A 102,085-nucleotide genomic window follows, 5' to 3' on the forward strand; every position below is an offset into this window, starting at 1 on the left:
CTTCTCTTCTGTCAGCCTTCGATGCATGTTCATAACCGTACCGTGAGGCTAATGATGCACAGGGCAATTTTGCTTCGGCACTTTCCCATTGAGAATGGGTAACACATTTCTATGGACCCTGTGCCTCACCTGGTTGCCCATTGACAGCAACATTAAAGTTGCCCGGCAAAATTGGTCAAAAAGTCGCCCTCTATATCATCAGCCAAACACATCTTAATTTGTTTTGAAGATGAACGCAAGTCTCACGGGTTTGGAATTAAATGATTTTTTTTTTTTTTTTGACAATTTAAATTGTTAACTATCCTTGTAAAGGATAAAGATTTTTCACCAGATTTGTATCGATGTCCCCATTTATTTGTCAGTTTTTTTTTTTTAACTGCATAGACGGCCAAGTTTCATTAAAAGCCTATCTTGTTTGCAGCGACTTACTCCTTAAATTGTGATGCCACATTACCTTGCAGCACGATTCTTAATGACAATGCAACTCTGAAAATCATGACTTTCCCACTGGTAATTATGACATTGTGAATGCGTATCATAGATGTGATCATTCTGAAAAGGCAGTGTAAATGTCGGTTTTATGAAGTGCTTCTGAGTAGCAGAAGCTTTGTCAGAAAGAGACAATAGAGTATGCTGTCGCTACTTTGATGGATTATTCCCAACAATAATACATTCTGCATCAAGAGCCATCCACTGCTAAAGATACCTGTCAAACTTCATCTATCTTCTAACACTTTTATTTATATCTCCTGGAGGTCTTGGAGCCGATAATCCTCTGAGAGTAATATTGTATTGTTCTATGCCAAAACAATGTCTCTTCTTGGGTCCTTCTGAGTTGGATAAGCCCTGAAGACACCACAATCTGTGACCCTTAATCTGCAAACACGTTCTCTGACATATCCTTGGCTCGGGCCGAGAAGATGTATTTTTATGTGTGGCCTTTTTTGCTGCGTTGGGGCTGGAAAATCATGCAAGACTTTTATATCACCCACATGAAAATCACAGCCTAAAGGGAAAGTCCACTCAAAAGGTTAATATTTTATCACCTACTCTCATGTCATCAGCAACCTTTTTTTCTTCCATACAACTGCTCTTTTCCATAGAATGAAGAGAATGACTCATTTGTCGAGCTCCAAACAGTGCAAAAATCTTATGGACTGTTTTCAGAGCCCTCTAACACCATACAATGGCTTTGTTTACGGAATTTGCCTTCTGTCATTGACTTCCTGTTGCATTCATCATGCTTCCACAATATTAGCGTTGTTCACGTTCAGACCTGTTGATGTCACAATATAAACAAAGTCTGTGTGCAGTTTCTTGTCCTCAAGAGCCAGTCAAATTAACCAGGGAAAATGCTGAATGTGTTGCGACATCTTTTCAAATGCTGAGCTGTACAGATGCAACAGAATCCCATTTATTTACAAAATGCTTATCTAGCTAAAATGCCTAGCTACATAAAAGCAACAGAACTGAACAGAGTGGCTAGTGAAGCAGCTGACGTTGCATTGTACACTGGCTAAGTAGCCATGACTATCCATCACAGCTGTATTCATACAGTCAGGTCCATAAATATTGGGACATCGACACAATTCTAACATTTTTGGCTCTATACACCACCACAATGGATTTCAAATGAAACGAACAAGATGTGCTTTAACTGCAGACTGTCAGCTTTAATTTGATGGTATTTACATCCAAATCAGGTGAACGATGTAGGAATTACAACAGTTTGCATATGTGTCTCCCACTTGTTAAGGGGCCAAACGTAATGGGACAATTGGCTTCTCAGCTGTTCCATGGCCAGGTGTGTGTTATTCCCGCATTATTCCAATTACAATGAGCAGATAAAAGGTCCAGAGTTCATTTCAAGTGTGCTATTTGCATTTGGAATCTGTTGCTGTCAACTGTCAAGATGAGATCCAAAGAGCTGTCACTATCAGTGAAGCAAGCCATCATTAGGCTGAAAAAACAAAACAAACCCATCAGAGAGATAGCAAAAACATTAGGCGTGGCCAAAACAACTGTTTGGAACATTCTTAAAAAGAAGGAACGCACCGGTGAGCTCAGCAACACCAAAAGACCCGGAAGACCACGGAAAACAACTGTGGTGGATGACCGAAGAATTCTTTCTCTGGTGAAGAAAACACCTTTCACAACAGTTGGCCAGATCAAGAACACTCTCCAGGAGGTAGGTGTATGTGTGTCAAAGTCAACAATCAAGAGAAGACTTCACCAGAGTGAATACAGAGGGTTCACCACAAGATGTAAACCATTGGTGAGCCTATGACATCTAAAAAAGCCTTCACAGTTCTGGAACAACATCCCATGGACAGATGAGACCAAGATCAACTTGTACCAGAGTGATGGGAAGAGAAGAGTATGGAGAAGGAAAGGAACTGCTCATGATCCTAAGCATACCACCTCATCAGTGAAGCATGGTGGTGGTAGTGTCATGGCGTGGGCATGTATGGCTGCCAGTGGAACTGGTTCTCTTGTATTTATTGATGATGTGACTGCTGATAAAAGCAGCAGGATGAATTCTGAAGTGTTTCGGGCAATATTATCTGCTCATATTCAGCCAAATGCTTCAGAACTCACTGGACAGTGCTTCACAGTGCAGATGGACAATGACCCAAAGCATACTGCAAAAGCAACCAAAGAGTTTTTGAAGGGAAAGAAGTGGGCCGTTATGCAATGGCCAAGTCAATCACCTGACCTGAATCCGATTGAGCATGCATTTCACTTGCTGAAGACACAACTGAAGGGAAAATGCCCCAAGAACAAGCAGGAACTGAGACGGTTGCAGTAGAGGCCTGGCAGAGCATCACCAGGGATGAAACCCAGCGTCTGGTGATGTCTATGCGTTCCAGACTTCAGGCTGTAATTGACTGCAAAGGATTTGCAACCAAGTATTAAAAAGTGAAAGTTTGATTTATGATTATTATTCTGTCCCATTACTTTTGGTCCCTTAACAAGTGGGAGGCACATATGCAAACTGTTGTAATTCCTACACCGTTCACCTGATTTGAATGTAAATACCCTCAAATTAAAGCTGACAGTCTGCAGTTAAAGCACGTCTTGTTCGTTTCATTTGAAATCCATTGTGGTGGTGTCCCAATATTTATGGATCTGACTGTAGCTCACTAATGTTCTTGATTATATGCCTTGTTTGACTATAGTTCATATTTAAGTTTTTTTTTTTTTTTTTTAGAGTCATGACACTTTTGCAGAGTGAAACCAAGATTCAGTCAGAAACTAAGATTGAGGTTTTGAGACCCATGAAGGCCCTGTTTATGTGGTCTCGAATGGTCTCCGTCCTGTGTTTTTGGATTGAACTATATTTTAACCTTGTCAGAACATGAGCTCTTTATGAGCAATTTTGCTTGGGCGCTTTCCCACTGAGAATGGGTAACAAATTTCTATCTGGATCCTTTAAATCAGTCACAGGCCCTGTGACTCACCTGGTTTCCCGTTGACGGCAACATTGCTCAAAAAATTGCCCAGTGTATCATCAGCCTTAGACCATGGATCTGTTTTCCTTATAACATGGAAATTCCCAAATTTCCTACTTGTCTTACTATTGAGTATTTTTCACTCTGAAAAACTGCATCTGATTTGATCTCACAATCAATTTGGGCAAAAATTCAGGATGCTCTTCAGCTTGATGATTTCTTTGTAAAGTCAGTGCACCCAGCAGACCTTACAAACCGTGTTCATCAACCTGACCTGGAACATTTGGAAGGAAGAAACTGAAATAAACCAAAACATGCCCCACTTCCAAATATCTGGCCATTTATATTATTCCCATTTCCAACACCTCCTTTACATTTGAGAGAACTCAGCTTCTGAATCCAGCTTGTGCATTTAGTGTCATCATCTTGGGTAATTAAATTGATTAAGTCAGTAGAAAGTCGCTCGACTCACGACCCTCCTGGAGCTTCACCACTGGGCATCTCAGGGATGAGTGCTTGGAGTCCTACTCATCACCATCTAGTAGGGTCTTCCAATCGCATCTACTCTCTTGTCACATCTCTCATTCATTTGGACATCACACTTCATTTGTTCACTGTATACACCTCTGACATTTCAAACTAGATGTTTACTGTATCCTCAAGCTTAATGTTGATTGGACTGAACTCCTTTTTCTCTCAGCCAAGACCTCTCTCACCAGATCTTCGAGTTGAAGGTCAAACCACGTGCCCTCCAGCTTTGTCAAAGCTGTTTACAAAGTTTGTTGAGTGCAAGCTTATTTGTCTTTTTTCCAAAGTCAGTGTGCATTTTCAATCATTAGATACACACACTTTTAATTTCCCTCTTGGCCATAGATCTCAACACATTTACTGATTGGTTATGCTCTTATTATTTATTAATTCTGTGATAAACATGTACACTGCAGAAACTTAAGCTTTCATTATAATCTATAGGCCTGTTGAGTAAAATCAGTCTGAATCAGTCATAATCTATTACTATTATGGCATCGCTTCAAATTAAAAATGTAAGACTGTATTCAGATGTGTCTCTTTGACCTGGATTCTGTTATTGGATTTGTTTCTCATTATTTAATTATTCAACCAAATTGTCAAAATGCATAAATTTACATAGAATATTTGATTTAGTATTTTACATTAATGGCACCTATTTTAAAAATAAATCCTGTATTTGACATATCCTCCAAAAATCTTAGAGTTGGGATAGATTAACACCAGCCTCAGAAAATTCCACCCTCCATTGTAAGTCTCAGACAATGTGGTTAGTCTTTGTACATTTCTGTCAGATGGCCTGTCTAAATTCTGGGTCAGAATAAACAATATGCACTAGATTTTATGATGGCATGCAAGGTTAGGTATCATCCTTAATGCCTCAGTATGACAATAATGCAGTCCCGTTGCTTTATACCCCACAACATAATGAAAATAAAGACCTTCGCCAACCAATACCCTCATCTGTGCTCTAGCATTTGCCCTTGAGTGCATCTTTACTGCTGTACAACTTGTTTTTTTTTAACCTTCTCTTGTTACACCTCTGCTCAGATCTCTACACTGTCACCTTCATATCTGCTTAAATTCAATTCAAGTCACGCCAGTGAAGGGCTTGTGACTGTGAGCGTTCTTGTGGCGCCGTCAGCCAATCGAGTGTCCCTGATAGACAATTGACAAAAAACAACTTACTGGATTACAGAAAGTGTTTTTCTCTCCTAATTTACCGTGTCTAAGCATTCTGAAGTGAAAATGAAATACATTCCTGAAAATTTCTTGCCCTAAAATATTTGTCCTCAAAAAACACATCTAGAAAGAAAACGGAAATGTATATTTGATTATAAGTCATATTTATTGCACACACAGGGCAAGTGTGTCTGAATTAGAGCCATGTTGTTTTTTACTAATGCATGCGAGGAACGAATGTATAGTTAATAATTTTATGCTATGCATGCTTATATGGCGTTATACTAAAACAACGCTGTGCGCTTTGGAGAGCAGAGAATTCCTCCTCTGACGTGAGTGAAAGCCCCATGGAGTTGGATTTGGCTGCTGAAAAAGGCCGTCCCAGCCGGACCTGGCCGTCTGAAAAAGTCACTCTGTCAGCGCCAAAGGTTAAGATTGAAGATTAAGATTACTCATCAATAAACACAAACAATCTGTGATTTATATCTCCGTAGAGTAGAGAAATGTCAATACAGGCCTCACACTGCTGTAACGGGAGACTTTAAATCGACTTTTCGGAGAAGGAGATACTCATAGGGTGGCTTGACATTATCATTTAGAAATACGAAAATGTCAACATTTTCCATTCCCTTTTGTCGGGGAGTAATGTCAAGGTTCCCTTCTCGAATTCTGTTTAGGTTTGGAATGTTTACCACAAAGAATTAGCGCTGCAGGTGAAGGGAAGATATTTCCCACTTGCCAAAAAACCTATGTTCTGCGTCCTTTGTTTCCGTGCCCTTCAAACCCTAAGACCTCTTCATGAGACAGCCTGGTAATCAGGTTAAAAGGCTGTTGTGATTGGCTGACCAGAGCTAAGCCTATGTGCCCCTGCCCACTGGGCAATGAGCTGCTAAACACACTCAAGAAGCCAAAGGGCATCTAAAAAGGCCATATTATATCTGTAATGGTGGATCTAATGCAGCATGCTGTTACGGAGCATAGGCAGATCAATAAGACAAATGGACCGCCGCGTGTTCTAACTGGATGACTTCCCCTGCTCTTTGCATGTCGCTGCAGATGTTAATAGAGAACAGCACGCGAGCGCACTACAACCGATCCCTCTTATTATGTTCTGACGTATGTGCACTTATACTCTGATTTCCATTTTCTTTAAAGCTCTGTAATTCTTTCTGGACAGAGAAGCTCTGTTAGTTGTCTACCTTCAAGCGCTCTAAGGGAAGCATAGCAGCAGAGTGGACGATATGCCACTTCTGCCTTTCATTTTTCCACCCACACAGTCCCCCTGCACTGTTGGTGTTGACTCTGCTGTAGAAACCTGTTATTTCCCAAAATGCTGAACAGAAGAAAGGCGAGGATAATAAAACATGCAGGAGGTGATTGGATAGCATTAACTCTCACTGCGCCAGAATGTTCTAGAACGTCTCGGTTCTCAGGGGGTAATGACAATAAATGACAATAAAGTTGAATTGAACTTTTAATCTAATCTAATCTAAGCGACGTATGAATCATCGTCTAGTAAGGCTTGACATGTCCTCCTCTTCCTCCAGCAGCTGGAATGGAAAATCGTATCTTGCGGGTGGCGTTAATGCTGTCGATATTGTTGGCGTCTGAGATGTTGGGCCGCTAGGTAATGAGCGTGGATGGTAATGGTGCATGGTGAACTACAAGCGCGAGGGCACCTTAGCTGGCCGCATGCTCTAAATGACACTCAACCCTATCTCCGGGCCCATCTTGACACTCCTCAGCCTCCCTCAGCTTTCACAACTTCTGCAACTCACTTAAAGTGCAATTAGGCGGTTGTAGAGTACTTAGTTTATTCATCCAGAAAGCCACATTGTTCTCATGTGTTCGCTTTTTCCAGAAACTCGTTATTAATGTCTTTGAATGATCTGGTGCTGAGTGCTTGGGTTTCTCAATCGTTTCTTTCTGCCAGTGTTATTTTTGCACAGGTCTTTTTTGTTGCTGTCGTTTTCTCATACTCGTAGTTTTTGTCTTTCAACAAAAATTTCCATTAAGTTGCGTTATTCTGATATTGTTTAACATCAAATTTGCTCAGACTAAAAATTGCAAGTGCAAAATTAAACCAAATATGACACATTTAAACAAAAATTTGAACACTGTCCGTTTCTGCATTTGCATCATTTTGTACAGATAATGATGCAATATTATTTTTAAGTTTTTATATCTGTTTAATCATATGTGTATATTTTACATTTGGATGAGAGTTTTTTTTTTTTTTTTTTTTTTAACATTAACATTCAAATGTTTGAGGTCAGAAAGATTTTTGTTATACTTATAGATTATACTTCTATTCAGCATTAAACTGATAAAAGAGACAGTAAATATGTTTAGAATTTTACAAAATATTTCAAATGAATGTGGTTCTTTTGATCTCTCTTTTCATCAAAAATCCTGTAAAAAAAGTTTCTACAAAAATATTAAGAAGCACTGTTTAACTGTTTTTAACATTGATAATAATAATAAATATTTATTGAGCAGCAAATCAGAATGTAGAATGATTTCTGAAGAAAACTGAAGACCGGAGACTATCACAGGAATAAATTGTATTTTAAAATATATTAAACTAGAACTTAATTAAAAATGTGATAATATTTTGCTGTATTTTTTGCTCAAATAAATGTAGCTTTGTTGAGCATGAGAGAAGTCTTACCTACCCCAAATTTTGAATGTGTATTAGAACGTCTTCTTAAACATTTTAGTGTATTGTTCATATCTTTGGTAATTTATTCTCAACACTATGCTTTATTTAAAATCATTTAATGATACACATTTTGTCTCATCTTCTTTATTGTTGTTGAAACAAAGACCTTTTTTTGTTGATGAGATTAACACTGTTCTCTGTCCAAGTATTAGCAGAGGGTGTTTAAGAAAGTGGACAGAACCAGGTACAGCCTGGGAAACAAGATGAACAAAGTGCTCCCTCCTTGCACAGATTTGCAGAAAAGGCTGAAAATAGGCATGCCTCGTTCTGGACTAATATGCTGCTTCTTCAGATGGCAAGCGACAAAACATACCACATATCCTGGTGTAGGAGGCGGTTACACATCATTCAAGCCCAAGTGCATTCCATATTTACTGTTCTGTGATACAGGTGCTGGATGCCCGATCAACTGCACTTACATTGCATTCATTAGGCCATTCCTCAGAGAATCAAATTAATATTTTACAGCCTTTTCCCAAAAGCAACGGTGCCCTCATGCTAAGACTACGTTTGGGACACCAGCCAGACGAAAGGCTTTTCTTGGCATTACATTGAGAAATCGCCTTTCATGTTTCAGCGCTCGTCTATGCATGTGTGCTTCTGAGTGGGCTGAGAAGTAGCAAAATAGGTGAAAATAGGAGAAGACAAACTGCTCGCTGAAGATGCGCCGTACCAGATGCACTCTGAACACTGGCCTTATTATTTTGACTAAGATACATTACCGCCCCGTATAAGAGTGCAAGCTGTGATATTTCAGTCTAACTTATGGGGTGAAAGGGGAACGAATGGTAAGTGAGCTGTGAATTTGCCTATTCTGATCCAGAATAAGCAGAATAAATTGAAAGTGCTTGACATTTCCATTAAGGTGCACACTGGGAATGTAAATGGGAGCCCTTTTGTTTAAGCTGTCCGCAGTAATTCAGTCTTTAGCTGAATTTATTGTCGGCGTGATGAAAACCAATAGGCTATTCAATCCATATAAAAGTCCAACAGACACCCTCACACGCCCACTTGCATATTTCACCGTCTGTCTATTGGATATGTCAGTGTATACATAAAACTAATGCTGTGCTTCGTGTACCCAGCGGTGCAGAGATGCGTGACCTTTAAAGAAGTCCAACTGAAAGAAACCTCCATTATCACAGCAGTGAGTTAATGTAAACAGGATCAATGCGGCAAAAAAAGCAAAAGCCTTTCGTCACAGCGCGATACATGAGTGAGTGCAATCTAATTATGAGTGAAGTATCAATATCGCCACTGTCAAGTTTACAGCAAAAATGAAAGCCAGATGAGACAGATGCATGAGACATCTAGAAGAGCAACATATATGCTTTGACGTTTAAGGGCATTTGGGTATTGCGTTAATACAGTTGAAGGTTGCTCAGTAACTAGAGATTAATTCAACCCAATCCTACAGTACATGTTTTAGATGTTTCTCTAATCAAATCGACCTGATTCAACTCATTAGTTTGTAAGTAGACTACTTGAAATCATTGTTTTGGATAAGGAACACACCATTAGGATTCACTGGATTTACTAAACATTAACTAGAGATTCTGTCTTCAGGCTAAAAAAAAAATGTGACTGATTTGAAAGCCAAAGGGTGGGCATGAAAGTGAAGGTTAATTATCTAATCACCAAAGATTGCCCTGCAACAAGAGGATTAAAGAGGAAGCAACATGTTGTAAAGAGTGCGTTCACTCTGGAGAAGTGTTCAATCCTGTTATTATTTTCGCAATTATGTTTCATTCCTAAATATTGCTATGCCATTAGCTTGATAGATTAACTACACTGTAAAAAAAAATTCCGTAGTTTTTACAAAATAATTCTGCCAGCTGTGGTTGCCAGAATAATTTTGATAAAAAATACAGAAAAAACTGTAAACACATTTACGGAACAAAACTGTAAAATTTACAGTATAAAACAAAAACAGGGAAATTTGAATGTAAACCACTAAATTCAACAACACACATTGCTATTAAAATCTGTTTTGTACCTTTAACATACTGACAACCACCATAATAATGCAGGTGGTAAAAGAGAAAGCCACATGAAGAATCAAAGCTCATCACAGGTAGCTTCACCACAAACAGAAGTATATACTAACACCATCATGGTAACACACATAATACTTAAATAATGCAGTACACTTTCATTAAACAACAGATGTAGTAACATAAAGCCCAAATGTACATAACTGATAACAAAAACTATTAAAAAACATGATTATTTCAACAAAATACATTCTAATGTGTCGCGCAGGGAATTCTGGGAATATCAGTTTACAGTTTTTGACTGTAAATTATACATTGATTTGTTATTTTGACTTCTAAAAACTGTACAATTAACAGCATTTTACTGTAAAATTACATGAAATGTCTGGTTAGGTCTTTTACAGTTTTTCCCTGTATATGGTACAGGAACTCACCGTTAATATATTAACAGTTTTTTTCAGTAGTGTTTTTACAAAATTTTACAGTTAAAATTACACTTATTTTTTACAGTGTAGCTCAGGATATGAATTAAGTAATTTAATTTTGCTAATTTGGGAGCTAACCGTTTGTGGTTTTTAAACGGTCAGGGTGTGGCTGGTTAGCATGGCCTTGTTAGTAGCCATTTAAAAGTAGACATCTTTTTTTTTCAATATTTTCAGAGTATTTTTTAATGAATATTTAATATTTTGTTTTATTATACAAGAGTAGCCAAGATGATTTCTTGATTCTTGGAGGGCTCTTAAAAACCGTTTTCCTTGTCTGTAATTAGATGGTTGGCTCAAAATAACCTGACAGCAGTGTTGTGCGCCCATGAGGAAAAATGGTAGATTTGAAATCGTGTACATGGTGATCTTGCACCAGTCGAGCAACTGTCATTGAGATGAATGGGAATGCTGAAAGTTATATATTTCTACAGGTATTCTCCTTAGAGGTTCAGACAGACATCCTTTGAGAATAATGTGCTACCATAATCAACCCATGTCGCCTATGGTAAAGGAAATATCTCCATAAGATAAAAAATGCTCATATAAATGTTATCAATTTGCATAAGACTTAAATTATTGTACAAATCGTACCCTGTTAATGCGGCAAAAATCATTAGCCCCTCCACATTATATATTTATTTCATTTAAAATGTATAGAGATACTTATGTCGATTTGTCATTTCCCAATGCACCTCACATTACTGGTAAAATCGATATGTTTACTTAATGGAATTACATGCGAAATCAATTCACAGGGGAAAACTAGTGACGACTGGAGCTGTTCGGGTCCATCTCGTCTAAACAAACGAGAAAACTGCATCTAGGCGCTGACTCTTAAATGAAGAGAGAGAGAGAGAGAGAGAGAGAGAGTATAGTGTTTCTCAAATGGCATAATGTAACATCTGTCGACAACCGAGCGATACGAACGAGATAAGACGGCAAAACTAACTAAAGTACAGCACGAAGACCGGTGAACTTTGGTTTACAATCATGATTTCGCGGAATTGAACGAATGCTTCAAAAAAGAAGAAAGCGAGGACGCGAAGAAGCCGCGAGCATGGATCTCTCTCATACATCATCCCACGCGCGCTGTTTTCCAGGCAAAATTCAACATGATTCGCCTAATGAAACTGTTCGCGCGAGGTTTTAATGGAGGTGAAAGGTGAATCTCCTGACAGCGAGCTTGAGTTTTAATCGCCGTTAGTTCCAGATGCACAACATTGCTCCTCATCGCAGAGTTCTCATGGCTCCAGTTGGAGACACCAGAGCTTGGAGACACATGTGCGGTCTTTAGCAGCAATAATCGCGGCAGGAAACCAGTCTGGAGGGACGGTAGATAAAAAGCAATACATCCCTACTGAACATAAGTGACCCGACGCGCTATGAGAAACTTCAGGGGAAGAGCTTCACCGGCGCGGATGCTAGCTATACGACGCGTTGTGTTACTTTAAAGTGGAGCCTTTCTGAGACACGGGAACTTTTTGGATTTATCATCGACATAATTGCGGAGATGACAAGAAGACAGGACGACATTGCGCCATCACCTGTTATCTGAACACTGTGATTAGTTCTCACAAAAGCACTGAATCTTCTTTGGACCTGCTTCACACTGCGCTGTTAGACATGGAGACTAGTCAGCTACGGACAGTAGACGGGTTGATTTCTTAACGAATACATAGCCATATTGTTTTTATTCCTCTTAACACTCTTGCGTTCGGTACATCTATTAATTTTGCACAATGATGGAACCGCCACCTTGCTCTAAAAAGAGCCTGTCTCTTTCGCTGCCGGTTCCCCGGGAGGGTCAGGCGACCCTCAAGCCTCCCCAGCATCTGTGGAGACAGCCACGGACCCCCATCAAAATCAAACACCGCGGTTACTCTGACACCGACCGGCATCACCACCGACAGATAGAGCGCTCAAATGCCATGGACACGAGTGACCGGCCGGGGCTCAAGAAGTCCCGCATGTCTTGGCCATCGTCTTTCCACGGAACCACCAGCGCGTCCATGAGCAACTGCGCTGGGAACAAGCGGTAAGAAAGCCGTGTGAGCAAACGGGCTATTTCTGTGTGATGGACGCCCAAACTGACAATAATGATGCTGGAAGGGTTAATATTGCTTTGTGTGGAGAGGCGGGACGCGTGGGCATCCTTGATGGTACGTTATGCGTAACGGCTCCAGCATCTCTCAGAGAGAGCGTGAGTTTGAAATGCCTCAAACGTGACCCCCAGAAGTAACTCCGAGTTATGAGCAGCTGATGGCATAACCGATTACTAATAATGCTAATCAGCTGAATTAAAAGTGTAGAAGAAGCGCACACAATAGGGTTTTGGAGAGCCCGGGCCCCCGTTGTGGACACCACAAAGTCTAATGTGACTGATAAAGTGTAGCGGTAAAAAAGCACGAATATTACAGTCATTTAGGATCATGGCATATGCGCTTTCGCTCTTGGCACGTGCAGACACCATATGCGCATGCCAAAATAATTAGCACGATCTAATCAAGCACTTAAGCATCAAATTAGTGACAAAATAGGGGGTTTAAGACAATGTATTTTTTTACTGTAACATGCTATGATTTTAGTGTACAGTTTTGTGCTTCTGTCTCTCTCTTCTGGCTTTATGATAATATATATAAGAATGATAAACTTCATAATAACATTATAATATAATACGCTTTTAAAAATAAAGATTCTTTACTGGCATCTGTGGTTCCAAAAAGAACGTTTAGCATTCACAAAATCTTACCATTGCACAAAAGGTTCCTTATAGTGAAAAAGGGATTCTTTAGATTATTAAAATGATCTTCACACTAAGAAAAAAATGGTTCTTTTAAGAAATGCTCACTAAATAGTTCTTTGGAGATTCAAAAGTGTATCAATGCAAGCCGAAGCATGCACAGAAACACCAGAAGCTCTGCATGCCTTGGATTTTGAATTGCACTACCACAGCACTGTGTAGCGCTGTTATAAATAATCAGCTCAAATTAGTTTTTCACAGAGAAACGCATTTGTCAGCCTGACATTCAATGTCGATTTTGTGGGTTTGCACGACATGCTGTAGCATACAATACACTGCTTTTACCTTCAAGGATGAGTGTGGGTGTTGCTTGCTGTGCTTGTACGTAGACTGATGCGTATACAGACTGATGTTAGTGCTGGAAGAGGCAAAATGTGCCTTTCTGTTGAGTGGCTTCTCACCAAATTGGGTGATTATTACTGTAATAATCCGCTTCTGTGAGGCTATGAGCCTCAGGGGAGGCCGAGAGCCGAAGCCCTGGTTTCCTTCCTGTCAACTTTTGCCTAGGCCACAGACGGCCGGCACGGCAGGCTCCTGGGAGACAGGCCAGCTCTGCCTGACTGTATAGTAAAGCCTGATTTGTATTCCCTTCCCCAGGACACGCTCACAGCCAGTCCAAGAATTAGTGCAGCAGCTCTGGCTCGGACTGTCCGGCTTCTACTGTGGGCGGGTGGCACAATGCTAGAAATAGAGAGCGAGAGACAGATAAAGCTGCGTGTGAGTGCATGTGGCTCTGCTGATGTGATGTCTCATGAAGCAGAGTGAGATGTCCATGTCTATCTGCTCACTACCTCATCGCACTCATCACATTTTGTAATATGATCTGCCAGCAAAGGCATAGGTCTCCAAAGGTCATCCTGTAAGTGTTGTGTCAATAAGCGTGTTTACATGCAAAATCCTCAAAGCATTATTCTTAATAACTTGACAATGTGAGGTCACGAAACCTGTTTAAACAGATTTTTTTAATTGATTAAAGGTCATAACCAGTTTAAGCTAAGCCTGATATGCTCATTATATTTATTTGTATAGAATTTTTCACAGTACACATTGTTTCAAGGCAGCTTTACAGAAAATCACAGTATTATTAATTTTGTATATTTAGCAGATTAGAGCTGGGCAATAATATAGTTTACATTTTGCGACAATACAAGCAATCAAGCTGTTGAGATAATATAGTTAAATTTTGCAACTAAATATAAGGCAAGCAATTAAGAATTGCAATATAGTATATATTATTTTATGCGAGTATACTGTATTTATGTGGATAAATTTGGATATAATATATCCAACTTCATACACAGAGCTGGGCGATAATCCACTTTACAATTTGCGACAACATAAACAAGCACACAGCCGATATTTGCTATATAGAATATAGCCTAATGCTTGATATAAGTATACCGTAAAGTATCCAGATTCTTTTGTATGTAAATACCTGTAATGGCTTTCTGTTAGCTTATTCGGTGTCTTGTGTGCGTCTCTGTTTATGTTTTGACATCAAAACCGATAAAAAACAGATATTTATAAACCTCAAACCTGTGTATGTCGTATGCTTTTAAGATATGCATATTTTTGCTGGATATCAGGCTGTTGACTTATGTATGGATGGGATGGTGTATATGTATGTGTGTTTGTGTGCGGGTGTGTTTGCGCATGCGTTGCTGTAGGCTTTGGAGAAAGACGCGGATGATAATGAGCAATTTGCATGTATGGTCACATCACAGAGATGGTGGTGGGGGGTGGAGTATTTATTGATCTTAAGTAATATACTGTTTTGAGTCTAGAGGACCCCCTCCATATCATCTGTTCCTCTGTGCCTGGGGCTAAACTTAAATCAACCTCATACACAGCTGCATGCCCGATGATACACTAATGCCTCATGTTTTGCCATGCGACACGTTTGAAGATGAAGTTCAAAATTGTGGATTTGGGAAAAGTCGATTGAGTTTAATGGAATTCCTTTAAATAAGCAATGTTGGCGGAGATGGTCTGAACCATTTCCAGGTAGATGTTTGTAGGAACAGTCTTATCTTATACAAGTTTCTAGAAGATGTTAAATAAAATGGAAAGTAAACCGATAGGGGTATATCTGCTCTCAGTTCAATCACTGGAGGCGATGTGACCAAGCACACCAACTAGAGAAGTAATCAGCAGTTCCCTCAGGATCTTCAGGCTCTCGGACCCCTTGAGCCAAAAGAAGCCCATTGTTCTCTCTGATAGTATTTTCCCCACCTGTGTACACTTGTCCATTACTTTTTAATATACCAGTTTTAGAGGAAGCATGATAACTGATTTCATTAGAAACACCATGACTCCAAATAGAGCTTTGAACACCTTTGGTGCTGAAGATTGATCGTTCGGCTTTATTTTTGTCGGTGGAAATATTTTTGATTTACTATTCAATGTAATCACATCCCTCTGTTTACTCCCTTCCAGCCATAGCCTGTACTCTTTTTGAGCCTTTTTAACCGTACCTCCCACTGAAATATTGGACTGTCACTCATATTCCCAAACTCACCGGCTCTGCTTTCAGTCATTAAAACTTGATAGGACTCCGTGCAGTACCGTTTCTCAGATGACAAAGGCTGTCTGGCAGCTTTTATTTCTTTCACATGAAATGAATTTGTGAAACCTTACCTTGAAAAGAAGGTAGCATTATTGAACGTGTCCCATACCCCAGTGCACTCAGTGGAAGTTACCACTGAGGAGAAAATGACCGACGCTGAACAGAAGAACAGCTCATCCTGCAGTTCTGTTGCTATGGTTACATTTTTGTGCTTGTGTAAAATAGATACATTTTTCCCAAAAAGTTGTTGCAGTATGCGCAGTATGTTGTTTTAATATGCTGAGGCAAATATGTTTTATTGCTGCTAAATGTGTAGTGGATTTACACTTTCAATAAGCTGCCATCTCAGAGAACCCACACATTTCCTGTAAATCACAATGTCCCATATAGTCCCAGTTGTTGTTTATGAGTTTATGAAGGTTTTCGATTACTCCTCGGCCCGGTCTGCTTTTTTGCGCCTAGAAATGAATCTATAGATGTACTACGCTGTGTTTATTTGACAGTCTACTGGAAAGCCGCCAAGCTTGTTATGTGCTTAATTAGATACACCTGCGATTAATTAGCTCAACAATTGCATTGACGTTTCAAATGTAACATGTTGTGTAAATATACTTCGTACCCTATGCAAACCAGTCCAGAGGTACACACTAATGGCCATTATTATGGTTCATCCCAAGGCATCTTCTTTGCAAATCTGCCGCCGAAAATGCAATCTATCCTCCCATATATTGCTTTCCAAGGCTCCACATTTTTTTGCCTTTGCTGCCCTCTTGATTCTCAGAATTTTTCATACTTCAAAGCACTCAACATGCTCCGTATCCTGCGTTTGAGTGTTTTTTTCTGTTTCTTTCAAATGTTATCTTTGTTTGTCCCGACGATCGCTCGCTGATTTTTTGAAACCCACCGACACTTGAGTCTCTGTTATTGTCTGGTGGCTTTGGCCCCTCCTTCCTCTTTTGACAGACGAGTGTCTCTCACTCATATCTCTGGCTTTGAGCATATGCGTGCCTGTGTTTCCTCTACTCAGCGTCCTCCCTCCACATCAAGCAGTCCGTATGATTCTTTGTGCGTGGTAATTACTGACTTCGATCTCAGCCGTCCGCTCACTACTTTTCTATCTCTCTCTTCTCCTTATCATCTTATTTGTCTGATTTTCTCTCCGTACCCCTTGCTTTCTCTTTTCTCCAGTCGCCTTTTGTGCTCCCCATTGTGCTTGCTTTCTTCTCCGGGCCTTGTGTGCCACTTACATTGTCTCTCACGCACTTTGCTCGTGCTCACTGCTGAGTTAATCACACCACTGGCCTATCTTTAAATCTATCATTTCTCCCCACTCCCGTGCATGTCCGCAGGGATCATTAGAGGACCGGCAAATTCATCTAATTCTCCCCTCTCTTCCATTTCCCCAGTGGCTGAATGAACTGCCCGCCATTAGACTTTCTGCCGTCACTTATTACTTCTCCCATTCCCTGCGGGTACAGCCCTGTAAATGATACTGCTGCCTTTCACGAAGCTCTTGCATTCTCTATGCCATCCATTAGTTCCCCACGACACTTTACAGTAGCACACCAGCCTTTTAGCTCACACCCAGACATGTCCGCCTGCTCTCAAGATACCTGCGGTTTCCCTCTGCTCCATCTCTGCTCTGAGTAATTAGCCTGGCTATCTGAGATCTACACGATTATTAACAAGTTAAAGCCTCTGAAAATGTTTAATGGGATTACTCCATGCTTGTAGCGTGAGACCCTCTTCAAATGTGCTGCACTCCAGATGTGGGGAAATGAGGCAAAACAGAGGAGATAATAGATATATAATACCTGGAGGAAACCATGCATTTACATTCCCATCCATCTCACATTTGACACTGGTAAAAATCTGCTACAATATTAGAAATGTATATGTTGCTTGTACAAGATGTTATTTGGTAAGACTGGAACGCTTTTTTTAATCCCTCAGTCTAAGAAATAAAAAAAGCATGGCGACAGTTTATTTTTATAGTCACTTTAGAAATTATACTAACTGCAAGGAAGGGCACTCTAGTGTTCCTATTTAAAGGGGCAGGGGCTAATTGTATATTTTTCATGGTTCTTCTGGCTCTGTACAATTCCCCCACATACTTCCATTGTAAGTGCATTTCTTTTAATGCATTTTGTCAGAGACAATTCAATATTATTTGTTGTGGAAATCAACTGGACGGAGCGATAGAGCTTAAAGATAGACAGTAAAAAAATTCTAATTCATTTACTCCCCCTCATGTGGTTCCAAGTCAATTTGAATTTCTTCCATGGAAAATAAAAACGTGAACGTTCCAGTTTCCATTCATTTTATTTTCATGGAAAAAAACAATCTGCACAGTTTTCGAAATGTTTGTGTTTCATGGAAGACAAAAACAACAACAACGTGAGGGTGAGTAAATGGTGACAGGATTTAACACTTCATGTTGCATTCAGACTTACAGTATTCCTGTAAGGCTTTTGTTTCCCATATGAGAGAAATAATGTGTTCCTGTGCTCGTCTATAACCTTCATATTACTGTAGCTCAGTCGAGTGCTTTAATGAGAAAGCATTAGGCATCCAGCTTCACGGATAACGTTGGCCCTCAGGTTTGGGCATGTGATGTCACGGTTAGCAACATCTGTTTTTCTTTGTGCACCAACAAGCTAAGCTGCACCATGCTCACCTTCTTTTGACCTGCCCTTACCTCTCTGCCTAATGCCTGGAAGAGCAAAACCAGGAGCTTTTACACAGTACACAACATCCACTGTAACAGATATGATTAGAGGATTGAATTCTAGCTTTATTTAGGTCTGAAGTAAGTGCCAGATGCTGATGGAGTAGATTCACATAGCTGTTGAACACCTGCTTTTGCAGTGAAGCAGACTGACTTTATTTACACACAGTAAGTATACTTATATATGCAACTTATATTGTGAATTATATATAAACACTAGATGTAAATCAAAAGATCATTGACAAGAAGTTAATGATACATATGTAATTAGTGCAAAAAAATCAGATGCCCATTTTCCACAAGTTGGTATGATTCTTTAGGGTCTTCATGAAATTTCTGCAACATACTTTGGTTAAAATTCCTCAGTGGTCGTGTAAAACAACACCCTTTTTACCCTGTCAAAAATGATAATGAGCTATTGCTCACCCCACCCTTCTGTTTTTTGGTGGCACGTTACCATCAAAAACAAAACTAATCCACTGGGTTCTCAGGGGCTCTTGGGAGAAAATGAAGACTTATATTCATATTTACGTCCACAAATGTCTACAAAACACGAGAGATTGTTGTCGCTAGAGTTGCTCGAGCACGGAGAAAATGGCAGACAGCATACAACTGGCTAAGGATGTAAATATGCTAATATGAGACAGTCTGTCAGCCGGCGTGGGTGAGATCTGAGTAGTATGACGTCATACTGTTCACAAAATCAAAACGGCTTGATTATTGAGACTGTTTAGGCTTTGGGGGGATTTTAAAAAAGGAGTGAATGCATTTCTATCATTGTAGTGTGGTTGTGTCCACACACTGCATTTAGCATCTAATGTCCCCTTTAAATTAGTAACACTTGAGTTAAAATCCAAATAGTCAAAATAATAATGCAGTGTAAGCCTGATTGGATGAGGCATGTTTGAACGCATTGTATTATAGCCGATATACAGTATCCACTGAAGTAATACATCTGAATCTCTAATAACTTTCTTTGCAGCTGTAATCTTAGTGGAGTGGCACATTGAGCCCAAACTCTTATTATAATCAATGAAAGAGATGTTTTAAATCTCAATGGAGGTATACTATGGAGTAAATGCTATACCAGTATCCCTACCAATTGAAACCATTGCATAAAAAGTACATTCATACCAACCAGCACTAAAACAGTGGCGAACTGCAAAGCTTGGCAAAAGCTAAACTGTTATCTCTGATAGAGACAGTGATGCTATTTTGGGAATTTTTGCTCTGTGTTAAATACTTTTTCTTTTTATTTATCATTTTCTGTGCTGAAATGTTTTTCTAGATTGCTTAGAAAACAAAATCCGACGGGCTTCAGAAAGTTCACAGCAGGTTAGAGCTGGAGATTAAAACATTATAACCAATTTGAAAATGAAAATAAAATGATTCTAGAATGGATCTCCATTCTTTGAATGTGAAGTACATTGTGCAAATAAGTACACTGTACACTGTGCAAATACATTGTGTTATTTTATATGAATATTTGCCTCTTCAATGCCAGGTAAAATAGCCCCCCCCCCCCCCCCCCCCCCCCTCCCGCCCTTACTTTCAAATGCTAATAAGAACAAAAAGCCATTGGCATAATGTTTCTCTGACAATGTATTTCTTGATGCAAGGAAACATTTTAAATTCCCAAGCTGCCTTTGGTTGTCTGCAAAGGGGTCAGTTCTCACAGTCCTCTGTGCGTCTGCTGTTTAGCATCAGCGCATTCCACTAGGAATCGTGTTGCATCTGCGTGGAGGTGTGAGGAGTCCTGAATTCTGTGCGTTATCAGACAGACAACCTGAATCAACTCACTCCACAGCGGCAGCCTTCATTCCCATTCTCACATTTTGATGATAAGCTGTGTAGTGACATCCGTCAAGGGATCTTGGACCCTCTCTGAGTATGTAAGCGTGTCTAAATGCTTGTGCGTGAGCACTGCGGACTCTCGTCTCAACGGGCGGCAGTTCTGAGAGAAAACGACACACTTGTGTCACCGAGTTGTCAGATCCTCGCATATGCATCTACACACACTCTCATTCGCATGCACACACACAATGACACCAGAGACATCACAAAGACCGTTGTCAGAGCAATAGATGGGTGAGATAATGTAGGCTGGGCAGCAGAAAGCACACCAGGGAGAGTCTAGTTCAAATTGAGGACAGCAAACAAATCCGAGCTGAGCCGAGTGCATTACCACAGCTGGGGTTTGAGAGATATGAAGAGCATCCCTCAGTTAATATGTATGCCATCCACCTGTTATGTTTGAGGTAGGGTTTCCTGTTGTCCTACCTGATGTACGATGTCACCAGGGATTTCAGGGTATCCGCGGGGTTTTAAAAAGTATTAAAAAGTGATAAATCAAAATTGACAAATTTAAGGCCATTAAAAGTATTAAATGTGGCCTCAAAGGTATTATTTTTTCCAAATTAGGTATTATTTTTTCAGACTATCAGGTGTCCTATTCTGATTGAAATTCTATCTGCGTTCGCGTTAGTTCGCTTAAATATGGGCTTTAGCATATCTGGGGACATGATCAAAGATCTTTCGTCTCCGTCTCAACTTATGTTTGATGCTGACGTCATATTCAGTGGTCGTTCGGCAACATCTCAGAACACAGAAGTTGGCTGGGCCATTCGTGTTGATGTTTGATGAGTGCCTCAATCAGGCGTCAAAGAAAAAACAGCTTGACATCCATGTTCGATACTGGGAGGATGACCGTGTCCAATCCAGATAGTTTGGATCTCAGTTTTTGGGACATGGAAGGGCAGAAGATTTGTTGCATCACATAAAGGTAAGTTCTTTTTTATATAGCCCTACTTACGCGGTATCCTGTGATCACTCATTTGAAGAGTTATTTATTCTCAAAGATTTTGTATATTATAGGATGATGTTGGATAATTTACTGTTGTAATTTACTGTTAGATCACACACACAAGGACTATGAATCGGCATCAAACGCACAATAACTGGAATTTAAAACTCTTGAAGAAACAAATGATAAATAAACTGTTGGACAGATATACACTAGGATTTGTGCGCTCGACATTTCTTCGCTTTGTGCCGTGAACTTTTAAATGCGCACTTGCTGTGACTCCGTGTTGCTTTGAGCACATCATTCTGCACCCGCGATGCGCATATGCGCTTTGTGCGCTCTGTTTTGAAGCGTTTCATATTATCATGGTTTTGCGCACTGAAAGATTATTAAAAGCCTATATTTTTTATACTTAACCTGCTCAATACATTTAAAATAAGCATAATTTAATTGTGTATTATTTATGTGTAGTGTAGTGTAGGCTATATAAATATACACACTTCTGAATTCTTGACATTCATATATAAATATAAAATTGTGAAATGTTTGATTGCCTGATTGAATTTTATAAGAGTACTAATAGTAATATTATTTGTTTTTATTAACATGTTTAGATTAATAAAATGACTGCAGATTTTTTCAAGAATTACTTTTTGCTGCTGATTTATACACTCACTAAGTTAAATAAAAATACATAATACATTTATGTAATTTTTAAAGGTGTTAACTGCAAAATTCAATTTTTTTTCTGGCAATTGCAAGAACTTTCAATCCCTTCTTGACAAAGTTCCAAACTGATGAGCCATTGTTGCCCTTCTTGGCAAAAGATTTGACTGAGCTGCTGATGGTAATGATCATTAAATATTTTATAAAATTGATTGCATTTGGTGAATCTGTGTAAATTGTTGGATTACTAACTGCTTGTTTTGTAATTTTAAGAGTTTACTGAGGTGGTTCGTTCAACGAGAGCTCACCCAGGACCTCACACCCCTGCAGCTGATCAAAATAGATCTAACAGATGAAAAGAACTTGGTCTCCCCAAAGAGTGTAGACATAGGCCTGGGAGCAGAATCTGCTATCAAGGTAATTTTCTTATTCCCCCCCCCCCCCCCCCCCCCCCCCCCCTAGAGATGCACATGTGTTTTGGGTTGCCTGCACAAAGAACCAGGATGTATGTTGTAAAATTAACTTCTGTCATTTAGTAGTACTACTACTGCTACTACTATGTTTAGGCTGCTACTACAACTACTACTACTCAAATTAATAGTAATAAGAAGATGAAAAAGAAATAGGGATAAATAAGTAAAACAAATTATTTTCCAAAGCATTTGCAGTGAACATTCACTAATGTTCCTCATTTGTTAGGAACTTCAGAGCAAACCAGGATTCAAGGTTGGTGAGCTTTCTGTGCTCACCTTCAGGCGAGAATGTTTACAGGGCCTGGTTAAGGTTGTTGTGAAGCTACAGGAGAAAAGCCCCCTGAAATTAAAAGTGGTCAGTCAGATTGCATGCTTGGACCCTTCAAGAATGCACAGAGATCCCGATTGGTGCATCAGACAGATGAAGGGAATAGTGCAAACATTCCTCCAGGGCAAACATTTGGCAGGTGGCATCCCAGCTGGTCAGAAGATATTGTATAGGGACAGTCAAAGTGCATAGGTTATTCAGATTGATTAAAGCCTTGTGTGAGAAGTGTGTGTTAGCAAGATGGTTTTCTGCATTCTCCTCTCAACAGTCAGGAAGTGTCAATGCTTTATCAAATTAATAAGTTCAGAAGAAGCCTTACACATTCCTAGCTCTACTTAGATGTTATAACATGATGTTGTGATGTATGTATTGCCAAATGGTCTGATAGGCCAACTGGGACTACTAAATTTAAATGACCTATTAATTAACTTAATTTCTTTGTCTATGTTGTAGGTGATGTAATCATTCAGCAGTTTACATCATTGCTGTCTCTTGAGGGCAGAGGTGAACAATTCCGCTCTTTCCAGCCTTTCAAGCAATGTGTGGATGTGTTTCTACACTTGACCCTCAGCCCATCCTACATGGACCTGTTGAGATTCTGCCAGAGCGTTTTACTTCTTTCACATGGACAAGCCACCGTGGAGAGGGGCTTCTCCATTAACAAGGAGGTGGAAACCTGTAACCTTCTAGGTGAATCCTTGGAGGCACTGAGGTTAATCTGTGACAATGTCAGTAGCTGTGGTGGTGTCCTCAAGGTGCCTTTAACCAAGGACCTGCTGGCTTCTGTGGCCTCAGCAAGGTCCCAGTACAGGCTCTACCTGGAGCAAGAGCGTAAAAAGAGGGAGAGTGATGCTCAAACACAGAAAAGGAAGGCCGCAGAGGACGAACTACAGGAGCTCAAGCAGCAACGCAGAGTCCTGGACGAAGTCTGTGCCATCCTTGAAAATGATGCCAACAAATTGGCCGAGGAGGCAGAGGGGAAAGCTGGGTCAAAAATGGCCCATCTAATCACCAAATCAAACACACTTAGAAGGAGACACAAGGAGAAGAAAGAGGAACTGGTCAAAATGGACAAAACTATTGAGGAATAGGCCATGGAATTAAGGCACTTGCCATAGGATTTTATGCCCACAAGTTCATATTAGGCGTATAGCACAAGTGCAAACAATAGTTCACCAGTTCATGTAGTGGATGCCAGTTTGTGAATCAGCAACAGTTCATAGAAGATGCCAGTTTGTGAATCAGCAACAGTTCATACAAGATGCCAGTTTGTGAATCAGCAACTTGCAGTGAATGCCAGCCAGTGTGCTGGAACTATCCATTCTCTCCATTGCACATTTTATGTAGTTTGTTTTATTTTTATTTACGAAGTGAAATAAATATGTGCAATATGTTGTCAACATCAGTCTCTAAATCTATTCTTTTTTGTATGTTATATATGTCAAAATCTGTGTAAATAATAGAAAGGTTGCTGATTAACACTTGCAATTCAGTGTCGTGATGGTTTTAAAAAAAAATTCTGAAGGTAGTAAAAAAGGTATTAAAAAGTAGTAAATTTAACTTAAGGATTGCTGTATATACCCTGGATTTGTAAGCCCTAGATAGACTTGCTTCAACCCACCAGATAATTATGAGAAAGTGGCAATCCTGCTCACTGGGGAAGGCCAGATGGCTGCGGTATCAGCAGAATATGGCTCTGACTGTCACACTGAACCATGATCCAAGACAATATTGCGTTCGCTTGTATAAACCTATAATGAATTAGCTCGCAAATACACGTCACCATGCTAAACATTAGTCATTTGGACAACATTATCACTTGGTCCAAAGAATCGGCTCGCAGATAAGTAGAATTACTGCATCCTCTGAATTTATGATGTGGTATTTTTATGTTTGCTGGTTTAGTGTGTCGTGATTTTGAGGTTGCACACAGTATAGCTTACAAAATGAATATCCTTTGAGAGAAAGAAAGAGCGAGAGGATGCGTCGGCCTGCTCGGTTGGAGTCGACTGTGGTCTGGTCATGTGTGAACTGGACTGGAAACTGCTGTTTCTGAGTCACCCGCATTACATAACCTGCAGACAACTAACATTTTGTTAAAAAAATATAGATTCGGGGTGGTACCAGGGATCCTGCAATTGGTACTTGCTGTGATGCTTAAAATGTCTCTTTCAGTCAAAACACATTCCTGATGTGTAGCATCAGTGCTGAGCTGTATTTAATATACTGTAATTGTTTTTTTACCGAAACCGCAGCGGATAATTCATGGCAAACTTAGAACGGGCTCTTGCATTATTGATGCCAGGGCACTGCAGGAATCGACAAGGGTCTGACAGATCTGGTCATTACATCACAGTGCTGAGTTACAGTAATGGACACATCTTCAGTCCCTCGGGAGCATCTCTTGACCTCTGTGAAGCTGATTTGGGAGATGCAGCTTGTCTGATCTGGAGGCCCAGTCTGTAAGCAGAACAGTCATGGGATAAAACTCCCGCCTCTCGTGGCATTTAAAGGCCTAAGATTCCCTGTGTACCTCAGGACTGCCTTCCATGCTGGGACTGAATCTACTATCCTCAGATTCGAGATATTTAGGGCTTTTCATACCTGAAATAGTTGCGCCTGCTGCACCCATGGTATGGCAGCAAAGTTCCTTGATTATTACGCCGGAAAGGTTAAATACGCTTAAACTAAAATGCTACTTTTAAAGAAAATACATTTTCATTCAGAAATTTTATTCAGAAATTTTCATCAAACTATGCTACAGACTTTTCATTAAGACCCTAAAGAATTATATAAAATTGTGGAAAATGGGCATCCGATGACCCTTTTAAATGTTTAATTTTTTTATTTCTAAAATGCTTGATAAACGAATTGTAATATATTGTAAACTATGCTGTATTCACACAAATAAATTCAATTTGTCTTGTATTTTGTCCATGCCCATTTTGTTCTTGCTTAATAATAAATGTCCATCCTTTGATTATTGCTGTTGCCTCTAGTAATTCTGTGTGTGATTTTTAATGTCCAGCCTATTTTAAGCCGGCAGTACAATATTTGACTTAAATAAAACAACCCAGCATGTTGGGTGAAAACATTTAACCCAACCATCTGGGTCAAAATAACCCAGCATGTGTTCTGTCCAGTATTTACCCAGTGCTGGGTTGACAAATAACCCAAGTTGGGTTGTTTTTAAACCAGCATTTTTTAGAGTGTACCTAACCATATGCTGTTTTTTTTCAACTGCAGGTTATTGTTCTTATATGCATATATGCGGTGTCAGTGTCATTGGTTGGACAAACACAGCATGCAACCTGTTTACATAACGGCTCTAGCATTGTGCATGCTCAATATATTGCTGACTGTACTGTAAGTGCAGTCGCATTAGTGAAATTTGAGTGAAAATTTGCAAGCAAAAACGTCTGTTGTCAATAGATGTATACAGCACAACTGACACCAAACACCAAGCAGCTTTCTGTTGGTTAAGGTGTTGAATTCATGTGACAACCTTGAACACAAGTGAAATCTGCTTGACAAACTTTCCCATCCAAACACCCGATTGCACAGATTCCTATTGGAATGACTGGATTTCGCTGATGAAACAAATTTTTCCTAAAAGTACTTTTCTCATTACAAATTGCTGTTTCAGACTCCAATTGTCACATTTTCTGTTACCATTTGACATTTTTCTCCTCAAACATTGAAACAACTGCTATACATTGCGCAGTGTTTCTATGACAGTCCAGAGCATGTGAATATGAGGCACTCGATTGGTTGTTTGTTTCTAAGTATCAAGCCTTAACATTCTAACCGTGTCTACGAATGGAGCGGCACGACAAAATACTATAGACTCCATTATAATCAGTGATGCTGTCTACACTGAATGTGGCACGGTGTGACACGACAAATGCCCAACAGTAAACTGCTGCCTTGTTCTATTTATGACATACTGAGACAAAGTTCAAATTAGTTCGCTCTGCACAAGTTTGGCATTGCAATGCAGGGTTAACACAGCAAAAACAGTGCTAACTCTGCTCCAGAGCAGGGTTTCATAACCCCCGGGTAAAAATTGGTGTTAGCCCTGCTTATATAAATTGCAAGTGTGAAATGTTCCTTTACCCCATTACATCATTTAAAATTAGGAACGTAATGGAAATGTGGGATTTAGAATGACGATGAATCAAGCGCAGTGTGAAAGGCTTTTGTGTGCTGGTTTTGGATGGGCCTGTGGGCAGTGCCGTATCTACCATTGAGGACACCGAGGTCATGTCCTCTGTATTTTTTCCCGAAATTTCAAATTAGTCAATCCAGCAGTGATGATCAATGCCAAACACAGAACCCGGTCCGTGTCCGAATGACCTGAGTTAGAAAAAATGACCTCGGTATTTGAAAAATCCTGGCTATGGCCCTGTCTGTGGGTTAGAGATTTCCCCAGCAGTGCTGGCGCTGCTGCACTGTGATTGGCAGCAGGGGTCTGGACATCTGCAAAAGAGCAGGAATTGAAATTTCCTGTGATGCTGGGAACGGGCCGAGAGCCAGTGATAACTCCAACAAGGGTAATTCATTAGCATCAACACTAAGCACAGCGAGACCTTGTTTCTCCCTCTTAAATTCAGATTATCGCAGTCTGCTCTTTCACTTGCCCTACTTTTCCGGCTTCTCCTGTCCCCTCTGCACTTGTTTACGTGTTTGCCCCTGTGTGTGTGTGTGTGTGTGTGTGTGAACTGATCATTTAATCAGGCCTTATAGGGCCGCTGAAGGCTATCGGACACTTTTTCAGCTGTATATTTGTGTGTCCCATGTTATGCTTATACAGAACACCAAACGAAGGATAAACACCGTAATTGAATGGAATGCAGTGGAATGTGATGTTGACACACACATCGCGGCGCTCACCCCACCCCCTCTCCTTCTGCTCCTGAGATGCTTATCGCCCATGACAGATTACGGCATTTGTCGTCGTCTATGTTTAAATCCTGTCGTCGTGATGGGAGTCGTCGCAGGAGTCTAGGCGTTCTGTGGAGAGAGACAGGTGGACCGAGGACAGGAAAGGGACAGGGAGAGTGCACTGAAGGAGAGAAGGATGGGGTGGGAGTAGGAGAGAGAGACAGGGGGCAGAGGGAGTGAAGATGAAAGGAAGCAGTGGTGCTCGTGATGCCTGCTGTCATAACATATTCATGGCGGTCTTCCATTTGGTCAAATCAAATTCGAGGCTGACCCCAGCTGTGATTGGCTCATGTTGTATCACTCATGAGGCCACAGCAGCATGACCTCGTGGATCCAGCCCGTCTCTTTGTGAGTGCTATAAATAGGATAGGAGGCCTCAAGCTTCTACTGTTATGAGATTAATTCCAAACAGCCTCAACGTCCAGTGTGAACTGAGCATCACATCTCTATCTTGCTTTGGAAAGAGCAGTGTGTATGGGTAAGTGCAGTTGAAAGAATGAAAACTTGAAAAATGAAAGTTTTCATGGCTGTTTTTGAATTCAGTTCATCCAGTTAACTATTTCAAGTCTTTTGAGCGACCTTAACTTCCATGACTTAAAACTTGCCACCACTGTCACAATTACCTACTGTATTTAGATCAAGTAAAGTTGATCTAATGAGTTCTATGCATATAATTCCAATTATTCATTATTCACATGATTTTAAATTATTTCATGTTCATACTTAATTAAGTTACTAAATGTGACAACAACAACATGTAAAGAAAAAGGGAGAATGGGACTGAGCCACAAAACACTTTTTTTAATTGTGGGCCTATTTGAGGATAATACAACTCACCAGGTATATCATATATTATTACATTATTGTGAACAATTCATTCATGCATGTTTTATGTATGTATGTATGTATGTATATTTATTTAGTTATGTGCTAGTCATGTTTAATCATGATGTCAAAACTCAGTTATCTAGTGAAATGAGAGACTTTTCTCTGGTCAAGTATGTCAGACTTCTCCAATCATTTAGTCTCACGTAACCAGACCTTAAGACTGAAGGCAGAAGGTCTGGGAACCTTGGCTGCTTTGAATAGACAAGGACTGCTCAAGAGGCCATATGACTGACTGACAAATAAAGCAACCAATCACGTTTCGTTTTGTGCCGTGTCATGTTTAGGGACGTGGAAATGTCTGAAATAACGAACCGGTGTAAAAATCTTGGATGTATTTTCAAGAGTTTATGCACAAATTTTTCATATTTCACATACTTTTGAAAACCCAGTGTTTAGTTGATCCTAATAAGCGCTCTGTCACAGTTGTAAACACAACGGCTTTCTTCTTTCTTGAGGGGGTTTGACATCACGCCATCTTTGTTTTCAGGTGAAACATTAAAGAATGCAACACACGTCTTCTGGAAATTCTGTATAATTCAACCAATCTGTTGACAACTTTGAAACTGTTTCCAATTTTGTGTGCAACATGCATCAGACGTTCAGCTAACGGTCCATGGCGTGATATCTTTTTTTATATTATAGTTTTCGATAATCTGTTTCTCTCAGATGAAGGTCACAAAAAGTTAGTAAGTTGATGAAATTTCAGAATTGTAAGTAAACAAATAAAAAACTACAATGATTTTTGTATCCACCTTATTTTTCACATTAGAACGGCTAATGTAAATTTTATGTGTCTGGCTTCTGGTGTCATTCGCTTCCAGTTATTTTTAACTGTACAAAACAGCTCGTTATGCTGCTTGAAACTGCAAACTGGTATGTTTTACCATATTATTTTAATGTATTATCTTCTCGTTATTTCCCCATTATGGCTAATGAATCAGAAGTCTCACACAATCACAGAAAACAGCTTACTCCCACACTGAAATATAAGGTGGATATTTTTGGTTATTATTTCAGTATGATTTACTTAAGAATAAGTAAATTAAGAATTTGACTTATATTTTTTATGCAGAGTATATATATATATATATTATACAGAGTATATACAGAGAATATGTTTGTACAGCGCAGGCAAGCCACGTGCACATCACACACCTTCATACCCCTATATTGTTTTTGTAGTGTCAGTGTTTATGGATTTGATAAGGCGTTTTAAAGTTCCCACTATCTCACCACACATCCGCTCAGGGTTTGCCTTTTTTTTTCTTGTGATCTGTCCTTTATCAGGGCAATGTGCTTAATACCATAGTACCATAAAAATTCTTCAGCAACCTGTGTTTTACTCTAATGGCTGCAATCAGCTTGTCAGGTTGGATTTGGTGTCAGATGTGTTTTTTTGTAGTTAAAATGGCTCTCTTCAAGTTAAAAGGTTTAACCAAAATTAGCCAGTTCTCATGACGAGCAAGGCGTATTCTGGCGATGCAAACACGTGTTAGCATATGTGTTTGAGTATGTGCCTGTATGTGCGAGTGTCACTGACTATTTGCATGTGTCTTGGGACAGAGTGGGAGACGACCAGTCTGTTTAGCCATACTGCTGGTCGGCAGCCCATACATGCTCTCTGTCATACAGTGTAAGAGCCTCCAAGAGCAGATGCTCTTAAAGCACGGCTGCGGCTCACCAGGGATGCTTGCTGTTGGTGCTTTACTGTTACCTTTAGCTGCTAGGGGTGGACAGTATGACTAAAATCTTCTAACATGATTTGAAATTAATTATATAATCAGTCCATTTAGGGATGCACGATATTATCGGAATCGACAGATGAAGACTTAAAATGTAAACATCGATTTTAATGTTTAAAAGATATACCTTACATGGATAAAAATCACAAACATGGCAGTTGTAAATTAAATTATTTACTATATACAGATTCATTCATTACTGTAGTATGTAACATTTTTTCAAATGGATCATGAAAACTTAAATACAAGGAGCTCTAAAAGATTTTTAGAATTCTTACAGCTCTTTTGCTTTCGACCATCTATTAATGTTAAATCCAGAAATAAAATGTTAAAAATTCAACTGCATCTGTCTGGGAAAAAAACAACAGACATCGTTTTTATTATAGTTGTTTTCAAAGCTTGCAATGTACTCGCTTTAATAATATTTTATAATATTTATTTGTTCTGTAAAATCATTTTTTGCTTAAAACTACCCAAAGTTAAAAAAATATTTGTTTCTGCACAGGAGAGACTTGGTGTTGTTTCAAAACAAAGGGAAACATATTGTATATACAACAAATATGTATATATTTTATCTATATATGTATATATATATAATAAAAAATCGGACTGTAAATTAATTACTAAGCAAAGGAAATATACTTCATCTGATTTCATTATTTTCTCTTTTTATTTGGAACTTGATGGATGCCATCCAAAAGACGATTATTCATAACAAATGAATGATAAATCTGGCATCAGTGGCCAAACAGCTTCACATTATGTAACATGAGTTAAAAAAAATGTAAAGTAATATTACAAAAGCACAATGAGCCACATTCAAAGCTACTGCACATCAACTGAATTTTATATTAATGCGTCAAGTTGTTATGTTGCTCAGTAACCGAAAACAATTATGCACAATGCAATGGGAGTTTGACAACACTCCTTAATAACAAGTCCTTCCTCATTCTGATTTGTTTTGGACACATTCTGCTCTGGGGTTTTTTTCCACATCAATCCATGTTTTTCATTGCTGTCACATGTAAATAGAAAAAAAGTGTTTCTTCCATTGTACGTATAGCTTTTCTACTTAGCACTGTTTTCTGCCCTTGCTGCATCCACTCAATCCACCACCAATAACTACTCCCAGTGTGCAGTCAGTAACCACAGTTCTTCCTATATGTCTCGCCTCTAATTACCATCATAAATATCAGTTGAAACATGATGTCTACGTGCATTAATGTATCGCTTGGCTGAGCAGTGATTGAAGTCCATTCATCAGAGGGTGGTCAGATGTGGAAAGAGAGAGAGAGAGAGAGATTTACTGTCTGTGTACTGAGGAGTGACATAATAGATTGTGAAAGATGGAGTGCTAATAGACACACATAAGAAAAGTTAAAAGGAGCTGAAAAAGAATGATTTTGTTCATGAGTGAGTGGGAGAGAGAGGACCAGATAAGATAAATGCAGCTGCAGAAACAAAGATGCTGTCTATGAATAGCCTATTTTTAGCGCATAACTCTAGATGCACAGCCTAAATGGATCCTTCAGCATTACCAGCCCTGGACCCAAGTGTCTAAAATAATCCAGCTGCTTTTCCAATTGAAGATAAAATGACAAACTCTCACATAAAGCTCGTTCTCAACGTGATGCAGGCCATTGCCTCAAAGTACCCCGACGTCAAACACAATCAAATCACTATAAATGTGCATGAAAACACTATAAATAAAAGCCAGTGGGTTTCAATAAGAAAGCATAACATCCCTGAGCCAGAGTCTGAGCTGTTCTTTCTAGTAAAAGCAAGTCGGTGTCAACCACGGCTGATGCCCATTTTCTGATAGAGGTCAAGGCTGCAAACATTCAGAGAAAATTGATTTTGGAGGGGCTTCACAGCTGGAGTGTCATGGCGTATTCACAGATAGACAGACATCAGATGGCGCCTCGGCATTGCGAAACGAGCCTGGCGCTTCCTCTAGACAGTCTAACTTAAAATATTATTTTTCTGTCTCAAATCTTTTTCAACTTTTTATCTTTGACAGAGTCTCCAAAAACAACACAACGTGAGTAGCATGTAGCCTCAGGCTGAATCCTGGTTCATGCAGAATCAAAATGCTCCATGGAATAGATTTCTTCCCTCTCCCACTAATGACTGTTTTTGCCTTTTCTATCAATGAGCATAATTATTATCCTCTCAGGATAACTGAATTAATCCTAAGAAATATAGGTGTAATACCTATGTTGAAGTGAATGTACCCTCATAGGCTTCTGTTTAAATGTTTTATTGCTCTGCACTGTTGGCAGTTCACTGCCACTCATCTGTCTGTCAGTGCCGTTCTGCAAGTTCAACCACCATAACATGGAGATTGATTTTAAAATTCAACAGTGAATAATAAAATACAATTAGCAAATGAAAACATTGTTCACATTCTTATCCTGTTTCCTACAATTAAACTCGTCAGCATTCATGATATGTTTTTCATACTCTGGTATCATATCATTGTGTCTTATAAATTTTGTGTGACAAATCAATTGTGAAGGTTGCCATATTAGACAAAATCTCATTAATATACTGCCTAGCACAAAGAGGGAAGATAGGAACTTCATATTTACACCGTGGAAATAACACAACTGGAAAATGGAAATCAAAAGATAGATGACTTGTAATGTTGATTTTAAAAGATGCTTCTCTAATTAAACTTAAATTTCAGTTAGTGCTCATGTGTTGCAAGGTCCTTATCCTTTGAGAGTTTGCACAATCATATTGAGAAGCAGTGCTTCCAGGCATGATAATAAAACAAACAACAGTGATTGAAATCCCAGTGTCCAATGAAAAATCTGATTTTTTTTCTTTCCAATGCAAACCGTGCACATAATGCTCTCGTAAATTCCCATAGAAACGCAGTGTCACGGCAGGACTCAAAATTACGTGTTTAGAGCTTCTTGTCCAATGAACAGCAACCTTTGCTCCATTAAATCAATGTAACAGGTATCTGTCATAGACACCCAGTGAAGCCTGGCTTCAATGGGGTTCTCTGCACCATCTGTTCATGGAATCCTGTGCACAGATTCATTTAGATTAGAGTACATCACGAAGAGTGCAATGTGATATTCTAAATATTACAAAAAAATAGAAGTAATACCTAGAATATCACATTGCACTCTTCATGATCCACTTAAATTATATTTAGTACAACAGATATACAGTATATACACTATATTGCCAAAAGTATTGGGTCACCCCCTTCTAATGAACATGTTTGACTACTTTAGTAATATATATATATATATAATATATATATATTATAATATATATATATATATATATATATATATATATAAAAGCATGAATAATATTTATATATGTTTTATAAATCATTCATTTATTAATATTTATAAATCATAAATAAATCATTGATGCCTTTTTAGTTGGAGCCAAGCTTCATGTGCAGTCTTTAACCAAATGTCGCTGATAGAGTTTTATATCTATATCTATACATCTACACTAATTAACCACAACATTAAAACCACAATATGGCTAATATCAACCCCCTCATGCTTCCAAAATATCTCTGATGCATCAAGGCATGGACTTAATCAAATGTAAGCATGTGTCCTGTGGTGTCTGACACTAAACAATTAGCAGAACATTCTTTAAGTCTTATAGGTTACAAGGTGGGGCCTCCATGGATCGGATTTGGTCTAGGAAATCCCATAGATGCTCATTCAAATTGCGATCTGGGGAATCTGGAGGCCAAGGCAGCACTTTCAGCTATTTGTTCCTCAAACCATTCCTGAACAATTGTTGCGGTATGGCAGGGTGCATTATCCTGCTGAAAAAATCCACGGCCATCAGGGAGGGAGGGGGTGTGTGTGGTCTGCAGCAGTCTTTAGGTGGGTAATACATATCAAAGTAACATCCACTTGAATGCCAGGACCCAAGGTTTCCTAGCAGAAAATTTCCCAGAGCATAAGACTGCATCTGCCTGCATCCTTCTGCCATCTCTTCCCCTGGTAAATGACGCACACAGCCATCCACCTGATCTAAAAGAAAATGTGATTCATCAGACCAGGCAACCTTCTATTACTCCATGGTACAGTTCTGGCACTTTTAGTAGTGGACAGGGGACATCATATAGGCACTCTGACCAATCTGTGGTTATGCAGCTCCATACACAGCAAACTGTGATGTTTTCTGACACCTTTCTATCATGGCCAGCATTACGTTGTCCAGCTATTTGAACTAGAGTAGCTCTTCTGTGTGACTAGACCAGACAGGCTAGCCTTCCCCACATGTATCATTGAGCCTTGTGCACCCATGACCCTGATGCCCGCTCACCAGTTGTCCTTCCTTGCACCACTTTTGGTAGGTATTAGTCTCGCGTAGCCAGACCTTCAAACTGACGCCTGAAGGTCTGGAATCTATGGCAGGTTTCATTGGCCAAGGCCTGCCCATGAGGCCGTTTGACCGATATGTCAAACAGCCAGTCATAGTTTGTTTTGTTCATAACGTCACGTTTCGGGGCGCGGAAATGTCGCCACAATAACTGTGTGAATTTTAAAGATTCTATGCTGCGAACTTTAAATATTTCACATACTTTTGAAAATCCAGCGTTTAGTTGAAGCGTTCGTCGTCACATTTGTAACCACGACGGATTTCGTCTTTCGTGAGGGGGTGTGGCGCCACGGCATCTTTGTTTCCCGGCGGACCGAAAATAACCGTGACACTCGCATCTCCCGGAAATCCGGTTTAATTCAACCAGTCAGATGACGACTTCGACATTCCTGAAGTGTTTCCAGAAAAGTGTGCCATATGCATCAGACGTTTAGCCAACGGTCCGTGGGCGTGACGTCTGAGGCTGAGACTAGGTAACGTTAGGTATTAACCACTGCATTGCGGGAACACCCCACAAGAATTGTGGAGATGCTCTGACCCAGTTGTCTAGCAATCACTATTTGGCCCTTGTCAGAGTCACTCAGAACTTTTCACTTCCCATTTTTCCTGCTTCCACTTGCTGTTTAATATATCCCACCCCTTGACAGGTGCCAGTGTAATAATATAATCAATGTTTCCAATCAATATAATCACTCGTCAGTGGTTTTAATGTTGTGGCTGATCAGTGTATATTAATATTCTACAAAAAGATAGATAGATAGATAGATAGATAGATAGATAGATAGATAGATAGATAGATAGATAGATAGATAGATAGATAGATAGATAGATAGATAGATAGATAGATAACAATGTTATGTGACTGTAGTGCATAAGAGATTGGTGCAGAGAGCGATGGAGAGATGATGGTGGTGCAGAAGACAAATCTACAGTGACACAAAGGTAGCTCTTGATGACTCACTCCCTCCCTCTTTTTCTGTATCTCTCTCGTTCTCTCTCTCCAGTCTGGATTAAAATAACAGAGCCCCAGCAGCCCCAGCCTGCAGAGGGGGAGTTATGCTTTCCATCTCAGAGACAGGGTGATACACTAAAAATACCCCTCTGTGTGTGGGCTGCACTAGGAGATCAGGGCAATGGTGCCGCTCTGGAAGCTGGTTTGTACATTACAGATTTGGTGTATGCAGCATGAGACTCTATGTGCCGTCTAAAAGCACAGGATAAATGTTTTTACTGGATCCGAGCCGGTGTCAATATGTCTGATTGGCTCATTACATGGATCAGTGTGTTAATTGTATTTCCAGTTCAGCTGCAATGTCTCTAATGATGTCTCTGAAGGGCTTTTGTTAGATAGCCAACTGACCACTGCTCTCTTGATTATGGAATTCCTTCCCCCAGTAGCTTCTTTGTCTTGGTCATTACACCAGGAAATGATGTTCGATTGATGCTATTATCAAATCAATATGTCGTCATACAGTGAAATGGAGCACCGCAGCCTGCCTAAGGGTCTGTTTTCGCTGGCGTAAGATGTAAACAAAGTTCAAAACTTTGCTTTTTTCAGATCAGCAATGGTGTCTGAGAATAAAACAGTTTCAGTTGTAAATTTTCCTTCGTGTATCTTCCTCCCAGTCCGTTTATATATTCAGCCTGTGATGTGCTATAAATCCCAGTATACTGAAACCAGTGAGGATGGAAGTGCTCAAGTGCTGCTGAGTGTTGAAAGCAGACAGATGCTAATCACAAGCAACTCTCATTAAAACAAACACTTGTTCGGGGCTTCCCCCTGACATTTCAGTTCATTAAAGCTTGTTAAAAGATGTGAATGCTGGAAACCAGATTCTTAATAGTTTCCCATTACTCCTCATGGCCCCTAGATGCACAGGGACGATTTCCATATAAAAGGTTAGTGCACACTAGGGACTGAGAGGAGCAAATTTAGCGGTGGGAGAGAGAGCCTTTGGGGTGCAAATTAGTCACATTTGAGTATATGAGCAGGAAGCTGGCAGGCTGTTGGCTGCTTGGCTTGGGCAGCATCAACACCACTGAGTAATGTTTCTCAGTGATGGCTACTGTGGCACAGCAGTGGGGTTCACCGGGTGAAGTTTGCTGTTATGAGGTCACAGCTGGGTGACACTGCAGGATGGGATTTAGAGGAGAGCGCAGTAGGGGAGCGAATAGAATAATTTATTGCAGTCACGAATGCTAAAGAAGGGGGGGGGGTGTTGGGTCATGCTTGACATGTGACACAGTATAGCACTGTGTAACTGATATAGGTTTATGTTTTATTTATTTTAAGTAAATAAAGTAAGTAAAGGCGTTTTGCACCTTTATAGATTGTTATTTGACCAATAAATGGTGATGGGCAAAGTAGACTAATAGTGTAATCTATTAACTACACATAAAAACCCGACTTTTTATTTAAGTTCCAGATTTCAGGCACTCAAAAACTCCCATTAAAATCACTGAAGCTGTTTACACTGTGAAATGAATATCTAACTTACATTCGTATGCACATCTGCACTTTGTTGTTTTTGATGAGAGAATTCGCCAGAAGATAATTCAGTCAGTAAGCAAGTGAACAAAACAGCGTTTCAGCGATGACTCATCTGAACGTCTCTGATTGGCCATTGCATTTATAGGCTCAACAGAATCATGTGTGATTGGTTATAATGCAGCGCTGTACAAACGCATCTGTCGCTGGCTCAGTGCCAGCCAGTGAATGCAGATTTGAATTTAGCATCTGATGCTGTGCCGCACTGAACAATCTAATCACACCGGTGCGATTGTATCAAATATAAAAAATATGAATTGGCTATTTTTGTCTTTTGGAAGCTGCATTCATGCTGCATTCCCCCTCACTTTGAATGGTCATGACGTCTCTAACAATAATGTTTTTAGGCATCAATTTTGAACGATTTTAAGGAATAGTTCACCCAAAAATTATAATTCAAAGATAATCGTTCCAAACCTGTATGGCTTTCTTTGTTCCCTGAAACACACTTAAATTGTGCTACTGGTTGATCTTTTCCATTCAAATACAATGAATGACAAATTATCTGTAAAGGCTTTATTATAAAATAAAATAAAGACTTTATTCAACCATTTCGCATTCGCGTGATGCTGGTGACGCAGGAGCTGGTAATCTGACCTAGTAGGAATGCACATGTATGTGTCGTGGTACTGTCGTGAGCACGCATCAAAGACTGACATGGAAGAGAAGAAATGGTTGAATAAAGTCGTTATTTTTGTTTTCTTTGCGCACAAAACGTATGGTCCCACTTTATATTAAGTGTCCTTAATGACTATGTACTTACATCAAAAAAACAAGTACAATGTACTTATTGTGTTCATTTTGTATTGCAAAACACTTTTGCTGCTACTGAGGTGGGATATGTTTAAGGTTAGGGACAGGTTTGGTGGTATGGGTAGGTTTAAGAGTGTGTTAAGGTGTCAGGGATAATTATAAATGTAATTACAGAAATTAATCACAGATGTAATTACATGCAGGTATTTTTAAAATATAAGTACAATGTAAAAACATGTATGTACACAATAAGTGCATTGTACTAAACAATTAATTTAAATGTAAGTGCATAGTCGTTAAGGCCACTTAATATAAAGTGGGACCTAAAGTATTCTTGTAACATTATGGTTAAACCACAGATGTCACGTGGACTATTTTAATGAAGTTTTTACTACTTTTCTGGGCCTTTGATTTCATCCATTGAAAATATCTTAATTTGTAGTCAGAAGATGAAAAAATGTCTAACAGGTTCCAACATGAGGGTGAGTAATTAATAACAGAATTTTCATATTTGGGTGAACTGTCCCTTTAAAAAGACTATAGTTAAATTCAATTCAATTCAATTCAAGTTTATTTGTATAGCGCTTTTTGCGATACAAATCGGTGCAAAGCAGCTCTACAGGAATTTAAGTTTCCACAATATATTTATATATTGCAGAACCTTAATATGTTTAACTTATGGCAAAATTTGGTAATTCTGTATGTTGTCTGAGCATTGGCATCCTCCGATGTCCTCTGAGGGGTTGGCATTATCTTTCCTCAGGTGTTTGGTCATCTCAGTGCAGCATGTATGGACAAATAGTATGATAGTTTGTTTTTGTGTCCTTTTAAAGCTTGGAAGTCTCAGTCTTCTCTTTTTGTGTTCTGTGGAATGAAGAAAGTCGCACTGGTTTGGAAAGACATAAATGCTGATGTTAATGCTGACAATATTTTCTGGGGTGTATTTATTGTGAAGAGAGTGTACTGTTCTTGAAGTCAGCAGTGTGCTAATATCATTTGTCTGATAGGAACTGAAAGGTATCCCACAAGGATTTTAATGAAAATGGAGATATCAAGCAAAAGAACAAATAAGTGCACAAATGACTGATGCAGTGCTACTCAGAGATATTGTGATCAGACAGGGAGCAGGACGGTAGTAAAACAAGTTTTGTGGCAGCCCATCATGTCTGTACAGGACTCCGACATCGCACATCACAGAAGAGTCACTCTTATGTGCAAAGCCAAGGCTTATATGGAATTTGGAAACGCATCCAGCCATAATATAGATAGTAATAGCAATCTTCTCAATGGCTCTCAGAGAAATGACTGTAAAGCTGAATCAATGGTATCAAGGCTTTAAAGCCTCTTGCTGAGGGCAGATGCCTGGCTTGTATGTAATGGTGGAGCTCTCACTGTCGGGACACTTTCGATGGGGTGCTTCTGATCCTGTCTGTCAGATAATCTGCTGTAATCCCCAGCTCTCTTATCTGACTGGAGCACGGTGTCCGGCAAGATGACTTCACGCCAGGAAGCGCAACATGGCCAGTCTGCCTCTTTCAGTCCTGCCTGCGTGTTTGTGCAGGACTGTGACACAGGGCACAGATCACAGCCGGCTCTCAGCTTCTATACTTACCTGCCCTCCGGGAGCTGGTCACTCACCTGTTTTGAAAGAAGAAGCTGAGCGGCGGACCATCATGTGGGGGAACATCAGGAGCCTTGCAGGTTTCACCAGGACTCTAGCTGCTGGAAGAGAGTGTGCTACACGCTCTCTTAAATATCTCTGTGAGTCAGAGCGGGGACTGATGAGACGCTGTAATGCACTGCCAAGGGGACAGAGCTCCACAATAAAAGCTCTATCACATGGTATCAGCTGCTGATTAAAGAGCCAGCAATCTGACAGCATCATATACAGTCGCCACTGATTTTATGATTGCCCCCGACTCCTCAACATCTACCCTCTCCTCTGACCCCCTCCTTGCATGCAGCAATCAACCAGGTGCTAAATGCCTGAGTGAGGAGAGGGGGAGGCAGTCATTGGGGGCGTTGGTGTGCACAAGCAACAAGCATCTGTGCTTGGCAGCGGAGAAAGTGGAGGCAGGAAATAACTGTCACTCTCCATTCAGGCTGCTGTGCTGGGAACGGGCGAGCGGGCGGTGGTGGTTGGGGGGTTGGGGAAGGCGTTAATCATTAACTGAAAGGGAGAGAATGAAGGTTTTTTTTTTGTTTTTTTTAATTGCTCTTCCCACTTAAAGAATTTACTCAGCTCAGCTGATGTACTGCAGCCATGTGCTCAGGAAGCTCGAGAGTCTCCTGGGCCCAGGATTTGCGTTTACTGGTAGTAAGGAATCAATAAGAGGGTCATTGGATGGAGTGAGCCTGTACATCCTTCATGCTGTCCCTCACATACTGTACACCAAGTTTTAATTAATTCAATCAGCTTCTTGAGTCAAACTTCAAAGCCTTTTAAAACCCGGAGTATTAATGGAACATAATCAAATTCCTTTATTATTGCTCTGTAAGTGAGAACATTCGCAATGAGCTACCGGAACACTTTGTAGTGGCAAATAGGGAGTAAGTGCTACAGTATGTACTTGAGGCAAGCTCTTCAGGTGAGGGGTCGATGATTCACCTATAAATTTGGGATTACATGGTGGTGGCATTAAGATTGTGATCTCGGAGGAAAAATGGGGGTAGTTTTAGTGCATGCGTTTATTTGGCGAGTCGTCTTTTAGTCCAAATCCTTGTGACTCAAAGCTACTTCTTTTAGAGCATTACACGCTCTATTACTCATAGGCCCGGATTTATATTCAATTAATTTCAAAACTGCCATCTCGAAAAGCTCTGAACGTAAGAATCATGCCTCCACTCGCACTCTCCTGGACTGTGTAGAGGACGGTACAATATTTATCAAATTACTTTAATTGTGCTGCTGTCACATTCAGGCAGCCTCTTGGACGTTAGGAAGACATCCTCATTGTGTGAAGCCTACAGGGGGCACAAGTGTGAGCTATTATGAATTTTAATTCTTCCCTCAGGACTTTTACCGAATAACAGTTTCTTTTATTTTTAGACTTTGGTGTGCATCAGTTTGAGCACCTTTGTATTTGAAAGGAGTAATTGCTTTTCTTGTCTTCTGGAATTATTGTAAGGTTGCAGCTTTTTACAGTCACTCCAAGGTCATTTAGCGAGGCATAGAAGATACATAAACAACCCAATCAATTCACTAGGGTCTGTTTTCAAAAGCACTGGGATATGCTGATGCTAATGTGTTATCTTTTATAGGAAACTCACCCAGCTGGCACAAATCCTTTCCTCTGTACCCCCTATGATCATCATGTCATTGTCCAGAGTGCTACTCTCCAGAGGTTCTGTTATCACCAAATGAAAGCAGGAGCTGCCAATGGCATATCCTGCACTCACAGCGTGTGAAAAAGTGTGTTGTGTGTGTATTTTATGACTACATTATCTATGATGAAAGCTTAATGCATTTTTCCACCCTTATTGATTACTGAAGCAAGATAATTGCTGCTTCGTCTTCCACAATTATTTTATGATTGTTAATACACGCCATTTGCACACATACATGTGCAACTTGATGGTAGTGGTGTTTATATCCATTTCCAAAACAGTGAATATCGTATTCCTTCAATTATTGGAGCTCAGTTTTAGATTTCCAAGAGTTAGCAACGCAGTGTTTGACACATACACACAAACACACAAAAATGCCCTTTGATTGTGCATCTATGAGGGTATAGCAAGTGTATCTTTTGTGCCTTATAAACAAATGAAAACTCCAATATGCCAGCATGCGTTCTGCTTGCTTTTTATACTGGGCTGAGTCACAGTCATAGACACAAATTACAGAGAAGGGGGCAGTGAAAGGCAGAGATCTTTGAGAGACAGACGACAGAGACTGGTAAAAAGGAGAGAAGTAGGTAGAAGGATGAAAGAGAAAGTGAGGGGCTCAAATCACAAAACAAGAAAGGGGAGGAGAGGGGGAAACTGGTTGACAAGGCTTCTCATTTCTTATTGTTCGCTCCTTTGTGGATAGCCTCTGAGCAGCACAAATGTCACATGACTACAGGAGGCATTAAAGTGAAGCAGACAGAAAAGCAGGAGCATTCGTGTGTGCCCACACATTCTCTCTCTCTCTCTCTCTCTCTCTCTCTCTCTCTCTCTCACACACACACACACACACACACACACTACCTCTACAGACATGAATACAGTGCAAGAAAAGCAACACATTCTGAGCGAAAGGCACTGTGTTAATGCTAAAAAAAGAGCTTGTTCTTCATAATAAGAAATGGGTTTACAGAAAGCTGCTATTTGGACTGTGCAGTAAAGCCTGACTGCTGTAGTTATGCAGATAGTGACGAGCAGTGGTACGTTGACTCTTTAAGGTCAACTGTGTGTTGTCATGTGTAATTGGAGTTGCAGTTGTTGCTGGAAAAATAAAATGGTTTTGGAAGAAGCCGTACATGCACCTAGGGCATGTAAATATTTAGATAGGCCATGAGTCACCCCCCTCCCTCTTGCTCTTCCTCTCCTCCTTCATGTTTTTGCTCTCAAGCTTTTTTTAAGTATTTGTGCACTCCATTTTCTGTCGTTCATGTCGCTCGGCTTCCCATTGCTGCGAGAGGAATTCTGTGAGCTGCGAGATAAGGAGTGTGAGAGTGGGAAAAACAGAAGGAGCAACTGTAAAAGGGAAGGGTTTAGATGGAAGCGGTAGAAGTGCGATATGGAGAGGGAAGAAGAGGTGTAGGTCAAGAGCCTGAGGCGGTGTTTGTCTCGAGGGGCATGTAGAGAGGACAGGCAGGGCCTGTTTACTGTGGATTCACATCACTCTGGATCTCCAGAGAAATGTGAATCCACTATTTGAACCTAGGCGTAGTCCAGATCCGGCTCACCAGCTGCCACACAGAAACAGGAGCTTTCCATAGCCACAGGCTAAAAAGTACCTTCAGTTCTGCAGTTAGGGGCAGGAAACGAGCTCAGATGCCTCATGCACTGCGTGTGGGAAGAGGGGCTTTAGTATTTTGTCTGTGAGAAGCGAGGGAGTGAGGGGGAGGAAGAGTGACTGACAGCGCGAGAGAGAGAGGCTGAAGTCTTGGCAGGAGTCTAGTTCTGACGCTTCACTTCTGAAGTGTAGGCTTTGGTTTGAGGTTTCGCTGGTGCTGGTACCCATAATTCCCGGCATGACTCAGAAGAGGCTGGAACCAGAGCTGAGGAATTGGGAATCATGCAGAAGCCCTGTCTTTCTTCTGCTTGGCTTTGACCCCGCTATGAGCTCCATTGGCAAATGCTTTTTCAGATGTTTGAGGTTCTGGTGATCCCAGCCAAATGGTTCGAGGATGAGCTGTACTTTACACTGTTTCCAATATTATCCCTGTCCTTTATTATATCTGCTTTTGCATTCAGTTTTGGTGGCATTATATGCCTTGTTTACTACAGGCCAATGACCTGCAATAGGTTTCTTGCTCACTTTCAGCCCTGCAGTCATTAGGCTCTCCGGATGACTAGTCTTCATTCATTATCACAGAGCCACGATAACTGAATAAATACAGTACGTCTATTATAACCCCAGATGGGGTCAGATACTGTATCCGGTACTTTTCCACTAGTCACATGTTTAATGCTAAAACTGTGTGGATTAGTCCTTCCACAGATGTCTGTGTTTCCTGTAAAGATTAAAGCAGCAGTTCACCCAAAATTATAATAAAATTATGCCATTATTAACTCACCCACATGTAGTTCCAAACCTTTATGGTTATTTTTCTGTGAAATATGAAGGACCAAAAAATACACCAGAAAAGAAGTCCATGTCACCATATTGTACGCTGAAGTATTAAGAATGGAAAATGTTCTACGGCAGCTCCCAGATCTTGCATGTTTGAACTGACATGTCGCATTTGGTCACAGCACATTTAACTTACATTTATGCATTTGGCAAAGTTTATCCAAAATTACTTACATTTCATTCAAAGTATATATATTTTATCAGTTAATGCACACTCTGGGAATCAAACACATGATTTTGGCATTGCTAGTGCCATGCTCTACTATTTGAAAAGAAAAATCCTTTTCTATTTCACACATAAAAAAGGATATGCATATGGGTGACGTGGGTAAGCAGATAATAACAGATTTTTTTATATTTGCGTGAACTATTTCTTTAAGCCACAGAGTGCTCATCATAGAATATAAATTGTGAAGTGGTGACTGAGGATTCTTCTCTGATTAGGCTGGTGATTTCCTTTATTGGTTGTTCAGGGTAACAGTCTTCGTCAGCTCTTTATACATTCAGAGAGCGTTTGCTGTCTCTAGAGTAAGAGGCAATCATGATTGTTTGTGTTTCACATCTCTGTTTGTGCTGTGTTGGCCAGAGACTGGAAATCTAACGCTGCCACTGGCAAAGCTTTGTTTGAGCTAAATGACAAGACATGCATTTTTACTTTCTCTCCCTGTCATTTTGGTTTCTCTCTCTACAGCTATGATGGGGAGAATGGGCCCTCTCCTGGCCGCAGCCCTATAGATTCGCAGGCGAGTCCTGGGCTGGTGCTCCATCCCTCCTTCCCTCAGAGTCAGAGAAGGGAATCTTTCCTGTACCGCTCCGACTCCGACTACGACATGTCCCCCAAGACCATGTCACGAAACTCCTCCATCAACAGCGAGGGGTAAGCAGTCTCCCTCAACACGCTGCACAGTCTCACTGTTTACTGTCTTCACTTTTCATTTCTAAAAGGTCTCAGAGGAAGTTCTTTTATCCCAGAATCACCATGCAGCATTAAGCACATCGACTAAATCCCTCTTTACCCGTCTCAGTATAATACTGTTATACCCTTAGAAGAGCTCACACTCCCAGCATGCAGCGGTGACCACTGTGACTGCTGCTTGGATTATGGCCATAAAAAATGGCATGTTTTGATGTTGGGTTGAATCTATTTCCTCACACCTTTGGATGATTCTGGCTTCATTTGAATATCATTAAAAGACCATTTGTGACCCTGGATTACAAAAACAGTCTTAAGGGTACAGTTTTCAAAATTGAGATTTATAATAAATAAGCTTTCTGTTGAAATATGGTTTGTTTGGACAATATTTGGCCGAGATACAACTATTTGAAAATCTGGAATCTGAGGGTGCAAAAAAATGAAATACTGAGAAAATCGCCTTTAAAGTTGTCCAAATTAAGTTCTTAGCAATACATATTACTAATCAAAAATTAAGATTTGATATATTTATGGTAGGAAATTTACAAAATATCTACATGGAACATGATCTTTATTTAATATCCTAATGATTTTTGGCATAAAAGAAAAATCGATAACTTTGACCCATACAATGTTTTTTTTGGCTATTGCTACAAAGAAACCTGTGCTACTTAAGACTGATTTTGCAGTCCAGGGTCACATTTGTAAACATTTGCCAAAGAGTATAGTATTTATTTTTCTTTCATTTTACTGGAACTGCTCTTTCCTCTTTCCACAGTCATGCTGAAGATCTCATAGTCACCCCTTTTGCTCAGGTAAGACCCACTGTTGTGTCTGGCAAACAGTATATAATGAGTGCTAATTGCTTGTCATGACTTGCTGAGGTGGAGTTGAGTGATATCCTGCTGTTCACCTGCTCTCTCTCTCTCTCTCTCTCTCTCTTCCTTCTCCTTTTCCAAACAGGTGTTGGCTAGTCTACGAACTGTCAGAAGCAACTTCACAATTCTCGCCAACGTCACGACTCCCACCAACAAGTCAGTTCAGCTCTTCCAGTTTTGATGCAACAGTTTCTTTATTTCTGCTCTGCCCCCTTATGGCCATCAGTGTGTCCTTTCCAATAAAGCATTTTTATATTTTATTCATGATGAATTATGAAGAAAATAAAGCATATTCACACAACCAACCTAAATTCTAACATAAAAACAAGATTTTATGCTAGTGACTTCATTTTCTGTGAAAATATTTTTTATATAAAATTTAATTATATATAGTATAATAGTATATATAGTATTTGTTTTTACACTATAGTGTTTATATATTTCATTTTAAAATAAGTAATATTTTTATATTCACATGCTCAGTTCATAACAAGTGCAGGCCTCCTCCCAGTGAGCAGTGCTAACTGGATTTATGCCAGTAGAGGGCAACCTCCACCACTATCACTAATGTAATTATCTTTTTGTCCACAGGAGGTCACCAGTGACCAGCCAACCCACGGTTCCCCCAGCAACGCTCTCAGGTATGTTTACTGTACTGTAACTTAGTCACTGGTGAGCTTTCTATCTCCCACACTAGCACTCTCCCACACAGTGTCTCTCACATTACGCATACACTTCCTCTTGTAGGCACTGTTGCCAGTAAAATGCATTACAGCAACAGAAATAGTGGAGCCATATGGGAAACAGGACTGGAACCCAACCAGATGCTTTAACTAGCCAAATAACAGCCCTGAGCCACTAGTTTATATCAGGAACTCTGAAGCGTATCAACAGTGAAGGTGCTCCACATGTTGAACTTCTAAAATAAATGAGCTATGATAAAAAGCAGTTATATAATTATAAATAAATATTTTTCCTATTTAAGATATCACTTTAACTTGAGCCCTCATTAGATCTTCTAGTATACATTAAAAAATATTATATTACGTCAAAAATATGTAGATACTCCACTGAGCAGGTTGCATATTGCAGTTAGGAGTGCGCGATAATATCGTCATTGTTGTTTAAACGATGTGCAAAAACACACCCAGAGAGTGCACACTAACACTGTGTGATGTAGATTAGACTAATGTGTGAGCACAAAAATGCCAACATGTGACTTATATGTAGTTTATATTTATATCATCTTATATAGTTAATATCACACAAAGAGTAGTTTTTTTTCTCCAAATATCAGCACGATTGCAAATGTAATAAAGATTTGATGTACAGTTCAGTAAACAATAAGTTAATATTAACTGATTTAAATTTCACAAGGAACACAAGTTCCTGTTTTTGCTCTATTTAGTTAACGAAAATAATTTAAAACAAAGCTACAGCAAAACTGTTTTACATCTCTGAGCAAGACACTAGGGTGTTTCATTACTGTTTGAACAAATCAGTTAAATGAATGACTCAGTGACTCACTACTGGTGATTTTAGGTATATTTCCCCTTTTCCCCAAAAAATCATTTCAAATATTAGTATTCAGCATTTTTTTAAACATCAAAACAGTATTTATGCGTTTGCAACTGCAGGTTAAATGCATTCATGTACTGCATTAAATAGTCTGTGTAAATGCATGTAAATGCCAATTCTGTGCCACCTCTTCATTGCAAACACAAATTTTGTTGATAGTGATTTTAATTGATTGGTAACAGCCCTGCAGTGTCTTACTTTTTGAATTTATTGATTAAATGTATAAATTTGACAAAAAAAAAATGATGCATGCATTTAATTAGGTTAGAAAAAAAGTGGCCTTATAAAGGTAAAAAAAACGGAGTGTCTATTTACACTAAGTGCAAATAGCCCATCTTGTTGGCAAAGGCTATTTACACTAACTCCGCCCACTAACGTGTGATTGTGTTAGTCAACAATAAAAAAAGAAGCTAGTTCAACATCAGTTTTAGTGGCGTAGGTGGTAAGGTACATGCTTTTTGACGCGATCGACCCGAGTTCGAGTCCACCTTTTGCCAAACATTTTTTTCTCCCTTTTCAAATCTCATATCGCATCAGAAAGGCATTTATTTTCAATAAAAATGAAGGAAATAATCAAAAAGTTGAAAATAAAGTATCGGGTAGGGTTAGGGTAGGGAGGGCTTTATTGTCCCAATAAGGTGGCATCCATTGAATAAATTTGAATTAAAATTATAATTTACACTCAGTACGTTATTATTGCGTACCGTTTTATAATGTACTACAATACTGAGGTGCAGATAATTGCCACTATTTGCAATAAGTAGTATAAATAGCAGAAAATATTGCTATTTTAACATAGTTTAAATAGAATCCATCACTATTTGCACTTAGTGTAAATAGCATCTGTCACTAAAAAAATATGCTATTTGCACTTGGTGGAAATAGCCGCTGCCTAAAAAAAAAAATGCCCATAAAAGGTAAAAATAAATGTAAACTTAAAAGTCAACTTCTGACACTCCTACAAACTAACCAATTCACAGAATATGAAGAATATCAAAAGGTTTAGGAGTCAGCTGTCCATGGCAGTTCTAAACCTGCCAAGGTACCAGCACAATAATATACTCAACAACACATCGTCTAATTATCATTATTGCCAAAATATTGAGATATTTTCTGAAAAGTCGCACTGAACCCATTTTCCTTTTAAATTAAGCATTAGCCAATCAAAACAAAGTAGATTTTTGCCCATTACCCCAATTTCACTTTGCATACAAACACCATAACTTGTGTTCTTTTGGCTTATTGAAGTGTGCATTTCTCACCCAAGAAATTATCAAATTTGGTCTCATCTCATGCAGCCCAAGCTGAAGTGGTGTAGTCAGAATGCTGCATCTGTAGAAACTGCACAAGAAGAGAATTTGAGTCTGTACAAGTTTCCTGCTTATATTTTGCAATATTCGATTCTGCGTTATCCTATACCTCACATAATAAATGGAATGATTTTTAAAAGTCATATAAACATGGTTTTCTTGTGCTGCCAGGTTATTGTTTTGCATATAAACTGAGGTCAGCGAGACACTGATGAGCCTTGCTTGTTGTTCATCCTAAAAAATATTTACTGAGGTTCTTTGATATTTTAATAAGTTTATAAATCAGCTTATATCACATGATTTTGCCAATTTACTAGTCGTCTTCCTACAATTTTCTTTTTTCCTCTGGTTTGAAAAAGATATGATTATTCATTCTTACAATGGAAAATATCTATTATTTATGAGGCATTTGATCTCTCCATATGAAGTTCTTGAAATATTCATGCTTGGAAGTTTTTCTATGAAGACATCACTCAGACAATTATTTACTTCCTCCTGTCAGGAAACAACATCCCCACTGTTCGCAAACGAAGTTCTTGCTGTGTCCCACAGTGAGTGTTAAATGCATATGACAGAACTGTCGTGATGTGGTGCTGATTGCTGTGCCTTATGTCCTGTGCAGATGAGACATACCAGCAGCTGGCCCGGGAGACTCTGGAGGAGCTTGACTGGTGTATGGACCAGCTGGAGACCATTCAGACCCACCGCTCTGTTAGCGAAATGGCATCCAACAAGGTGTTGCTTCAGTTACTTGCTGCTGCATTTGTGCTGCCTAGTTTGGTTTCTGTAGAACAGGGGTGTCCAAATCTGTTCCTGAGGGCCACTGTCTTGCAGAGTTTAGCTCCAACCCTAATAAAGGTTTTTAGACTTACTAGAAGCGAGTTGGAGCAGGTTTGAACTAAAATCTGCAGGATGTAGAACTTTCTTCATCCGTTTTCTGTCTCACCTTCTCAAAAGCACTTTTGTGTACACAGTCTACCGTAAGGTTGTGGCCTATTACACTAAGTGTTTTATCCATTTTAAGTCTCAATTCATTGTTTATAATTTCCATCCTTTAGATTTTTGCATGCAACTCTGAACGCCTTGACCTTACACTATGCTCTGGTTTGAGAAGTGTAGGAGAGATGGAGAGAGGGGGAGAAAATAGGGAGGACATGAGGGAGGGAGGAGGGGGCTGCAGTTTGGTCCTGATGCCAGTGTTTCTGCTGTAACCTTCGTTGCTATCGAGCTGCAGCAAGGTCTACCCTGCCAGTTTAACCATTGGCTCTTCACTGTGGCCATGAGGCATGTGATTTAGACGCTGGCCAATGAAAAATCGGTTGCTCTCTTCCATAGCTTGCCTGTTTAAAGAGACAGTGCCATGAAGACTTTGGATGTGCAAATTTGAATGGTTCTGTCCATGCACCATAATACCGGTGTTTTGTACCTGATCAGGCAGATGTCAGTATGAGAAGAAAGCATTTGTGTGTGAATGGAAGATCTCTTGGGCGACTGATTCAGAGCTTGTATAATGAAGCAAAGAGCACACATATTCACACCCATATGCACCCAAACAGAATCATTCATGCAGAGATTAGCGTAGACACTAAAGCCTAGATTCCCTCCCCTCCTTTTTGTCAGACTATTAAATACATCTCTCCCACACACACACACACACACACACACATACAGACGTTTCTCCATTTTTCCACACTCTTACATGCCGTCTGCCGCACATGCGCTCTCAGAGTGCATGTACACGCACACACGCCACTAGCACACACACCCAAGCACGCGCCTCCTGCCACAGCAGCTGACTAGCTTGCGAGATCTGTCTACAGCATCCAGGGAAACAGAGCGAGAGGCAGAGCATCGGCTGAGCTGCATCGGCGAGTCTGATGCCGGGTTGGATTAAACAGCAGGGCTGCTGAAGAGAGCTGCGTTGTGCTGACAGGACTGGTATTGTGCTCCAAGGGCTGTGCGCACTGAACACAACTCGCTGGGAACACTGGGCCTAGGTCCTGGAGCTCTGCGGTGGGGGAGGGGTGTCGACGCAGGGAGAGAGAGAAAGGATGTTTTTCCAGACCACCGCTCTTTTGTAGTTTGACTTTGGACTAAAGGCCCCATCTCTTCGGCGTTTCTGCGTCTCTTGGATTCCTTCGTCCTCTCTGTCTCCTTTCATCCGTTTCCTCCTGCTGTTACCTGTGTTGTTGTTGTTGTTTTCCTTCCTCCTCCTGTCATCCCTCCATCTCCATTAGCTATTTGATCATCTTTATCTTTCTCCTGTAATTCCCCTGTCCCCCTTCCCACGGCATCCTCTCTGTGTCCTTCAGACAGTTCCGTCTCTTTGACTGACCATCTTTGTCCATTCCACCCCTTGCCGCTTTCTCCCCTACCGGCTAGATCGGGGTCAGCTCTGCTCAGTTGCTGGGATGAGATGTAGTCCCTTTGGCCTGTAAATTGGGGCGGCTCCTGGCGGGCCGTTCACGGGGGACACTCACCTGCAGATCGCCGTGGAGCCTGCTCTGTGGTTTTCAGGAGGGCCTGGTTCTCGTACCACTTGCTGCATGTAGAGAAACAGTGTTTGCGAGCGCTCGCCGCTGAACTTTCACTGCCGCTTGCTCCCCGCCTCTTGGGGGCAGCCGTCACTCTGGAGCGTCCCGGCCTGCTAGGCTGCGGCCTCTCTGCACACACTCTGACCACGCCCGCATGCTGCTGGGGCACCCGCCGCGCTTCGGCCCCCGTGCACTTCCATGCCTCTTGCCTTTGCCAGCGGTCCACGCCATCCGTCACCCTCAGCATGGGCGTACTGGAGGCCATTGACACGCCGCCCTCTTCCTGCCCCTCACCTATGTCCAGAGGCTACCGGCTGGCCCACTCCTCCAGCTACAGCCCCCTGCAGGGGAGAGGAGGGTCAGAGCTGGAGCTCGGGGCAGCTGCAGATGGGGTGCTTGATGGGGGTGGTCAGGCCACCGAGCGTAGCACCCCCTTCATGGATCTATTCTGTGAGACCTGCTCCAAACCTTGGCTGATTGGCTGGTGGGACCAGGTAGGGCCAGAATGAACAGAAAAAGGTCTCTAAATATCAGTTAGCAAACAGTTGGTCAGGTCCAAGTAAGGAGCAAGACTGTTCAGCAGAGAGATAAATAGAAATGTGGAGATGCAAGTAGGACAGGGTAAAAAGAAAAGTTCTTGAGGTGATTGAGTTGTAATGCTTCTGGCACAGACTACGTGTGATAAGACTGATGTTTGTTGCATGTTCGGTCTATCTAAATTTGTACCAGTTTCCATACCTGAAATGTGATTTTAAACTCGAGCTCTGAACTTATGCACTTTGTCACTTTGAGAGGCTGGGAGAAAATAGCTGCCGCCATAGCTCTTGGCTTATGTTGTTTCTGTGCCTAGAGATGGACAGAACCTGTACTCAGGATGCCTCAACCCCTTTCTTACCACTCCCTCTCTCCTTCCCTTAAGCCTCCTCTCCATTGCTCTCTCTCAAGCTGACCTGGGAACTGGCTTCATCTGGTCAATATTTGGTAGTTGTAGGACCAGCTTTTTCTGCACAGTTCCTTCATCCAAGACTTGTGTACTGTTGGTGAGGGTTGATATGGATATTGATGATATTGAAATGGAGCAGAGACACTGTTTGTGCCCCAATGATTTTAATTCTTTCTGGCAACAAACCTTAAGCCTTAACCTTGATCATGGGCTAAACTTAAGGTTTGTTGTTGCCAGATACAATTACAAATTTGGGACACGATCAGTGACTCCCCCACATTTCAACATCTTGGGTTAGGATACTTTCTCTGGTTAATTGCTGAATGACAAATGTGTTTCATCAGTTTCTTATTGGACCTGTAGACATTAGCCCAATAAAATGCATCAGCACTGCATTTTTAAAGTAATTTTGGTTACACTTTACTATTGGGACCAATTCTCACTATTAACTAGTTGCTTATTAGCATGCCTATTATTAACAAACCGGCTGTTTATTAGTATAAAGCACACATTCTACATGACCATATTCTACATCCCTAATCCTACCTAATATCTAAACTTAACAACTACCTTACTAACTATTAAGAAGCAGCATCATCAGGAGTTTGTTGAGGCAAAAGATAATCACTAGAATTGGACCTTAAAATAAAGAGTGACCATAATTTTATTATTACTATTTAAAGTGGTTTATTCAATAGTTCAGTGTCAGTACATTTACTTTTAAAGTTTTAAATGTAAACAAAGAGGCTGTTGCCATTTTTTGTTTCCACCTTATCAAACTCAACCATCAAACTCAGTCTTGGTAAATAAAAGCAACAGATGCTATCAGACTCCCCTAGTAACACATATTTGTATTCATTTGGTCTGATTTCCTTTCCACATGATCTGGTATCATCTTGGTCCTCCAGGGGATGCATGCTAAAAACAGTTGGCACTCTGTGAATGTTTTAATAATGACTCAGCACAGTACAAACAGAGCCTTGCTACAGTATGTAATATGCACTTGCACAAGAAAGAAGATTTTGTAATGAAGCTTTATATAAACTCACAGCTTGACTGTGTGAGATAGACAGAGATTGTGTATTGATCCCTGAGGGAAAATTCAGGAAGATTAAAGTTCACAGTGAGTGGGTTGATAGCTGTGACAGAAAATTGACTTGGACTTACTTAAAATTACACTTAACATTGATTGTTATTTCTCCTGTTGTGTTGTTGATTAGAAATTGTGCATTATTTGCATTTTTAAACTCGTTATGTTCAGATGATTTAACAACAATGATGATGCATGTAATAGAAATGCATTTGCATATGTATGATACACACACATCCATGTGATTTAGGAAGGTAATTACATGCAGACCACGAAAAGAGAATACATAGAAACACAATCAATGGAAAAATATGACTGCAGAGGGTGATTATATAGCATTAGAAAAATGGAGAGAATGTGGAGGATGGAGATAAAGAGAGACAGGAAACGAAAATGAGGGCTTTAAGAGAGAGATAAAGACAGAATGGAGGAGAGCAGGAGATGGAGAGTGATACAGAGAGTGCTGACCTTGGAGGAGGTCAGAGACAGACACCTGCCTACTCTCAGATTGTCACCCAACCCATCGCCTCGCTCCCATCATGCTGCAGGAGGGACTGTGAGGAGGCAGTTGCTAAGGAAACCTGCTGGTTTCCATGGAGATTGTAATGTGTGAAGGACCAGTCAGTGGGACAGACCAGGGGTCTTATCGGAGTCGTGCTGTGTGACTGTGTACTTGTGTTGCGTTATCTGCTGAAGTTGCACAATTGTAGTCATTTAAGGCACATATTTGTTCTAATTTTGTTACAAAGACCTTTCTTCTCCTATTTGTTAGAGCAATGGTTTGCAGAGACTTAAGGAGACCACTCCACAATGCTCTCCTCCGATGGCCATCACTTAATTAGATTTTAATTAAAGACAAGCCCTTCCTCTAACCACACAATCTTACAGCTACAACATTAAAAATGCCTTAGGTTAATTTGCATTTACAATATCTGCACACTGTATTAGCACAAACTGCATATGACCTTGCAGTACCACATACAATGGTGGCATTCAGACATTTCCAATATATGTCTTATGTCTATCTGCAAAAGCAAAAGTAAACATCTAAATAATACAGAAAAAAATATGTTTTAAAGGGACAGATTTAAAACAATGTATTTGACGTAATTGTGTATTAATATATAATGCAATAATATATTGTAATAAACATTTCTGCTCAGATAGACTGATTATTTATTTTTCTGCCTTATTACCATCTGCTGTGTACTTATCACTCTCCCTTTTTCCCTGTCTGTCTGTCCCCATCTTTCTCTTTTCTGATCTCTAGTTCAAGAGGATGTTAAACAGGGAACTGTCTCATCTGTCTGAGATGAGCCGCTCGGGGAATCAGGTGTCTGAATACATCTCCACTACCTTCCTAGGTGAGTGAGCCTGCACTCGCTCTGCTCTGTACTTCTCAGCCTTGCTTCTATTTTCAGAAGCGCAGAACCTGAGTTTCAACATTGCAGTATGTTATACTGGAGTACATTCACTGCTTTGAAACACTTGATGCTTACTGATTTGAAATTAGCCATCATCTGTTTAAGGTTTATGCACTGGTTGTGTCTCAGACAAACAGAATGAGGTGGAGATCCCCTCTCCTACACTCCGGGAGCAAGAAAAACCAATGTCTCACATCAGCGGTGTCAAGAAGCTTACACATAGCTCGAGCCTCACTTGTGCAGCCCTGCCCCGCTTTGGGGTCAAAACCGAGCAGGAGGACTCACTGGCCAGGGTACAGGCAAAATGCATGCATACTAACTCCGAACTTTCCCAACACCCAATCCTCTACCATTAATACTAGTTATTGTAATGAAAAAGTCAGTTTGTCAAATGGATTTGATGATTTAATTTACTCTGTCTTTACAGGAGCTGAATGACTTAAACAAGTGGGGCCTTAATATCTTCCGTGTGGCTGAGTACTCCAATAACAGACCTCTAAGTTGCATCATATTTGCTATCTTCCAGGTGTGTGGTCAATGTTCCTGTGTCATTCTGTACTTTTGAAATATGTCAGATGCAAATATGTCTGTGTGGTTTTATTCGATTTGTATGATCGTTACTAAGGGTGGGTAAAAATATAGATTTTCCAATTATCACAATATCACACAATCACAATATTGATTCTTAAAATCCCCTAATCAATCTTTTACTCAATGCCTATTTTCAGTGTGCTTGAACTTTCTGTCTTGCACATGCCACTGTGTTCTGCTGAACTAACTCACTCAGTTGCATAGTTCATTTTTAAAATGGATATTTTCTTAATATTTCAAGTCAAAATTTTCCCTGTATTAATGTTCCTGCTGAGTTGTGAATGTTTTGAGCTGAGTTGTGAAAGTTTGCAGATGTGATGCAATAAAAAAAAGCATTAGCAGAGAATTCATTTCCTTAATACTGTATGTAAGCATTACTGACATTACAAAAGAAATATACCAGCTGAACTGAATCAAATCAGACTTAAGGCCTGTTCACACCGAGGACGATAACTATAAAGATAACAATAAAGATATAGTTCTAAAATCCTTCTCAATATTAACGAATAGGAGAGACCACACCACAGCTGTAACAATAAAGGCACAGAGTACCAATATTGTTGGAATCACTTTCAGAATGATTTTTTCAGGCTGATGAACAATAAAAACATTGACACCCAATCAGAATCAATCCTGCTTTAAACGGTAGACGAGCATGCGCTTAGAATAAACAGACAATATCGCTAATATCGTTATCTTTATAGTTATCATTCTTGGTGTGAACTGGCTTTTTACTGGAATCAAAATAAGAATCTAATCTAATCAGGAAATCTGTATTGATACCCAGCAATGCTACAACAGCAAACCTCTTCATTATTTATATTGACTCATGATAGTTTGTTTTATTTCCACTCTTTATGTTCTGTCTACGATCTGCAATGCGTTAAAGGAAAGGGATCTATTAAAGACATTTCGGATCCCAGTGGACACATTTATCACTTATGTGATGACACTGGAAGACCACTACCATGCCAACGTGGCCTATCACAACAGCCTGCATGCCGCTGATGTCACACAGTCAACACATGTGCTGCTCTCCACACCGGCATTGGACGTGAGTATATGCCAACATGGGACAGCCAGTGCCCATTCAAAAACAAAAAGTTTCATTATCTGAAATCAGATTTCAAAGTCAGCACTGACACTTTACATAATGACCATCAAACTACGGCAATTTCCCACCAGGCTGTTTTCACTGATCTTGAAATCCTGGCTGCGTTGTTTGCTGCTGCCATTCATGATGTAGACCACCCTGGAGTTTCCAACCAGTTCCTCATCAACACCAGTAAGTCTACATTGTAAAAATAATGATGATGTCCTCTGAGAACTGGTTTATGGCAGCACAAAATCATAGGCTTCAACAATAAGAATGTATTTTGCTTTTTTACTGGGCCCTACCACAAAATAAACTTTTAACAACAGATTTGTATATATTCTAGAAATAATATTAAGTAAAATTATGATAATAGTAAATGCATTTGCATTACAGATACATTTTTTATGCAAAAAATTACTGATGTTTTGTTTACTGATGCTTCCAAGACTACCACAGATTAAATCAAAACTTCATCTGTGTTAGTCAGCTAGATAATTATAGGGGCGCGGAAAAAATCGATTCACATATGAATCTTGATTTTATCTTCTGCCGATTCGCATTGATTCACAAAATTCAAAAATGGATTTTCTAATATTATATTTTAACTTTGCTATACTATCAAAAGTTATTGACACATTAGTGTTATTAATCACAGTAAGCTGCGAAAAGGAAAAAGCCAAAGTGCGAACACAAATGCTGCCTCTCAGAGGCATGCGATCCTAAATTCTCTTTCACAGCTTATTGTGCTTAAATGGTCAAATACACACATTTATGTCACAATGCACATTGTGTGGAATACACAGTTTATTATGCCATATGTGAACATAAACAGTTTGGAGCAAATCGGATGTAACAGTATATTAGATCCATGCATTTGTTCTTATCCGTCTGTTACATTAATAATACAATAAATAAATCAAATCAATCTCAATTGAATTGTGAGGTACCAAAAGTTTCCCACCCCTTGAGATAATTATATTGGTAACTAGGCTTGCCAGGGTATGTGATAATACCAGTTATGAGGGAAAGTACCGGTATTAAATTTTATATTGTTTGTTAATATACTGCATCTGAGGCTTATTGTAAAGAAAATGGGCAAAATCAGCAACAGCGTCCTCACTTATTTATGTAAGGGACCCAAGAAGACCCTGAAATTCACTGATAGCCTGTCCTGCTCTTTTTTTACAGACTCAGAACTGGCATTAATGTATAACGATGAATCTGTACTGGAGAACCACCACCTCGCTGTAGGTTTCAAGCTTCTGCATGAGGAGAACTGTGACATCTTTCAGAACCTCACCAAACGGCAACGGCAGAGTCTGCGCAAACTGGTCATCGACATGGTTAGACCCTGATTGCACCGCACTGAGCCTCAGTTTTTTTTGTATTCCTGAGGGTCAACATTTTTAATGAACACTTTAATTTCCTTGTCTTCTTAGGTTCTGGCAACAGACATGTCAAAGCATATGAGCTTGCTGGCAGATCTAAAGACAATGGTTGAAACGAAGAAAGTGACAAGTTCAGGTGTGCTGATGCTGGACCATTATAATGACCGAATACAGGTGTGTGTCTTTATCATGCAACAAAACAGTTCAAAACTATGACACGAGTCTGTAAGTGCAGACTAGAAAAAAGACAGACTACTTGTATAACATATCTTTATTAAGTTTTTTGCATATTTTTCAAAAACAAAACCATACAGCATCTTACCCCACAACATACCCAGACAGGTTATATAAAAAAAATAAAATAAAAAATAAAATAAATAAATAAAATAAATTGGAATAACATACACTTCTTACATTCCGTAACTTCACACATCTAAAGCATCTTCAATATCTCCATTTTTGACAAAGTCTAAAAACACCTCCCAAATATACAAAAATTCAACAGGTTTCTTTCTTATTGCATAAAGACAGACTACTTAGTCACAAGTGTGTACTGTATGTATGTGTGTGTAGGTCCTGAGGAACATGGTGCACTGTGCTGACCTTAGTAACCCAACCAAGCCCCTGGCAGTGTACAGGCAGTGGACTGAGCGTATTATGGAGGAGTTCTTCCGGCAGGGCGATAAAGAGCGAGAGCGTGGGATGGAAATCAGCCCCATGTGTGACAAACACACTGCGTCCGTGGAAAAGAGTCAGGTACACATATAAACACCCACACAAACATACATTCTCAACCTTCTCTGACATAAGCTGCTCCTTAACTGTCTCTCTACATGTTGGGTTTCCTTTTTCAGGTGGGATTTATTGATTATATTGTGCATCCCCTGTGGGAGACCTGGGGGGACCTGGTCCACCCTGATGCTCAGGAAATTTTGGACACCCTTGAGGATAACCGGGACTGGTATCAAAGCACCATTCCCCAGAGCCCATCCCCACCGCCAGACGGCCCAGATAATGAGCTTGAATCCTGCACGAACAAATTCCAGTTTGAGCTCACCCTGGAGGGTGAACCAGGACAGGACGGTGCTCCCAGTCATAACCACATAGACAGCCATGGTCAAGAGGCAAAGAAAGAAGACGAAGAAGTGGATGAAGCTGAGGAGGACGAGATAGAGGAAAAAATGGAGGATGGCGAGGAAGTGACAGAGGTAGTGGTCGAGAGGTCAGGACGGAGGCGACTGCAGGTTCAGTCAGTAGTTGAAGAGGAAGACGAGAGACAGTCTGATGAGAGCCCCGTGGAGGAGACGGAGGAGGAGGAGAAGTCATCCTCTCCTACCGATGACACGTAATACTCGAGATTCAAGGAACAGCTGTCTGGCCCAGGGGGCTAAGTAAGGGCCATCCTTCAAAAACTCTGTCCCTACTCTGTCCGTTCGCATAGGACTCTTCTGTTTCTGCTAGCTAGACCATGAACAGAATAAGTCTTGTGTACAAATCCAATAAGACATTTGATTTTATTTTTCAAAAAGGGAACAAAATAATATTGATATCAGAGAAGTATTTAACACAGCAACTGTAGATTTTGAGTGTGAGCTGGAGTCCGTCCAGCAGCAGCGAGAGTGAGGTTTGATGAAAAGACAGAATTGCGGTGGGGTTTGTAAAGGGCCATTACGTCAGTGTAGCACTCTGGAATTTCTACACATACGCATACACACATTCACAGACGTACATGAATTTTAACCTAAAATAACAATACCACAATACATGCAAACAAACGATTGTGTGTCTGTGTATGTGTTCAGGGGGCTTGGATCTGAAAGGAATCTCTTTGGGAAAAAGCCATCATAAAAAGGAGCATCAGTGTCAATAATCAGTTTTGAAAGCATTCTAACAGGGACTTGAATCCTCAGAATTCACATGCTGAGTGAAATCTGAGAGACTATTTTTCAATTTCTGTCATAGAGAGAACACAGTTGCATCTGCTGGGAGAAAATAAGATAACGTCTGCTGTCCAGAAGACTGTGGAGGGATGAGTATGTCGGAAATGATTTGTTAGTGGGTCCCACCCCCTCTTACCCTTTACCCAGGAGTGCTACCAGTGCAAGATGGCCGTGTGCCTTTCTGAACCACCAGCTTCAACTCTGGAGCTGTTGTGAAGCAATGCATCGTGGGACAGGAGTGTCTGCTTTTGTCTTCATTTTTTGATTGTCTCTTTCTCTTTTTAAGCAATCTATCTCCATCCAATATGGTTAGTGCTGGCATGGAGCATTCGCATTGTCTTTGTGATAGTTCCTGCTCTCATCTGTCAGTCTTCCTCGGTCGCTTTCAAACCAACTGAGCATTTAGGGCCTACATTAGATTTATCACTGTCACTGCTTACGGACTGCCCTCACTTTCCATGTGAATAATTAATGATAGTCACTTTCTGAAGATAAGCCATGTGACGCTTTGAAACATATGCTTTGCCTTCTTTTTGTTTTGTTTTGTTATATCCATTCCTGCCAAATTTGTAAAAGCAAAGTCTCCTCAATTGCAGCACACATTCGCACAGACTCTCTCACCTTCACCCACTCATGCTGGTTATGCATTCTCTACACTACAACACACTAAATTATGTTTTGCCAAAGGAATGAGTGCATAACTGATAAGTTGGAGGAGCCTCGATCGGTGGCTAGAACAGAGGATGGGGAGAGAAGTTGAGGCATATCTGAGAGAGAAAGATGTTGGTGGTTAGATGTTAGAAAGACATGCAGATTGAGTTTGATGCATTTTTGCCTTAATGTCAGCGGCAGGATTTCTACCTGTCATTTTGTGGAATAATAAGATGTTGGCATTAGATCCCAGATTATTTGTTTCATGTCTTATATGCCTTGCTAAATGTCTGTGAATACACAATAACTCCATCTGGAGGTGTAGGGTATTTTTTCTGCATGGCAAAGTGACTATAATGGAGTACAGACAGAGAAAGCAGGTCATACCGTTAAAGGAAATTGTTGCTCTAACGTATTTCATGTCCAGCATCTTTTAGTGGTGTCCATTTCACTTTTCACCAATGTTTAAAGGGAGACAGAGAGAGCTAGAATGAGAATGAATGAGAGTGAGTTCTAAGGTTGATGTTAGATTTGCAATACTGCCTCTCCCATCTCTGAGAATATTTTGGGTTTGGTTTTAGTTCAGTTGAATGAACCAATTGTTGCTATATTTTGGGACAGTGTTTGTGAGCATCCCTCTTGAAATAAGATGGCAAGCTAGTTTCTGCTGGTCAGTAGCTTAGCTTTACACAAGCCTGTGCCTGTCAGAGCAGTAACTGAAGGTCATACCAGTACGTATGTGATAACTGTACTTGTCTGTGGCAGGGTTAGAGGATGCACAAGCACGGTATAAGTTTTCATTTGGTGGACCAGAGGAGGAAAGGCCGAGGTTACACGATTGGTTTGTGCAAACTGATGACATTCCCATATACATTTGCGTGTCTTACCTTAAAATTGCTTTGTTGTGTGGCTTTTCGTTAATGTTGTGAGCACTACGCTAACAAATAATATTTGCCATTTTAACACGACACTGTAGCAATTGTTTCTTATTAAGAAATTATTCAAATTAATTCCTTGCTGCCATTCTTTTTGGATATCAAAAGGAAAAACAAGTGTTTTCTTTGAACAGTTTGTGTACAGTTTTTATTTTTGTATCATTCTGGTTTGATGGTTTGAAAATCAAAAAACTACTATCTAATATAAATAGTAGACGAATCACTGCTTGTTTTGTATATACTGTAATGTTGAATTGTAAATTTGAGATCTCTCAGAATAAACCACTGTCACAATGAATCACTTTTAGTTGTACTGAACTGTAGTTGAATTGTGGAATTTCATACGCACCCTCCACCTTCCCCTTTCTTTCTCCTGTCATCTCCCTGCCATTCATTTGGGGGATTTTAGTCAACCCCCCACCACATTTAAATGTGAATATTTGAATTGTATTGGAAAACAGACTAATCATTTGTTGTTTCTAAAACTTGTCCTTACCAGCACTTTATTTTTTCTGTAGTAAGTTGTTGTGAGATGGCTGATATTAGGGGGAATGGTATAGAGTGTTGTATAGCATGGCACAGGGTAAGCACTTTAAATGGCTCGGTCCAAACGTCGTCTCTTTGGTCCTCAATGCCATTTTCTGCTAAAGCACTGAGCAACATCAGCTACTCTGTGTCAATAATCTGCACTGTAATAGCTTTTAATAGGGTTTTAAAATACTTCTTTGAGGTTAATGACCAAGAGACAGTCAGAACGATGACGTGGCTTAATCAGAGAACAGTTTTTCTTTGTGCTTTGAAGTCATGCCTCATGAGACTCTCCAATGAAATTATTCTCTGGGCTTTAAATAATATGTTACTTGTTCACAACTTATGGTAATAATATAAATGAAAAAGAAAACAGGAAAATGATTGTAATATTTGTACATTATATTGCTGTAATGTGTATAATGTGTCCAAGTTATTTTATATTATATTATTTTTATGAAAGGTTTTCCTCTGAGAGAACTAAGTTGTCATTTTGTGAATAAAATGCATTTAATAAGCAAACAGCTATATATAAAAAAACAAATATATAAATATATACCAGTATATTTTTTCTTTCACTGTTCAGTACTGTAAAGTGTGTTGAAAATACAAATAAAGGACCATTTTTCTAATAAATGCAACATCTCTATTTTACTTTTTTCCATGTGCAATCTCACAACTGCAACATGTAATCAGGCTGATTTCTGTGTATGATCACTACACACCTCATGACAGCAAACACCAGAGATGCAAACAGGTGAGAACATTGTGCAGATCAGGGACATGCTCCACACCGAATTTCTTTTAAAGAGATTTGCTTTACATGCTCGCATAGTTACTTTAAGATATTTTTTAATTATTACCTTATATGTCCAAAACTGTAATTTTTCACACACACACACACACACACACACACACACACACACACACACACAAATTATAATAATAATAACAACATCTTGCAACATTTTACAAAAATCAAGATTGAATATATTTGGTCAGAATGCCATCTTATAAAAGTTGAAGTGCTGCAGGCTGTTTAAGAAAATATTGCTCACCTAACATGCAAATTGTTTGCCCTCATATACATAAAATACTACCCTTTTTAGACAGATTTTGAAGTAAAGAAAATACTATACAAAACTTATTGAAACAACGGTTCTTTATTTACCCTTTTAAGATCACAAGTACCCTTGCAAGACCCCCCTACCCCCATAAAAACACTTTCTTATTGGATCTAAATCTCATAGGTGACTTATTTTGATCTAAAAATAAACTTAGTTGTCACTGAAAGGTGAGGAGTTTGCATCTATGAAACACTGAACTTTTTTTTTTTTTTTTTTGCATCATCTGTTTAGAGAACAAAATGGTATTTTGCAAAATGGTATTTACTATGTATAGTTACAGTCAGTGACACTTTACTGACCCCTACAGACTGACTTTATTTAAAGACAAACGTTTCTAGTAAAGCACAGTTGTTGAATTACTGCTGTACTATTGTTAGAAACAGTATTTTTTTTATTTAACATTTTTAGTAGTTTAATAATTTATACACTCTGAACCTGTCCTGTGATTTTTTTTTTTTTTTTTTTAACTTGAACCATTTCTATATATTTAAGTGAATTGACATACTGCCAAGTATGGTGACCCATACTCGGAATTCGTGCTCTGCATTTAACCCATCCAACGTGCACACACACAGCAGTGAACACACACACACCGTGAACACACACCCGGAGCAGTGGGCAGCCATTTATGCTGTGGCGCCCGGGGAGCAGTTGAGGGTTCGGTGTCTTGCTCAAGGGCACCTCAGTCGTGGTATTGAGGGTGGAGAGAGCGCTGGACATTCACTCCCCCCACCTACAATCCCTGCCGGCCCGAGACTCGAACCCGCAACCTTTGGATTACGAGTCCGACTCTCTAACCATTAGGCCACGACTTCCCCAATTTAAGGGGAATCTTTAGCATCTTCCCCGATTTAACTATAAAATATTAATGAATGTGTAAGTATAATAACCTATTTAAGACATCATCTCACTGTTTCTATTTGAGAATATGAAAATGTCTCTAAATTAAAGGTAGGGGGGCAGAATCACCACCACCTTCACTAGAACTTGCATTTCCCTATGTTTAATTTTTGTGAGATGCTATTTACAATAAATGATAATATATTGTTTAAATGTGCGGTAACACTGTTTTAATATGTGCTTATTAGTCTTGTTACAAATATTTAGTATACAAGGAATTGATGTACAGAATTAGAATAACATCCATTATTTTCTCTTATGGTAAATCTCTGACCTGCATGTAAGGTGGTTTTGACCACCTCTTATCTTTTGACCTGGCTGTATTAAAGCAAATATTCGGTCAATTAATCATCATACAGTGCTGCTCAAACCATTCATAACCCTGTCTGTTATACAGCTACTTTTCGATAACTATGTTTTGTGTTACTTTCAACCATGCAAAACGTACGTCACGGAACTTTTACACTATTTTTACACTTTTACAGCTTTGTTTAAAGGTGTTATAATAGTTGGAGTTTGTTATGGTCATTCGGAAATTCAGTTAATAGTTTATTAATACGGCCACAGTATTTGTCAAAGTTTACTGACTACTAACCTGAAGTCCTGAAACTTTGGGTTAAAAAAGTTCTCAGAACTAAATTACCCAAAACATTACACATTTAAACGCTTAAAAACATTTTTAACAACTTATGCAGTTAAAACAAGTTTAGCAGAGCGAGTAGCTACAAACATAAGCTTGCAGAAAAACCACGCGCACACCTTTAGCATCTCACGTGAACACAAATTGTTTTCATTCCAAGCTTTTTAATATATTATAATTATAACATTAATTATCATAAATTATATAAATTATTCCTGTAATAATGATTATGTTTACAATTGTATATGCGAAACGGGATTTAATCCTGTCACAGTGTTTGAAGGAGCTGATTTGTCAGGCTATTTAAATGCTGGTGTGTACAAAGGACCAATACTTCAGAAACTGTAAAATATATAAATTTACAGAAAACATCTTCTGATGCATGACCTTGGACACATCATCAGTGTTGTTTCCAGGAGTCAATGGGTGTTTCGGGTCTTACAACAGACACCCTCGTCCTGGTGACCCGACCGAGGCTGATCAGACCCCGGCCTGTGTCCAAGTGACATTCTACTGCCCCTACTGCTCTCCCCTCTTCAACCAGAGCCATCTGGAAGCTTTTTCTGCTGCCTCCACGTTGTTGCCTATGGCTCTTCTTCAGTTAGCACCTGTTATGCCCAGCGTACTGTAGGCCTTGCTCAGGGAGTGGCTGGCAAATCCCCTGCTGCCCACCTCTACTGGCATACACCCGGTCCTCCATCTGTTCCTCCGACAATCCTCCACCAGTTCCTGGTATTTCTCCCTCTTTCTCTCTTGAGCCTCCTCCATCCTCTCCTCCCAGGGCACTGTCAGCTCCACCAAGATCAGCTGCTTTGTGGACTCAGAGACCAAGATGATGTCAGGTCTAAAATTGGACTGGGTAATGTATGTTGGAATTTTCAGCTGCCTTTCCAGGTCGACTGTCATTGCCCAGTCCTGGGCTGTGGAGAGCAAACCTACAGATCAGTTTTTCGATGCTCTCTCTGGCTTTTGTCCTTCCCTGATGAAGTGGAACCTGGTCGTGCCTCCATCAATACCGCCCCTCTCCCAGCGCCTTGGAGCAGCTGCTCAGGATGTGTTCTAATGTCTCTATTTTGGAACAAAGGGGGTATGCAGGTGTTTCTATTTTGCTCCATATGCACAGGTTGGATGGACTTGGGAGGACATCATAGACCCCCTGAATCAAGAACTTGATCCTCTGGGGGTTCCACTTCCAGATGTCTTTCCAAGTGACACTCCGCTCCATTGCCTGCTCCCAATTCATCCAGGCGCCTTGCTGCCGCATGGCCACTGCTCTGCTGGTTCACTCTTCCTCGACTGAAGTTCGCACCTCCTCCTGTATTAGCCTCTGTAATTTACTATGCGGTAGACCCAGCCATCTACGTAGATAGCTGCTCACCTTTTGCTTAAAACCTTCCACCACAGTCATGGGGACCTCATAGATAAGCAGAAGCCAGAGGATTCTTGGGAGGATTCCATGCTGGTAGACCCAGGCCTTGAATCTTCCAGGGAGCCCAGACTTATCCACTGTTCTCAACCATCCTTCCAAGTCAGCACCGGTTGCCTTGATGGAGTCTCTGTCATTCAGGGTGCTTTCTCACCTGCCTCATTTAGTTCGGTTGAATCGCACTAGAGTTCGTTTTCCCTCTTGGTGCGGTTCGTTTGGGCAGGTGAGAAAGCAGCAATCGCACTCGGGTGCGCACCAAAAGCGGACCAAACAAGCATACCGAGACCTCCTTGAAGAGGTGGTGTCGGTACGCTTTCAAACGAACCCTGGAGCGGTTTGTTTGTGGTGAGAAAGCGATCCGACCTTAAACAGACCCAACTGCAAAAAGAATTGCACATTTTTGGATTAAACCAGCTACCGTAGTCAGCTGCGCTGTGCATTATAGGATGAGGAAGTGTTTGTTGACAGTTTGCAGTTTAGCATAGCAGGTCGCGGACAAACTTGGGGTTGTGAGGAGGTGCGGAGCCTCAAAATAGCAGTGTGCTGTCTGCTGCATTTTATTCCTGTCTTTGTTTACTTCCGGGAGCACCGTTGGAATTTTCCTGCACGCTCTTTCTGACCAATCGAAAAGCAGTTTAGGGAATGCGTTCAAAGACACATCTAGCCAACAAGTGAAGTGGATGTTGTCACGTGACTGCATTTTGGTTCGTTTCAGCTGGTTCGGACCAAAGCAAACAGTGTGGTGTGAAAAGGAAGCTACAATGTATAATTTTTTGCCTTTGGTCCGGACCAAATGAACCGAACTACAGATGTGAAAGCACCCTCAGTCTGCAGTTGAAGACCTTCCCAAGGCTCTTCACTGGTCTCTCAGTGACTGACGGGATCTGGTGTTCTCCCAGCCTGAAGCGGAATCTGTCTGTAACCTTCCCCTTCCAAAGACCTGGACTTTGCAGGTTTGAAGCTCATGCATGCCCATGACATGAGTCTCTCCAACCCCTGAAGAATCCACCTGGCTCCTGGTACCACCATTGTTGTCACTGTGAGGTCATCCATGAAGGCTCTTTTGGGAGGTTGCCTTACTCCAGACTTACTAAGGGGACCTCTGCACTCTGTTTCAGCCGCCTTGACCAGCATGTTCATTGCCAGCACAAAAAAGGTTACTGAGATGGTACAGCCAGTGATTATCCCCACCTCCAGCTGAATAAATAAATAAACAAACAAACGAATGAATAAATGCGCTTAAAAATATATCATACATAAATAAATAAATTCAAAATGAAAGAATACGTAAATGAATAAAGATCAGAAAATAACAAATAAAGGAAAAAGGTCATAAAAAATAAATTCAGGATCAAATTTTATTACAAATGAACTATATTTGTTTCATCAAGTTATTTGTTTATTTTCTTATTTGTTTATATATTTTTTTATTTTTTATTTCTGCTGGTTTTGTCCTCCATAGGTGGGACGCTTCTGCCTAAATATATGGTAGCTAATTTATATTACTAAGCATATCATTGATTTTGTGCAAAAGGGGGGGGGGGGGGGGACGACCCAAATCCATCCTCTTGTGTATGACTGCATTGCCCACAATGCCGCATTGCTCCTCTTGAATCCACCAATCATACAAGAACACCGCTCATCTTGGTGACACAGCAACAGTGACACAGCGCTCCTCGGAAGTAAGTAACGACTTACTCTTTTACTATGGTTTCTTAGACTAAGCATACAAGCGCACATATTCACGTGTTGTTTATCGAAACATAGTGCTTGCTATCGTGATACTGTATAGTTTATCCCTTCAGTTGTGTGAGTATTTCAGTGTTGGGTTGGCCGTGTGTGCGGAAGCCATTTCAGATTGAATTAACGAGGATGATGCGAACAAGACAATTTACAGACGATTTATCTGCAACCATCATTTGCATGAAGAATAATGTAAATTCGTTTAGCGTTTTGCAGACCTTTGGTTTGAGATGTATATTTATGAAGGGGTTGGATATACTGTGTTGTTCAGCTGAACATTGTGCCTTCCTTTTGCTCCAAGGTCGCGCGCCTCTAGTGGGAGTTTGCGTTTGTCCCTGCTTTTCCTGTGGCATCATGACCTGCCTGCACCTGCTGTTGACTTTGGTGTTTGCTGTCAGCTTGGGGACACCTGTAGAGATTCAACGGCCACGGGGAGTGCCGCTGACAAGTAAAGTCATAGATCACTTATTAAATATTCTGTATTAAACCTGCACTGGTTTCTCTGCACATTCTGGTCTAACTGGTTGAACTCTTATTTTGTCTAAATAAATAAAGAGAAACCGTTTTATGAGGAGAACAAACCTTTCACCTGTCTCGATGGATCCCGGATTATTCCTTTTGACCGAGTGAATGATGACTACTGCGACTGCAAGGATGGTTCAGATGAGCCAGGTACTTCATTTTTATTTATTTTTTGTAATTTAAGGGTGGATTATTTTACCAGTCTTTAATTGAAAGCTTTTCACTTCAGATTTATATTCAAAATCATTTAGATGTTTTCCTGAAAAGTCTGCTTAACTAGTTTTTACATTTAAAGGGTTACTTTACCTATAAATAAAATTATAATTTACTCACCCTGATGTTATTTCAAACCATACAATTTCTTCCTCTTCAAAACACAAAAGAGAAACATATAAAAATTTTAAACCTGAGAGATTTCTATTCTTTCTTTGAAAATTAATGCTGCCAAAACTTTGAAGTTTCAAAAAGTTCATAAAAGCTTTGTAAAAGTAAACCATTGGTTTAGCTAATAAAAGTCCTCTAAAGAGACATGGTCACTTTATATGATGAGCAGATTTAATTTCGGCTTTTATTCACATATGAACATTGATCAACACGTATATAAAGCACGTCAAATATGGTAAACGGACGCTTTGACATGCTTGCGTGACACTCATGAACAAAACTGCGTTTAGAACAGAACAAAAAAGGGCTAAACATCTGTATACGTAAATATAAATATAAAAAATTTACATCCTTCATGGTTTGCTTTCTTGTATGAAACACAAAAGAAGATATCTAAAAGAATACAAAAGCTGCCCTTTTTCATTCAATCAGTGAAAGTGAATGAAGAGTATGACTTCAATGTGTTGAACAAAACCGCTTGGACTTTCAGTGAGACCTGAGGTTAAATACAACAGGTCTCAGAATTGTAATATTTTGTGTGAACTGTCTTAAGTCTATGATGATAGGTGTGAAGTGCTGATGCAGTATAGTTTGGCATCGTGCATGACAGTTGTTTATGTTGGTCCTCAGGCACCGCTGCTTGTCCAAATGGCAGTTTTCATTGCACCAATGCTGGTTACAGGCCCATGTTTATCCCATCTTCCCGTATTAATGATGGCATCTGTGGTAAGATGGCTCTGCATTTGGACATTTCTCCTCAGCTGTGTTCAATGAATGGAATGGTATTGCATTTTAAATCTTTCCTCTCCACAGACTGCTGCGATACTACTGATGAGTATAACAGCGGAGCCAAATGTGAAAATACCTGCAAGTGAGTTCTGATCCAAATGTAATTGCTTTCCAGGGAAAAGCACATTACACACGACACCATTGCATGCATGTGCACCAGACAGATGTCTTTGGTCATTGTGCTGCATCTCAATATTGTACTAAGATGTACTAAATTAAAATAAATATCAGTTTTAATCATCTTGACTGTTTAAATTAGCAATCAATGGATGTTAATATCCCAAAGAAAACACCTTCTAGCTGTTTAAATGTGAGATTTTGTTAAACTGTAGGAATGTTAAATAACATAAATACAATACACTTTTGTTTTTATGAGAACAAAGATCTGCGAGAAAATACTTAAGATGCAACGGCTATAGACGCATTGAAATATTTGAGATTTGTTTGGTTCTTAGGCAACTAGGACGTAAAGAGCGGGAGGTTTTGCAGAAGATGGCTGAGATCACCAAAGAGGGCTTTCTTCTGAAACAGCAGCTCATTGAGGAAGCCAAGAAAGGACGACAAGAAAAGCAGGTAAGATTTGCTTTGTATAAACCCACACATCAGTCCGAGATGTCAAAATGCTTTGGTTTTGTATTTTATTACCGATTATACAATTGTTTTTGTTTGTTCAGCTGCTAGTGTGGTAAAAATCTTAGCAAATGTCAGTTTTCAACCATGATGAAATGCTGCTGTCATATTTGCTTTGTTTTTTTTTTATTACTCTCAAATGCAACAGAAATCATCCAGTTCCCACATTGAATAATTGCTTGTATATGCTGCACTTTTAAAAAAACATATTTTGTCAGTGAGTTTTGGTAAATATAAAATGCTGTCTCTTCTTAGGGTAAAGTGACTGATATGCAGGAAAATAAGAAACAGCTCGAGGAGAAAGTTGAAGTGCTGAGGACAGTGAAAGAGACTGCAGAGCAGCCCGAGAAGGAAGCTAAAGAGCGCCACCTCAAGGTCTGGGAAGGTGAGTGCAGCTGCAAATTTATATCTCTTTAAGCCATATGAAAATTGACTAATAGGGTTTAGTTTGCAGGCTGGCTCATTTCATCAATGATTTGGCATTAATGTAGATCTAATCTGTTTTTTAACTTCATTCCAGAGCAAAAGGCAGCTATTCGCTTGGAGAAGGACAAAGCCAAAATGGCAGAAGCCTTTTTGGAGCTGGATGACAATGCAGATGGCTTGCAAGTGCCAATGATTATATATATATATATATATATATATATATATTATTTTTTTTCTCTCTCTCAGAATAAATATAAACTGGCGTGTTGTTTCTGTGTGTCAGTGTGTCTGTTTCTGAGCTTCAGTCTCATGCTGAATTGGATTCAGATGCTGATGGCACACTTACTGAAACTGAGGTCCAGGTATTTTTTGCATTTAATAATTTCTCAGTCAAAATGTGCCACCTATCTAAATGCACTGTGTGAATGAATTGCCACTAATTTAGATGTCTGCTTTGTGATTTATTCAGGGACTGATGGGAGGAGCTGAGCAGGTGGACACATCAACATTTGAGAGTATTTGGACCAACATTAAAGACAAATACCACTCAGAGGTTAGTAGAGAAGATGCAGACATGTCATGTTTATTTTTGTTAAAAAAAACTTAACTTTGTCCTATTAATTTTCTTTATGACAGTTAAGATGCAAAGTAGGGCTGGGCGATAAAACGATAACGATATGTATCGCGATAGACACGTGATCGATTTAAATTAAAAATGTGTTCGATAAAACGTTCAATATTTTTTATTCTTCGTCAGAAGAAAACAGAGGTTGCGAAGCAAGTTTGGTTGCATTAACAAAGGCACTCGCTCTCTGGTAACCTAGCAACGTAGGGAGTGACGTGCTAACAGCCAATCATGTAACAGTATCAGTTTGGTTGCGCCATATCGTTGTCTCGTGCTGGTCTGCTGGATTCCTCTTCATAAGCAGAAAATGAGTGCCGCAGCGAGCGAGGAAATTGTAAATAAAAGAGGAAAAGTCAGCTCGCCAGTATGGCAGTTTTTTGGATATTATAAGTCTGACCGTAGTCAGACCAATGTCGTCTGCAAATTATGCAAGACCGTCGTCCCCGCCAAGACTGTTAATACCATGAACTTGATGTACCACCTTAGCCGCCGCGCTCACCCTTTGGAGCACAGCCGTATTCAACCAACAACATCTGTAGCTGCAACACCGCGCAAGCAGCAGACCACCATGGAGAGGTACTCTGCATCAGTGCCTTATGACAAAGAATCTAAACGGTACAAAGATATAACGGAGGCAGTGGCATATCATATAGCCAAAGACATGCTTCCGCTTAGCACTGTCGAGAAGCCAGGTTATAAAAAGCTTATACACGTGCTTGACCCACGCTATGTTCTTCCTGGCCGAAAGTACTTTTCAAAGACTGCCATTCCTAAGCTGAATTAAATATTGAAAGCTAAGAAATATTGTCAGCTAAGTACTTTGCAACAACCTCTGACCTGTGGTCAAGCCGTACTTCTGAGCCATACATTAGCTTGACCATTCACTTCATCGACAATGAATGGGGTTTGAAAACCATATGCCTTGAGACTGCATACTTCCCCGAAGATCACACAGGAGAAGTGATAGAAGAAGGCTTGAAGGAGGCACTGTTGTCCTGGAGTCTGATTGAAGACAAAATGGTGTGCATCACCACAGACAGCGGGGCAAATGTAGTAAAGGCGACTTCACTGAACAACTGGACACGGCTGCAGTGTTTTGGCCATCATTTGCACTCTGCTATTGGTGAGTAGCTTTGTCATTTTAATGCTCGCCATCAATGTTGGTTCCTATGGTGATTTTATTAGCCAGTAATTGAGATTATATATTATGATCTATGGAAGCAGCTTTACACACTGACATGACTCTGTGTGTGTGTGTGTGTGTGTGTGTGTGTGTGTGTTTCTGTGTGTGATCTATTATCAGTTATTAACGCTGGCATTGTTTTTCTGCAGGTGCCGCAGGAAAAGATAAAAGAGTGGAGAGGGCTGTAGGTGTGTGCAAGAAAGTGGTATCTACCTTTTCTTACTCGTGGAAGAAAAAGAGTGCTCTCTCTAAAGCACAGGAACGTCTCCATCTTCCCACACACCAGCTGGTCACAGAGTCACCAACCAGGTGGGGCTCAAGACAAAAGATGGTGGCAAGGGTCCTAGAGCAACAAAAGGCCATCACTGAAGTTCTGTCTTCTGACAAAAACAACAGGCACCTGATCCCAACGTGGCAGGATATTGACGTCCTTGAGTCTATGCATGCGTCCTTAACTCCTCTCCTGGAGTTCACAGACTCCCTTTCTGGGGAGTCATATGTGACGGTCTCGTACGTGAAGCCTGTGCTCCACCTTTTCCGCTCCAGTTTGCTGAAAGTTAATGAGGGGGACACTCGGCTCACAAAAGAGCCGAAGACAAAAATAATGACCTATCTCGATGAGAAATATGCTGACCCTGACACAGATGATCTCCTTGACATGGCTACTTTCGTGGACCCTAGGTTTAAAGGCCAATACATCAGACCAGAGAAGGTAGGGGCCATTCAAATGAGAGCTGTGTCTGAGATCATGGATGAAGACCAGGGCCAATCACAAGCAGGGCCTTCTGAGGGAGCAGCAGACCAAGGTGCAGAAGGAGGAGCTGTCAGTGGACCACCTGTGCCACTGGGCGTGAAGAAGCAACGCAAGTCATTGGGGAGCTTTTTCAAAAAACAGTGCCAAGAAGATGATGCTTTGCCTCTCACTGAAAAACAAAAAGTGGAGAGTGAGCTGGAAAGGTACCTGATGTGCCCTGATGCAGACAGCGAGTCTAACCCTCTGGACTGGTGGAGGCTACATGAACACAACTTCCCCAGATTGTCTCAGCTGGCGAAAAAGTACTTGTGCATCCCAGCCACCAGCACCCCCTCAGAAAGAATTTTTAGTACTGGGGGTAATACTGTTACATGCACCAGGGCAGCTTTAGACCCAGAGAAGGTCAACCAGCTGGTGTTCCTAGCACAAAAAGTATGATTAGAGTAAGAATAACTTAGAGATACTTTTTCGTATTTCCGTTTTATATTTCAAACGATGTTACTGTACTGTATCAGGTTTGTTTTTTTATATTACAGATGTATCTCAGTCTACCTCAGTTTTATTTGTTTACAAAACACTGCACATATTTTAAAAACACTTTATTCACCAGAAGGTGAACAGCTAGTGAACTTCCTAGCACTAAACTTGCACTAAATTCTCAGGTTTCTCTGTTTATATTTAACACTTTGCACTATTTTATTACACTTTATTAAGCATTTCTTACATCTTTCATTTTGCACCTTAAATGTTAAGAGATAATTGTTAAGTGTTCATTGTGACTTTAGACTTATGTTTACATTTTAATGAGTTTTCCATGGTTGTTTACATTTCTGTCTTAATAACTGAGGGGATTATGATCAGAGGAAGGTTAAGTTTAAAATAAAAATGTTTAAATGTAATATTTTTCTGCTGGTCCTTATTTTAAATGGGTCATAAAAAATATCAATAATTATCGATATCGACCGATATGAAACACTGATATCGTGATACAGTTTTCAGCCATATCGCCCAGCCCTAAATCAAAGTGATGATGATTAGATCAACTGTAACAAAAATTTACATGAAAAATGAAAACATTTAGTATGACAAGTAGCCAGTTATCAAAATTCTGTAATTGATATGTTTATTATAGAAAGTATTTTTTAAAATAATATTAATATTAACTTGACTAACCATACATAACATCATTTATACATGTATCCCTGCTTTTGCATGATTTTCCCTATTAAAAAATGTAATAATCTTATTCTGTTTCCTCATTTTTTTAGATAAATTATTAAATAGCTCAACAACCCTGTTACCAATGTTAGTTATTTACGCTGCCTTTTAAAACTTTGGGATCATTTCGATTTTATTTATTAATTTTTTTTTTCAAAAGTCTCTTATGCTCACCAAGGCTGCATTTATTTGATCAATAATACATAAAGTGGAATATTATTGCAATTAAAATGTACTGTTTTCTATATCATTGTGTTCAAATTTAGTTCATACCTGTGATGGCAAAGCTGAATTTGAATTTATTATCATTTATTTGAAATAGAAATCTTTTGTAACAATGTAAGAGTAGTGTAGTTAGTTATATTAGTTATTTTGTACTTTGAATTGTCTTTTAATTTGACAACTTGTCTTGAATTGTTGTGTAGTTGAGTATTGATGCTTGACAATAATAAAAGCACCCAAATTTCAGTGTAAAAAACAAATCAGTTTTTTATAATTCCACCATCCTTGAACACAATAGCTCATTAACATGCATTTTGACTGTTCCTCCGTTCTCTCTCAGTCCCAGCCTGAGGAACCTACCCCAGTGGAAACGCCTCAAGATGAAGTGAAGGAACCAGTTGTAGACCATGACTCCGAGCCGTACCCAGAAGATGACGTCTCTGAGGAAGAGGACGAGGATGACGATGATGAGGATGATTATCATGAAGACGATGATAAGGTGAGAGTGTGTATCACACAGAAAACCTGAGCAAGCGTTAACTTCCGTGATGTTTAGATCCGCAGTGACATTTTGATTCTTCTATTAACACTTCTCCGCTTGACATTTAAAGTCCTTAACCTTTAACTCATGTCCTAAGGCGCAATGGCAAAGGTCTTACAACATAGTTTTCTATAACTCATGCTCACCGTACTGTGCAGGTGTAAAAATTATGTCCTTATATAGACGCCGTTGTGTGTTGTGCAGGTGCCGCCCACCGTTAAGACCCCAGAGAAGAGTCATGAAGATGAGGAAGCCATGCCACCCTATGACCCAGAGACCCAGGTCCTCATCGATGGTTGGTTCTGCTGCCAGTCCTATTCATCAATACTAGGGTGACCAGACATCCTGTTTTTCCTGGGACAGTCCCGTATTTCAGCTCTTTTTAGTGTCCCGACATATTTTGAAAAAAGCATGTTTTATCCCGTATTTAAAAATTTCTTTACGACTTGGTGATCAGAGCGAATAGTAGAAGTGTTCTGTCAGGCAAGAACAGACTAATCAAAGTTAACTAACTTGTTGTAGAACAAAATTACCATCTGATCACAATTCGTTATCAATTAATTTGCAGTAAGTGAAGGTGGGATAGATAAGCGGATTCACCTGAATGACAGAAACTCTCTCTCGGCCGCACACCTGCGTGATCCCAGTTCTGTGATCAGTTCTCCTTGCGCCTTAATGGTCAAATACACACACACACACACGGCTGTCAAAATCTCCAGCGTGTGGAGTGTCTCACAAAAATACAATCGTTTATGGCTTAAGTGAACGTAAACAGGTGGGTGAAAACCGGATATGTGTCAGTATATTACATTCATTTGCTCTTAAAGGGTTACTCCACCCCAAAATTTAGTCATTAATCACTTACCCCCATGTCGTTCAAAACCGGGAGGCTTGTGACTGTCCCATTGACTGCCAAGTAATTAACACTGTCAAGGCCCAGAAAAGTACGAAAGACATCGCCTTAAACGATGTTACATCAAAATTACGTCACTGTAATATTATAAAGCTATGAGAATACTTTTTGTATGCAAAGAAAACAAAACAATTTCAACTTTATTCAATTCGTCGTCTCCTCATCCACATCATCGTAGCACCATTTTGGAGAATATCCTAGAGCCCTGCACGGGCCTCAAATTTAGGCCCTGGCCCGAGATGCTCAGGCCCTAGCCCAGTCCGTGTCCGACAGCTTATCAGAATTATCGGCCCGAGTCCGACCTGAGCCCGTCTTTTTTTCCCCTTCTCCCAAAACGGCTCACGTTTCAGCTATTAAAATAGTTCAGTTTTGTATGTAATGGCAAAGTGATTATATTTCGTTTGCTTTTGTTTTGTTTTTTATAGGTAATTTAGAAAACCGTTTGGAGCGCTTTTTTTTTTTTTTTTTTTTTTTTTTATTGTTCGTTAAACAAGTTTTTTTCTTTCTTAAAGTAACGACCAAGCGGCCAGCGGCAGACCGGCAGGCTGATCATAGCATGTTTGATCAATTTAGCCTTCTCGGATCATCACGACTTGCCTAAAATAACATAGATATACTAAAACAGTTCAAGCCTATAACAATGTTTAAATGTTAAACCTAGATAAATGTGTGCTGTATTTGTGCGGAGAGTGGAAGCTGAAGCACAGGATATGGAGGCATCAGCGTAATCAATTGCATTTTTTTTCAATGGAAACAACTTAAAATAGGCCTAGGCTACACCGTAATTTTTGCTCATAAAGGTAAAAGTAATATATCATTTTTTATATATATATATATATATAGGGTCTACTTTTAATTTGTGTGCACTCACAATATCAACAAAACGTTATTTTATAAAAAAGAAAAGAAAACTGCACTTTTTGTGCCGTCTCGTCTTGAGCAGGAGCGCTTGAATTCACAAAAATGAACCGAAAATCAAATCGAAAACAAAAACTTTCATTATAATCCGTGAAGGCGCACTTCTCTCTAAAGGCGCGTCTAATGAGGAGACGGCGAGTCAGGGTCTTCATCTTTGCGATACTGACACAGAAAACACTAGTTTATTAGTAAATAATTCAAATACCTCCTTACTATTTCCCCCGGACACATTCATGGTAATTACTTTTGCCGGGGCTTTACGACAAGCTTGCGTGTATTTGAACGCAGAACTCTTGAGCTGCGCTGACGGCACGCTCGCTGCTGTGGGACACTAAACACCGTCGAGCCGCTCTTGACAGTCGCGGTAGCACGGATTAAATTTTTTTCATCACTAATTGATGGATGTCTAAAATATAAAAATAAGGAGAAGCCTAAAACAGGCCCGAGGCCCGGCCCGCGTCTGAACTATGACGTGAAAATTGTCCCGAAGCCCGGCCCTAGGGACGTAAAAAAGTCCGAAATGCAGGGCTCTAGAATATCCATTATACATTATCCGAGTATACGTTTTGATTTGAACGAAAACAGCATATCCGTGTGGTGGGGCTGACATAGAACAGCGTACACAGTTTGCGTCCAGCGGATATTCTCCAAAATGGTGCTACGCGGAGGAGATGAATTTTTGAATAAAGTCATTATTTTAGTTTTCTTTGCATACAAAAAGTATTCTCGTAGCTTTGTATTATTACGGTGATGTAATTTTGATGTAAAATCGTTTTTGGCAGTCAATGGGACAGTCACAAGCCTCTCGCTTTTAATCCAAAATATCTTAAATTGTGTTCCCAAGACGATCAAAGCTTTAACAGGTTTGGAACGACATGGGGGTAAGTGATTTTGGGGTTGAGTAACCCTTTAAAGGGACAGCAGCCTAATTAAATACCTGTCTGTCTCATTAATGTTAATCAAACAACAAAAGATGTTAAATAAATGTACACGTTAAACCTACGGTTACTGTATTAGAAAAATTTGTATATAATTATATATATAAAATGTAATTTAGATATCATGAAATAAAATTTCTCATATCGTGGTGATATATCACATCATAACCCCCCCCCACGCCCTTCCATATTGAGCCTCACCCTAATCAGTACGTTACAGAGAAATGCTAACCAACTGTTCTCTGGTTCACAGCTGCTCAGAAGGCCAGAGATGACTTTGAGGAGGCCGAGAAAGGTCTTCGGGAGATGGACGATCAAATCAGGTTTGTTCAATGCTGCTATCTATCTTCCACTAAATGGTCAAAAGAAGTTGAGTTTGAAATCCTGTGGGAGTGCAGCAAACTGGTTTTTCATATGCACTTGAAATTCTCATTGGTCAGTGTATGCTTACATCAGAGTTCGACTTATGGTTGCATCACTTGCGTCCTTGAATGCATTTGCAGTGTTCTCTGACGCTGGTGCTCAGGGACACTGCTGCTGAGCACTGTGTTGAGTTTTCCTTTGATTGTGTTGCAGAAATATTGAAAAAGAGCTGTCTTTTGATTTTGGCCCTGATGCTGAGTTCACCTACCTGTACAGCCAGTGCTACGAACTTACCACTAGCGAGTAAGTGAAACCAGAGTTCTTTGTTTTGGAATGATATTTTTGTGCTGTGATTTATTTCTGTTCTGTTTGCCTTTAGGTACATCTACAGACTCTGTCCTTTCAACCGGGTTTCACAGAAACCCAAGTATGGGGGCTCAGAGACCAACCTTGGGTAAGAGGCATTGTGTAAAAAACAAAAAACAAAATCCATCTTAAACCAGACTAAGGTGGTTTTGTTTTAGAGGTTTTTGGCCACTTTTCGGTTAAAGTATGAAATAAATTAATACTTTTATTCTGCAAGGATGCATTAAGTTGATCAGAAGCAACAGTAAAGGCTTTTATAGTTTTTATAAAGATTTTAGTGCTGTTTTTTTATTTTGTTTTTGTTTTATATCTTTGTTAATCAAAGAAAAAAAGTCATGATTTCCACAAACTATTCCAAAAATGTTTTTTTAACATTCATAATCAAAAATGTTTCTTGGAGCAAATCGGCATAGAATAATTTCTGAAGAATCATATGACACTGAAGACTGGAGTAATGCTACTGGGAAAAATAAGCTTTTTTTTTAATAAGGTTTTTATTTTGATCAAATAAATGCAAATCATTTTTTTTATTTACTGATATTGATTGATATTATTTAACTGTTCCTACCTTTTTGTTTTTTGCTGCTATTTAACACTCAAGTTAATTTTTTAAATCTAATATTTTAATTCTACTTCAAAATGAATATTCTCTTGTCATTCTTTACATTATAATTTTGTAATGCCTTAGTCTAATTTCACTTCTAGAATTTTTAGATTTAAGTTTTTTTTCTTTAGTGTTTTATTTTTTGATTTGATTGCCAAGTTTGGGATCTCTGTAATTTACGGTCTCTGACTCAGAGATGCATTAATATCAGAAAATAGAAGGAAAAGATAAAAATCTTTATGTAAGACAGTATAGAGCTTTTAATATTGACTATGTAGTGGTATGAGTCATATACATTTTTTTTATGTTGGATCCACAGCAATCAACTAAACACATGATTTGTGTTGAGACCAGCAAATCAACTTAGACCGGTTTAAGCTTTCTTTTTTTTTCTTCAATATCACATCACTTTGTCATCACATTTGCAATATCTTGGCGTGAGTGTTTTTGACAGTATTTAATGAGAGATGCTCATGTTCCCAGGACATGGGGAAGTTGGTCAGGGCCTGAAAATAATAAGTACTTGATGATGAAATACGAGCAGGGCACTGGGTGCTGGCAAGGTCCAAACAGATCAACTACAGTAAGTACCGGCTCTTTCATTACTTCCACTGTGCAATTCAAGCTGTGAGTTTTTCTGCTAAGTGTATCTTTGTGTGGTAGGTGAAACTGACTTGTGGGAAGGAGACTGTGGTGACCTCGACATCGGAGCCGAGTCGCTGTGAATACCTAATAGAATTCACCACTCCTGCAGTGTGCCAAGAGACAGCCAACATTGACCTCTCGGCACATGGCCACGAGGAGCTCTAGACTCCACGCTCTGCTTGTTGATGCATGGTGTGCCACAAAATACACGCAAACTCTATTTTTAATGTTTAAATGGAAAAAACACGGCTTAATTTTTCAATTATCATAGGTTCTAAATTGGTTTGATGCATTTTTCACACTTTGAATGTAATGAGGTCTTAGTTTTGCTATAGTGATGACAGTTTACTGTGTTTTGTTAATAGATTCAGTTAGCCTTTGGAAACAACAGCGGTTTAATGCTGAAAACAGTTCTGTCTATAATATTGCTTTGTTCCACCAATGAACGCTCCAGTGATCAACAACATTTGCATTCTGTTTAATATCAAATTTGGAAAACGTTTAGTTGTCTGGAACAAGTGTGCATATCTCAAGTATTATATACAAAAGATCTTGTTTTGACTGGAGTTGTTCTTAAAAGTCTGTGAATTTATTCAAATTGTGATAAACCTACCTTGCAAATTTCCTGAAATCAGCTTTTCCATCTATACTGATGCACACAGTGCATTATCATCAATTTATGACCCCAAAGTGCAATTATTATTATTGTGTATTATGTACTTCAGAATACATTAAATGTTTGCGTGTGGTCACAAATCAATATTAACTTCTTTTTTCTTTTTCCCCTCTCTCTCCCTCTCTCTCCTGGTCTGTAGGTCGTTGCTCTGTGGGAACATGAACTTCAATTCCAGTTCAGGCTGTTTATGAACCTCTTCCATTAGCTTTGAATCAGTTAAATGAGGCTGGAAGTTGGGAGAGCATGAAGTTTGGTAAACTGTAATGTTTTGTTGTTTTTACTGAGGGTAAAATCTGATCTTTTCACATTCCATGGATAATTTTGAAATAAATTCAACAACAAAAAATATTGTTCTTACTTGATACTTGTTCAAAAAAGACCTTAGTTGTGTCTTAAATCCTTTGCGCCATGTACTCTATTGTCTACACATAAGAGTCTGATAGCCCTTTCCCTTTGGCTACATAAAACTGTGACAGTTAAGTACTGTTTAAATAAATTGAACTTCATATTTCAAAAGTAGTTGTGTCTTGTTGAAAAAAAGACCTTTGTTGTCCCAAATGATGCACTATTCAGTATCAGTGCTGGGTAGTGACTGATTACAAGTAATCTGGATTACATAAATTCCAAAAATGAAAGGGGTGGTTGACTTTTTTTCTTTTTTTTTCTAGGCTTGATTGTGTTTATGGGGTGCAGTCAAACATTCATGATTAGTTTTTTTTAAAAACGCATTATTTTTCACATAATTTACCTTTATTCCACACCTCTCCGTCCCTTTTCTGATAAACACCCCGATTATGTCCTGGTTTTATGAAGCCCCTCCTTCAGAAATACGTGATGGGCTCTGATTGGTTAGCTGGTCCAGTGTGTTGTGATTGGCTAATCCGCCTCTACTGCGCGTCTGAACGTCCCGCCTCTCAGCTCAGCTGCATGTGCTCCGGTTGTATTGTAAACAATGGCGTCATCTATATTGCTTATCAATAGAGTGGGGGAACTATGACGTCACTTTGTAGGCGGATCGGCTGTTAGCATGAAACTGGTTCCCTCGACAAAAAGCCAATAAGATTTTTCCATAGGCTTTTGGATTATCGCAAAAAATAAGATGTGTGTGTTCAATCATAGTTCATGAAACTTTTTGTCCGTCAAGATAATCTTCACAAAATAATATAACTTTGATTAATTTTGAAGCCTAAATAAAAGCACCAGAACTAAAAAGCTAAACTTTGGCTATAACCGAACTACACCACCATGGTCGCTCGCCTTCAATGTCACCACCACCGCGCTCCCGACAACTTTCTCAAACTTAATTGTAACATGTTCAGTGAAAAGGATTTACTCTGTATATGAATTTTAATCCACGCTACATGAACCGTTTCATATAAATATGAATAGCCAAACTGAAATGAAACATTAGTAATAAATATTATAGTGAATAAATGAAATAATCTTAACTAAAGGACATTTGAAAGCATGTATTTCTGTACATCTCGAAATAAGGTGCATTAACAGTCAATAAATCCTTGATTAATATGAATTAAAAGCGAATCGCCACATATTTAATCTTCTAAATAACAGCAGAGTGAGTGAGTTTTTGGATATGGTAACATTAAACTTAATTTAGTGAAAAAAGTACCATATTTCAGCTCATTTTCTTAGGGTGGGTACACAAAATGTTATTGTATCCTTGCTTCTAGGAAATCCTCAATCTCGATGCTTTCTAACAGCTTCATGTGGCCGTAAACATTTAATTTTAACAAGGCTTTAAGCGCTATGCATCATTAAAGTTTCACTTTCAACACGTAAAGCCGGCAAATGTGGTGTTTACATGTAATAATCGTAATATGAGGTTACTTTATGGTACAAACCCAGAGTCTCTGTGTCAGTGAGCGTTAAAACGAGCATCTTCCGAAGGCTTGTCGCATTTCGGGGCAAAGCAAAAAAAAAACATTGTCGAACAGCAATATAAAATGTGGGAAACTATTCATTTGTTATTCTAAAATTAATTGTATTACAAATACTACAACTGGGAAATACTATAAATTGATCAACTGTTCTTCGTGATGACGTTGAATGTCTCCGACAGCGGCTGTAGTCCCGTTTAGCAACTTGTTAGCAACCGTCTTTTTTAAGAAACGTAACCGCTTAAAAAATCATGAGTGGGGTGTAACTGGTGTGTTTTATGTGTCGTAGAATAAAGCGTGACAGTATCTTGAGCTTGTGTGAACCTTATTTAAGGGATTTAACCAAAATCCCATTAAAAAAAAAACCCATTGACTCTGGGGCGATGGAATTGGAAGTGTTAAAATGCTAACTCGCTGCCAGGTTTTTGCCTACAAAGTGGCATCATAGTTCCACCACTCTATTTGAGCCCGAATGAGACGCAAAGGGTGTTAGTGAAGAGGATCGCGCTTTTAATGGTATGTTTGTTGTTGGATCATACTTTTAGATATGCTGTTATGTGTAAGTGCTATTGCTTTTGTTAGCTTTTAATACGTTTTTATCCTAATTAAAGCTTTAATACAGCACGGCAACCGCTCGTGTTACTCAACCATGTGTAACGCTTCTCATTGCTATGTGAAAATAAGTGTATAATTGGAACAGTTTGTTGAAGCTGATCTGAATATGAGAGATGCAGAGCAGGGAGACGCGAGTAACGGTATTAAGAACCGCTGCTTTGGACCATTGATTTTGAAACTTGTGAATCCATTAGAATCGTTAGAAGACAGAATCGGGATTCATATATGAATAGATTTCTAGTGCACCCCTAGTTTTCTCTTCCTCTTTTCTAAAGCAGCGCAGCATGGCCTTGCCCCTTTGCTGCATGTTCCTGGGGGCGGGGTTTATCTGGGTTTGTGACGTAACGGACCCGGAAAGTAACTCGTTGTAGTCCGTTACCAGTCATTTTTGTAGGCATTAAATTGCCAGAATTTTAAAAGACGATATCTCTGTTTGCATTGAACTTTGAGCATCGGAACTTTGCAGATATTGTTTATGCTCAAACAGCAACATTACACACTAACGTTAAAAAAGTGAAATCGCAATCAGCCACCCCTTTAAGTACTTATTACATTATTACATATTATTCACACAGTAGCAATACATCATTCATAATTTATTGATTCTTCATAATTCATATTCATAATTATTTTCATCTTTTAGGATTTTCATTTTTAAAATAGCCGACCGCTTATACGCTTATATACAAATTTTCCAGTTCCTTTTCAGTCGGTTACACTCGACGTCACTTTGATCCCCAATTCGTCGGTCATCGACGTGACGTCTCCGTTCCCTCCTTCAGGGAACAAGGGTTACATAGGTTATCGAGACGTTTTGTAGACATTCACACAAAGACCAGTCACTAGTCAGGTGGATATAATTACACAGAACATTGAGAGGCTGCACAGTATTTGAGCACTAGATGTACAAAAATCATACCAATTTTAAGAAGTGTTTTCTCAACATTTCCATGTTGCATCAACCACTGATGCACACATTAGTGTTTGTTTTGAATTATCACTCAGTTGGTTAGTTAACTAAATAGTCAAGTCACCTTTATTTATAAAGCGCTTTTAACAATACAGATTGTGTCAAAGCACTTAACAGTATCAAATTGGAGGATAGAGTGTCAGTAATGTATAATGATAAGATTAAACACATTTCATTATTGAATTCAGTGATGTCATTGTCTAGCTCAGTTTAGTTTAAGTAGTAAATCTGTGAAATCAAATTGACGATAATCGCTAAAAAATCAAGTGTCCCCAACTGAGCAAGCCAGAGGCGACAGCGGCAAGGAACCAAAACTCCCTCTGTGACAGAATGGAGAAAAAAACCTTGGGAGAAACCAGGCTCAGTTGAGGGGCCAGTTCTCCGGCCAGACGAAACCCGGAGTTCAATTCCAACCCCCAGCCATGTCAGATTGTGCAAGCGGCTTATCTGATTCCCGTGGTCTTGTCCCGATGTGGCATTTTAAATTATAATTTAATGTATTTGTTATATTTGTGTTTTATTCGTTTTTTTAAGTTTTTCGTTTATATGATTTATTCATTTGCTATAATTGTAATGTATAGTTTAATGCATTTATTGCTTCTCGGCCTATTTTTATAATATATTTGTTTATCATTTTAATTTATAGTTGAATTTAATATATTTCTGTTGCATATATATATATATACACACACAATATTGCCAAAAGTATTGGGTCACCCCCTTCTAATGAACATGTTTGACTACTTTAGTAATTTCTATGAGTACAAATCTTAATGTTTAAGCATATAATGATATTCTAGGGAATTGTGTGCTTCTAATTTTATAGCAACAGTTTGGACAGGACCCTTTTCTATTCTAACATGACAGTGCCTCTGTGTATAAGTCACGGTTCAAAAAGACATGATTGATTCAGTCAGTGTGGAAGATCTTGACTGGTCTGCAGAAAGCCAAGTCCTGATCCCAGCTGAACTCCTCTGGTGTGACTTTAAATGCAGACCTTGAGCCAAAAACTCATCACCAAACTCATAATTTTTAGTTATTTTGTTATTATTAGTAATTACACATCTTTGGTGTAGGGAGTGGGAGTTAATGTTTTACACACTAGACTGTTTTTTTTTTTTACTTCACTGACTATGATCAAATTGGATGAAGAATTTCATTTTGTCCTGAATGAATGCAGCAGCATGTGATGTACGTCTACAAAACCCCTCAATTCCCCTCGAAAGAAAAAAAAAAAGGCAGGCACAAAGAAAACTCTGAGATTCATATCTTTTATTTTTTCTGGCATGTAAAGTACAAATAATTAAACAATTCCATGAAAAAGTCCTCAAGCGTCTTCAGCTGAAATCCCAGTAATAAATATCCTAAACTAAACTGAAAGGTTTATTTTTTTTCCCCTTTGTTATGTGTTTGTCTTTGTTTGTTCATGTTTGGAAGTATGAGATTTTTCTTTGTGACACAGACACTGAGATCTGAGTTCTGCTTTTGATCTTTTTTTATTATCATTGTTCGCTTGTTTTATTCTGTTATTGTTCTGTTATTCCTGGAAAATGGTTTCAGAAGAACGTTGCTAAGTAACTCTGTGTCCCTCCTAAATTAACTGACACAAAATACAACTGGTTGAGAAACAGTGACCACTGACCCCTTTATGTAGCTCAGTGCCTCGCCTGGCTCGTCTCCCCCGCTGCGCTTTCTTCGCCCACGTCTGCTAATCGCTGCGCTCTAGCCCTCCCACTGACTCTTTTATTTTCTAGACCGCTCTCTCGGTCCATTTGGTGGCTGTATGGCAGCGGGTGAGAGGTTTTTGACGAGGGACACCGAGCCTGACTGTAGACCGGACCGCACCTCGACCCCCCCCCAAACCCCCTCCCCCCTGCCCCAGGCCTCGCCCCGGGCCCTGACTCCCTATGGGGTTCTGAACGTGGCTGGAAAAACAAGACTGTGATTAGATTAAATAATCAAAAGGTTTTCATTTAACAAGACAAACAAAACACAGGCATTAAAGGCATAACATCTAGCACACAGCATGTATGTTTATACACTTCAGTTAGTTTAATATAGCAGTGCATTCTTTGCCTATGGAGAACTTTCCCAAATTGTAATTCTAAAGCAGTTTTTTTTTCTGTTTTGTTTTCTTTTTTTGTTTGTTTTTTTTTTTTTTTTTAATCTATTTGTTCCCTTTAAAGAAAAACAAAAAGGTGTAACCACATTTTGGCAAAATGAAAAGTATTTAAACTTGCAAATATAATGAAATAAACCATAAATATACACAAAACATACTTTCATACGAGGCAATAATAATAATAATCATAATAATGATAATAAATAGTTTTTAAGTTAACAATAAGTTAAAACTACAAGCTTAAAGTCGGCCAAATAATACAAGTTCATTGGCGCTATATTGATTTTTTTTTTTTCCGTTTAAATTATGTTGCAACAAAAGCTACCACAGACTTTTACAAACACAATTAAACACATTTTGATTGAAAAGAAATAATTCTAACTAATTCTAAAACCTGCATACACTGTAAGAACAGCAACTAATTATAAATAATGGAAACAAATATAAGAAACTGTACCCAATGAAAGGAACCTAAACAAAATATTCGACCCACGTGTGTCCTCTATGGCAACATCAACAACACAAATACACTAAGTTAACGTGTGATTCTGATATGTAAAGTAAATCAATAAATTACAGGAAAAATGATACTCTGAAATCAACATGGGCTAAAACCGATGATATTTTAGACAGTATTCCATTCACGGTCTTTTAGATTTGCTCTTTTCGGTACCATAGACGGCTGCTTGTTTTAGCTTGCCTGGTCAGAGCACTAATAAGGGGGTGGAGGAAGGGATAATGGACATTTTTAGAGACCAGAGCTCTTGGTGCTTGTTTGATTCTTCTAATGAATCTGTTAGTTAACACTTTTTTTCATTTTGTTGTTGTTGTTCGTTACATTTGATCCTTTCACTATTCTGCAAACCATTTCAGTGTGATGTTTAATTTCTTTTTTAAAAAATATATATATCTTTTGTTCTCAGTCAATATAAAAATGAAGCACATTGCACTTACTGTTCCATAGGAAAGTTTTTTTTTTTGTCTTTTTTTAAATGATTATTATTGTAGTTGCTCAAGCGGTGCAGTATGTTTGTTTCCTGCCATTGTCCTTGGCTCTCTGAGGGGATGGGGAGCGGTGTAGCTAAAGGGTTCGTTGGGACACTCGGTCACAGGGACGATGCTAAAACCTCCCTATGGTCACCAGGTGCACTACAGGGTTGCCCTGGTCACTGTGTCTACCCCATCGCTCATTTTAGAGGGCGGACCAATCTTTTGGTTTAGGGTTTAGGGTTTTTGTCCCCTCTAGAGCACACCACCGATGAGATCCACGATGAGTTGCGTTAGCGAAAGAAAAATGTGTTGCGATGTTAATGTGGCGCAAGCTGAGAGGGGTTAGTTCAAGGTGTATCACAGTTTTGATAAAATGGGAATGTTGTGGAGGGCCTAGAGACACTTTGATATGTGTTGTGTATGTGTATGTGTGTAAGTGTACATGTGTGTGCGGTCACACTCTTGCTAAATGTTTCGGACTGACTTTTTTCCATTTATCAGTGACAAAGCTAAGATCCCTTGGTTGGTTAGTGCTTGTGCAAAGGAGCAAAATTAGGTATTGACGATATGATGGTGAAATACAGAAGATATGTGGAGCGGAAATTAAACAAAAAGGAACAAATCTAGACAGCACAATGATAGACATTTGCTTGTTGTTTTGACATACTGGCGAATATAATTCACTATGGTTTATTGTGTGAGAATTGATTACATTGATAAGTGCAGCTACATTACATTAAGTCAATTTTCAACTTTTTTGGTGCACTGAACATGCTGAAGCGGTAAGGTGGTGATTCTTTTTTGTTTTTGCCGATACAAGATGAGATACTCTGGGTGTTCTATGTGACGTCGTTTCGAGCTTCACTGCACCGCCGTTGAAGCAACGCTTGATTTTTTTCAACACTTTAGAGAAACCGTTATGTCATTTTTCCTGCGTAATGCATACATGTACCTGTCTGCTGATTCTTTTTTAAAATGTTTCGTATATTTCTCTTTTTTTTTGGATTTTTGAAAATGAAATGGTTTCACTGCATGTAAGTCTTAGTCCCCAACCCTCCGATCCCCTCCCTTACACCGCAGACTGGCCCTCTCTCCCCAAAGTTGAAAACTCTGAAAATAAAAGCCATGCGGTGTGTCCAAAGATTTCCACAATTTAAGAATCTGTAAAAATGTTGCACAAGGACTTGTGTTTTTTTTCTTCGTAGATATAAAAATATATTAATCTCTAATGTAATCCTTTCAAAGAGATCATTGTCCTCTTTGGCTAACACAGCGTTATTTAGAAAAACAAAATGTCACTTGATTTGAACACACATTTACATCTTTCAGTTCTTTTCTTCATATAATGTGAAGTTTTGCGATTTTACAGCAATGTCTCTCCCCATGGAACAATTTCGTTTGTTTTATCGCAGGGCTGTGGACAGCTTGGGCATTGTCTTTAATGTATCTAGGGAATTTTTTGTTTACGAGATGAGTATTTAAAAACGAAATTTTAAAAATCATTTTTTGTGTAGGTTGCGGGGCTGCGACTTGCTTTAAAGGGCCTTGAGGACACAAGATTTGATTTGATTTGATATGTAGCTGTGTAGATATGCAGGGACTGCTAAAACCGGTTCGGGAAAGCGAATTATAATGCGATTCTGTTTAGTGAATGGAGCTAAATGTATCTGAGAAGTTATGAAGACCAAGGACGACCAATCCCATTGGCTCCTGACCTTCATAATAGCTCACTCTTTTGCTGAAAGAGCTGACACTCAGCCTTTCCTACTCCTGATCCATTCAAAACTGTTTAAAATGATCTAATATGGTTCTGGATTCCACAGTCGGCCTTCGTAATTGGTTTGAAAGACTTTCAAAAGAATTCCAAATGCCATCGCCATGGGAACACTGTGGAAATGCCCCTAGTTACACAGACAACTGCATGTGGTGGAATCGATTCTAAATTCTAACTCTAAAACTCAGAGTGGAAAGATACAAGGAGAGTCTAGGTCGCCATGTTTTGTGATGTTTCGCTACTCCCTCCGGTGTGTGTGTGTGTGCATGTGAGTGTGTGCGAGTGTCTCTGTGATGAACGTTGTCTTTCGGTGTGCTGAGGTGATCGTGATGACCCCCGGGTGACCTCTCGATTTATAACTACCATCCACACAGTTTGTTCAGCGGCTGTTGGGTTGGACCTCGAGTAAGGTGTGTGTGGTGCCATAAGGCAAGGTTGCAACCTAATGTAGAGCCAGTAAACCGTAATCAAAGTTCTAGAAAATGCTTACATATTTGGCTATTATAACCACCTTAAATGTTGAATATATAGTTATATCATAATATATATATAAGAGAACACTGTTTTAATCATTTTTCTCTAAAAAAATCACTGATTCAAAATGCCCAAGTGTAAAAAAGTGACTACATCCTCTGAAGCCAGACAGGAGAGTTACCGGGGCAAGATTTCGGGTAAATTGCACATAATCGATTTACATTTTTTTTTTTCTACGTTCGTCCGTTCGTTGACCAGTTCTCTTACTTTGCCTGAATTAAATTAAATCTCTGCAGACATTCTCTGTCACATTCATTAGACTGTCCCTCCTTGTGGGAGGGACAGTCCCCAGCTCCGCCTCACAACTCTGCTAATTCAATACAGGCAAACGTTGGGAAGGACTAGCATGTTGTGTAAAGAGAAAAGAAATACGACTCTACTTGTGTATTTTTGTTCAAAACAACTAAACGTGTGTGTGTGTGTTGAATGTGTTAGAGAGAGACTCAGTCCAGGCCCATGTAGAGTGAATGTACAGGGAGCTCAGTAGCTCCCCCTGCATGTTAAAGAGCAGTAGTGACTAGGCCTTCCTTCAAGCCTTGTGTTGCTTGCTGGTCTTGAAGGAGACTTGCAGCACGCGGTCACCCAGGCGGTAGCCGTTCAGGCTGGCGATAGCCATGGCCGCCTCGTCGTAGTTGGTCATGGTGACAAAGCCAAAGCCCTTACATTTGTTGGTGGTGAAGTCACGGATGACCTTGACGTTTGTGACTGCGCCGAATGGCCCAAAGAGCTGCCACAGGACGCTTTCGTCAGCTTCCGGGGACAGGTTGTAGACGAAGATGCACCAGCCGGCTCCGGTGGGCCCGGTCAGGTTGACGCCAGCTAGACTGGTCATGCTGTCAATGGTTATGGGGGAGAATCTGGGGAGGAAAGAAGGAGAGCTACCATGGGTGTCATTCTGAAGTTCAGCACTGCGTGCTTCTCATTACCACATGTTCCTGCCACTTTTGTCTCTTTGAGGACCGGACACTCGCTCTCCACAGCCTTAAGTAGGTAAGAAAACGGGCAGCTATTGTATTAACTAGGTTGACCAAACCAAACTCTTGTCCCTGTTACGACACAGAATTCACAATGTAACAAAATCACAATATACTTAGCAAAACAGAAACCTAGAGAGGGATGAAGGCAAATCAGAAACAAATCAACAGAAAATTGGAACGAACAGAGGAGACGCAAACGGAATCTTGAATGTCCATGCTGGTGGAAAAAAAGACATTTAAAGCAACCAAAACTGAAAAAAAAAAATGTTAGTTCAATACAGAAATACATACAAATCAGTTCAATCAAGGAATCAACCAAAAGAACAAAAAGGTTCAACAAAGCCATGCCAGAATGTCCTGCTGTGATATCAGCTACGTCAATCTAGTCTACTGAAACGGCGGTTTCTCAAATGAAATCTCTAATGGTAATGCTTAAGTCAGCAGGTGATATTCCGGGCACTTTGTTTGAGCTTGTTTAGACATGGATGCTTTTGAAAGGGCACCTTTTTTTGGAAATTACCTCTTGACTCCGTAGCTGGCGTTTAGTAAATTGTCGAGTCTGCAATGCAAGAGGGAGAGTGACGGAGGTGAAGATATTAGTTGCAAGATCCAACAACCAGAGCAAAGCGTTTTCATGCAGCCACTTCAGCCACCAGGGGGAGCTCTTTACTGGGCACCGCATCCACCAATCAGCAGGCAGCGGCTCGCAGTCGCACTGACACATTGCTTACAGAGCCCTCAGGCGATGGATAGTGAGTACTGCGATGAATGCTTGTGAAGGCATCCATGACGTGACTGATTTACATGCAGTGTTTTATATCTAAGCAGGGCAATTCTTTTAAAATTAAGCACTGCCTCAGATGGACCCGTTGTGATTTGTCAAAATCCCCCTGATGACGTGAACACGCTGCAGTTTAAAGGCAAACCGCAGGGGAAGAGTAGGGAGCGGTAGGGGTGTGGGCTGTAAGTGGGAGCAGTACCTGAAGCGCTGAGTCTGGTGGTGCAGAGGGCCAGTGAAGCGGCGAGCAGCTGTCTGGTAAAGCTGGGTAAGCAGAGCCTGTCCCGTCTTCTGACTGGGGTTGTTGGCGAACTTCACGGTGATGGGCTCGGCGGCGCCCAGCGGCTTTTGACCATTCAGGCCTTTGATGGCCTCCTCTGCCTCATTTCTCTTGTCGAACCGAATGAATCCTACTCCGCGCGATATACCTGCTCCAGACAGAAAGCGAGGCAAATGTTAGCACCGTCAATCGAATAAACCAGACTGTATACTTTTGTACTTTATGATCTACTTCATAATGCAGACAAAAATGATAACCATTTTCAGTGCAAACCATTTCATTTCCATACTGTAACATATTCCTCACTGTTGCAGGAAATTTGATGAGAAAAAAAATGGGCGGGATTTGATTTTATGTGTTGGGAAGTTGGCTTGATGCAAAAGGATGAAAAAGGACAAATGGTTTTTGATTTAGATTTTTTTTTATTATTAAAACGCACAGATGAATAATGCATAATTGTATATTTCAATAGACGTCTTTGTTCTTTATTTAAAAATTTTCTGTGAGGATGTGCTGTTTTAAATTTATCTCCCTTTGAAGTTTTTTAAATATATTTTATTAATGTAATCCTTTTATCCCCATTGCTCATAAAGTTTATGTATGCATGTATAATTGTGTAATACTTTGGGTCACTTCAGTCACTTTTTTTTTTTTTTATTTGACAGTAAGATCAGGAATCAGGATTATTATACTTTACTAAAACTATAAGATTAAAAATATGTTATTAGAAATAAATAATAAAAAGGAAACATTTGTCATTTTCATTTAGTTTATCTTAACATACTAAAATAACTAAAACTAAAATGAATAAAAACTAGTCATGTTTAAACATATACCTAAATTATTACTAAAACTGTAATTGAAATGAAATTAATTCAAAATATTACCAAAATAACACTGCCTGGAATGTGCATTAGATATGTAAATATGCGGTTGATTTTGAATTCATGTTGACTGTGGTGGAGCATATAGCTTATTTTTTGCGTCACATCCAGAGCTTTAATTAGATTTTTAATCCTCCCCTAGGGTGCCTACGCTGTTTGTGGAAGTGAGGTAACGTTTACCTGTGACCTGGTCTACCAGGATGCGTGAGGTGATGATCCTTCCATACTGGGAAAACAACTGCTCCATATCTTTCTGACTCATAGTTTTGGGCAGGCCGCTCACGTACAGGTTGGCATCGCGTATGGAAGCTGAGCTTGGTCTGGCATAGGACACCTACATCATGCACACACACACACAAAACAAGGAGGGAGCTGCAGTTTAGGATTTCTTTTAATAGAAATATTAAGAAGCATGCATCAAGACAGCTGTGACAGTCCTAAAACTCCAGCAGTGCAAACTTTCAAGTGTAGTCGAAGCAGATATGTCACAGCACTGCCACGCTGAAAGGCGAGACATCCAACCACTCTCTCTCATCAATCCTTCCTTGAAATCCACGTCTCTTACTTGCACTTCACACGAACCAAACCCGGTTCCCTTATTAAATGCTACTTCAGCTTCACTGTGCTCCTGACAGGAGAAACAAGAAACCACTCTCACATTCACACTCCCACATTCACCCCCCCCCCCAATGAATCGACACCCTCTGCGCTGATTTGAGACCAGCTCCCTCAGGGAGTCGTGAGATTCTGGTGATTTTCCACAAGACAGCAGCATTTAGAACCTGTTCCGCTTTGGGACGTGTCATGTTATATCAAGTCCAATTAGGCATTTGTTTTGACGTTCAAATATTCATCTCATTTTTATATTCCCTTCTATATTTCCTAAAACTCCCCCACCGAGCCGCCTTGGTCGTATTTGAGATGCGAACAGATTTTTCTCATAAAATATGTATGAGTTTCTGGTTGAAAGGGGCTGACTTTGATTGATGGTGTAAGTGTGTGCACATGTGGTTTTTTGAGATAAAGAGAATGGCCTCCTCCTTCTCCTCCATCTCCTCCTCCTCTCTCAAGGGGAAAATGCTCCTCTGGCAACCGGCAAACCAAATAAACAGATTACAAGATGTCCAGCGTCCCTGACAACTCCCGAACACACGTCCTCACAAAATACCCCATAAAAAAAAAGCAAAAGCAAAACAAATAAAAAGCACAATACCAATTCATGCTAATGGAAATGTGGCAGCCTCCCTTTACCAAAACTCTGGATTATTCATGTACGATCGTTTCTATTCAACAGTATTACACATACAACTAATACTTCTCATTTATATATTAACATGTTTTATTTAGAACCTAAATTTGTATTTTTTTATTTTTGATATATAATTAATTTACCTTTATATTGTATATATAATATGTACTCAGTCCTTTTACAAATGCTCTTTTTTACTAATATACTTTTATATAGAATTTAATCAACTTTAATATAATATAAAACGTATATAATATGTACATTTTATTGTCTTTCTTAACATTTATAGTACCAATAGCCTTTTCCCCAATAAAATAATGTAATATAATAAATACATTTTAGTATTATTTATTTGTATTGCCATATATATATTATTTTTACCAATGGCCCTTTTTTACTTACTAATATACTGCTTTAATATATAATTTAATGAAATTTATATTGCATATGTACTTTCTATTATTTTTCTAAACATTTATAGCACCATGTAGCTTTTTACTAATTTTTACATATGTAATTTAGAATTTATATAAAAAAACAGGAAGAAAACATTTATTTCTGTCTGTAACCTTTTTCTTTAATAATGGGCTCTATAACAAAGCATTTCATTTAATTTTTTCAACACATATTAGCATATTTGAATCTGATGACCTTTATGTAAGCGATTACAGCAAAAAAAAAAAAAGTTAAGTAAACTTGTTTTTATCATAAACAGGAGTCTATTTTAAATGTGTTCAAGCCATTTTACGACACCCAACCAAGTTATTGCATGTTTCGCCATCAGACCTTGGCAGAATGATGTGTTTTTCCACCATATGTGTGTTTGCGTCTTGCAGGCCAGTATGACTAAGCAGCAGTATTGCTGAAGTAGGGGTGTAATTGTGCAGTGAGTGGGTGAGTGTACAGCAGAGACTGGAGGGGGGAGATGTATTGGAGGGATGGGATGCTGCCCCATAATTAACCCTCTCCCTGTCTCTCCCACAGTACAGATGGTGCCTGCAGCCCATACGGCCCCTAATCCTGTCATTGGCATTCAGCTCCTTCCTAGGCTTTGCTCCTGCGCCCTGTCACCCTCCCTCCCTCCCATCCTCGCTTTCGGCTCTCTACCTTTCTAACAATACCGTATTGACATGGAAAATATGACATTTGCCCGGCTTAAGGATTTGAGGGCAGTGGGCACACGAACGTTGAATGTCAGAGAACAGTGGCCAAGCCGGATGAATGCGCTGAACAAACAAGACAATTAGGACAATAGCAGTCAGACTCGGTGTTGTTTAAATAACTATGCCAATAATGTTCGCCCATGGACTGCAGTCATTATTCACCGAATAACAGTGCGTTACGGTTTCAAAATAGACTAGGGACTGAAACTGCTCTGATGGTCATCTTGACCTATCATGCGATTTACATGATATGAGCTCATGCAAACACACGCTAAGTCTGGGGAAGCTGCTTAACTGCTGATTCTTGCCTCGGCTTTGATGTGTGGTGATCAGGTGGAGGAGCGGGCCGACTGTTTAGTCTCTTGCTTTCAGAAGCCAGGCAGACCTTTCCCCACCCCAAAACCCAGCTGAATTGGGGACAAAGAAGGCCCTAATTAGCCAAGATTGGAGGCAGATGGGACTCCGTGTTGACCTCTGAGCCTCACATTGCATCTCCCTAATTACATTTCCATCACAATCACCTCTGCACACAACCCTTTGCTTTCTGACCTCTACTTTCTCTTTTCTTTTTCTCCTTTTGTCCCCACCACCGATTCCTCCCCCTGCCCCTCCCATTCTCCTCCCCTCCTGCTGTCACGTTTGTCTTGGGCCCTGCTTTATTCCTCCCTATCGAGTGATTGAAAGGTGTGGCTTCATGAGCGTCTCTTACCTTGATTGTTTTGGTCTGCAGTTTGAGACCGTTGAGTGTGTTGATGGCCTTGTCGGCATCGTTGGGATCCACGTAGTTTACGAAGCCGTAGCCCAAACTCTGGCCTGCAATTGTATGAACGAGAACACATTGGAAAATGATGCTTTAATGCTAAATTTCACCGAGACCAAATCGCGTGCTCACCTGTGATCTTGTCTCTGACTAATTTGCAGGACTCGATTTCTCCGATACTGCCGAAAAGGCTCTTGAACTCCTCCTGGGTCATGTTCTGAGGCAGGTAGTTGACGATCAGGTTGGTTTTGCTGTCGTCTGTGGCACCGTTAGTGCTAATGATGGGGCCGTTTGGTAGGCTGGTTCCGCTCGGACCATTGGACACCTGAGTTTCCATGGTGCTAATTATCTGCAGGTGGGAAAATGACAAATTACACTCTAAGTTGGGTGAACGCATCATTTGAGGGGCGTAATTCTTGGCATGCTGGTTTAGAGGTTAAAAATCAATGTGTCTGAGAGGTAGAGGGCCAGAGGAGAACAATATCCCACCTCCCCTCCTCCTCTGACCTCCTCCCTCACTTCAGCTCTCTCCAGCTCTCAGCCCCTGGCCCTGCAGATGTCACAGTCCTTTCACTCTTTCCCAGCCCCCTTCATGCTATCCAGGATCAAACAGCGTTACATCACTCGCCTCTGAGAGGATAAACATAAATGTATTTGAGAACACTATTTTTTTATTTCCTTTTAAGAAAATGCAATTCAGACAAATAAAGATGAGTAGATGGCACCTTGTTTATGTGAAAAGCGTGAGTGTGTGTGTGTCTGGGTCTTTGGTTCATCCGTGTTGCTGTGGAGCACAGCATGATGCTTAATTTGGCCTATAGGGGATTTTCAAAGAACAGATGTATGCAGGTTGTAGACGCTACTTCAGTCTTTAACGGTTCCTTTCTGTCACAACGCACAACTGGAGTTCTCAAAGTCAGTGCTTTGCATCGTACCATAAGCGTTCTGTCGTTTTTAGCTCTTTTGTGTAATGTATGTTCATGTATTAGTCATTCTTAGTTGACTGAAAGAACTCTCTCCCCAGAACGGCCCCTGGGGTGGAACAGGGTGTCTCACCAACTTAATTAACAATGCATCCGTGAGCTTTTTTGCTGGAGTCCTACGATCAGAATCATCTGCCACAAGTATCTTTGTTTTTTAGATTAATTTTAGAAATCCTTCCAGGAATGTAATTGGAAATAAACTAAATTATGTCTGATATCTAATTACACATTTCATTTAAAAATTTACGTTCAGTTGCACTAACAGGTGAATTTATAATAGTGTGGGAAGTCTGTTCCTTTGTTCTCCCTTCAGCATTGCCTCTTCCTCTCATCTCTCTTTAATGCTCTGTCTCTTCAGTGGAATGATTTATTCTTGCCTTGAGCCTTACCTCTAACCAGGTTGCCCAGGTAACAGCAGCTTGACGACTGTTGCTATTGGCTGGCTTCTCGACTTTTAGTGTGTGCATGTTCGAGAACTGGCGCTCGGTTAAAATCACTTTTTGTCTTGCATTAATAAAATAAGCTTTCGGGGCAGCCGGAATTTATATCTCAGGCAAATTGACACTGACAAGGAGAAAGCTCAGAGAGGCAAGTTATTAAAGCACTGCAAACATGGATCTAGGCAAGACTGACTGTCACCCGAGCAGGAATTTCCAAGAAAAGGGCATTCGTTTGATCACAAATGGCGATTAGATGGCATCTTTTGCTTGGGCAGTAGCCCATAGCCTTCATAGCCTGGGAACTATCTCGAGTTTACAATGCAAACCTATGCGTTGACACAAACAGAGTGAGTCTTGACACAAAGTGACAGGATCAGGGCAAATGTGATTCGTGAACTGAAGTAAACTTCCCTATGGCAAGCCACCCATCCTCAGCGACGAATGTAGTGAGTTACACAACGCGCATGCTCTTCGGCCACGCAGACTGACACGTACACTATCTTACAGCCCAGATACTGGTGCCAGCACAGCAGAGGTAGAGGTGGAAGAGCACTTCATCCCAAAATACATGACTCACATAGACAGGCGAGAGACTGCTTACTGCTGGAGTTCCTTCAACTGCGTTGCTTAAACATCACACACCTTATCAACTGTCCCTGAAACTACGCTATATAGGCTAAAATAGGCCTTTCCAAACAAAACGTGGCCACCAAGCAGGCTGTGACGTTCACGTCCCAGCCTGTACTTTTCTATTTCTGGGAAAGCTCTCCCTCAATATTTAATGCACCGCATCAGCATCGCCTACACAAGGACCCAGACTTGCACGCAAACACAAGCCCTGCATCTCATACATAAAACCTATTACCTTCCCATCAGCACGCTGATAAGGATAAATGACTGCAAAGATTCCTCTTAGTGAGTCTGTAATTAGAGTCTGCTGAAATGACCGTCAAGCCTTGTCAAACAAAAGAGATTTTTTTTTTTTAAATGCCCTGTTGAATGTCACAGTACACAAATGATTGAGACGATGATTTTAAAGTATGGTAATAAATTGAAATACATTTAGTCTTAAACACATCATGCTTTAAAAAAAAAAAAAACAGACCTGAAAGCAGCTTGAGATAAAAAGCAATCTGACTGTTAAGACTATGGACTCCGGTCACTTCCTTAATGTCTCTGTGCAGTGAGGGAGCCATTTTCTTAAAATAAACACAGTCTCACAAGATCCGGCGAGGTAAACAAATAAAGCATAAGGCTGATCTAATCTGCAGCTGTATGTAACATGTCAATATTAATTTTCAGACTGCCAGGGTAGCGATCTGTCAACGAAAATTAATCTGGGCTCGTGACATTTCTGACGCCTAATGCAGACCTTAATTTTATCATTTGTAATTCATAAATGTACGTGTCTGGACGGGCCTCCTGACTGAAATGTGAATGTTGGATTGCCAATAGGCCGTTTCAGTAACAGATTACAGGATTATCCTAAACAAAAGGCATTAGCCACACTCTCACTGCAGCTTACGGGATCACTGTGGCAGCTGTAAAACAACAGGACACAAGTCAAAACTGAACGGATAAACCCATTTCTTTATTATTTATTCTTGTCGATGAATTGGGTTAATTTCACTCGTGAAATGTGCAGCGCGAAAGATTATTGATTTATCACGCGAATGCACAAGTCTCTCTTATATTTCCCCAAATAGCGCTATTTCATTTAAAAACAATTTATTTGCTTTTTAAAATGATTGGAATTCTGATAGAACGCGGGAAGAAAAGGCGCTAGCGGTATTCCGGTACTCCTGTTTGGTCGCTATCCAGAGTGCTGAAATCGGGAGTGGCTCTACATTGACAACTACCTACAAAATCTCCTTGGTGCCGCGGGCTCCGTTTTATCAAGTGGGCATTAAGCTCTTGATGTCGTCCTTATAAATAAACACGTTTGCGAATCGTTTAAACTCGTTATCCTCTCGTCCTTTGACTGGACTAGTGCGCGTGTGCTCTGTAGGCATTCACAAATCTGAGCTCCTTTTTGCTGAATAAACGTATTGACACAAGCGAACAAAAGAGCCACCCGTTCCTCCTCTACAGAGACCATGGCAGCACTATGAATATTAATGTAAACAGTAGCGCTTTGTGTCGAGGCCAGAGGCTGCAGGACTCTCCGGGAACAATGAGCACTGCAACTGTCTTCACTTTTACTCTATTCTACAAGAACAACACAATTTAATAATAATAATAATAATAGTAGCAAAAATATTAAAAATGTACGTTTAAATAACAATGTAATCGAAGAAATGCCTCTAGCTCATGTCTTTCTTTTGTATAAAAACAGGTATATTCTATTCTATTCTGTTCTATTCTATGACAATGACTATTTATTTATATAGCACAATTAAAAACAACCCATGCTGACCAATGTGCTTTACAATAACTAAAACGACAACAAATAAAAACAGAAACAATTAAAAGTGTAATAGAGTACTATTTAAAAAAGTACTTCAACATAAAAAACACAGTAATAAACAATAGAAAATGCTTCAAGTATTAAATGCTTTATCAAACAGAAAAGTAACTTGGATTTAAAAACAGACAATGATTGTGCCAGTCTGTTTCGTAGAATAGCTCCTATTTCCGAAATCCGTGTTAATATGGAATGGTCGTAATATTTAACAGTTAATTTGATTATTTTGTCTGTAAAATCAGTTTCTGTACTGTACCTGTTCAAAATAATCACCGTTCAAATTCACAATAGACGAGGCCTGGCGATGCTTTAGCGTGCGTAACGGCCTTGGCACAAATAACCTACTGTCAAACACACACACACACACACACACACACACACACACACACACACACATATATATATATATATATATATATAATAAAAAAAATTATATATAATTTTTTTTTTAAACGCCGTCTTTGTCTTTAATCGACAAACCACTTTATTAACGATTAACGAGGAGCTCGTGTGTTCAGACGGTCGTGTTGTGTGTTGTATCGTTGTGATGTCCTTGTCCTTGAATTGCGTACGCGCCTGGAGAAGGTTATCTGACTCGATGGTTTTATGTGCTTTAGCACTGCGGTAGAGGCTCGTGCTCACGGAGGACTGCGGAACAACACGCCGAGGGGCCCGTCATTCATTCATCACACCGTCGATTGAGACTTAAAGCGAAAGAGAAGCGCGTCGTTTCCTATCGCCGTTTGTTTGAGGTCACTGTGAAACAAGGCAGGCTGTCCTTGACCGCAGTCCGCAGACGAATATATATTTACTTTTTTTCAAGACTAGAGGCCTCTATAACCTCAAATGCAAAATGTCGTGTAGCCGACAAGGGTTTAGCTAGTGAAATATTTAAAGAGTAGACTATTAAAATGATATATTACAAAACGAGTCGCCATTATAACGAATCTAGCAGGCTTCTATTATCACGTCTTTCTGACAAGAAACAAAGACGGTTAGCTTGACAGCACGCTTCACGTCGAGCAGGCCTGAAGAATTAAACGTCTTTAATTAATCTTAATATTTTAAATGTGAACATGTTTGTATTCAAATAAGCGCTTCTGTTTATGTTTTCCCACAGAAAATCTACTGAAGATGGTGATTCTGTGCGCGTGCCGTCGCTGTCTTCTGTTAGAGAAGACACGCCCAAAACGCATTCCCTCAAAGCCTTTGTATTCCCCTCATATTGCTTATTTACACTCTCGGTGTTTTTATATATTTGGTGCGGGAGGGAGAAAAACGCAACTCGCTAAGATATCGCAAGAAATGCATAATATTTAGCCTTTTCCTCTCTCGCGGTGTCTTATAATTCGCGGTGTCTCTCGCCAGGAATTTTGTCCTGCCGGATTCAATCCAAATCAACGGATGCATAATATCTCCCCTCCCCCTCTGAGTGACTCGACCCTTTTCTTTGCGTTTGCTCTCGATGGGCTCTCAGCCTCCGAGGCATCGTGTTTCGTCTCGAGCATCCTTTCCGAGCGAGGCATGTGCCCTCTTACGCCCTTCTTCTGCCTCCGCCGCACCTCAGCTATTTCTGAGGAATTCCTCAGCGCTCTTTGTTAATAATGGATAATTATCGCTTGAACGCGTTTAATTAGCGGATGTAGGATTAAATGTATGTTGCGGAGGATTTTACGTATTAAGTGATTTATGACGAGTGGCTCTTACGGCAGGAGAAAGCAATGTTTTGATTCTCCTCAGAAAACGAAGCGAGCTCGGCTGTAGCGATGCTCATGCATGCCTGTATCGCATTACTTATACCCTGGGCTAATCGTTAATCTTGTTTACGGAATCCGCGATTAGATGTGCCAGTATGTTTGACCACCAAATGCTGTGTGCATGTTTTGGTTAGCTTGCATTGAAATCCCTATATTTTGTATCTAATTATATACCTGTCTCAGCTGTTAGAACTGATTTTGTGGTGATGCTATTATTGTTTTTCTTTTTTCTTGAGATAGACCAAAAAAGGGCATACGTACAGTAACCATTCTTGATGTACAAAGATGATAGTGATCTAGGTCCTTCAAGTCGCAGGTCTTCAGGCCGTCTTGCAGATATTACGCCGTGGCGTGGCTCGAGATGTCAGGTTCCAAACGAAAAGAAAAAAAAAGAAAAAGGAAAAACGACAGTCTTCGGCAGGAAAGCTCAGCCCGTGCGATTGTAGGTTTCCTCAGCAGTGTGAAAATGAGGAGAAGGGGGTTTTCTTCAGGATGATGATGAGAGAGAGATTTCTCTCGGTGTGGCGTGGGCGATGGTTCAGAAAAAAAGAGAAGCAGTGATCCCCAGTAGGGTGTGTCCAGGGGAGGGTGTTGTGGTTCTGCTGTTGTGTCCCAGCTCCTCGCAGGCTCCTTCTGTGCCTCTGCTGCAATGTTCTTCTTTTATGTGTCCTTCTGGCTGGCAGAGCTTGCTGCTGATTGGCTAATTGTGCAGGGAGGGTACTACATGGCAGCCATTGCAATGCGCTCCTCTCCCATTATCCCCTTCAGGAGAGATCACCGAGAGCCCCCCGTCCCTCCACCCCCCACCATCTCTCCACTCTTCCTTTTGCCCTCCCTTTCTTCCTGCCACCCCCCCCCCCCCAACCCCACCCCAACACACATGCAGAGCTGAGTGAATAGAGCTCCACCTGCACTCCGAACAGATGGGTGCAGAAAAAGACAGGAGCCATGCTTTCTCCTTCTCTTTACCCCTCGCTCAGTCTCTCACATCCCCTTACTCAAGCCTCAGTTTTTCCCTCTTTTGATTATTTGTCCTTGTAGCGCAGCTCTTCTCAAATTCCATCTTCTCAGTCTGACGCGCTGCATTTCTAAGAATGCCGTGAATGAGTCCGGCGTTTTTTTTTTTTCTAAATGCAGAATGGCTGTGTGAAGGTCATAACACGGCCCACTGTTTGAATACATACCCGTACTTATTTAATCGTTCATGTCAGGTGCTTGTTGAATGCATATGTTGCATAATCACACAAAGGCCAGTGCTTACAATATGGATTAAGACATCATTTTGGTTGTCAATGACATATAGATGTCATGCATTGTTGTATATTCCCATTGACATAGTG

The 102,085-nt window shown here is 39.9% G+C and overlaps 4 protein-coding genes across 5 annotated transcripts; 3 read left to right on the forward strand and 1 right to left on the reverse strand.

The window, feature by feature from the left end:
- Positions 1–12,102: 12,102 nt before the first annotated feature.
- Positions 12,103–58,849, forward strand: LOC306849482 (3',5'-cyclic-AMP phosphodiesterase 4C-like; the record flags this gene model as incomplete). Its single annotated transcript, XM_079384537.1, has 15 exons — positions 12,103–12,398; positions 44,447–44,632; positions 45,447–45,483; positions 45,632–45,702; positions 46,138–46,187; positions 49,057–49,169; positions 54,272–54,365; positions 54,555–54,718; positions 54,853–54,951; positions 55,906–56,070; positions 56,202–56,301; positions 57,301–57,455; positions 57,552–57,674; positions 58,074–58,256; positions 58,355–58,849. The coding sequence occupies 15 exons, from the start codon at positions 12,103–12,105 to the stop codon at positions 58,847–58,849; spliced, it is 2,331 nt and encodes a 776-aa protein (XP_079240663.1).
- On the forward strand, positions 22,015–23,850 carry LOC306849486 (uncharacterized protein). Its single transcript, XM_079384547.1, has 3 exons — positions 22,015–22,107; positions 22,200–22,343; positions 23,181–23,850. The coding sequence occupies exon 3, from the start codon at positions 23,309–23,311 to the stop codon at positions 23,816–23,818; it is 510 nt and encodes a 169-aa protein (XP_079240673.1). The 5' UTR covers positions 22,015–22,107; positions 22,200–22,343; positions 23,181–23,308; the 3' UTR covers positions 23,819–23,850.
- Positions 58,850–67,267: 8,418 nt separating the features above from the next.
- Positions 67,268–82,650, forward strand: LOC306853918 (glucosidase 2 subunit beta-like). The gene is made up of 18 exons (XM_079391618.1): positions 67,268–67,329; positions 67,692–67,838; positions 67,946–68,062; positions 68,927–69,022; positions 69,110–69,167; positions 69,541–69,658; positions 69,971–70,100; positions 70,236–70,320; positions 70,425–70,503; positions 70,611–70,694; positions 74,484–74,642; positions 74,889–74,979; positions 77,707–77,776; positions 78,030–78,119; positions 78,196–78,270; positions 79,270–79,369; positions 79,450–79,623; positions 80,247–82,650. Exons 2-17 carry the CDS (start codon positions 67,745–67,747, stop codon positions 79,594–79,596), a joined length of 1,593 nt encoding a protein of 530 aa, XP_079247744.1. The 5' UTR covers positions 67,268–67,329; positions 67,692–67,744; the 3' UTR covers positions 79,597–79,623; positions 80,247–82,650.
- Positions 82,651–89,055: 6,405 nt separating this feature from the next.
- Positions 89,056–101,382, reverse strand: LOC306848583 (ELAV-like protein 3). 2 transcript variants are annotated; one of them, XM_079383223.1, is made up of 6 exons: positions 101,007–101,382; positions 95,234–95,450; positions 95,051–95,154; positions 92,110–92,263; positions 90,968–91,196; positions 89,056–89,867 (listed from the first exon to the last, which is right to left on the reverse strand). In XM_079383223.1, exons 1-6 carry the CDS (start codon positions 101,013–101,015, stop codon positions 89,540–89,542), a joined length of 1,041 nt encoding a protein of 346 aa, XP_079239349.1. In that variant the 5' UTR covers positions 101,016–101,382; the 3' UTR covers positions 89,056–89,539. The 2 variants fall into 2 exon arrangements, with proteins under 2 accessions (XP_079239349.1, XP_079239350.1); XM_079383224.1 differs by having other exon boundaries at positions 89,184–89,867; positions 90,968–91,193; positions 101,007–101,380.
- Between the last annotated feature and the right edge of the window lie 703 nt (positions 101,383–102,085).

Source organism: Barbus barbus (assembly GCF_936440315.1).
Source record: "Barbus barbus genome assembly, chromosome: 3".
Lineage (NCBI taxonomy): Eukaryota > Metazoa > Chordata > Actinopteri > Cypriniformes > Cyprinidae > Barbus > Barbus barbus.

Coding starts and splice junctions, on each gene's coding strand:
- LOC306849486 (XM_079384547.1), top strand. CDS start 23,309: ATGGACCTGTTGAGATTCTGCCAGAGCGTTTTACTTCTTTCACATGGA.
- LOC306853918 (XM_079391618.1), top strand. CDS start 67,745: ATGACCTGCCTGCACCTGCTGTTGACTTTGGTGTTTGCTGTCAGCTTG. Junction 69,168..69,540: donor AAATGTGAAAATACCTGCAA/GTGAGTTCTGAT, acceptor TTTGGTTCTTAG/GCAACTAGGACGTAAAGAGC. Junction 79,370..79,449: donor GTCCAAACAGATCAACTACA/GTAAGTACCGGC, acceptor TTTGTGTGGTAG/GTGAAACTGACTTGTGGGAA.
- LOC306848583 (XM_079383223.1), bottom strand. Junction 92,264..95,050: donor TGCAGACCAAAACAATCAAG/GTAAGAGACGCT, acceptor TGCATGATGTAG/GTGTCCTATGCCAGACCAAG. Junction 91,197..92,109: donor CCTGGTAGACCAGGTCACAG/GTAAACGTTACC, acceptor TTCTGTCTGGAG/CAGGTATATCGCGCGGAGTA.